Raw genomic sequence first — 124,143 nt, 5'->3', positions numbered from 1 at the left:
TTCTTTTTTGGTCATGTCTCTGCAATGCTCATTCTCCTCTCAAAATGCGAGGATGGCAGGTGTTCTGGTGCTTCTTGGTCACTTTAGATGGATGCCAACAAGTCTCCTTTGCTCCCCCCCGCCCCGTCCCCAAGCACTCTCCTCCGCTGCCATTCTGTTTTCTCTTTCCCTGCAAAACCAGGGGGACCCCCAGGATGGCCTCCGCTACGTGCCACAGGCTTGCAGAGGGTGAGTTCTGTGACAGTGGGCTTTGGGAGAGGGCATGTTAGACCCACAGTCTCCTGCTTCAGCTTGTACAGATCATGCCATCAGCCACCACTTGCTGCCTTCCAAAGACCACTAAACAAATGGTTGTTAGACCTGTGGAGTTGGTGAGCAGACTCACACACTGCTTTGCCACACTCAGGAAAATAAGATAGCAGGTTGAGCAACCTGTCAAAATTACCACTTCGCCAAATCCCATTTCTGCATCACTATCATGAATGGTGGATAGTTTCATGCTGAAGACTGCATGGATGTTCCTGAGGAGAATAATGACTTTGTGCATTATTTCACGCTTGGTCTTCCACAAGGCTGATATTCCCCAGGCCAACCCCACCCCCCCACCCCCACCCCCACCCCAAGGACCACAAGTGGCCCTTGAAATGGCTGGATGGGAAGGGGCCAGTCCTGCTGTGGGCCAAATGAACCCCAGCAGCTTCCAAAGACCCCCCACCCACCTCATGCAACACATGATGTTCTAACAGGAAATGTTCTTCTGTTTCCTGGGGCAAAACACCACTTTCCTGTCAGAGCGCCTTGATCCGGATTAAGCCGGCCTCTGCAAGAAATGGAGGCTCCAATAGGAGCGCACTGTTTCCTCAGGAGTGTCCTGGAGCAGAATCATCGCTCTGTGTCTGAGGCGGTTGAGCTGTCTGCAACTAAGGAGGGGAGAGGTCTTGGGGTCACGGTGGAAACTCGCAGAAGGGACTGACTCTGCCAACGCTGTAATGGCCTTACTCAGTTCTATGGCGTGCCTTCCTCTGGAACACCATGCCCAGTTTGTTTGTTTATTAAATTTGCATGCCACCCATCTCCCCCAGTAGCCACATTTGAAAAGGACAACCAAATGATCATGGGGCTCAAATAGCTTTCTTATGAGAGAATGCTAGATTGTCTAGGGATTCTTGGCTTAGGAAAAGAAACTGCACATCGGCTTCTGGCCTCATTCACAGGCAGCCTTTGGATAGGAAACAACCTGATTGGAGTGCATTTCAGCAGGAAATGTGGTTAAACAGGGCTGTCTGTCTGTCTGCCCACCCCATCCCTCCCACACTGGTTGATTTACAGGTCAGCAGAAAGGTTGACTTTAGTGAGCCTTGATTTCTACCCCAACCCCAACCCCTTCCCACCACACTGGACATTCCTTCTACCTGCAGGTCAACAGCTGGAACATATTTAGAGGTTGATGATAGAGGTGGCATAAAAGCATCTGTAATAAATAAATTCCCAAACTTCTAGGGAGCCACTGCCAGTCAGTTTAGACAATACTAGGCTAGATGGGCCAGTATACACATTTTGATATTGTATAGCACCAGTCGACTTTAGCATGTATTTCAGGAAGAGAAGAGAAATACAAATTGGTACCCAAGTTACTTCTTTGCTGTCAGGTAATGGGAGAAGGAGGAATCAGGACTAGGTCAGCAAGTCCTAGCCATCAGAGTTACGATTTCCACTACTTAGCAGGGTTAGGGTTGATATAAGGAGGACCTGTGTCCTGAAGCATGATTGTAAAACTTTACATAAATAGCACTAGAATGTTTAGTTTTACTGATCATGGATTGCAATAACGTTCTACCTATTTCTCTTTAATATTGAGCTAGAATCTATGTACTTGTAACTTTAAAGCACTATTCCAGGGATGACCTCCTTGAGCATGTTGCACCTGCAGAAAATGTATTTATTTCTTTGTTCAATTTATATCTCAGCTTCCCCCTAGGAGCTCAAAGCAGCTTTCATGGGGATCTCCCTTCATCTGATCCCCACAACAGCTATCTTGGGAGGTAGGTTGGGCTGAGAGAGAGGGGCCAAAGTCACCCCATGAAACTCCATGGCTGAGGTTGGACTTGAACCTGGGTCTCTCTGCTCTAGCTCAATCCCTTCACCACTGCACCCCCTGGGGCCTTGGAGAATGTGCAGCTGTTTCTTCTCAAAACAAATGTACCTGGTTCTTTTAATCTCTCTCCACAGAACTTAGTTTCCAGCCCCCTAATCATCTTACTGCATTTCCCTGAACCCATTCTAATTGATCTGAGTTCTTGAATAAATATTGTGACTAGACTGAAAAGATTAAATCCCATTATTTGCTTCTCATGCAACATAAATCTAGCCTTTTTGCAGAGGAGTGCCCCACTGGCTGACTAGCTATTATTCCAAGATTCTTTTCCTACTTTCTATTACCGAGTCAGATCCCTCCCTGTGCCTATTTATTTTTCTCTAAGTGAAGAATGTTCTCTTTTAAATTTCCTTCTGTTCTTCTACTTCCTCCTCTGACCTATCAAGATAAGTCTGAACGTGGTGCAGGAAGTGCCTTCTGGTGCTTGAGTGCTCCTGCTCAGTTGTGTCATCTCTACCTTATGGCCTGAGATATGTGTATGAACGTGGCAGAATTCTGATTCTGACTGGCACTGGATGGAAGCACTGAATGGATGCCTCCATTTGCAGGGCTTGTTGTCCTTCACATTCTGTGTGTTATGGAAATCTTTAATCCAACTCTCTTTGTCAATATTAATAACCTCATATTGCATGTTGAGAGCTGTGGCTAAAAGTGGAGAGGTGGGTAAGAACAGCAGGCAGACGTTACAGCTCAGCCTTCTTGACCTTATAAAACTGCAAGATAAAAACATTGGTTGCCTTTACATTTTGGAGAGGCCTCTTTAAGCAACAAATCCAACGGAGGCACCTTGACATGCCTCTGTTCTTAAAAGGTATGAATGGACAAAGAAAACAACAGTGGAGAAATGGAAAGGAGTTGCCACCAGGAGAATCTGAGGTCAACTTTGACAGAAGAGGGATGACTAAACTCTCAGGCATCTTACCAAATGAACTCTATTATTTTTATGTGTTGATGCCAAGAAATCAGCCTGAACCTTTTCATAGACAAAGCATCCCAACCCCCCCCCCAACTCTTCCTCTTCTTGGAGTCCATTGATTGATATGTGCTTGGTTCAGCTAAAGCAATACTGAACGGTCTTCCAGGCTTAATTACAACTTGGACTCACCACCTTCTGAGCTGAGAATCTGTCTCAAATCCTGGGCCTGGACCACTGGCATGCCTCTTATTATGTACTTTGTGCCCACAACCGGCTCCTGTGCATCTGGCATCAGTAGATATGGTAGGCTGCCAAGGACTTGAGCTCTAGCATTTCTACGAGTAGCACTTAAGACAGAATCAGGAGACAATCTTATGTGCCCTTCATCTGAAAATAAGAGCCACTGGCGAGGCAGGAACATATTTCTGAACAGAAAGGTTACTATGGGCAGCGTGCCAAGAATACCTTTGTTAAATCCCAGACATGCCAACTTAGTAGGTTTAGAAAATCCAATCCAGGGCATGCTGTAGAGCCTATCGACTGGGGGAATCCATATGTAGCCAGTGGAACAGGCTCCTGTGGCTTCGTGGACATCCATATTTGCTGTGCTACCAAGCCTGCTGGCAGAACACTGTCTCCTTACCATCCAGTTCTGTTGCTCCTTCTCCTCCTCCTCCTCCTCACTGGGTGTGTAACGCTTTATTTTACACAATCCACTCTGGCTCTGTAACCAGTCAATGCTCTCTGTCATCTGAGAGGAGAAGAAATTACAGCTAACGTGAAGGTGGCCATTTTACCTTAATTGTGTTGAGCCAAGCATCTTCTTTTTCCCACACTGGATAGTTTTTCAAACTGAAAAAAAAAAATTGAGGGGGGAAAAAAGGCTCTGCCACTTACCAGTTTTTTATGGCCACGAGCAGGGCTGCCTGTATGTTCTGCTTCTGCAGGACCGCAGAAGGTGATACAATATCAGCAGAAAATTTCAGCTTTTTGGCTAGCTTGCATAGCCCAGAGGATCTTTCCTATATGTCCCCTTTTCTGCTGCAATGAAATGTGAGGTAAATAAGCTGCCTTTGGGGTTTTCCCAAGTATAGCGCCTTGATAGGTTCAGGTACGCAACAGTGAAGCATCCTGGGAGTATTCTGACTCTTGCAACACCTTCCTTCCAGAAATTATCCAAGGAGGCCCTGAAAGATTCTGGTGATTCTAATGACTGAATGTGTTATGCAAACTGAGATAATGGGGTTAATTTGATAAAACAATCAAGCATTTTAATTATGAATTATTGTGTGAACCTGACATCTGAATTATTGTCTGAATCAGCATGAATAGTTCCACCAGCTAATAAATATTTAGATTGGCTATAACATCCAATATTCAAAAATTAAGCAGAATAGACCTGGTTTAGTCCTTATATGAAAGATGACTGGGAAATACCAGCCTGCAGACTACACTAGGAACGTAAAAAAAAAATAAAAAAAAAATCCTGAAATAAGGAACCCTCTTCCACTGTTGCCAAGAAAACTACATTGAGGTGTTCATGAGGTCCCCAGTAGTCAAGCTCAATTTGAAGGACCATTTATCTTGGTAACGCTTCCCCTTTCCCGCCTCAAACCTAATTATGCAGGAATGACAGAATGACTCAGAATGAATGTGATTCACACTATCATATATCAGCAAGGAATCACATTCTGTGAGCATGTTTGTATTACGGAGTGGAAGGGTCCAGCCCCTTCTTCAGAGCAGGCATCCCAGACAGGTGGCTATCTAGTCCCCCTTGAGCACACCCAATGAAGGGGAGCCCACCATCCCTCTGGTTCACCGGTTCAATGGGTTCCACAGCCAAACTGCTTTTACTTTTAGGAAATTTTTCTAACACTCAGAATCTAGTTTTCATTACATTGCTGTTAGTTTTAGACTTTAACTGACTTGATTTTACTTTATGATTTATAAATTGTATTTTGCTTATTGTCTTGAGGGCTTAGCTAACATAAGGGGGAGGTAAACTTATGATGATGATGATGAAGATGGACCTTGCCCTCCTATAACTTCCAAGGCCTGAACTCCGAGATAATAGAGAAGAGCCTTATTTCTTCTGTGTGACCTCTTTACAAATATTTGAAGAGTGCTTTCGGATCTTCCCTCAGTGTTTTTGTGTCAGTGCTAAAATATTCCCATGCCTTCAACCATTATATGAATTAGCTACTTCTCCCTTGATCATCCTCAGAGCCTTTCTCTGGATATATTCTAGGTTTTTTTGGCTTTTTGTATGTATGTATTGTGATTTATCCAGTTTCTCTGAATCCTTCTGAAATAGGGTGCCTGGAAGTGGACACAATAATTGAGGTGGGATCTGACCAATGCAGATGACAATGGTTTTGGGGAGTCTGGTGCATATTTTTATTCAGGCTCTTTTAAAGAATTTTGGCATGTTTGGGGATTCTCCTAGCAATTCTGAGATTGACACAAGGATTCTTGAAGTGTCTATGAGTGGTGGAAAAAGGTGAAGACAAAAGTCTACTTGTCAATGAAGAGCATTGGTGGTGGCATAGAAGACGGAAAGCTCATTAATGAGTTGGAAAAAGAAGAAGGAAGGTCCGGTATATTTAAGAAGATAAAAGAAGGTGGCTGGGACTATCATAAATGTGCAGAGGAAGAGGAAAGAAGGTCATAGGAGGATGTATTTATTTATTTAATTTCTATAGCCGCCCATCTCAAGTGGGCGGCTATAGAAATTAAATTAAAGTGACTCTGGGCAGCGAACAATTTCAGTAATTAAAACCATTAAAACAAATTACAAATTATACATATAGGCAGCGGAGAATTATCATAAAAATTACATAAAAATCAATCGCGCAGCCAGGTAACAGGGCCCTTAACCCTTTCAGAACCCCAGGCTTGGGCACATAGCCAGGTTCTTAAAGCCTTATGAAAAGTTAGCAGGGTCAGAGCCATCCTGAGCTCCAAAGGAAGAATGTTTCAAAGGGCAGGGGCTGGTGAGGAGAAGCCATGCCTTTTGGTCCCCACCAGCCGACATTCCTTGGCTGACGGGATCCGCAGCATCCCTAATCTACTCGATCAAATTGGACAAGTAGAAACTATTGGGAGAAGACGGTCCCTTAGGTAACCTGGTCCCAAGCCCTGCAGGGCTTTAAAGGTGATAGCCAGCCCCTTGAATTGCACCCAGAAACACACCAGTAACCAATGCAGCTCCCATAGTAGTGGTGTTACCTCTGCTGCATAACCAGCACCATTTACCACCCGTGCAGCTGCATTTTTCACTAGTTGAAGCTTCTGAATGTTTTTCAAGGGCAGCCCCATGTACAGTGCATTGCAGTAATCCAGATGGGAGGTAGAAGATATAGAACTCATGACTGTTGACTGATTGTGGAGGGAAGGAGGGAGGGAGGAAGTTGAGCCATGAAGGGTTTTGACTGTGGACTTTAAACCTGTCTTTGAGTTGTATTTGCTGAATGGGTGTTTTAATTTATTGAATTGGCAGAAGTGCGGGGTGGACTGATTTGTAGGGTCGTGTATGAAGGTTAATGGTTTATTGTTTTGAACTGAAGTTGGGAAGTATTGACATGAATTGAGGTTTTATTAAAATAGTTGAAGGATTTCTTTGGCACACTGGCAAATATGTTTTTTATCTAGGATCTGGATGGGGCAAAATAAATTGAGGCAGATTAAATCCCTCAAACCTGAGTTGCAGTATGTCAGTAAATGTTCTAGAACACTGGTCCCAGTAGTCTTACTAAGTGAGGTGGAGCTTCCTCCACAGAAGTTGGTACATGACTCAGAAGTCCTTCTGGACTTACAGCTCCAGTTTAAACAGCAGCTGGAGGCAGTAAGTGGGAGGGTAGCTTTGCCCAGCTTCAGATGGTGAACGAATTGTGATCTTACCTCAGCCAGAATGCTCAGGTGATAGTAATTTTTTTTTAAATATTGGATTTAGGCTTGTTAAAGTTTTGAAGAATCTTGAAGAAGGGACAAAGAAGAAATGAAATCAAATTCTACAACATAATTTGAATGGATTAAAGATTAAAACTGCTAGAAGTAAAAGGAAGGAATATAAAGTTGGTTTATTTGATCAAGGCTAAAATAAGATATGTTGTTATTTCTGGTAAACCTTAATGGACTTTCTGCTGACACAGGACCAAAAAGATGATGCTTTATAGGTTTGTCTATAGATAAGAGATGGGATATGGGATGAAGAGATTATTGGTTGTAAACTAATTGGGGGTGAAGAGTTACTAAAATTGTTTATACTTGTTGCAATGAAGATTGGAAGTCACTTCTTAATATATTTCTTTTTTCATTCTTTACTATATTCTTACTTTTCTTTTTTTCTATTTTCTACTTTTTTCTTTTCCTTTACACCTTTCACTTTCTATTCTTCTTTCTTTCTTTTAGTTTGCATTAGATTTTACTATTGTAATTAAAATCCTTAATTACACCAGTTGGTCAGAGATAGAGCAGTCACCCGCAACTCAGGGTCTAGACAGACCAATCTGAGCACAGCCTGGACTGACTACAGGAAAGCCTACAACTCAATGCCACACACATGGATCTGTGAATGCTTGGCGCTATACAAAGTCAACAGGACACTAAGGACTTTCTTCAAGAACTCAATGGGACTGTGGAAGACAACACTGGAAGTCAACTCAAGACAACTCACACAAGTGGCCATCAAGTGCAGCATATACCAAGGTGATGCACTGTCCCTGCTACTGTTCTGCATAGGCTTGAACCCCCTCATCCAGATAATCACAAGGACTGGATACGGGTACAAGTTCAAAAGTGGAATCACCATCAGCCACCTCTTCTACATGGATGACATCAAGCTGTATGTTAAGAGTGAACGAGACATCGACTCGCTGATCCACCTGACATGGATCTACAGTGAGGACATTAGGATGTCATTTGGACTGGACAAGTGTGGCCGGATGGTAGTAAAGAGAGGGAAGGTAGTTAAGAATGATGGGGTGGAACAACCAGTGGGTCACATAGCAGACAGACAAAGCAGCTACAAGTACCTTGGTATCCCATAGTCACATAGGAACCACGATGAGGAAGCAAGGAAGACAACAACATCTACATACCAACAAAGGATAAGGCAGGTCCTGAAGAGCCAGTTCAGTGGGAAGAACAAGATCCGCACCATCAACATGTACGCCCTGCCAGTCATCAGATACCCTGGTGGTATAGTGAGCTGGCCAAAGGAGGACATGGAGGCTGCTGATGTGAAGACCCAGAAGCTCCTCACAATGTACAAAGATTTCCACCCCAAGTCCAACACCCATTGACTGTACACCAGCTGGAAAGAGGGTGGATGGAGTCTGGTGAGTGTTAAAGGCACTGTCCTGGTCGAAACCCAGAGCATTCAGGAGTACATCAGTAAGATGGCATCCAAAGATATGCTGCTGAGAGAATGCCTGAGGCAGCAGCAGACATGGGAGAAAGTTCAAGTGGAGGAAGTGCCATGGCAAGACAAGACCCTGCATGGGATGTACCATCAACAGATAGCTGAGGTGGCTGATATTGGGAAATCCTACCAGTGACTGGAAAGGGCTGGACTAAAAGACAGCACCGAAGCACTGATTCATAGCAGCATAAGAATAGGCACTAAGCACCAGACCCATAGAAGCAGGGGTCTACCACACCAGACAGGACCCAAGGTGCAGACTGTGCAGAGAGGCCTCAGAGACAGTCCAACACATAGTGGCAGGGTGTAAGATGCAGGCAGGAACAGCCTAAACTGAATGGCACAATCAAGTAGCTGGCATTGTGTACAGGAACATCTGCACAGTGTATGGGCTAGACCCTCCCAAGTCCAGATGGGAGATTCCACAGAAGGTTGTGGAGAATAACAGGGTTAAGGTCCTGTGGGACTTCCAGTTCCAGATGGACTAGCAGGTACTGGCCAATCAACCAAACATCATGGTAGTATCAAAGGCCAGAAGACAGCAGTGGTGATAGATGTAGCAGCGCCAAGTGACAGCAACATCAGGAAGAAGGTAAGAAGCTGGAGAAGTACCAGGGCCTGAAGGAGGAACTAGAGAGGATGTGGAAAGTCAAGGCCAAAGTGGTCCCAGTGGTGGTAGGAGCACTCGGGGCTGTGACTCCTAAGCTGGGAGAGGGGCTCCCACAGATCCCAGGAACAACCTCAGAGCTCTCTGTCCAGAAGAGAGCAGTGCTAGGAACAGCCAAGATCCTGCGCAGAACCCTCCAACTCCCAGGCCTCTGGTAGAGAACCTGAGATTGAGGAAGACACAGACCACCATAGGGGTGAGAGAGGATTATTTTAGATAGATAGATAGATAGATAGATAGATAGATAGATAGATAGATAGATAGATAGATAGATAGATGACAGACAGACAGACAGACAGACAGACAGATAGAAAAAACAGTCAGAGGGATTTGATGCTGGAACCAATAACCAGAGTGGTGGTAGGCTGTCCCTCAATGGATGGGCTCGGGCAGACTATTGAACCATTTAGGCGTGGATGATTTAATTTGGATTCCTGTACAAATTACAGAACCAAGGATTGGACTCAGTTATATAAATGGTCCCTTCCAACTCTGTGATGCTCCAGATGCTGTTTTGTCCTGAGAGGATCTTTTTCCATCAGGACGTGAAAATTAACAAAGGCCATAATATATGATCTGAATAAGGCTGCTGCCACAGTAACCGAGCCAAAACTAATCAGAGCAGAGGCTGATCATTTCCCATAAATCCTCTGCATGCCTTCTTGAGGTCATTTAAAAAAAAAAGGAAGTTAACATGAAAATCAGCGTGGAAGGGTACAACATAGTTTTTCAGTCTGTAAGGCAGACACGGTTATTAGCTTTACCTTACAGTAGTCACATGGCTGCAGCACGAAGCAGACAGAATAACTGCTTGTCTAAGACCATTCCATAAGTTCGTGACTAAACTCCTACATAATGCAGGGATTTTCTTGCTCAGAGCTCATATTCTTGACTACTATTCTAACACTAGATCCCAAGGACAAATTCACAGTCAGTCATGATTTATGCTATTTGCCAACAATGTGTTATAAATATATTCTCTCTTCAACATAATTAACCGCAGCCCTCTTCATAATTACAATATGGGGTAGCTATACTATTTGAAAAATCATGCCTACACCAAGAAGACTCACACATTAGGCTAAGCCATGGTTTGTTAAGAAACTATAATTGGCCAGAATCACATAACACACTAGGATGTGATTCACACTTTATAAACCACAATGATTGAGTTCACACATTGTACCAAGTTAAAACATCGAAACATATTACAGCTCAGTTTGATGTGTGAACCCAGCCATGGGTTCTTTCCTCTTCCTGAATCAGTTGGTGATGGACCACACCAGGCCTTCCTCTCCCTGAATGTATGTAAGAACCCTGGGGTTAATTCAAAAAGAAAACCACTGTTGGTCTGTGGTCTACTGAGGTAGTCCTGGGGCAGAGGGACAATGAGGTCAAAGCAAAGAGGGGAAGGGAATGTGACACATTAAGCAGAATGTAGGTGAAGAACTTTATGGCTTAGCAAAATATGTGAATCCTAACTCCTTTTGGTGCCTTTAACATGCACATTTAGTGCAATTTTATTGCTTCTACAACAATAGTTGAAATATAAATAAATAAATAATTTTTTTTAAAAAGTCCCTTCAAGTGTGGAATGAGCTGGCTTGAAAGAAATGTGTACTTGGGGAAACTATCATCTGAATCTGGGAGGGACCAACTGAGACTCTCTCTCTGCTGCTGGTCTGAGAAGTGCTCACCTGCTACAATTTCCATCACTTCCTGTTGGTTGGGAGGCTGATAAGGAAGGAGGTCAACTATCCTTCCCTCCCTGCATACCACAAGTAACACTCCCCAGAATAACTGGACATAAAAACCCAAATCAGATCCTACAGGTTCACAGGATTCAGTCTTTCTTCCTGAGCCTTTCCCTTAAGGTAGAGAGAGTTTGATCTCTGGAGCTTACAAGCCTTGGGCTGTGTTGACCACAGAATGGAGCAACCTGGCCTACCTCTAGAACGTCAATGTGAGTACAAAGAGTCCCCCAAAAGCAGATTTTTACACCAAAACTTCCAGGATGTTCTCGAAGGCTCCCCACACTGTGGGCTCCTCGCTCATCCTCCACTTGTCAGAATGGACCTTGAAGTCACAATGCCCAGGCCACACTGCTGTTTCCATGGCAATCATCAACCCTATCAGAAGGAGGTTCAGCAGTTTGCCAAGCCTTGGGAGGAAACTGGTAAAGTAACAACAATGCTGAGGATCAGCCCTGGGTGCACTTATGATCAGGTTTTAGAAGGATTAAATTAGGCCCAGCAATGCTTTCTCTTTCTTCAAAGATGAAATCCATAGCAATACTGTATATTTCTTCCTGTAAATTTGGCCTGACAGTCAATTCCTCCCCTCCCCCTCTTTTTTTTGATACAAGGACCCAAAGGCTGATCTGTGCAATGGATCCAGCGTTGACATGGCTACTTCACCAATTATGTTCCAGATGGTGGGCAGCAGATGTTTTGGGGGCCTTTTTGATATATATGTATTTTAGATAGGTAGATAGATAGATATAAATAGATAGATGCACAAGTTTTATGTATTTTATGGTTTTTTATATTATATATTGTTTTGTTTTTAAATTGTTGTATTGTTCTTTTTCGTTGTCTTTGTGTTTGTTTCAAGTGTTTGCAAGCCACCCAGAGTTATATATATGAGATAGGCAGTTATATAAAAGTGAAAAACAAACAAACAAATAAATGGGATCGCTAAAAGAGTCCTTTGACCAGTCCTATCATACTCATTGATCAGAAGTAAACAGGGGAGCTTCTCCCCTTGTTGCTCCTAGGAAGCCCTTTCATTCAGCGTCACCTTGGTCTCAGAAGGTTTCCAAACAAAACCCTGGGGTTCCTTCCCCAATTTCTAAGAATATCTTGTGTAAATTACAATGTTAGAACTTGGGTGCTGCTTTTTAATTAAAATAATTTAAAAACAACAATAAAGTCAGATGCAGTTGGGAGCTTCTCTAGTACCATAAGCATATGTTGCCTTCCTCTCTGCTAAGCTATAAACCATAACTGACAAGCCACAATGGCTGCTTCACTCACACAACATGGTGCCAAACAAAAGCAAGTTACTACTTCTAACAGTGTTCTGTGAAAATGGCTGAATTCACAGAATACACTTAGCCAGGTTAGTTAAAGACAAGCAGCTGCCTCTGTATGACATGCTACTTTATTTTTAATCTGGGTAGGCTGTTGTTGCAGCAATCCCTTGCTATTTGGTTAATTTTTTTATCAGTCTACTGGCTGAACCTGGAAAACAGGCCTATGCAAGGGAGGTGCATTGTGTGAATCCAGCGCTATGACATACACCTGAGTATAGGCCAGCCATTTAGTTCCATCATTTTAGATTTTGGTCTGTGTCGGCTGAATTCCATCTCAGCTGCTGTTTAGCTTGGTGCTCTTCAGTTTTAAGAAAATTCAGGGGAACTGGCATGAGCTTCCAAGGACAATAAGGATGATTGGGGACTGCAAGTGTTTCAGGTTCAGAGGCAAAATATGGCTTCAGAACCTGCAGGATTGATAATATAGCTCCTGTCTGCAATTCTTTAAATTGGCCGCCCCTTTTCTCAGGGCGATATACAGCCTTCCTGGAAACCGGGCCAGGAAAGAGAAGCCTCCTCCTGGCTTGCAGTTTACGTCGGCACTATGATGCGCTGGCCGTCTTGATCTCGTGACGCTGGTCTTTTCTCAGCATCCCAAGTCTTAGGACAACCCCTTCTTCCCTCTCTAGGCCCCAGCTGCCATGGAGCCACGGGGGCACAGGACTTACTCCCCACCCCCTCTTCCGATCAAAGTGCGCTTGTGGAACCTGCCAAGCGCGGGGGTCACCACCTGGTGTCCAGTCAGGAGAAGCAGGTTCTTTAAGGTTCTTCAGACCATAAGTTCAAACCAGGCAGAAAAGCCCAAACGGATTTTTACGGAGTGAAGGAGTCATAGGGAAAACAAAAATAACAAAGTATCAGTCCGTGTCTCATGGGCCCACCAGGAACCCCAGAAATAAGACTTAATCCAGGGAGCAGCTGGCCTTGGGGAGCCCCCCCAAAAAACTTTGGGTCTATGCTGAAGTTCAAACTGCTTGGTGGCTTTTGCCACCCTTTTATACTTAGGAGGCAGGAAGCGTGAACAGTAGCTCCTGGGGATGGCTTCGTAGCATTCTCTTATCAGTGACTCGGTCACGACTCAGACAGCTGATCTACCACCAGGAATATTTTTAAATAAGAGTCTCCCCTGCAGAGAGCACCTGGGGATGATCTGAGGACATCTCTGGTCCATAATTTGGGGACTCAGATAACTGACCCTCTGCCAGAGAGTTCCTAGCATGCAGCTCCCTGGATAATCTGATGATATATCTGGTCCTTTGTGGGAAACCAGATACAGTAAGTGACTTTTATGGGAAACAGTTTCTGGTGTGCAGCTGCTGCTGTCTCATCTTAGCAGATGTTAGATCAGGGAGCCGGTGCTCTCCTTTTTATCTTGTATCAAGTATGAATGCAGGTAAGAGGCTCCCAGGCGTAAGTGTGATGGATTGGGACGAGAAGGTTCAAGGACAGAAGCATCTCCTCAGCCCACAGCTTGAGCACGGAAAAGCGAAGAGGATGAGACTGGCACCACCCTAAGGGATTCGTAGTGTTTAGTTGCTGGATTGGGGAGTTTAGAGCGAGTCTGGCGAGGTTCTGTCTAGCAGATGTGAGCTAATAAAGTAACTGAGCTGTTCCAGAACTGTCTTGTGGAGTTTCTTGGGCTTAACCTGACAGTAAGTGATTTACAATCCAAGGATGCAATTCGCAAAGCTTGCTGAGCTACATGCACATTGCTGCAGCCTGCAAAACCTTGATTGTGCTGTAGGGGGAAAGGGGGATAACGCCACTCTCTCCCTGTCAGCCTTCTGCAGTGATGCCACAATCCGTGATTCTTTGGGTGATGCCTGCATACTGGCAGCGAGGTCTGGCCCAGTCAGGTCCTACTATTCATCAGCCAATTACTGCCTCAGTTACTCTAACCGTAGGCCTAACCACAGCCACCTCACCTTCCTGGGCAACCATTCAGGACATTATCCTAGCAAAATATCATCTTGGTACAGCAGCAGCTGTTTGTGAGAAAAGGCTGATTTAGGGAGGGAGGTCCACTCAGTGTTAAGAAAAGACAACTGAAGTGGTAGCAAGGTTCAAGTTGTCTTCAGAGGCAAAGTCCAGTTTAGTGGCTGAAAACTCTTCCCCCAGTTAAGCGCTCTGCTGTTTCTTTTGGGATACGTTTTCACTCTTCTGTTGCACCCTGAAGGGAAGCTTTAGTCTTTAAGCCATTGATAAAAATATTCAAGAGGCGCTCTATTTTCAAACATGTACGCTTGAGTGCATTATTGTTGAGGCTTCGTAGAATAAGGATAAAACATCTAACAAGAAAATTTGGAAAATAAAGCTAAGGAATTTTTAATACACCGACAAGCCAGTGTGCACCGGAATGATATTCTGGTTACTTGAATGATAGCCTGGTTACTTGAGGGACTGCCAGTCTCCCATAGGATCTGCCTGGCTGATTCAATCCTGAGGGTTGGTATGCTCCAGGTTCTTTCGACCCCAGAAGCATGCCTTCTATGCAGCAGTGCCTGCACTCTGGAACAAGATTCCCCACCCCGCCCCCGAGGTCCAGATGGCCCTGAAGACCTGGTTCTTCACCCAGGCCTTTGGCGAGGGAGAGCGAGACCCCTCGCTTCATCACAGTTGCCATCTTTTATCGATTTGTAATTTCTTTGATTGCTGTGAGCCGCCCAGTCAGTGGGAGTCAGGGGCATGCAAGTTTAATAAATTATTATTATTGTTATACTGTAAAGGTTTGATGCCTGCAAAATTGGAACTTAATTCCTATTATTATTATTATTATTATTATTTTAGAACGTACATGGCTGCCTATTCTATTCATAATAAACCTAGGGGGCTTACAATAATATTCCGTAAAAACAGAATAAATAAAACTAACCAAACCCCGTGACAACACCATCTATACTTCTAGCCCAGTGCCTGGCTCAGGATATTCAGAGTCACAGGAAGCAAAGATACTGGGAATGGGTGAAAACCTGGTGAATTATTGGCCTCTTGATTGAAACAGCAGCAAGAAGATCATTCCTACCAGCATACTCAGGGCCTGAAGACCTGGCTGGCCTGGGGATCAGAGGACAGTGTGGAGCCCATAAAACTGCTGTACTCTCCCAGTGATTGTACTGTATGCCTTTAACTGTTTTTAATGTTTGTATGGCTGTTTTATTTTTTGGTACTGTTGATGTTTTAATTGTAAGCTGCCCAGAGTCACAAATAAATTGAATAAAGTATATAATGACTCCAATCTAAAAAATCATAAATGTTTACATTTTTATATTCAGTTTTATAATACTAAGGCAAAGGTTACTAAGAAATTAATCTTTTTAAAAAAAATAATATAGTTCTCTTGAAGATTACACAACTGTGCTGTTTATCTAGCTACATCTCTCTCTCTCCAGGAAATAATAGATACTGTACTGTGAAATCTATGAAAACAGAGAAAGCTCCCAATACTGATGGCCATTCCACTGATTTGCAGATGACAGAGACTTTTTTGCTCCTATATTGTTGGACAATTTTAATGTTTTTTTTAAATATTTTCCAGCCTTCTTTAATAATGCTTTTACAGCTGGGCTTTTCATGGATCGTAAAGATTTTGCTGATTGTGCAAGCTATTGCACAATTTCTGTACTAAACGTAGACTAGATGGTATTAGTTTCAATTGTCCACCCTTAGAAGTGGCTTTTGATCTTCTTTACAGCAGTTATAAATACAATTATAAATTTACCTCTTTAAAGTTACAAATGTCTCTCTTCTTTCTATAATCTGTCCTATCTAATCATCAAAACGATAAATCATAAGTTCATTTTTTTTTGTTTTCCACAAAAAGTCCGTAAGGGGTTTCCAGTCAGCAACAAACGTAGGAATTGTCTTTAATAAAAGAAGTCAATTTGGCCATCTGAGCGCGTTCCATCATCTTCACCAACCATTCCTCCATTACAGGTATTGCTGAATCTTTCAGTATCATCCCTTTCAGTTTCCTTTTGCACCTGCTATAGCTTTTGTGTAGTCTCATCTGACAAACAAAATTCCTTTCTCATTCCAGTAGTGCCAAATATCTAATTCTCTTTCCAGGTCTCTGTCCATAACTTTTGTCTTACTCTCTAGCATTTCCACTTTGTCACTAATTTGTTTCACATCTTGAGACATTTGTTTTACAGAGCTTTCCATCTTCTTGACTTCTTCTTTCATCTCCTCTTTCATCTTTACAAGTCTTTCATCCATTTTTTTCAAAAGCTGTCAATTTAGTATCCAGTGATTTAGTCAATTTAGTATCAAGTGATTCAGCTAAGTTATTACCCAATTCCTCAAACATTTTCTGAAGTAAATCTGAAGTAAATTCCTCTCTCTGCAGGTTGCCCTAGCGATCCTCTCCTCCCCTCTGCTATTTTGAATGGTGGCTGCCATTGTAATATTGTAATCTAAAAGTAAGTGTCTCAACTGCAAGGGAAAGAGTAAAAGGCAAGCTTTCCTTTCTTTTTTCTCTTCCTGTGCCCTTAATACTTACATCTCAAATGGCACTCCGGAGTTAGTCAGCATCAGTCTGGCTCATATTACCTTTATCTTTTGTTTTGTAAAATCCACTAATTTGTCTGCACTTTTTAATAGTGAACAAAAAACATTCCCACAAAAGTCTGGTTCATTCGTCTATTTTAATTCCAATTTATTTAAGAGCACTTTCACCAAAAAAATAATCTTTCAAAAAAACAGTTCCCTTTATCTGTTTTAAACTTTCTTACATCCACTCCAAGTTAAGCTTTTTGGTAAAAGTTTTAAAATCTTTAAAACCCGTCCCCCCCACTTTTTTTAGTCCAGAAAGAATGTCAACTCACCAAGTGGAATTCTCTTATCCTACCACTCTGAAAACATCTCTTGAGCTGTAAATTAATTACCTCCAAAAGCGTTTAACAAAGCGAGACTCGCGTGAACCTTGTGCGCATATAAGCTGCATTATGGCTGTGAGTTTGATTGAAATCCCTCGACTCCCAACCGCTCAACTCATGAGTCGACCACAAAAACCTCCGTTCCTGCAGTCTGCTGGTGAGAAGCAGCCGTGGGCGACCTCACAATCAGCCTCTCTTTTATCCGGAAAGACGGTGCTGGCCAGAATTTGCCGTCTGGCCGCCGATCTCCATTGCAACGCAGCCCGTCTGGTCCGCCAAAGACCCTCACCCAGAAATCCTTCCCTGTATCTTTTCCCTTTTTTTTTTGCTTTCCCCCCTTTCTTGTACTTTTAGCTTTCTCTTTGATTTCTTTTTTCTTTCTTCTTTCTTCCTTTAGATTAGTTTGTTTTATTATTAGTTTTTATCTTCTTTTTAAGATTTTTTTATTCTTTTAATAAAATTATTAAAAAAAAATTCCACCCTTCACAGCCTGGCTTCATGAACCATTAGCAAGACTTGGATAATAATACAGAGGCAAACGTTCAGAAAAAATGAAGTTGGAGATAATAGTCATGGCCGATGTGGACATCAAGTTCCGTTTTTTTTTTTTAATTAACTGGACTAAAAGATGGCACGGAAATCTGTAAAGATGCGCTTTCCTCCAAGCATCCCGGAACGCCCACCCCGACAAACGCGCTCTGCCCGACGACCCACCTCAGGCGGCCACTCGGGCAATCCCGGCAGAGGGAGCGGCCGAAAGTCCCCCGCGGCGAAGGGGCAGCCGAGCCTCGCCCGCGGACCGGGGGCTCCTCCGGGGCATTTCCGCCCGCCCGCACAGCCGGAAAGGCCCCGGCCGGGCGGGCGGGCGGGCGCACGGGCTCTGCCAGCAGGGCGAACCCCGCCTCAGCACGGGGCGCCGGGCCCGAGGCGGGCCGCTTCCCGGGGCCGCCGCCGAGCGCAGGCCCCGGCCTGGCCCTCCGGGGGCCGTCGGAAGCCCGGCTCCCCGCTCGCTCCGGCCTCGGCCGCGCAGGCGGCGCGCAGGGGCCGAGACGCCCCTCCGCTTCGCTGCCTCTGAAACCCGCCGCCGCCTCGGGCGCGGCCGAGGAGGCGGGAAGGCGCGCCGGTTCCACCGCGCGCCCGAGAGGCTCTCCTCGCTCGGTTCACGGGCCGAAGGCGCCCGCGGCTCCGAGTCCGGCCCACAGGCGGCCCGCCCGCCGGCCCGCCGGCCTCGCCCCCTCCCTCCGGCGGGGGCTCACCGAAGCCCCGCCCCCGCCACGGCCCCGGGGGCGGGACGCCGCGTCTTCCGGCCCGCCCACCGGCTTCCGCCGCGGGATCGTCGCCGCCGCCGCCCGCGGTTTGTCCTTCGGAGGCCGCCGTCGCGCGGGGCGGGGTTCGCCAGAAGGGCCGGGAAGATGGCGGCGTTGGTGCGCGCCCTCCCTCGCGCCGCGCTTTCCACCCCCGGGACGCGTAAGTCGCGGCGCCGGCGGCGGCGAGGGTCCGGGCGCCCCTCCTGGGCTGGGCACGGGGAGCGGCGGGGCTTCGCCGCAGGCTGGTGACGCTGGCTGGGAAGGTCACCGGGAGGGCGCGGGGGGGCGCCCCTTCGCGGCGCCCCGCTGCAGCCCCGGCGGCCGTCCCGGACTGCTTCGCTGCAGCCCGCCGCGCGGAAGGCGGCTCTCCGTGGCGTCCCCGAGCCGCGCGTAGCCTCCGCGGGCGGGAGGCCCCTCGGCGCCGCGCCGCGTCGCCTCCATCCCCGGGCCGTCGCGGAGGGCCCCGCCGCGCGGGGGGCGGGGCGGCGGGAGCGCTGTCCCGGGGCCGCGGGGTGGGTGGCCCGGGAGCCCCGGCAGGGCCTGGGGCGCCGAGTCGCCCGGGGCGGCCGCGGGCAGCAGCAGGAGCTGCTCGGCGGTCTGAAGGTCGGGGAGGACGGAGGAGGGAGGGCGGGTCGGCGGCGGAGGTTCGCCGCTTGCTCGGCGGGCACAGGGAAGGCGGAGCTGGGATGCGGCGAGGCCGCCTGGAGTAGCTTTTCCGCTGCATTCAGAGTAAAAGGGGGCGGATAAGAAATGGTTCGCTCCTTTGGCGCGGAATGCAGGCGCTGATGGGCGACAAAGGGCACACAGCGGCTCTTGACTTTTTTCCTTAGGAAGGCAACGTTTCCATCAGTATTTTTTTATAAACAGCACAAGGTGGCGAACATACCTAACACTCCTTCCTCCTCCTGTTTTCCTCACAACAACAACCCTGTGAGGTGGGTTGGGCTGAGAGAGGGACTGGCCCAAAGTCACCCAGCTGACTTTTGTGCCTCAGGTGGGACTAGAACTCCCAGTCCCCTGGTTTCTAGGCCAGCGCCTTGACCGCTGCACCAAATACGATTATCCAGTAATAATTCATTTGAGAATCTGAAGGTGGACAAAACTAATGCAACTGTCAACACGACTAGGAATTCCCAGGCAAAATGTTATCACTGGTAAGCTTTGAAGGTCCCAGACGCCTTCACGAGCAGTCTCTCAAGACAGCCGTGATCTCCCAGTCCAGGCAAAAGTGGTCAGATTGAAAAACAAGGACCAGAGAGAGGGCTGTGTGCTTTCAAGTTGGATGGTTCTTCATTTTAGATAGACATTTCATGGTTGTTTCAGGAATCTTAAAATAACACAGTACATGTAAGAGTACTGTGTGCTGGACCAAAGGTAATTAACAGCTGATAGAAGTTTGTATTAGTGTCCATGTATCTCCCACATGGTTGGTGTATTACATCTATATGCCCTCTTCTATCTAAGGGGCTCCAGATGGTAAATATGGGGGAAAATGTTTGGTTATACTCAGAAGCATCCTCCGTGGAATGTTAGGCTGGGAGAAAGTCATGAGTTTTATGGCCTAATGAGAATGTGAACTTGGGTTTCCCTTCTCTGAGCCTAGTGCTTAAGCAGCACTGAGTAATGAATTACTTAACCCTGAATCTTACCAAGCAACCTTGAGCAAGCATGCTTCTCCTTCTGTTTCCCAACCTAAATTATATAATGAAATTAATAGGAAGAATGCTCCGCCCTATCCCTGCCACCGAACTCATGTAATTCTTGGAGATGAGTGTGCGTTCATGTGTATGTTCAATGTCCTTGCATTTTAGGGTACGGCATTTCTCCATGGGTGTTGCCTGTTCTTCAACAAGATCGCTCAATTCATTACTCGGTGCTGCCTCACGGACGCAGTGGACGTTCTTCGGTCAGTGGTATTGCTGCCACAGTCTTTGGGGCCACAGGATTTCTGGGCCGATACGTTGTCAATCACCTGGGTAATATATGACAAAGATAGATTTTCTTTATTAAATAATTTTGTCATCTATTAATGTATTATTTATCAGACTTAGATACCCAATAATCAATATGCCATTCAGTTGTGAAGGTAAATGTTACAAATTTATCTTGTAGCAATATCTTAAAGAGATCATTGGGATATACTTGTGAAAATTAATTTTCTGTTCAGGATTTACTCAGAATCACCAGTGTTATCCATAGTCTCTTTTTATTGTAACAATGGTATATATGTGTCAAAGATATCTTCCTTGTCCATGAAAAGAAAGCAAGAGAATTTAAAGAAACTTAATACGTATATTAAAATTTTTTCTAAAATTCTTTGCTAATTCATGACAGTCACATTTGAAAATAGCTTCCTTATTCTTTTTTAAACGTCCTGAATACTAAATTATATTAGCTTGATATTTTTGATACTTATACACATATATGGTAATTTTATGAAAAATCTTTCTGATTGCTCATTTAAAAGAAATTAAATATTATGTTCAAATAAGTTCCTTTTTTTAAACAAAACTAATCAATGCCCACATTTTAATTCCTTGTGTGTCTGCGTGTGTGTGTATGTACACACACGTACATACATACATACAAGATTTTGGATTCCCCTGGAACCCAGGATGGGGCAATTATTCATTCTTAAAAGCAGCGTGTTTTCTCAAAGCAAACCCTCTGATTTGTGTTTTACATCTTCTGTAATAATCTCTCTGTACTAATTTATATCATGGAAGGTTTGGGTCAACTTCTTAAATGTGTCACATGGCTTATATTGGCACATGAAGAGTAAGGACTACGAGATCGGGGGTTGGGCTCTGTAAGCCAGGTGATGCCTTCCTCTTCTCTGCCTCAAAGGCAGGACCTACGCATCTGCTCTGATCCATGAAACAATAGGGGAGAAAAGTGGAGCATTTCTTTCCCAGCATAGGGAAAATATAAATGCCCAAACAATTATACTGATGCAAATGGGATGAAATTTACAATAAATTTCATCATCAGGAAATAATGGTGCCATATTTTATATAAATTAGTGCATTTTCAAGTTGCGCTCATTCATTGTCTTTTTTTTTAAGTCCCAGGATGTTTTCACAAAAACAAAATGAAAGCAAAACGTAATCATGTATAGATGAATGGAGCCAAATTCCATAGAAATCAGTCCCAGGGGATAGGGTAGAGGTATTAACAACAGTATTTTAAGGTGTTTTTAATCATCCTGAACTTTTGTGTTTCAAGGACAGGACGGTGGTGTATTTGTAGCAAATATGGTTCATATGAAAAGGAATATCCCTGGCAAATTTCAGACATAGGTTGAAGGGATATGGAGTGAAGGAAGGGTTAGCATGCTGCATGATACCTTGGATGTATGGGACTAATTTTTGCTTAAATTTGGTTGAACTTTTATTATGTGTATACACTGTTAATTTTGCCATTGCTGTGTATTCTCCAAATTTAAGTTCCCAATCAGATATTGTTGGAATTGTGGTTTGATGGCAGATGGTAAGGAGGAAATAGGATTTCTTCAAAAGAAGAAAGATCCACTGCCAAGCTGGTCTGTTAGCTGAGACAGTTCATAAATATTGCCATATATGACTGAGAGTGACATTGAGGGCAGAGCAAATGGTATGACTAGGATCTTTCTCCCTAAGACTTCTCCAGCCTTCATAAATGGTCCTGCTTACCCTGCTTACAAGGGTCACTCTGATTTGAGACAAACCTGTTAGTCACTGAACCAATTCCTTCTCTGCTTTCTTTTCTTTATCACCATGGAGTTTTACAGAAATTCCCCCTTTGGGGCGTGGCTACCGTGCGGCCACTATTTGCAGCTAGGCGGAAATTTGGAGCAGTTAATTAAAGTAACTAAAATAATCCATTAAGAAAACTCAGGACTGGATTTGTGTGACAAGACTCATTTCATAGCAGGGTGAGTTTTAGCCATTTGGACTGCTTCCTGTAAAAGAAAATCTGTTCCAAATTACCTAAATTCACCTTAGAATTGAGCACTTAATTGAAGTAACTGAAAATAATCTAAGAAAACTCATGAAATCATTTATAGATTTCTGTATAACCGTGTGTGTGTATCACTGACAATGAAGACTTCATAGGGATGCTGATAAGGGAAGTGAAGAGTTTTTGCTGACTCAGCACTTTGAGGGAACAGTCTTTATTTCATCCAGAACTGACAGACTGATTCTTCTTGCACTCCACGGTCCTCTTAGTAAATGTCTCTACTTCCATCATTGGAAGGAAGGAGTACAGGTAGTCCCTGGGTTACACAAGACATTTATTTACATGAATTCCAGTGAACACAAGAAATGCAAAATGTGGCAGATGCCGTGACTGCACATGTGCAAAATGGCTAGGTTTTTGCCCACCTATGCTCTCCAGAGGTCACACGTGTGCAAAAGCTGACCGCCCAGTTTGTATGCAAATATGGAGGCTGAGCTACTTGAAAGATGACTTAAGTAAGAGATCTAGGATGGGAGCATTATGGTAACTGCAGAGGACTGCCTGTATCTCTCTTTCGGTGTTTCAGTCTCCATAATTTACGCTACCCCTAGGAAGACTATAGCTTTCACTGTTTTGATCTTTGTTGTAGTCACCTTCACTTCTTTCCTGTTACTAATGAGCTCGCTAAGTATGCTGGTGGCCATCACTTCTGTCTTTTAAGTCCTTAGTTTCAGCTGAATGAATGGCGCTGTCTACGTATCTCAGGTCTATTGTTTTGACCTCCGGTTTTGATCTCCAGCTGTCTTCTTCCTGTTGCTGAATAAAGAAATGTTCATCTTCCTCCCTTCAATAAAATGTTGCGAGGGGAGAAAAAAAGCCCAAGCGATTTCTGGAGGCAATCTCTCCTGTGCCTGATCTGTTTTCCCCTCCCCCTCTCACAGAGTGGAGAGATTGGAAAGGAAGGGATTACAAGAGAGTAAGTAGGCACACAATGGGGAATACACTGGCTATTTGCATAGTGTGCTCAGGACTGCCAGCACCACCACATTCCTTTCGATGTGTATTCCCCATTGTGTGCCTGCTTACTCTCTTGTAATCCCTTCCTTTCCAATCTCTCCACTCTGCAAGGCGGGGGGGACCCAACAGGTCAAAATTAACATCCACACATCCTCGTGGATCACAAAGTATTTTTGAAACTTGTTCCAGTTTCCAAAGGAGCTTTCCATGGGGCATGGGGCTTCCGGAAGTCCAGAGGAGCCTAATGCCTGGATGATGGCCCTGTGAACGCCACTTTTACCATCTGACATGTAAAAAGTGAACATGGCTTGACGCTAATGTTTAATAGATAGCCCGTGTGTTTGCGGCTGCTGAAAGTGTGAGTGTTTCCTATATATCCTGTAATGACTCCATTCCAAGGAAATGTCTCTGATCCTTCTAGGCCGGGTTGGTTCCCAAGTCGTCATCCCGTATCGCTGTGATGAGTACGACCTCCTGTATCTTCGGCCCATGGGTGACCTGGGGCAGATTATCTTTATGGTATGCTATGAGTTTGCCTCAAATACTTATGAAGGCAAAACCTAACGAAAGTATTTTAATACAGACTCTACTTTTTCTGTGGTTCTTAATCTTACAACTTGGTTCATGCTATAAAGAGTGTAATAATAATCTCTTGTGAGAAAGAGATGTTATACAGGCCATGAACTACTGTACATCTTTGTGAAAGGTTTGTGGACATCATTTAACTTATTTTGTGTTTTTGTGGTTACCAGGAGTGGGATTCACGCAACAAAGATTCTATCCAAAGAGCTCTTGAACATAGCAATGTAGTCATCAATCTTATTGGGAGAGAATGGGAAACCAGGTAACTTTTCCCCTTTCTGAAATAAATTGAGGGCTGACTGTCATGGTGCCAGAGAGGCCTTAGTGATAGTCTTCCTAGTTTGAAATTATTCTTCTAAATGCCAGGTTGGTGAATGGAAAAACAGATTGCACAGGGAAGACACAAAGAGTAAATCTCTCTTAGCCTCCTCCTCCTACATCCACAATAGACAAACGAGGAGGAGGAGGAGGAGGAGTTGCAGTGCTCCATCTTGATTTTTTTTCTCCTGACCAGGAGAATGAATGTACCCAAAGGGGCATGTGTGTGAGAGACTGAGTAGGGATTCTGTTGGTGCACTGCCTGTTTTCCTACCAACAGCCTTTTTTTTTTCAGTTGTTTTTTCTTGTGGTACTTGAGTTCTGCCAGCTGCTTATTTTGCTATCCTGGCAAAGCTCGTGCTTCCTGAGACTTGGGAGACCGCAGGGGATCTGTTTAAGAAAGCCTTCTCCGTTGGGTTGATGGTTTTCTGATGGCCTTTCTGAGATTTCTTTTCCTTTCTGCAGGGAGTTTGGTCAAAACCTGCTTGAAAGGGGAGACGGCCCTGCTGGTTAATGTGATTCTTTCTAGAAAGCAGGTGGTGCTGAAATGAGTGGAGTGAGAGCGTCAGCAGTGTTGAGGAAAAGCCAGAGTGACGCTGCCTGCACGCGGCCTAGGCCCCATTACGGGGCCCAAGCATCTCTGCTGACAAAGAATTGCCCTTCTCAATTACTGTTGTATTTGCCCAGAGCGATGCAGTGGAGCTCTTTTAAAGTGATAAGAGATGAGACAAAAACATGGAGGATTCAGTATCTTCTTGGGACTCGTTTGCATGGTGCTTTGTAGGAATGAGGTTTTCTGCATAATGTATTTAAATTTATATGCTGCCAACAACACTGGGCAGCTTACAAATGAAAACATTAAAAACAAGAAAAAGTACGGTAATAGACAAAAATTAAGAATAAAAGATGGCTAGGATGACAAGATACTGGATAGGGATGAAAAAATGAACCTATACAATCCAAGGGGGGGCTTCACTCACCCTCACCAAAGGCAGACTCAATTGATACAATCTTGATCTCTGCTTTTCCGTATAATTAGTGAATCTGTTTCATTTGTTCAGCCCAATAGAGTGGAGAGCAATATCTACCATGTGGGGTGCTGACCTTTCCCCTTACTTGCAGATAAAAGCCGTGAAGTTGGGAATGTGAGGAAGAACATCTGGGCACTGCAGAAGCTACAACCCTGTAACCCTAGCCCTACCAACCAAGAGAGGGCTCATCATACTTACTTTGATTATTGCATAAATTCATATTTTGGCTTCAAACCATACATTAATGAGCTGGTTTCATACAACATGCTAAACTACAAAAACAAAACAAAAACCAAAACTAAATGAACTTCAGCTATGCTTAATCTGTTATACATATGCAGCCATTAGATCACTGAAACCTGTTTCAGATGTTATGGGTATCCAGCCCCAGTGTAGTTAAGGGTGATCCTCACTAAATGTTTCTGATTGAAAATTAGGAAGAAACCTGACCATCAAGTTCACTGTGGTGAGTGAAATGATGGGACTGGCAGATCTTGCAAGGGCTAAGAGGCTGGCTTCCTCAAGACCGTTCAGTCAGCTGATCCCTTGTATGAGACTTATTCGGTAGAGATTACTAAATTTCTAGATAGCCAATTTGGTGTAGTGGCTAAGGTTCTGGATTGCCAGCCAGAGACCCTGAGTTCTAGTCCTCTCTTAGGCATGAAAGCCAGCTGGGGGGCTTTGGGCCAGTCCCTCCCCCTTGCAGGGCAGTTGTTGCGGGGAAAGCGGGAGGCAGGAGCTTACGTGCACTGCCGTGGGTTGAACAAAATAAAGTGGGAGATAAATCTAATAATACTGTACATAACATAGGTAAACGTTAACTCATAAGTTGCTGTGCAAGACCATCTTGATTGTGGTGTGATAAAATAACTTTTTATGTGAATACGAGTGTCAGGTTCAGCCCAAAGAACTCCACGAGACAGTACAGATACAGTTCTGTTGCGTTTATTAGCTTCCACCTCAAAGACAGAAATCTCTCCAGACTGAATCTAAACTTCCCAAGCCAGCAAGCCACAACACCGTGAATTCCTTAGGGTGGTGCCAGTCTCATCTTCTTAACCTTCCCACGCTCCTGTTGGGGGCTATGGGAATGCTTATCTCCTCGAGCGCGGCCTTCATCAAACCATTCCATCACAACGAGTGACATTAATTTTTGGTTTTGGTCCTATTCTAGAAACTTCAAGTATGAAGATGTGTTTGTTACTATTCCTAGAGATATTGCTCAGCTCTCAAAAAAAGCTGGAGTGGAAAAATTGATTCACTTTTCTCACTTAAACTCAGACAGTAAAAGTCCTTCAAAATACCTTAGGAATAAAGTAAGTTGTTCAGAGTTTTTTGTTTTTAGATTCTGCTGCTTTGTAATTGTATTTTGAGGGTTGTGGGGAGAACCCTAACCCTCTCGCCCATGAATTTACTCAATCCACTTGGAAAGCTAGTGCCCCTCCTTACGTCTTTTACTGTGGTAATGAATTCCCTGGTTAATGAGGTGGTGTGCAAAGGAGTGTTTTCTTCTTCTTGATCGAAATCTGGTTGCCCCTGGCCCTGGGTTTCGTGAGAGGGAGAACGGTAGCGCCTGCTCCCCTTTCTCCCCTCCAGGCCTGATTCTGCGCGCCTCAGTCACTTCCCCCTCACCGGCCCTTTTTCCACCCTTTTCCCACAGGGAAGATGCTGAATCGTCCTGGTCGTTTTGGTGACCCTCTGGCCTCAGTTGTTCATGTCTTTTTTCAAGCAGGCCAGTCAGGGTTCCGCACGGTACTCCAGATGCGGATGTACCATATGTTTTTGTGAGGTTGTTACGGTGTTGGCGTGTTCGGTTCTTTTCATAATGTTCCCTGGCATGGAATTTGCCTTTGTCTCGGCTGCCGCATGCTGAGTGGATATCTTCATTCAGCCGTTTACAAAGGCCCTGAGATTTTCTTTCCCCTTTGGCTTAAATAGGAAAGTTGAAATCAGTAGTGTTTGGTGACCCTTCTGTGGCTCTTGCCCTTAAGCAGGTATTAACAGAGAAGTGGAAGCATCAACAGCATTTATTCTGGCTGCTTACAGAAGCTTACTTTGCTTCTTGGCATGTGTCTGGCTTGAATTGTAGTAATTTCAGTCCTGTGTCAGGCTGGAATTGGCCTCTCTTTTAGCTGCAGCCTATCTTTACCACACTGCGTGAGAGTTTGTTGGAAAGGGGATATAGCCCTGTCATAGATTTTAACTCACCTCCTCCTAAGATTGCTTGCATGGCTAATATTACCCACAGTGGGGTGAAGTGTAATACAGAATATAAAACTAAAGTTATGAACACAATAATTAATATTGTTTGATGACATTCCCTGAGCCTTATAATTTTAGTTACCATCAATTATCTTGGAAGTTACTTAATATTTATTTAGGATAAATTATTAAATTGTTATACTGTATTTTAATTGATATTTATCTTTTCTGTAAACTGTCCAGAGTAACCTTTAATGAGATGGGCGGTGACAAATTTGATAGATAGATAGATAGATAGAAAGAAAGAAAGAAAGAAAGAAAGAAAGAAAGAAAGAAAGAAAGAAAGAAAGAAAATAATAATAATAATAATAATAATAATAATAATAATAATAATAATATTAGAGTTCAGAGTCTGGTTTGGTTAATGGCTTTTCTGTTGGAACAATACAGGTAGTCCTTGGCTTACAACAGCAGTTGGGACCAGAATTGCTGTCGCTAAGCAACACGGTTGTAAAGTGCAACGTCAAGTGACCATGTTACTTGGCAATGGCAATTCCAGCAATCCCAGTTGCCGTCATTAAGCAAGGACCACACGGTCAATTAAGCAAGGACTTCACGTGATTCCGACTTCCTACTGGCTTCCCCACTGACTTTGCTTGTGGGAAGCTGGCAAGGGATGTTGGAAATTGCGATCACGTGACCAAGGCTCACTGCAACAGTTGGAACTCAGAGAACCCATTCATAACTTTGAACGGTCGCTGAACAAATGGTCATAACCCAAGGACTACCAGTAATTACTAAAGAAGTTGGAAGATGTTGATAGGATATTTTAGGTTCCTTCTGTTTGCTAAAAAGATTTCACAGAGGGGCGATTGGGTGGTTGCAAAACAGCAGCTGCCATAGTTTAACAACCAATTTTAATTAGTTAAATTTTATTTATGGAATTTGTACATTGCCTTAATCTGGTTGGTTTGGTAATATATGTTTGCACATCCTTACAGTAATGTCCATGCCTGGAAAAATCTATCTTCTATCATTTTAATTTTAGTCATTTTAATTTTTGATTCCTGCCAGAATTTTGCTAAGCAAAACCAGGTACCAGTTTTCACTCAAAGATTGTCCTCACTGCTAAGGTGTTCAGCTTCATACCTTGGCCAGATTATTGAGGTTGTACAAACATTGAGATGATCAAGTGTACAATTTAGGGAAGGGGTAGCAAGATGTAACAAGCTCTCTGTACTATTTGGCTGATGAAATTCTGTCTATCTTGCCCTTGTATGAGAAGTTTAATAATCTTCCAATGACTTGATTATAGGCAGAAGGAGAAAAAATTGTGAGGGAGGAATTTCCAGATGCCATCATTATGAAGCCTTCTGAAATATATGGGAGAGAAGATGGGTTTTTAAACTATTATGCAAGTAAGTATATTTATTATAATAGGTAAACTATTTTACTAAATAGACAGGTATATGGCAGAATATATCTTCATATTGTCGTGAAGGCTTACTGAAGTTGCCTTCCATTCTGTGGTTACGCTATTTGTGTGAAAAATCTGCATTAAGATTCTCATTTAAATCTGCCCAGTAATAAACCTTTTGGATTTTGGTCACAAATTGTAATGGTGTCTTGTGGTACTAGGAAATAATGCTAGTCTACTTCAGTTGGGGGGATTTTCCATTCAATTACCTATAAATATTGTACATTCATGGTTATTAGATCTGTAATACCATGGTTAGTATTTTTTATCCAGTCTTGGGTTTCCACATCTATATAATAGCTTGTCATCCTTTTGTGAATAGTGGAAATTTTCTGGATTTTGGGCAATATGAATATGTAATTAAGCCCTTTTGAGTTCTGTTAGGCTTATTTCAGATCTTAAGTGCAGAGCACGTGCAGTTGCTGTCATTTCGAACATTAACTTGGCTATCATCCACCATTCATATATTTCTGGCACTAGCATTGAAAAATTACAAAATCTCAGCATAATATAAATATTAAATTCTTCTTCAAAGTGCCTCCTTTGATTAAAAATGAAAAATGATAACTAAGCAGATGTAGAGATACACAGTGTTTAAGATGTGGAATCATGATTTCTTTAAGACTTCCAGGATTGTGGAGTCCTTGGGGTTCTCTAGCTTGGTTCAACCACACTCAGAGAACCCCAAGGACTCCACAGTTCAACCCTGAGCTACACATACTTGCTTTTGTTGGTACTTCCAGGATTGAACGATGCAGACTTTTGAGAACAAGGGAAGGTCTGCTCTGCTGTCCCCTCTGGGATCAAATAGGATCTGTCTTCCTGGAATCCTCTTCAACGTTATTCCAGCTTTTGTTGGCAAAACCAGTAGTGGCTAGTACTTGCTGAAGCTGATGGGTGTCAACCTAGGTAGAGGAATCTGTTGTTCCTCTACCTCCTGTGCATAAATTCTAGCAGCCCTTAAAATCCTAGAATTAGAAGGGACATGTTAGACTATCACACTGCTTCATCATGTTTAGCTTGTGATCTTCAGGGACACCCAGATCCCTTTCACCTGCATTATGGCCAAACCAGGCCATAAGTAAAGTGGATAAAGTTTTTTTTTGCTGGTTCATGGGATTGTTTAGCCCAATGGAGCCTCATCCCACCTTCATATGAATTTTGAAGACTTTGCTTTGTCTGTTATCAAATCTTAAGTCACAGACTTATATCTTTCAACTTACCTGTCTTGACATAGATATGCGACGGTCTGGCGGAGTGCCTATGCTTGCCTTTGGCAAGAAAACTGTGAAGCAGCCTGTCTATGTAAGTATTGATTAAATGCATTTCATGCCTATTTTGCCTCACCTCAAAAATTTTACTTAATCCTATAAATATTTTTTTCTCTTAAATATTATTTGATAGGTGGTTGATGTAGCCCATGCGATAATTAATGCTATCAAGGACCCTGATTCGAAAGGAAAAACATATGCACTGACAGGGTATGTTTTCTGTTTTTACTTCTCTCATATAAATAACTAATGTATATGTTCTCTCTTTAATGTTCTTGTGTTTCTTTTTTTTTTTAAACCCTGAAAAATATTGCACAGAGAATTTATGTTTCCTTTATGTCATAAAGAACTCTTTGGGGCTGAACTTGGAAAGTATAGCTGTAGGGTGAGTTTCCTCAAACAGTCAAAGAACATTGTGCAAGAAATTGGATTTTGTACTCTGGACAGATCTGTTCTGTGGGCTTGTCTGGATTTATTGATGTGTTAGCAAATTTCCCAGTTTCATTTGGGAAAGATCCTTCAGCGTGTGTGTTGTCCCAAGCAGATCTCACAGTCATTGTTCATTGCAAGTACCTTTTGAGATGATGTACACATTTGGAATTTGAGAGCATGGTGTGACCACTTCCACAACCCAGTCGTTGTGGGCATGGCCAATCAGAAAAGCTGACTGCTGAGAATGCTCTCAGCTTAGTTTTCTGGGCAGGCTAGCATGATCCTGGGCTGCAAACCTTTGCAATTTTTGTTTTCTGAGAAAGGGTCCAGGAATAGTTCACCCCCTTCCAGAATAGAATATGGTTCGCTATGTTCCAAATGCAGACAGGTCCTGAGAGTTATGGCTGTGAGCTAGAACATGCAAATTGCTTCCTGTTCTAGAAGATACATTTTGGAAATGACAACATTCTACTACTTCTCCCTGGAATGTTCAGGAGGACAAACGAACACTGGGCGGCTTTGCCCCAAATTGCTCTCGGGCTCTTCCCAGGTCAGGAAGTCCTCAGACATCACCCTGACCCACCAGTGATAGGAAGCCATAGCCCTGAGCTTCCAACTCTGAAGGAGGGCCCAAGACTCTCTTGGGAAGAACCTTCCTTCCTTGGGGAGGAAGCCTCTATAGGACCTATAGGTTCACTTTTCTCTCTAGAACTCCTCTCACTGAATTCTAGAGTTGGATGGGATTGTTGAAGCCATATGGTTTAGGAACCATATTAAATCATCCTTCACAGAGGACGTAAGGAATTCTTACTAACTCTTAGCAGGATTTTTGGTCTGTGCAACTTGGGACCAATCCTGGAACAATGGAGAACAGGTCTTCACCTACTTCCCCAGGGCAGCCTTTTAGGGACTCGGAAAGGCTTGGGCTCCCTGTAGGGTGGTTTCCAGTTTACTGATCCTCCTCCTTGCTGTTCTTTGGAGCAATTTTGGTTAATCTAAGTCTTTTTAAAGTGGTGTACCCTGAGTTGGATGCCTAATGAATTTCTGCCTAATGAAGACTAACCTGGAACTAATACTAATAATTGTGATTTGGAAAGTCTGGCTCTATTAGATAATATTTCATTGTTGGAAAAGGTGCTTTCAGACTCCTTCTAATTTTTCGCTATCCTAGACTAACACAGCTCTCCTCCTCCAATATCGTAATCAGTTTGTGTGTGAACCCACAGTTCCAAGACTTGTTCACACTTACTATTCTAGATCAAGAAATGTCAATTTTTTTGTAACTTTGCATTTCTCTGTTATTATTTTTCCAACTGATTTTAATTATTTAAGAACAGTTGGAATATTCTTTTGGTCCAAAGACATTAGCCATCTGGTCCACTTTTGCGCACTTGATAAGGTTCCTTCCACCACATTTTCCAGGTTATTCCAAAAATGCTGAAGAGTTACGCTCCTAGGAACTCTTAGTGAGAAATATTGGTGGCCCCTTTTGACGGGGGGGGGGGGGGCGTTCCAGTCAGCACCCATACATACATTTCTGTTCTCACAGCAGGAAGTAGTGAACCACCACAGTCCTCCTCTCTGCCCTCTTGTGGGGCTCAGTTAAGTCCCTCTGCTCTTCAGAGAACCTGGGTTTCGCTCCCAGAGTGGTGCGAAAGAGCTGCGCCCACCCTGTGGCTCTCTGTCCAGGGGGCGACCTGATTTGCTCACCAGAGGATGCGCTGCATCGCTTTTGACGTCTCCAGGCTTCCTGAACTGAAGTGAGGAGACAGCACCAAATTCAAGCCAGAATGGTTCCCATGTACACAATATATTATGCAGTGTGGAAAATATAAACACAGTATGGTTTCTGAGGGGGCCTGAATACTGATAAACACCGGAAATTGGTGGAGGCATAAGAAGGGGGAAGTCAGAAACAAAATAGCTTGTTCGTCTGTTTTTGTTTTCTTTTTTGCAATATGCATAAACAATAAATAGCAGTACAGTGGAGACCATAGTATCAAGTATTCAGGTTAGGATAGAAACCTTTATTACCTAATAAATAATTTAATGTATTTTGCAGTTGTTTATCAATGCCACACCCAGTTTTGGATGGGAAATTTAAGCAACCCTATGCTTATCAACATTAACATTTTAGAAATCATAGTTAATATTGACATAAACGTCTTTTCTTTATCTTTAAAGGTTTAAGTTATCTAAATCATCAGAGTGTTAATAATCTCCAGTCAACACTTTATAAATACAACTGTACCCGAATAATATAATGTAATACTTGTGTTTTATAATAATACAGTACAACAGTATAAAAAATAGGACACGTTATGGCTACATGTTCCATAATATTTCCTAATATTAAAGATCTCCAACTCAGAGCTTATACTTAAATATTGTTTATGTTTTATTTTGCCCCAAAATGTGAAGCATAATTTGCACCAAGATTAGCCTTGAGATGCATGACTGTTTCCAATATAAACAGCTTAACAAGAATATCTGAAAATTCACTCTGGTTTCTAAATTTTTCTGTTCCCTAGATTTTTTTGCTTTCTATTTTTTTCCCTGGTTTGTTTTAATCCTAAACTGCCCAGAGTCGCAATGGGTAAGCTCGGTGAGCCATAGAAATTGAGCAAATAAATGAATAAATATGGAATAACTCTGCTGCCATCAAGTGGTTGTTTAGATTTATGCAGGTTGATCTGATGGCCCAAAAGGTCTGTGTGTGTGTGTGCGTTGTCTTCCAGTCAGTGTTGACTCCTGGCGACTGCCTAGACAAGTACCTGCAAGATTTCAGAAGTGGTTTCCCCGGCCTCCTCCTCCTTGGGGCTGTAAGAGAGAGACTGGCCCAAGGTCGCCCAGCTGGCTTCGTGCCCAAGGCTGGACTAGAACTCGCTGTCTGCCAGTTTCTAGCCTGGGGCTTTCCCCACGACACCAACCTTGCTCTCCAAAAGATCAGACAGCCGTGCATTTCATACAGCTTGTTTCCAACTTGGAAAATCAACCATATCCTTAAAAATGTGTGTGTGTATGTGTGTGTAAAATGAGGCTATGTGATATATTATAATATTGTTTGACTTGTTTGTAAAGCATTTCTTTCATAAAATCAGTCCTATTCACTCAAAGAAACAAACGAAAACAAACATCCCAAAGTGAGGAGATACAATTCTCCACTTATCTGTAAGCTCATGAATTTATCATAATCTCTCCAGGCCTGGGAAGTTTCTCCTTTCCCCATTCAGGTTATAGAGATGGATGGGCGGCTTTATCCAGATGCCATTCAAGGGTTTTTCCAACTGACAGCAGAGACTCCTTGGAAGGCTCGCTCGGTTGGAAGCACAGCTGGGGATGCCATTTATCCGCAATCACCCGCCTTCCCCCGGGGGGCCCAGCGGTAGAAGAGCTTTCTCCTCTGCCTGCGTGTCCCAGCAAGCAGGTATTAGGGACGGAGAGGGGTCTCTTCAGCTTCCTCTGCAAGTGCTGGCGTGCTGCACAGATGCACTGGTTTCTGGAGGCCTTGCAAAAGTAGGGACCTTTGAAACTTTTATACCCCCCCCAATGTATTTTTGTGCGGTTGTGCATCAAACACTTAAAAAAACCCCTAAGTATAGAAACAGTAAAGTTCAATTGTTTTCAGATGAAATAAAAAATAGTGATTTTGAAGCATGAAAAGCTAATTACAGGGGGGAGAGGCTGAGTTCAGATCTCATACCGATTTGCTTACAGTTGTAGAATCAAAGACAGGACCCAGAAACAGAATAATCAAGGCTTCGGTGCAGTGTTTATTAGGCAGTGTGTACTGGAGGGGGCCCCAGCGAGGGATAGTGAGAGACACCCCTGCAGGCAAAAGAGATGCTGTGATATTTATGCACTTCAGAAAAGGGGAAGGGAAAGGGATGCATGCATACATATTCATATGACGATGCAGGCATACGTAAGTAAGTAAACTCAAGTTACTTTCTGCCCCTCTGCTGTCTACGGTAGCCTTACTGAGAAGAAGAAACAAATCAGTTCAAGGTGCCAAATGCCAGGAAGAACACACCCTCCTTCAAGACAGATGCCTTGGCTGCTATGGGGATGTTTGCGATAAAGTATTTACAACCAAGCCTAGGTCGTGCCACCTCCAAGGGTTCTTTTATGTTTCGGTTTTATTAAGGCACTCTCATTCACTGGAAGGCTCTAAAAACTTACATTCTTCACCCAAAGATGTGTTTTCCTCACACAGTGTAGCAGTAGTAGGGCAAGACAAAATGGGTTAATACTTTTACTGGTTGGATTTTACAGAGTTTCACATTTTGTAGTACAAAGATCCAAATGTCTGATAAATTGGCTGTTGACTGAGATATTTACATAGTTTTCATTCTGGGAAAAAAGCTTTAAAATGCAGGTTCAGTCCTACCACATTCCAGCCCAGTAGTATAAAATGAGGGGGGGTAAACTCTGTGGCTCCTGGAAGTTTCCAGAAGGTAATTTTTAAGGTAGATGACATTACTAAATACATGAGAGTAACCCTATAAGTTGTATAAATAACAGGGTTTATTTTGAGTAAGTTGGATTCTGGTTTCATAAGATCAGCTTCAGCTCTTGTCCTGGCTGCTCCTTTTCTTGATTGGAGGGACCCCAGGCTAGTAGCAGCCCTCAGTCCCCAAAAAGCCGGTTTGCACAAGCCAAACTATTGCATATTTGGTTTTCTGTAGCGTTTGTGTGTACCCAGCTATTGTGTCTTACAGACTATGGTTTACTGCTTAGTGCTCTGTGTTCTGCTTATTTTAGCCACAAATCACACCTTGGTGCGACTTGTGAACCTGGCCGTAGTTAGAAACATGCCAGAAAGGTGAACAACTTCCTTGAGTCAGCTGGGAGGTCCCATCCCCAGGATGGGGCAAGGCAAGAAGGTCTGCCTCCCCTCAAACCAGTTCCCTACCAGTGGGCATCAGCAGATGGGTAATCATGGCTGGTGCTTAGTTCTACTTTAAGCTTCCTGTTAACAGGGTTGACAGAAGGTGAGCTGCTTGTTTGCTTTGGCTTTCCACCTGCTTGGCACTGCAGCTGCAGCAGCTGCTGGATGCAGAGGGATGACCACGGATGTGGGTTGCCAGGTGCTCCCTGTCTGAAGGCCCTCCTCCGTCTCTGGCGTGAGCAGCTGAAGAGAGTGAATACGGGGAGAACAGACCTGGAGGGTGGGCGCACATGCTCAGGACTGCTTGGTGGGAAAGCAGGGCCTTGCGACTGGCTCGGCTTCTTTTCTCTCCAGTTTTGGCTCTGCCTCCACCTCGGCTTAGGCCTGATTCGGTTTGCCGTTTGGACTGAGGTTGGACTCCTCGTTCTCGGTTGGCTGTTTGGGGTGTTGACTGAGCCTGACTCAGGCTGAGGGTTCCCCTCTCTGCTCTTTCTCTCAGCTTCAGCCGCCAAGGCAAATAACTCCCCAAGCCTGTTGGGACTGAGAAAAGCAATTAAAACCTGGCTATTACAACAGGCCTTTGAGGTGGAGACAAATAGAGGCAGATTTCGGTTATGTGTTGCTGGTATTGTCCTTAAACACATTAGTAGGTTGCTATTTTCTTTTGTCAATGTTTTGTTGTTCTTATTTTGCTTGCTTACAGTTTTTGAATGATTAAATACAGTGGTACCTCGGGTCACGAACGCTTCTGTTCACGACCAATTCGGGTCACAAACAGCTCCGTTCGCAAAATTTTGCTTCCGTTCGCGAATGCCGGATCGGGTGACGAACAGGATCCGCGGCCATTTTCCCTGCCGTGACACGTGGTCGTGGCTTCCCGTAGGGAGGGGGACTCTCCGTCCAAGCAATAACCGCCTCCCCACCCGCCTTCCTGTCCTGCACGCCGGAAGTCGCGTCGAGCAAGGTTAGCTCTCTCCGTGCTGTATTTTGTTTCATATTTTTGCGGTTTAAAAAAAAAAATACATATGGTTCAGAACGGATTAACCGTAATTACATTGAACCTTATGGGAAAATTTGATTCAGGACGCGACCAAAATCGGGTCGTGACCAAATTCGGAGGGGTCAGAACGGATTAACTGTATTTACATTGAACCTTGTGGGGAAATTTGATTCGGGTCGTGACCAGAGTCGCGGAACGAATTAAGTTCGTGAACCGAGGTACCACTGTACTCTGCATAGAGTCGGATCAGGAGCTGCTCCGAGTCTATAGTGGCTGGAATGGCACATAAGTGTAGTTAAATAAATGAATCCACTGATTATTATAGCTGGAATTTTGGTTTGATTTGTCCATTCATTTAGCAGGAACAAGTTTGTGTTAAACATCAGATTATAATGACTAAGAAACATTGTACAGGGATTTGCGGCACATCATCCTCCGTGTGTGGAGGGTTCATGGTTCTGTTATCAGGGAAGTTGATCATCTCAGTTTGTGTCTGGCAGTGGTCGTGGGCTACATGAAGGCTAACAACTGAGGCATAATCCAGACAGGATGGGGTGCCCTGACCTGGAGACAGAGGCGTTTTGGAATAGGAACCCATCCCATTTTGAATGGAGCAGCAGTCGTCGGAAAAGCAGGCTGGCAGGCAGGCAGGGGACGATTTCGGACTGAGCTTAGTCCCAGGAGGCGTTTGCTCAGTTCAGGTTGGAGCTGCTGCCACCTGACCTGCCACGGGCCACACTTAGAAGGAGAAAGGCATGAAGGAGCCCTTCCCTCCACTCAAGAAAGACTGTGGGTCTAAGCTGATGTAAATGAAATGTGCAGCCAGATGCGCCCACATCTGCCTCCCTTTTCCCACCTAAAAGCCCTATCCTTTGTTTTGTGAGTGCCTTTAAAAATACAAGATTAAATGGGTGCATTTATTCATAAAATTTAAATTCTACTTTAGTGGCCAGACTAGAGGAAAATCATGGATTATGTGTTGCAGGCTGGAGGGGACTTGCTACAAGGGTGAGTTGGCCCCCAAATCCAGCTGGAAAAGAAGAACATTCTTACAGGGCTGTGAAATACCCTAATCTTAACTTGGGTCTAGCAAAAGATGTTTCTGTTTGACCTTCAGTGGCAACACGTGACACTTCTGCATTGATTTGAGATCTGTCTTTTGAACAGTGCAAAATGTTTCATGTATAAGAATGATTTATCTTTTGAAAAAGACATTTGAAATTAAAATGTGTTCTTTTTAAAAAAAGGCACATTTTTGAAGCTGCTGAGGCACTTTTAAACTAATGTCTGCCTCATGTTAGGAGTATGTTCAAATTTAAAATACTTCAGTGTTCATTTCTGATTTTGATAAAGGAGAAAACACTGTAAAAAAGGTTTCATTTCTTATTTTGTCACCCAAATAATTGTAAAACAGCAGTTTTATGCTTCTATTGTAAGGTTCAGATTTCTGGGTCCAGAATAAGGTTCTTGAATGAAAGCTTGAATCTCCATGGGTGTGCCTTTTATTCCGTTTCAGTAATTAGCTACAGCAAAATAAAATAAAGCTGAGTAATGATCCTGAGCCCTCTTCTACATTTGTGTTTTACACCACCTGCTCTGACTCTCCCAGGGTCTTCCGTCCTGAGACCAGCGGTGCCTTCTTGCCTGTCCAGCAAAGAGGGCTGCGCTGAGGAAGCTCTGGCTGAGATCAAGCACAGAGTGGGGAGGGGAGGGGAGGGGAGCCAAAGGGTCCCTCCCTTAGCCTTTCCCGATGCTTGGCTGGATTTTCTCAGTCCAGCCCTCGTTCCTCCTCCCTCAGCAGAGGGCAGGACCGGGCTGACCTTGGAAGTAGCCAGGTCCTGTTAAGTCCTTGCAGCGGAAAGCCCGTGGGGAACAAGGGGCTGCGAACTACGCTGGGACATGGAAGAGCTTTCCAGAAGAAGGCGGTGGCAAATCGCTTCCACAGAGTTGCCCATAAAAATGCATGGTGGCATTTTTCTTGCCTTTACTTTTTCATCTCAGCACGGACCTCACCTTGCTTGTGAAGTGATTACATCCAGCTTTCCCTATGGCCAGGCAACCTCATTTTAGGATTTTCCATGAACTCAGTATTTCACATGGTTTCCCATCCTAAATCAAAGGTTCTCATGGTTCTTTGTTGTCATGTATACATAATGAAGGTTAAATTTCAACACTTCATTCCTCTTTGGCATGTCCATTTCCAGAAACCTGGGCCCTTAATATCTCATAATTTCAGTCATCTTTTGAATGACTCATAAGTCCATTAATAATTATCTTCACTTACCCTAAGCTGAGAGACTACCTTTATTGCCAGCCAAACGTCTAAAGCCAGCCAGCTTGGTATAGTGATTAAGGCATCAGGCTGGAAACCAGGAGACTCTGAGTTCTAGACCCACCTTAGAACCAAAGCCAGCTGTGTGACCTTGGGCCAGTCACTCTCCCAGCTCTAGGAGGCAGGCAATGGCAGGCCGCTTCCGAAACGTTGCCAAGAAAACTGCAGGACGGTCACCAGGAGTCAAGACTGACTTGAAGCCCCTCCCCCCAAAAGGAAGATAGATACAGTAGAGAGAACAGTGCAGTCACTGATTCGTCCAAAGACTCGTAGCTCAGCCTGTGCCCATGCCATCAGTGAAGGTGGCTGTGCTGACCACAGACAGGGCTGGAGCAGCAGCCGTTGGCAGCCTCCGTCCTTTTGTGGTTATGTAAACTCGACTGTTAGTTGCAATTAGCACATTAATGTGTCCGCTTCTGGTCTAACAGCTGTAGAAAGATTTGTGTAATTTAGCATGTTAAAATGTGATGGTGAAAATAATATATAGCACAAGATTGATACTTTTTTAGCTTTTACACTCTCCAATCATACATAACCTGCTTAGATTAAAAATATTGCTCAGAAGTTCTTTACTCATTGTTATACTGCATGTTTCTCATGTATGCAAATTGCTTTTGTTTTTTGCAGCCCTAACAGATACGTCTTGTATGACTTGGTCAAGTACATTTATATGGTCATGCACAGACCTTTCTACCCGTATTCATTGCCTCGTCCCATCTTCCAGTAAGTCCGATTGTTACTTGGTTGGTGGTTGGTTACCTCGTAAGCTCAACTTAAGGATGTTGAATTCCTTAGTTTTTCTTCTTCTGCGTCCTTGTGCCTGTGCGCGTCAGGCAGAAAACAGACGTACAGTCCGACTGTGGATTGACCCTGGGAATTCTGGTTTGGCTTGCAGTGGACCCAAAGGATCATGAGAATGGGGGAGGAGCTGGCAGAGGGGCCAGCGTTAAGACATCCTCTTCTCTCCCCCCCCCCCCAAATATCTCGCAACAGGTTGCAGTTGCCATGTGGCTGCTTTTAAGGTATTACAGTAGAGTAGTTGAGGGAACTACGAGAACATAGAGGGTGTCATTTGAGCCTTAACCGGTGGATGGAAATTCAAGCTTGAATTCTGTAATTATAGTGTTCATTTGTTCCATTGCCATCAGTGGGGCGGAAACAGGCTCTGTATCGATCTGAGAGAACAATAACCTTGAATTTATAAACACCCCGAGAAATCCCACGCAATGCCTAGCCACCCTTCTGTGTCAAGCAGGGTGGTTGAACCTCCAGTTAACAGGGTGGGTGGGATTCATTTGTATAAGCTTATGTTCAACAGCTCTAGGCCGTACTCCAAGGGGGGGGGGAGGAATCCATTGATGTAAGAAGTGCTGATTAATTTTAATTACCTGTAAACTGAGGAGCCCATTTGTAACAGGCATCCCTTTCTTCCACATTTGCAAGCCTCTCTTTCTTCCACAGGCATAGACGAAAGTGCACACACTCACGCTTCTCTTTTTCCAGTGGAAGATCAAAAGAGGAGAAAAAAGGATGGAGAGCAGAGGAAGAAAAGAGAAGAGGCACGAGGGTGGAAGGGAAAGAAAAGAGCAAGCGCAGGAGTGGGAGGGTGTTTGCAGTAAGCCACCCAGGCATTTGTGGCGGGCTCAGAAACTGGCTAGCCCTGCAGGGGCTTATTCTGCTGCCAGCCTCCTTGGACTCAGGGAGTAGCCCACCCAGTGCTCTGTCCCTCGGGGTTCTAGTCCGGATTACAACATCTTCGCCTTCAAGGGGGAACAGGGTGAAATCCTTTAGGCCTTCTCACCAGCCACACATAGCCAGAGGGTGTCTGCAGTGGGGCAGGGCTCACTGCCTGTAACCGTTTTTAAGAGCAGTGTTCTCACTATATTTAGTAACTTTGTTGTGTTTTTAAATTAAAGAAACTTCACTCAGGTGCCTCTTAGCCTCAGAACTGAAAGGTTTGAAGCTGAAAGTAGTGTCTGGTTGCAAGCACTTTTTCAATGTAGGATGGAAAGACTGAGCCAGGATTAAACACAGAGAACTTTCTAGGGTAGATGGCGCTTGACCTCCTGTATGCCTGCTGAGAGGGCACAGCCCTTGTCCTCCCCATCTCCCCTTTGCCTTTTGCAGTGACAGCATCTTCCTATTCATTCTCTCTCCTTCGTTCTTTCAGAAAAGGTTGAGCTAATTTTCGTTCTTCAACTTGTGCACCTTCTGTTCTGTTTTCAGCTTCGTTTGACTCTGGCTCTCCAAGGGCTGCCTTGTTTCCTTAAGATTTACAGCATTGACAAAGATTCGCAATGCAGACTTCAGCAAACACTCCTGGGCCTTTTCTGTCCTCCAAGACTCCCAGGAGGGCTTCCCTCTCCATTGTCATAAGGCCACCAAAGTGACTTGTCCTGCTTGTGAGCACTTTGGTGAAAATTATGTTATGGGTGGCACTAGTTATAATAGCTACCCCAACCATTATAACAAAAGACACAATCGCTACTGAGTTTTGTCTTCTAGCCTTCTATTGGCATTGTGTCCTGTCTTCAAACCAGCACCCTGCTAATAGGAGGCCTTGAATCAGGCCAGTAAAATCAGTTCTCCTCTCTTCACCAAGCCAGTTGAACAGCGATGTTGGGTGATCTTGAGGCCATGCATAGACGACAGTTATGTGCCAAAGCAGGAAAGAACCATCATAGCCACCTCCAAGGTGTGTCCCCAAATCCAGTCTAACAGAAGACCTCCTGGGCCGTATTCGTCATAATGCAGAGGCAAATACTTGCAGTGGAGTCAAGGAGATGAGCGCGATAGGTCTGCCAAGAAGGTATCAGAAGGAGCTTTCCTTACTGAGAGAGAATCTCTTAAATCTCTGCTCTGGGCTGAGAAGAGGCTCCCCCTGGAATAATTTAAACCCGCCCATAAACCACAACGGGGCTGGTTGCTCTTCCCTTCCAGCTGCTGCTTGCTTTGGTTGCATCTCCTGGGCTCCTCTTTGGCCTTTGGGCTTCTGGGATCTCCCTCTAGTTTGGCCTTTTGGCTCAGCTTGTTGCAGAAGTGCCCGTGGCTCGTGTTACCAGCTCAGTGGCCCAGGACACCGAATGCAAGCCTGACTCTTTTCCTTCTCCTGTTGCTGGGTTTCCTCAAGCATGTGTGCTCAGCTCCTTACATGTTTCTGGAGAGTTTTATCCTGGGAGTTTAAGGCCACATAATAACCCTTAGCGGGCAGGCTGTAGCAGGGCAGTGAGCAAGCCAGAGAGATACCTAGGGCTGGTCTGCATGATCAGCTTGGCCCAGGCTGAGTAGGAGCAATGACCATTTGAATGTGTCAGATCCAGGGTGCCGTGAGATTCTCCTGCCGCACTTCATGTCATTGCAGGCAAACAAGTTCACAGTGGAAGAGTGTGACAATGGACTTTTTAAAAGCAAATTCATTGGTGGACAATGCTATCTCTCTGTATCTGTATCTGTATATATCTGGCTGTCTCTAAGGGCTATCCATCTTGTCAAGTGACTCTGGGTGGCTAACAAAAACATATGTACAAGACAATTATGGACATGTCTTATTCTTTAAAAAACATGAGAAATCCAAGAGAGAAGAAGACTCTGTTTTCTTTTCTTTTTGGTTCCCCCAGTCGAGGAGGGGTAAAGAAAAACTGGAACCACCAATCTGGGGTCAGATAGAACATTGGGCCATTGTGGTGGCTGAAGCTGAAGAAGGGGATGAAATCCAGAAAAATATTTATTAAGCTGACTTAATTTGCAACCAGTTTATTCCCAGGAGGCAAGCCACTTAAGGGTGCGGTGCAGTGCAAAAGATGCCTAAAACAGCCAGTTGAGGACAGAGCTCACCATGAAAAACTCAGCTTGCAAACGAAGGAATTTAGAGAGTGGTTTACATGCATCTGAGGAAAACCTGCTGGCTGTCTCTCCTTCCTTCTCTTTCCCAAATGAAGGAAAGCATTCCCTAAAATTAGCTTTGATGTGTTTCCGTTGACAGTCCTGCAGGGTAGATTCTGAAACATCTGTTATAAGGAACACATCTGCTCTTGTGGATTGAGAACGATAGAAAACACCTTTCTTGTTCCATCCTCCTGGCCAGTCAGAGGAATTCTCTGTTTTTCTACTAATATCAGACAAAATAATTATTACACATAATGTTGCAAAATGTTATGACAGTGTGTGGAGTATGACAAGTCTAGGCCACTGTTATGAACTGGCTGCTTGATAGATAGCTTTTCACACTTTAATTCTTATTTTGTTTGTTTTGGAGTGGTTTTATATCGCAAAGGTGTTTCCTTTAATAAGTCATCCACTGTTTTTATATTATTGCATTGGCATTAAGCATTTTAACTGGCTGGTCTTTGGTTGTAGGAACATTTCTTTTTTGTCTGCATTGAAATGAAAGTGATACTGAACTTCAGACACATAGTTTTAGACATCTAAGTTCACTTAACAACTTTAGCTCTCATTTTCCATTATATTTTACGGACTGTATTTTATCACTTATAGTTTTGTAGTAGCATTATAATTTTACTTACAGAATTTAAGGTGGTAATATCATCATAATAAATACTTTAGCTAGACATCTGTTGGAAAACCAGCTTGGCCAAGAGAGCAAGATCACAACACTTCCTCAGTGGTCTTGCTGATGGGCCAAAGGACTAGAGAAGGGCAGATGGTCCCTTTTTCCAAAAAGAGGAAAAAAGAACACTAGGATAACTATAAATTGGTTAACTAACATGAATATGTAGCATGTTTTTTAGTGGCCTGGCAGGGCTGTAGTTGTGCTGGCTTGGGTCAGCAAATGGAGAGGGAAAAGGGGAGAAGAAGCTCAGTTCTGGCCAGCTGGTGAGCTTAACTGGCTGCTAGCTAGGGCTGTTGTGGGAGATGTAGAAACAGCATTCCCATTGGCCTAGCCTGGTACAGGTAGTCCTTGCTTAATGATCATTTGTTTAACAATGGTTTGAAGTTACATGGCCTCAGAAAGCGTGCTTTGCATCCTGCACTTGCACTTATGATGGTTGCAAACAATTGCACCCCCCCCCAGTCACGTGATCGTGATTTGCAACCTTTTTTACAACGCTCATAAAATGAATCTCAGTGGTTGTTAGGTTAATCACGTCGTTAAGTGAAATCCAGCAGAAGACATCCATGGGGAAGCTGGATTCGCTTAATGACCACATGATTTACTTTACAGCCACAGTGATTCACTTTGCCAGTGTCATAAAAATGGTCATAAAATTGGGTCTGGTCACGCTTAACTGCCACCCTGCTTAACACTTTTCTGGTCCCTGTTGTGCTCGTTAAGCAAGGACTACCTGTATATAGGTGCTGGGGACTAGAGCCCTGGGGAGACATCCACCTCAGTTGCTGGGGAACATGCTGCTGTTCTAACCCAAAATTAGAGACAGAAAGAGGAGACTGTACAAAATGGAGTGGCTGGAGAGAAAAGTTGAGTTACTTGAGTGTGCAGAGCAATTGTTAGTTCCTGGTTGTGGGGGGAGAGGAAGAGTCCATGAGGGGCTTCCCTGGAGAAAGGAAAATAAAGTCCCAGAGAGACAACATCTTCACCCAAGACAGAAGGAGGGATTTGGCTGTCTTTGGTGAGGCCCTGGTCTCTGGGGAAGGAGTGGGCAGAAGACCCAGACAGGTTCTGCCCCCAACGGAGACGCAGACAGTGATCTGCTGAGCGGATCCAAGGAAAGGAGATGAGCAGAGCTGAGCACTAGCCGTAAATCCAGCAGATTCCTTTTCACTCTCTTTTGATAAGGCTAGAAACGGGAGGGAAACAGAGTGAAGGGAGAGGAAGTGAAGCAGTTAGCACGGAAGGTAGAGGGGAATAGTCTCTTAGGAGGAAACCTAACATGGTGAAAGCCAGGATCTTGTTGTAAATACCTATTGTACAGTAACTTCACTGTACATAGTAACAGAGCATAAAAGTCTCCACTGGCTTGGTTTCTCTGTGTCAGTTGCCGTCCTTGCAAACCAAAGTACACTTCCAGTTCTAGAAGAACCCCGGCACACTGTGACAGGATACCAGGCAGAAAGCTGGAACAGATCATTAAGGAGATAGTTCGTGAAGATTTAGAAAAAGAATGCATTGTTTCTCAGGAAGAAGAGGTTGCTCATCTGTGACAAGCGCAAAGCGGTCTTCTGGGCATCTGCAAAATCCACCTTCCAGCTCCACCCCAGGAGCTGTTTTCACTCCTGCTTTGCTTTTCCTCTCAGCCTTTCCTGCCAAAGCTGTTACAGGCTGAGCATAAAGGGCATGTCCTTAGGGTAAAGGTGAACGCATTTTAAAAAATTAAAAACTTCAGTTACAATCAGACAATGTGCTGTTTCCCTCAATAAAATTTCTAGGTTGCGATGATTAAGAAGTATGTTCTGTTCAGTCATCAGAGAAATCTGATACTGATAATGATATATTGAAAACATTAATTAGAAACCAAAGCAATTCTGGTTTAGATATTGCGTGTATTCACGTGAACAACTGAATTTATTTCAGTGTTGCTCTTAATTGCAGTTTCATTGCAAGATTTTTTGAGATAAATCCATTTGAGCCGCCGATTACAAGAGACAAAATTGATCGGGTAAGTGCAGAATTGCAATCATTTATACTTTTCATTTTCATTTTTGTTGTTTATAATATGCCTACCTTCATTAGCAAAAAAGACAACACAATAACCAATGTTACAAAATATGTTGTACCAAAATACAGAACATGAATGCATTTGCATTTTTTTTAAAGGCCAGAAAGAAATTTTGATTTTAACACTGAACACAATATTATTATGGCTTGTTCCTTAGTGTGATAGGGGCAATTCCTAGTTTTGCACTGGAATAAATCACTTCCATTTTGAAATACTGTAGGTGACATTTCTAAGGAAGGGAACAAGGGACAGGAAAATATGAAAGTCTTAAGATAAAGGAACTTGCCCTAAATGTTTTGCCTACTTAGTGCCCAGTTCAATTCCCTAGTCTTACCACACACAGCCCTTGACTAATTTCACAGCACACATGGGTGGCTGTGTACCTGATTAATTCTGCATGCATTAGGTCTAGTGTGAGCATTGGAAGGTAAAGCGTTGCATTTTTATCCAATTTATAATTATTTACTAGATAATAATTTCTTTCTTCCCATCATACTCTTTCAAATGTAAGAAAACACATTACTCCCCCCCAAAGAACAAAAATGATCAATTTTCTAATTAATATGGAATCTTTTCAATAGCAGAAGGGAGTTTGTGATTTGTGAAAAATCAGCCCCCTCTTTAAGAGCATGAGTGGGAGACAGCTCACGCCAGTGGCCTTTTCCCCTAATCTGCCTTGGCTGAAACGATTGCCCTATTTAATTATGGCAGAGTTAAAATGCATAAATGTACGTGGAATATAATTTTTATTTCTCTCTTATATGCTTAAAGCTCCACACCACTGATAAAAAGTTTCCCGATCTTCCTGGGTTGGAGGACTTGGGTATTTCCCCAACTCCTCTGGAACTGAAGGCAATTGAAGTTCTGCGTCGCCATCGCCAGTCCTTCTGGGTGAATACGGAACTCGAGGAGGCAAAACCAGCCAGTCCGGTCACCGATATGTAACGATGGATTTCTAAGACTTTCAGACTGAAGTTACTTTGGCCTCATTTGTCTGAAGAATTCTGTACAAAGCACGTTAAATTCTTAGATAAATCACATCCATCTCATTTTCCTATCATCTTTGCTTTATTTATGATCATGAGATGCCATCATGATGGTTACCTTCTTGCGGTTATTTAGCACTTGCAGTCTGAAGGGGAGGAGCTCTTGGCCTAAGGAGTGCGGCCCAGGGAGGAAGATGTGTTACAGCTGAGGTAGTTCAGCAGCCCCCAACCCTGAGGAAAGCTGGAAGAAATTACGCAACCTTTGCTTTTTTCGCCACTACGCTGTTCTTCCAAGCCACAAAGGTTTCCCTGGGCGGGGAGCCAGGAGCATCCTCCAGCGCCGCACCATGATGCTGAAAGGCCAGAAAGAAACTGATCCAGTGGGCCTGCCTGGCCGGGATAACCGCTCTTAGCCCAGTTTAAGTTCCAGCCCTTAATCTCCCTCTGGATATTGTTTAAAAGGAGTCTGATGGCATCTCTTCAGACTAACACATTTTGTTATCTGGCATAAGCTTTCATGAGCTGCAGCTCACGTTATCAGATGATAAACTCGTTAAATTGTTTAATCAGTTTAAACTGGGATGAGGTCCAGGGAAGGGAGGGGAAGACAGTGGCTACACAGGGACAGGTTACAAGGACCATTTCAATTAACAATTGTAATCTGTTAAAAATCCAGGAGGCTTGTTGAGACCTTCAGAGGTAGTCTGAAACCTTTGGATGTTCAGCAATCTCTCACGCTCTGGTGCTGACAAAGTTTCCTTTTTCCAAGATGGCTAATTTGGGATCTGTAGCGGAGTGTCCTGGAAGGTTGAAATGCTCTGATAGTGCTTTGCCCTTGTTTGCCCTACTGCAAGGCACAGGTCAGCAACCATTTTTTTTTACCTCGGGGACCATCTGTTGGGCACCCTTCTGGTATCCTTCACCAGGCCTCTGCTCTCAAGTAGAGCAAAATGATACAAAGGTTTGATCGCTGACCTACAGCCAGACATTCTGAAAAGTAAATCTCAAGGGCCTCAGAAAATACTACTAAACAAAGCTGCAGCAGTTGATGAAATACTAGCAGAATTGTTAAAACCTTAAAGATGATGCTGTTAAAGTGCTGCTTGTTTATAAGCAGGCACAGAAGACAGCCGCGGTCATGGAACGGGAAAGCTCAGCTCATTTTCTGATATCAAAAACCTGGTTGCCAGCTTCTGACTCTTGGTGATCCTTTATGCCTGAATCTTTGGATTATCCCACTTTACCACGGCCTCGCTTTTGTCCTGCCTTCGCTTGGCTTTGGAACTTCCTGGTGTGGCCTCTGTTTGCTCTTGGGACTGGTTTCCTGGTGCCTCTCTCTCCTGACTTGTTGATTCCTGCTTGACTTGTCCTCTTTGTTTGCTGGCCTCAAACATTCAGAACAGGATTTGCTATTCACTTAAAAAGTTTTATGAGGCAGCAACGTAGACTGGGTGGGTGGGGGGATTATAACTGCCAAAGCCTGTTAGACAGACCCAGAACATTACAAAATAACCTGTGAATGTTGACCACTGCAAACCATTTAAGCTTCAGGATTTCCAAATGGAATGCCATAAAACTGCAGGAACTTTATCACACAAGGAAATTGATTTGCCTGCTCTGACAGGTTCTTAAAGAATCCCATCCGGATGGCACTCACCAAGAGTTTTTTAATCTTTACTGCAGTTAGGAATATCTCTCTTAGGTTGTAAAGCAATTAAATTGTGAAGTGATTAAGAAGGTAAGGCTCTTGCCAGTCCAATGTCCATAAAGGCTGCACAGCAATTTAGGGCATGTAAATCACAGCGCTCAACCCACAACCACAAGAAACTAAATTCCTGCAGTTTTCTCATGAGGAGCAGCTCTTCCAGAGCACAAACAGTTAATCCCCTGATTTCCCCTTCCAGAGAAGTTTCTGCCAGCCAGAACCATCTGGCTGAAAATTCCACCGCTGTGCTGTACCTGCTTGCAGAGCCACTCGCAGAGACAACTAACTGACCATAACCTCTCACCTGGAAGTTTTTAACCCCGGAAGGAGAATTCCTACTCAGAAAAATGACTTGCAGCAGAAAGATCTGAGTTTGGAGTCCTTGGTGCTCTCTGAGCTTGGTTGCTTGATTGCAGACATTTCATTACCCGACTAGGTAACATCATCAGTGCTGATGAGTGTGGGGTTTGCTACCGTTTTATATTCAGTAGCTTGCCCTACCCATGGACTCTGTGGGGTCCACAGGACTTGCCACAGAGACCCAAGAAAACATAAGGCAGACAATCATACCACAGACCAGAAGAACAGAATCAGAACCAACTCAAAACAGAGGACAGAGCAGTCCTCAAAAACCTAAAGAAGGACCAAACCATCATCATCCTCCCAGCAGACGAAGGCCGAACCACGGTTATCATGGAAAGATCACAATACGTACAAAATGCCAAAGAATTACTGGAGGACAGATAAACCTACATCCCAGGAAACACCAACCCAATTCAGAAACTAGACAACCTGATCAAGAGAACCCTCAACGACCCAACCAACAAAGGTCAAATCACAAAAGAACAGTGGCGAATGAAAAGCAGTGGACCCATCTGCCCACACTTCTATGGATGCCCCAAAATGCACAAGCCCAACATACCTCTTCGTCCAATTGTATTGTCACCAGGGGCCCCTACGTACAACACAGCGAAAGAACTTACAAAAAAGCTTGGACATCTCACAGAGGGGAGCAAATATTCTATCAACGCCCCACAACAGTGCCTCCAGAAAATGAAAGACTTAACTACCAAGGAGAAAACCACACCCACACCAACACTGACAGGGCAAGCTACCGAATATAAACAAGGAGCAAAGTCCATACTCACTAGCGCTGATGGTGTTACCTAGTCGGGTAATGAAATGTCTGCAAGCAAACAACCAAGTTCAGAGAGCACCAAGGACTCCACAATTCAACCCTGAACTTCATATATTCTCTTTTATTGGATCTGAGTTTGCTCAGACCACAAAGTGAAGGGGAAGCACTTTGTTCCAATTTTCATTTACTTCCTTCCATGTTATTTGTTCTCAAACTTTTCTCTTAATTTATGGACTCTTGTATAATTTATGAACTACTGTGCATACATTAGTTTTTATCATTGTGCCGCTTCCATCTGATAAACAGCCTTTCATTTGTTTACTATTAGAGAAAATTACGTATCAGACTCTTTAAATGTATCACTTAAAACTCTCCTGTCTGTAATCTTCAACTGGGCAAAATGGTGTGTCATAGGGCAACCATTTTTGAATCAAGGTACCTCAAATGGGCTAACTTACAGGATGCGTCCAAAATCCGGGACCAATGACTCCTGTGGGATGGAAATTTGGGAAATTTGTGGCCACTTCAGCGCTGCTGTGCTGCTGTTGTCAGCCCAGGTTACGTGATCGTCATGGGTGTATCCCTGACCTCTTTCCCACCTCCCTCTGTCCCCTGTGCCCAATCAGCTGATGGCAAAGCCCAACGGGCTAGTGGTGATTGGCTGCTTTGGAAATGCAGAAATTTGAAATCTCTTAACGGCAGTGGGCGTTGTGGGAAGGATGAGGGAGCAACTTAGATGCCTGCTAGTGAAGTAGGGCTAGGTGGAGGGCGCTGGTGGTCAACTGGTGAGCCCTTTTCCTCCCTTGAGGGAGGAGGCCCTTGGGGATATGCTGGAATGGGGAGCGGGGATGCAGTTTTCCTCACGGTCTGTTGCTTCCTTTCTTCCACCCCACCAGCAAAGTGGCAGGCAGTTCCACAGGTCAACTGAGGAGGGAGGAGGAGGAGGAGGCTCCACTGGTGCTCTCCTGAGGCTTGTGACGGGAAGGCAAATGGTGCAGGCCTGGATGGAGGGATAGATGGATGGATGGATGGATGGATGGATGGAAGGAAGGAAGGAAGGAAGGAAGGAAGGAAGGAAGGAAGGAAGGAAGGAAGGAAGGAAGGAAGGAAGATTTCTGACGCTCCCTGCCAGCTTCCCACAAGCAAAGTCAGTGGAGAAGCCTGCTGCAAGTCACTCCCACTCCCAGTGCTTTTTTGCCCTTGGTCATTCTGGTAAGGAAATATCTCTGAAACGATGACCCAACAGGTCACAGGTTGTCTAGTTAATACTATTTGAGATTCTGTCTGCTATTTTCTCCTAAAACTCGGCATTTCCCAATAGAACCGTCAGTAGTCGCAATATCCATCACCATACTGGGCCAGATTCCCAGATGGGCAGTGGCTATGGATGGCTGCTTTTCCAAAAAGGTCAGATGAATGCGTCAACCTTATTTCTGTTACAGCTCTGCCTCTGAAGATCCCTTGGTGGTTTTCTGTCAGCAGGGAGAGTAGAATGAGGGAAAGCCACTGCTTTTGTGCCCTGCTTTCAGGCTAGTTATTTTGGAACAGTTCTAAAAACACTTACTGGCTCCCCAAAATCATTTTTTCATAACTGGTGGCTTAATGATGTCCATAGACAAGAATGGCCAGTAGGAACCTACCTTGCACTAATATATTTTAATGTCTGTCCTTGGCCTGTTTCAGGCTGAGAACATGCATGCCAGCTTGTTCTATGAGCCCAGCCACACAGGAGGCTTGGGTGAGGGTTTCACACCTTTGCTTTTCAAGGAGCCAAGCCCAGCGCCTCTCTTTATTTTTATTCATTTAAAAGTTTTATATGGCTGTCCATCTTAGAACACAATTCTGGGTGGCTCACAACAACAATAAAACCCAGAACTATAAAAAAACCATAAAATGTGAAACCATAAAACCAAGACAGAACCCTGTGCCTCAGTCATCCTCTTAGGGTGCCCCACACCAATTCCAAATATACTCCGCTCCAACGCCTGGGTAAAAAGCCAGGCCTTGGCGGCCTTCTGCAAGGCTAAAAGGCTGGGGGCCTGCTGGATAACCGGGTGGGAGGGTGTTCCATAGGGCAGGGACAGCCACGCTTCTGAGATCCCGCTAGATGGCAAGGTTTTAGGGAAGGTGCCAGGAGCACGCCCACCCTTACCCAATCTGGTAGGATGGACAGAGTCTCAGGGAAAGGCAGCCCTGGGCCATGTAGGACCTTAAAGGGGATAAACAACACCTTGAATTGTGCCTGGAAGGAAACTGGGATCCAGTGCAGCTTGCTCAACAGAGGTGAAACGTGGGCAAACCTAGAATCACCCAATACTGTGTGCACTGCTGTGTTCTAGACCAGTCGTAGCTTCCACGTGGCCTTCAAGGGCAGCCCCATGTAAAGTGCATTGCAGTAATCCAAACAGGAAGTGACTAAGGTCAGAGTGACCATGAGCAAGGCCTCCTGATCCTGGAAAGAGCGCAATTGCGCATCTGTGTAAAGCTCCCCCCCCCCCAGCCATGGCTGCCACCTGCTCGTCAAGCAGAAGCTGTGAGTCTAGGAGGACCCCAGAATTGCACACCAGCTCAGTCGAGGGAAGTGCAACCCCCGATTGATGCCTCACCTGCCTGCCTGTATTGCATCTGATCTGACATATTACTGAAAGGAGCTGCCCTGATGGTGCACGTGCCATAGATAATAAGCAAAGCTACTAGTTAATTCTTCCAACTTTGCTGTCCTCTCTCCCTCCACTGGCAGGAAAACCATCCTGATTGGATTGTCACCTCCCAATTGGATTACTGCAGTGCACTCTATGTGGGGCTGCCCTTGGAGAGTATTTGGAAGCTTCAGCTGGTGCAAAATGTGGCAGCGCAGGCAGTTATGGGTGCCATCACTCAGCACATGTGACACCTCTGCTCCATGAGCTGCATTGGTTCTGGTAAGCTTCCAGATGGAAATTCATGGTGCTGGTGGTGACCCTTAAAGCCCTTTATGGCTTGGGGCCAGGCTACTCAGGGACCGTCACTCTCCAGCGGTGCCTACCTGTCCAGCAGGAGAGGCATGCTTCAGGCCCCACCTGTAAGAGAGCGCCACCTAGTGGGACCCAGGAGGAGGGCCTTTTCTGCCATGGCACCCATCGTTTGGAATCTCCGGCCTTAGGCAGGGCATTAAAGACCCGGCTTTGCTGTCAAGCCGGGGTCCCTGGTCATGTTTGGTTATGCTGACTATGAGCTGTTTGATTATTCTCAGCTACTGTTTTATGCTGTGTTATGTTGTTTATGTTTTTAATCATTGGTTGTGTCTTTGTTCTGTTTTGTTTTAATTGTTAGCTGCCCAGGGTCAGGTGTATGAGATGGGCAGCCATATACATTTATGAAATAAGTAAGTAAAAAAGTCAATCGTGGCACTGCAGGTGGAATGAGGAACGTGTGGTGCTGGGTCCTGCCCCTTATCTCTCGGTTTCCTCTCCTTCTAAAACCCACTTCATCACAGCATTGCAAGCTGAATTAAAGGAGCTAGCCCCGAGGAGCCACAACCCTAACCCTTAGGATTCCCCTTCCTTTTCTTTCCTGATAACCAGCGCCGCCCTGCAGGCTCCTCTGTGCTTGGCGGGGGAGCAAGAGATGTGGGGCCAGTCCCCGCCATTCCACTGTTTCCCTCTTTGGGCCTAGCAGGAAACCAGCGAGGGCTTACTGAGCTAAAGCGTGTTCAGCCCTGCTGGCTGAACGACCTAGAGTAAAAATTGGACTTCCAGAGTAGGCAGAGAAATAGAGAAAAAAATGCTGCCAGAACAGGATGATAAGCAATTGGGTGCAAGTGAGGAAAGGCCCATGGAAAGGACTGACCGTGCGTTGTGCCCGTGCAATGGCGGCGTAGGAAGCAGAGGGATCGCCTCGTATTCTCACTGTTGCAGTCACGGCAAGGCGCTTATCCTCCACGCAGGCAGAAATACAGGACTAGTGGCCAGGTGGCACGGGGTGTGCGATTGACATGCACCGTTGCCTGACAGACTAACCCTGTGCCAGCTCCTGTCTAATGTCTAAAAGCGTATTTATTTTGCTCCAGAGGATTAGCATTTGACAGGTACCTTTGTACGCTCTGTCATCATCTTTGCATCCATCGAGGGATACGTTCCAACACTGGTGACCTCATTCATCTTCTGGTGCCTTATAAAATCTGAATTTATCCTGCTCTGTGGGCTCAAACTCCCGAAAGGCAGAAGAGCAGGAGACAGCAGAGCAGGGACAGTGACAAGGAAGTTCTCTGCCCTCTGAGAGGAAGTATGTATTTTTAGGCAGCTCCAGCATAAGCGTTCACCTCATTTGTATTCCATTTATTTTATTTTTATTTGTCTGGCACTTGCTGTTTAGACAGCTTACCTCATTGTTAATTGCTGCCAAGCAAGTAATGGGCTGAAATAAACAGCAGCCGACTTTGCCAGAGGAAAACCACTTTACAGCAGACATCTTGCTTTGATTAGACCCATTTTTAAGGGCAAAAGTCTGGAAAGTATAGCAGTTACATTTTGAACCAACGATGGATACTTGGTTTTAGAGGTTAAGCATGAAATCAAAGCTGCAAGGATTGTGGTCCTCATGTGATCGCAAAGGATATTCACGAGGAAGGTTGCAGAGAAGCTAGGAAAATGTAGGTGTTATGGAGAGTGAAACATTAGCAAATCTCTTTGACAAAAGATGTCACCTGGATCAAAAGATGGAGGAAAAAGAGTTTGGGTTCTGTGCAGAAGAATCTGAACAGAACTTGCAGGGCATTAAATACTAAAGAAGGATGAGAGGACACCTGTTAGATAACTTACCCTCTGAACAAAACACAGTGGGAGGGACATTTAAAATGTCTGATGCCTACAAAACAACCAGATTGTACTTTTTATAGGCATTGTTAGTATGAACAGGAACTCTTGGAATCATAAAAGCAGCACTGCAACTGTTAAGCCAACTGCTTCAACCCAAACCCTCTCAATTAGTGATAGTCAGTCTCTGTTCTGCCACACACAGAATTTAAGGTTGACAAACAAATGACAAAGATGTTAACAAAAAACATGAAGATACAAGACCAAATAGAATTGATGAATAAAACAGGTTTCAAGACTGAGAAAAGGTAAAATACTGTATCTTCTTGGATGCCTCCCAGTTGGCTTCTAATTCTGAGCAAATGAGAGTGATTTCATCTGCAAAATGCCTGGGTAATTCGTCATAATTTCTCCTATATATTTTGCACCACCCTTCCCCGGTAGGGTCCAGGACACTTTAAAAAGTGCCCTAGAGAGCAACATGCAGATGCAATAAAAATGCAGATGTGTATGGATCTATTGTCACCTTTACAGCCATGATGTAGCCCCATGACCATGTGGTCATAGTGAATTTTTGTCTTCCAGCAACATTGTTCTGGGTGTCTCTTCCCTTGTTTCATATCTTCTTCCAAAGCTCCTCAGATCAGCAAGCTGGAACAGGCTGCTCAGGAGCAAGCGTTTTGTCTATTCCAGAGGTATTCTGAGCTCCTGACAGAGCTAATGGCTAGATTGTTGTGAAACCCCCAAATGCCTTTGAAAGCCCATTGGGTCCAGCAGGCACAGATGGGGCAGACCATCTTAAAGAGTCTATCCTCTCAGCAGTCTGGCGGGATTGGTTAATATTCTCATGAGAAAGTGGTCTGCCCACACCAATGGTTGATGGAAATCTCTATCACCACAGGTCATGTCTCGTGTATTGAAGAAAAGACCATCATCCTCCACCTAGGCTTCAGTGACTCACACCAGGTCTACCCTCATGGATGAGGATGGATTTACAGCAGACAGACATGGCATGTAGGAGCATCAGCTTCAGCCCTAGCTTCCCAACAGTCCAACTACCTTGAAATCTTGCATGACTTACTGACTTACAGTAAGCAACACGCTTCCTGAAGATTGAAACTAAGTATGACTAGACAGAATTCTTCACATCATGGAAATCAACTTGGTATGCCCCATATAACTTCGTTAGCAACTCCCACCATATATATTTACAGGACAGGAAAATCTAAACATGTGAAATGTGCCTTGCATTTCAACTCTTTCTCAACCAATCAAAATAATGCACACTGGTAACTTTAAACGTATGCTATGCCTCCTCAGCTCTGTCTTTCAGATTATATGGATATTTAAAATTACTGTAGAAATTCATTAGTTAGATAATGATCACAAAATTTCATGTTATTAGTTCAAAAGGCATCAGTTTATAAGTAGTAGATTTTGGACTTACAATTAGAGACTAAATTATTACTGTTCTCTGAAATATTTTCTGCTGTCATTCGTCTTAATCCCCTGAATATTACTAGAATACTGATTTCTGGCAATTCCACATTGCACCTGACCCTGATAAATTAGTATTGATTGTCACATCAATATGAATTTCTCATGTTGTAGGTTCTTTTTAGGGATGATGACAATCAGATGGGACATATTTGGCTTAGAAAAAAGTGTTTTATGGTACATATATGTACAGAATAAACCTGATGCTAATTTGTGTTTATCATTAACTCTGTTTTTAGAAGTTACATGATTACATTTTTATCATTAACTCTATTTCTAGAAGTTTGTTGTTCTCTATCCTATTATACCTTAATTTCCGTAGTTATGATTAACCTTGAATCTCTATGTGTACATAACACCATCTCACTCTCTCCAAAAACTGGGTGTGTTACTGAATCTCTCATGTTCTTACTCCTCCTGTATAATTTATCTCTTCTTAAAACTGCCATTACTCTTCCTACTTGCTTGACTGCTTTGCTCTTAACTCTTATTCCTGTTCCCCTCCCTCCCCAGAGTTATTTGCTGCATGTGGCATCTTCTTCCAAGCACCTCTGGGTCCTGAGGTCAGTTGCTTTTAAATCCTCCTGGGCTTTCCTTGGAGTTTCTCATGGTTCTCCTCGAGACAGTTGTGGCTGGTCTTCTCCCTCGCAATCTCTCTCTTAGTCTGCATACATCTTCCAAAGTTACTGGAAGTCTCCTCTGCTTTGGAGATTCTTCTTAGCTTCATCTTGGCATTTCTTCCTTCCCAAGTCTCTGGGTAGTCATTACGATTCTCCACTGGCTCTGACAAAGGGCAGGAAAATAAAATACTGCCCTCTTTTGTCTCCAAGTTTCTTCTCACCCAGACTACCCCCCCCCGGCCCCCTTGGGGTGAAGTTTGCTGAGGTGCCCACCATTGCTTTTCAACCTCCAACACAGACACACCTTTCCTTTGCAATGTCTTGTTCCCCCTGAGTCTCCCTCTTGCACATGCCCGCCACACTCCTCCCCCTCCTGGTTTCAGTGAGAGCTTTGCCAGGTCTCTCTTTGCCTTGGATACCTTCTTGTCTCACATCTTCTGCTTTCCCTTCTGGTCATTTCCTGGGCGTTCAGGTGTTAAACTTATTTGGGCTTCATACTACTTGTCTTCTTCTTTCTTCTCTCTGTTCTACTCCTTTTTCCTTTTCTTCCTCTAGACCATCAGCAAGCCATTCCACATCCTTCTCTTTTCTCCAACAAATAACTACACCACTACACATTCTCAGTTCTTTTAATACTTATCAGCCACACTTCTTATCTTCCAGAAAGGTAATTACGTAGATGCAGCTGGACATGCTCTTTATGAGAGGGATGCCTCCAGCAGGCTGATGACCTTGGTCAGAGACAGGCTGAAGCTGTCCTTTCAGATCACAAATCCCTCCTGAAAACGTGGCTTAGGAAGTAGTCATCTCAGCTTTGGGACAGAGAGGAAGAGGCAAGTTTACAAGAGGATAGCAGGGAAGGGAAAAGAGAGAGAGGAACAGAATGGGAAGTTTCAGTCCTGGAGAAGCAGCCCATATTCAGCAGGGAGAATGTGGGTGGCAGCAGCAGGGCAGAACTTCCTCCTGAGTGTCAGAGGGGAAGATGCTGCTTAGCCAGGGGCCGTTCCCAAGGACATTCTTCCCGTCCAGCTTCACTGGCACAAGTTCCAGAAAGGGCTTGGTGATCTCAGGTCTGGGCTGGGGAAGAAAGATTTTAGAGGGAACGCCTCCTCGGAGGCTGAACTGTGGATTGCACTGGGCAACTGGGGTCAGTCTTAGGATTCAGAGGAGTCAGTGTTGCGAACGCATCTGCTTCTAACATTCACTTTTGAATTACAAAAATCTAAGGGCAGACATAAAGCACGTAACGTGCATTCCTGCTGCAGCATTTGCCTGTGTAAAATTCATCAGGCCTGGGCATTCATCAGGCCTGTGAAGCGGTTGCATTGTGTGTAAGATTTTGATTGTACTCTCCCATGTGTTATGTTTATAGTTTTTAATGGTTCTGGTGGTAATTGTTTTGGTAATTGTTTTTTGTTTCTGTATTTTAATTGTGTGAGCCACCCAGAGTCATGTATATGAGATGGGTTGTTACATAAATTCAATAGATAAATAAATGCAGGTCCTTAGTTGGCTGGAAAGTTTTGTTGCATTTGCTTTTGTGTGACACTGTTATTCTTAACCCCACAAATGTAAGGAAAAGAGCTGAGCTCCGCCCCCTGCTTCTAGGGACTATAAACAGCCACCACTTGCTTCTTAGTTATTCAGAAAAGTCTTCTTCCATAGGAGAAACTGGGCTGTCTCTACAGTGTAGTAGTGGAATCCCTCCCCTACTCATCATCTGGACAAGATAACTTGGTGGGAGCTACAAGGTCTGCGATGGTGTTAGGACGGAAGTTGCCAGGTGTCTTTCCTACATTGCTTATTCTGCTCTTTGTTGTGAACATTTTGTTTGTGATGCACGTGAAACGTGAAATGCAAAACCTAAGGAGGGTACGCAGTGGACATTTAGAGCAACGTTCTTTGGATTCTGCAGGAGAAAATGTCCTTGTTGAACATCTAGAAAAAATAGAGATGATGTTCCACAATATATGTAAGTAAGAAAAGTTGCCACTTCTAGTGGGGCATTAGAGTAATAGGATCTTGTTTTCTGGGTGCTTAACAGTGTCCAACATGAGAGTATTGTAACAATGTGCAGAGGGTTCAGAACTTCATTGTTCTGCATACCATGCGTTCTGCTGCTTCAAAACTTCAAAACTCTGTCATTTTCCTCTGACTGATCTTTTCTGGCCTTTTCAGGAAAAGTAATTTGAAACAAAGCAGACCAGAGAGAAACAATTTTGCCTAATATATGAAATAGATTAAATAGTAAACCTCTCTCTCCCCCCCCCCCAGTTACTATTCATAAGGAATAATCTGCACATATTGTGGAGTTAAAACAATTGTTTAACAAGTGTTATATTTCATCACTGCAATTTTTGAAATTTCAGTAATGAATGTGAAATCTAGTTTCTAAATCCAACAATTTATAATTGTTGGCATCTCTTTGTAATTCTACAACTAAATATTGCAACATGCCGTCTACTGCCACCTATCAAATATAAAAGTAGTCAACTACTAAATTCTCTTGAACGCTGGGCACAAAGCCATGCCATTTACGAAATACTCCTAGGGTGCAAAGGATGAATGTTTCTTAAACAGATCTTTGCTCCAAAGAGCTTATGAAGTGGAGGAAGGGAAGGCAAAGGGAAGAGTAAAGGATTCTCAGAACAGCAACTTATAACCCAAGCCTGCGGGCACCTTGCACACCCAGTACCTACCAGGTCCCATGCCTCTCCTGATTTTACTGAATTATTTTAAGATGCTTTTATAAGCATGGGAAGCTAAGATGCTACAAGGATGCTTCTGCAACTGAGGCCTGGAGGCATTCTCAGACAATAAAAATGCCCATAGAATATCACTAATGCATTGCCTAGAAGTGGCCCTGGCATCTTCTCAGGATTCCAGGTTGCCTGTCGGCCCTAAAAAGCTGCGGACACTTGCATTATGGTAAGGTGTTGGGGTAATCACTTTATAAAGAAGGCAAAAAATAAAAGCGTTTATAAAATGAAATATGCGGCTAAAAGTGCACCATTCTGAGTGTTGGCTTAACCAGTGTGCTTTTTAATTATCCTGATTTTTTATTTTAAACAACCATGTTTTTTAAAAATTACTTTCAGCATTACAAAAGAGATCTAACAAGAGAGCAGCAGAACCCTGAATATGTCCACTCAAAATAAGCCCCATCTCATTTCTAAGATCTTGTGATGATTTTGTGTTCTTGCCCCAAATTCTACAGGGTTTTTGGGCATTCTTGCAAGAGAAATGTTACTTAAAAACAAATCGGTGTGTTCTGTAAGCACCATTTAAAACTGCACAAAGCCATAGTTTGATTCATCGTAGTTTACTGAGTAAACAGCAGTTGGCATGCTTAAGTCATGGTTTACAAATTCAGCGCCAGATTCACATTCCCTGCTAAGCCAAAAGTAGTGTTTTACTATTTTACTTTTAGACCATTCTTCCTCAGGGAGGCACTGGAAGCAAGTTATACGGGGGAGGGGGACCCCTTGAATAAAACCACTGCGTTGAAACTGGCAAGGCTCAAAAGCAGTAAGTGCAACGGTTGAAAGGAAGGTAGTCCAAAAGCAACATAAACCCAAGGCATGTCCTCCGCCCTCTGTTTTCTGGAAGGAGACTCCTCTGGCCCAGCCAAACGCCCCTCGGGTGCTGAGCGCCCTCTGACTCCTCCTCGGTGCAATGACGCCCCCTGGCGCCCACGAGTCCTCCCTCCACGGGCGCTCGGCAATGGGGAGGGGGGGCGGAGGAAGGGCCTAAGGGATCCCTTAAGGCCTTATTGGGCAAAGGCAATTTGGACCTTCCTCAGCAGTTTGGACTTGGTTCTTATAGCTTTTAAGAATCATTGGCAATGCTTTCCTTCCCATTTAAAAAATGTTGCTCTCGCATTTGAAAATTTTAAATTACTTCTTTAGTCTTATTATTGGGCTATGTAGGTAAATCTTATTCCTCTTTCAGAGTTAGGGTTAGGGTTTAAATAATGGTCTAGACCGCTCTGAGATGTTTTGTTTTGCATCTGTAATTGGTTTACTGCCCACCTACATAAATTATTGTTTATAGTTGTTACTGTTGTTAAATAAATTGTTACAACTTGGTACTGTAAATCATTAATTATAATTTCTAATTTATTTAACTTTTAAATTCAAATATTCAAAATAAGATAGCAAACAAATTTCATTCAAGCAAAATGTATTCATCGTTCTCATAAATGTACAGGTATTTGATATATGAAATTATATTAAAATAATGTACAGTATTTCTTACTTTTCATTTTGACTTCTAATGGGACATTTTTGCTTGATGACCTTTAGCCAGAGCTTGAATCTCAACCCTTCAAGCTGAAGGGGTCAGGTGAAGATCTTTATGCGACATCCAAGTGATTTTTTTTCCTTGTGGTCGCAGTAAAACCTGATTCAACCCGACACAAAGCTGGGAACGCCAGAAATATTAATGGGATTTTGCTCCACAATTATGAATAGGTGAAGAGCCTGTTGTTCAGCCAGAGCTGAAAATACCCACCTTGATCAAAATTGCCGTGGCATTCATCGTCATGACCCATTTCCAGTATTTCCTCCTCCCTGTAGTCTTGACCTCTCACTCCGTCATGGCTGACTCCATGCCCTCCAGTCCTGCCTCCCCTGTTGGCACGCTAGAGTTAGGGTTATGTAGTACCTTCCCGCTGCCACAACCCGTCTTCCTGGAGAAAGGAAATACCTCAGTGAGGCTCCCCTCCTTAGCACTGGCTTGTGAGGGTGCAGAAGCTCTTGCTGCTGGAGGTAAAGGTAAAAATCTGGTCCTAGTAGCTTTGAGGCAGCCCTGCTTCCCTTTGAGGAGTTGCAAGAAAAGCACCAGTCTTATGATTTAAAAATCAGTTTTGTAAAAATAAGAAAAAGGAAAAAGGAAAATACTTCAAACTCCATCTTTAACTTCTATAGTCTCACAAAGAAAACCACTGCCTGCATGATTCTGATCTTTGTAGATACAAGTAGTCCTTGATTAATGACAGTAATTGGAATTGGAATTTCTGTCACTAAGAGATATGGTCGTAAAGTGCGACATCACATGACCGCATCGTTTAGTGATGGCAATCCTGGCAGTCCCTGTTGTTGTTGTTAAGCGAGGACCTCTTTGTAACTTCCTGCCGACTTCCAATAACCAAAGTCAGTGGGGAAGCCACAAGAAGTTGCAAGTCCCAGGTGGCTTGCAAGCATTTTCAGCTGCCAGCCTTTCACGAGAAGACTAAAGTGATACTTTATAGAGATAAGTATTGTAGAAGAATCTTGTCAGACTGACTCCCTTCCTCTTACATGCCAGGGAATCAGGAAGAGCTAATCTAAGGCACTTCCTAATACTTTCCCTTTTCCCTGGGCTCGAAACATGCTTTTATAACTGTTTCTGAATAGTTTCTCCAAGACCATCTCCATGGCTCCCTACACCAGCAATCAAAGTAGCGTCATCATCATAGTGCAGGTTTTTGATGTTTCTTTCTCAAATTTTAAAACCACACTCATCTTCTTCCCATCCAGATTCCCTCAATATATATGCAGAAGTATGGCTTAAAACAAAGTCACCCGAATGAACATCCCGGGCTAGAACTTTTCCTTTAGGTTGGAGAGACAGGATTCCCACTGCTTGTTCTTTCTGGCTTCTGTAGGTCCAACCTTCAATCAAAGTCATGGAGCAACACTTTCATTCCTTTCGACTCTTAGAGACTTCTGGGCCATAATTCAGCACCTTACCTTGCCTCCAGCCCCAGGGTCACTTATTTCTGCTCTTAGTGCAGGCCCTGGGCTGGTCCCACATGGTTAACCTGGCAGTACCAGCCACCTGCTTTACCCTATCTCTGCTTCTCCTGGAAACCAACTGACCAAAACCACGTGGCAGTGTCCGGTCTCCATCTTGCCTCCATTTTCCATTAATCTTCCCTTCACTCTCCCAGGTGCTCCTCTGTAGAGGGGCACAGAGATGACCTTGGACAGCCATTAGTAAAGCATGAGATTAACTGTTACTAAAGATGCTCCTGGTCTTTATGTTATGAGGCATGCTGGAGAGATACTCCTTCCTCCCTGCTTCCCTTTTTGAGTACTGATTTTGTGTATTGGGTCTCTGGCAGAATGGGGCGAGGGGGCATCAGCCTGTGGTGATATGGGTGGGGCTTGCCCCTTCCCTACACACACACTTACTGGGAATGGATTCATCATCCCCCGCATCACCCCATGAATGCATTAAATCACTGAAGTGAATCATCATGTCAACCCTCAGGGCGTGTAAGCTGTCTCCAAGTCAAGGTCAGCCATTTTAAGCTCACAGGCATTATATTGGACTGCAGCTCTCGGCAGATTTGCTGGAATAGTTTTCTAAGAGATTCTTCTATAATGGCACTTCTCTAGTTTTGCCATTACTTCAAGAAAATGTTACTGATCTAGAAGTTATTTTTAATCTTTTCAGTGTTAGAAGCTTCTTGTCCTATCCATGAGTCAACATATTTATTTAAAATAACTTCCTTTGCAGAGTTTAGATTCTTCTTTATCCCTATTTCCCCCCCCCTTTTTTCAAGGGAGGTTTGCTGTCTGGTGAGTTGCTTAAATTTTACGTTTGTCCTGGTAATCTCCCTAAGCGATAGCAACACTGGGAGCCTTTCTCTTTCTGAAACTCGAGCATAGATCTTCAAGACAGCTATAGGGCAGTTAATTGCCGTGCCATCATCCACCAACCCTAACCCTAACCCTGATGCTGGGAAAGATGGAAGGCCAAAGGAGAAGAGGACGGCAGAGGATGAGATGGTTAGATAGCATCACTGAAGCAACGAGCATGAAACGGAGCCAACTCAGGGAGGCAGTGAAGGACAGGAAGGCCTGGCACGATGGTTCATGGGATCACGAAGAGTTGGACACGACTTAACGACTGAACAACAACAAAGCGATTTTGTATTGTGTTCTTCTCAAAGTTTAGATGAAATGTCCGGGATAAAACTAATCAGTTTCCAGAATAAGAGCTCTAAGATTTTTTTCCACCGTTCTTTTGTGCCAGCCTTTTGAGTTCAGGAATTTCCAAAAAGAAAATGTCTTCACTTCTTAGTGTGGAGGCTAAACATACAGAAATTGCCTTACCTTGGTGTGTGGGGCCACACATAACCTTTTGAGGAGACAGAGGCGAAGCAGGCAGCCCTTGTATTGGAGAGATCAACTGTGTGGTCACTCCGTTGCACGTGTTGTAAGGTTCACTCTAGCTGTCATTTGTTTCCCATCTCGAAATAGCAGAAACTGTATCACCCATGGTCAGCCGTTACAGCTGTTCCTGTAAGAAAAGGATTAGTGGAAACAAAAAACTGCAAATTTTCAGGGTTTTTGTTCTAAACTTCCCTAACTACAGTACTTTAATATGCTTTGATGTTCTTTACCTTGTTTTGAGGACAGGAAAATAAAAGGGATGTGCTTTCCTTCTTCAGACATACTTGGCATATTGGCAGAGCTGCTGGCGATGCTACCTGCACAAACAGATTCCCGTCTTCTCTCTTTCGTTGACGTAACAGCAGCCCCGAGGTTGGCATAAGAAGCCGCCTTTCTCCAGCAGCCCATCGACACCTTTTATTTCCTACCACTTTGCCCAGGAACAGCAGGGTTTGGGGTGTCTGAGTGCCAGGAATAACTATCATTGCCACTTGCATGCCTGCATATGCGCGTGCACACGCACACAGACGCGCGCACACACACACACACAGAGTCTGGTGATCAGTATTTTGTTCCTTCCTACTCACCTGGATGACAATTGTTTGATTCTGTCAAGGAAAAGGTTGCAGAAGAAGGCCTAAACATTTGGAAACTAAAAACGCATGTTGTGCTAAATTGGTTCCTTCGAAAAGAGTTTACTGAATCAAGTTTCATATTGTTTATGCGGGAGATTAAGGCGTGGGGAGGGCATGGTAGGGTGCATTCTAAGTTGTACTTCACGAGGTTTGGGGCCTTTATCCCTATGCCTATTTCTCTTTTGTGTTTTTCAGCAAATTACATAAAATTATCAGGCCGGGTTGAACAGAAGAAGGCTGCCGACAAGCTGAAGTCGCCTGAGAAGCCAAGCTCGGAAATGCCCGACCCCCAGCGGGGCAAGGGGGACTGGGGGAAGCCCAAGGCCGCCCCCAGGATGCAGTTCCCAGATTCCCCTCTCTTTCGGCGATGGGGCAAAGACCTAACGGAGGACCAGCAAATCGCAGCACAGGAGCTCTTTACTAAGTATGGGTACAACGTTTACCTCAGCGACCGCTTGCCTCTGGACCGGCCTTTAAAGGACACCAGGCCCCCCAGGTGAGGTGGCCCTCCTTGGCTTACCAAATGGAGGGCAGTGGGCCGAGGCTGGCCACGGAGGGAGGAAAAGCTGGCACGGTGGGCAGATTAGAGGGTTGGAGGGAGAGCTGAATCCAGCAGACTGTGCACACTTTGAAAAGGGGCACGAATTGATGCGTCTCTTCTTAGTGCTGGTTTCCTGCCAGAACTTGAATCTTCTTATGGACCGTTCAGAAGTTCTCTCACCACTTTAATTCTTCAACACCGCTTAGTTTCTGTGCACTGAGTATTCTTAACAGTACAAACAAGTGCAATGATAGCGACGGCTTCCTTTCCACATAGTGGTAAGTCTTGTTCAGTCCAAGGCACTTTTTGAATATATGAACAGATAGTCCGGAAGCTGGCCTTAGGTCTGAGATTTGACCAGGCAACCGCGTCGGCTATTCAGAAAATAGTCTGGCTGAGTGAGAAGCCTCCTGATTTGAATCTGCGCCCAAATCCAAAGTGACTTAGGAAGCCCAGAGATTGGCTACGGGGGTGGGGGTGGGGGGGAGCCACAGATGCCAATATAACGTTATTATGGAATGGGGTGAACCTGCAGTGGATGAACTCTGTCCAAATACACAGAGATGGGGGAGCTGTTTTTCAGCCATGGCCTTTTATACTGCATTTCAAAAAACAGAAAGTACCTATAACTAACTCAGTCACTCACTCACTTCTTCTTCTTTTTAAAAAAGCAGAATTAAGACTTGACAGGCTCGTTGACTCCTTTGAGGGGCTTAACCCTGTCACTTTTCAAAGTAAGGCATTTGTGCATGGGGAGATTACAGTTTACAGTGTATTTAATTTTTTTTTTTTTTAAGTCCGTTGATTCCTGCTACTGTGCGTACTTTTATGAAAATAGAATAGATTGTAGAACTTTCCCTTGATAATAATCCATCAAACTATAGACCAATCACTGCCCCACCTCGTGGAAATGACCCTTCTGGTGGCAATGAATTGTGCAGCAACTAATGAAAAGGAAAAGCAGTCCATGAGCTTGGTCACACGATTCTCAACTTGAGCAAGAGGTGCCGGCTGGTTGAAGATCAAGCAATGGGAAGATACTGCAGGAGAAGGGGGAGGAAATGGCATGTTTTTTACTAGGTCCTCCTACAATGGGCTTCTTCCTTTCTTCCTTTACTTTCTTAGTTCACTTTGCGACTGCTTTGGTGACCTTATTTCCTCTGTGGTGTTCTTTAGTATCTAATGAATTTATGAACTTTGCTAAATAATCCCAGATATGGTGCAGAAAACTAAGTGCATGAACAAAATCTTCTTCGGGTGATATGGTTGATGTAATCGAATGAGATTTATATTTTCCTATTACTGTAGTTTATTTCTTCATTAATCATCCTTGATAAGCATAGAATCAATAACCTTCAAAATCATGAGGTCACAAAAATAGGTTCAATATACTATTGTAATTAAAAGCTTTAGCCCAGCCGTCCAAGAGGGCTCCCTCTGGACACCTGGAGATTAATTCCCAGGATTCCCTGCAATGGCCATCCCCTTGGCTGAGCCAGGAATTCAGTTCTGGCAGCTGAATTCGAAGGACCTGGAGAATTCTTGGGCTGGGGAGGACTGATCCAGACCACGTGGTTCATGCTTCAGCCTCACTGAAATAAGTGGGACAATTTATTTATCACTAACTTAATATCCATGTATTTATGAGGACTGATATTCTGTCTATTATTCAAAGGTCTCTAATGAATAACTGTATAATTATTTTATTATGATTCCTTAGATATCCAAGTTAAATTAGGCATATATCACTAGAAGGAGGCAAAGTCATAAACGTTACATTAGGAAATAACTTAGTATTGCATCATAGAAGGGATTTGTGATCATATCATCTTCTTCTGGACTTCCCTGAAATTCCCAGGTAGTTCCCCCCTCCAATATTAACTAGTCCAATCCTGTTTAGCTTGTCAGATCAGCCCAGATTGGTTTGGTGCTGCCACCACCAAGGGGGGCAGAAACACATGAATGTGTGGAAACAGAATTACAACAAACTTCAAAGTAGAAGAAAAAGTATATTTATCAACCCTACCAGACGCCTGAACTCATCCTGCCAGCCATTCAACATAACAAATGAGAAGGGAATCAAAGGGATCCATACCAGTGATGCTGTAGTGTGAGCTTCACTGTTTTGGCTGTCTGCTGGATCGCTTCTGCCTTCCTTCTCTGCCTTCTTCACACAGACACCATGAAGAAACTGCTTCTGCCATAACACTGGACTTTATTCTCTTGCTCCCGTGTCTCTCTTATGGTTCTTCAGTTGTATTGTGAAATAATATTCTAATGAATATTCATTTTTCTTGGTTTTCTCCAGATGTCTAAAGAAAGAATATTCACATGATCTCCCAATGCTTAGTGTCATTCTTATATTCTTTAATGAGGCTACTTCCATCATCTTACGTGCAATCACCAGCATAATTAACCGAACACCTTCTCACCTCCTGAAAGAAATTATCCTAATCGATGATTTCAGTTCAAATGGTAAGTAACATGGTCTAAAACCTTTCCATGGGCAAAGTACTCTTCCATGGAACTGGGGATTTCTATGGAAAACTGGATTGCATAGAGACATTCTTCATAGACGTCCAACATTGCTTTCTGTTGGAAGTGCACTACTATACTGTTAGGGAATTGTAACACAACCAACACATCCTCTTTCCACTGAGATCTTTCTACACATCCCTTAAATTATGTTCTCAGGACATGTTCTTTCCAACAGGTGGGCAACTATTCTTGATTGCTGCATACATAGATTAGGAGAACAGGATTCTGTAAAATTGTCCAAATTTGAAATGTTTTCAGTTTGAAAGGGTCATTTCAGGTGTTCTAAGCTCAGGACAAAGTACCTTGTATCCCAGAGTTTTGTTGTAAGCTTGGTCAAAAAGAGATCTTGCATTTTGTGTTGTTTTGAATATGGAGTCCTTGGTGCTCTCTGAGCTTGGTTGTTTGCTTGCAGACATTTCATTATCCAACTAAGTAAACGTCATCAGTGTGACTAAGCTTGGGGTTTGCTCCCTGTTTTTATACAGTAGCTTGCCCTGCTAGTTACAGTAGGAAGGAGGAAGAAATGGTGGATTGACGACGGCTGTGCAAAAAGTGGAGCCGATGACCATGGTGAAGAATGAAGAGCCTGTGACTAGACCGAACCTTCCCAGACAAAGAGAGGATGGGAGATTGCCCACAAGTGCTTCAGACAGTTGCTCCTCACAATGAGACTGCAAGACAGTGGTCTCTGACAGGTTTTGAGCATTGGGAGATGAGGAAATAGCCATTGTGCTCAAACTGCAGTCAGTGACTTTAAAAGGACACTAAGTTTGCATACTTCCTTTTCTAATCATATTCAGAAATTGCTTATTAACTATTTTTCAGCTATTAGAAACCTTTAGATCAACAAGTCTGAAAACTCTGGGTGAGTCTGCCTTCAATCCTTAATGAAAGAAAATTTAAACTACAAGCTTAAGCACTTTAAAGAAATGAAATAAACAGCAAAAAGCTAATTAAGACTTTGATTTTAGAAAGTTATAAATGGATTAAGGGTCCAGATAAATTCAAAATAAGATTTTGGAATTAATTATAAAGAATCATTCCTGTGGGAAAGTCAACTTGTTCTAATTTTTTTTTCTAAGACATAAAACAAATAAACAATTTTAAAAATTGGACACTAGAACACACTAAAGATTTTAAGTAAAAGAGAAGAATACACAAACCTGATTAACAGCTACAGAGTGATGCAAAATATTATAACATTGGAAATACTGAAGGCTACTTTTAAAAAATGGAATCAGAAGTTAATATCAACAGTGTCAATAGCAATGTTTGCTTCTATAGATAGACTGTGCCCAAAAGATGTTTTGGAAGAAATGGCAGAAGAACAACAAGTTTTATCTAACCAGACAGAGACAGAGTTGACACTGAAAGGCTGCAAGAAGGACATGGAAAAAGATGTTTCCTTGGACATACAAAAGCAATTGGTTTGTGCTTTAAAAATCAAAAGGGAATTACAAATAATGAACCAAGAGAGTGACCTGGATCATTCTTTTATATTGGGTTTACAAAAGAGGTTTGTTAAAGCTTGGATGAATCTTGTGAGAAGGGGTAAAAAAGAAATGAAAAGAAATCATGTTTGACAACATTACTTGAATGGACTAAAGATTAAGATTGTTAGAAGTAAAAGGAAGGAATATGAAGTTGGTTTATTTGATCAAGGTGTCCTGCTTTTGGTTTTAATTACTCATTCACACACAGTTGCTGTGGTAGTTCACAGTTTGCTCAAGGTTAGGAGATAACAAAAGAAGGCAAACCAGACCAGAGTCTCGGATAGTCACTCACCTGAATTATTTGCCATTAACAGGAGAAAGCAGAAGAATAGTCCAGGTTCAGTCCAAGGTTCTGAGAGCCAGGTCAGGGTTGTCAGCCAGTCCAGGGGTCAGAATTACACAAGCAGAATTCACACAAACATCACACAACAGCCAGAGATCAGACTGTTGTTTCCAGCAAAAGAACATGGGTCAGAGTTGCCTCTTAAATAAGGCTGCAAGCAGCTGTTGCTAATCAAGAGATGTACTCCCTTGCTTGGCAAGGAGCCTCATAGAACTTCTCTGCTCTGCTCTGCATTCTATGTCCCGGGTGCAGGGGCTGGAAGGCCTGATGTCATCATCACCTGACTTAGCCAGCTGTTCAGATGGTGCCTGTATTTGATCAGCTTCAGAGGGTTCTTGGCTTTGGGTCTCCTGAGGGTGACATTCCACAGGTTCTGCTGGAGCCTCTTCCTCAACATCTGAGTCGTCTGAGACCTGGACACAAGGTTAAAATAGCTATGTTGTTATTTCTGGCAATCCTTAATGGGACTTGCTAATCACCCCCAGCAGCCCCTCGTTAACAATTCAATAGAAGAAAAAACCCTGCCTAATCCCCAGGAAGATACACACAGATACTGACACCAAAACAAGCAGCCACTCAGTAACTCAACCCCCCCCCCCCACACACACCCAATCCCCCCCCCTCAGATCTCTATAAATACCCACAGAAGGGTCACATCCCCCTGGGCACAGAGAGAACTGCTCCTGTCTGTGCTCCTGCACTCTGAAGATGCCGGTCACAGGTGCTGGTGAAACGTTAGGAAACAAAACTTCAAGAACATGGCCACACAGCCCGGAAGACCCACACCAGCCAATCCTTAATGGGCTTTTGCTGAGACCAGGACTGAAATGATGATGCTTTATGGATTTTATAGATAAGAGATGGGACATGGAATGAAGAGATCATTGGTTGTAAATTAAGAAGAGGTGATAATTTACTAAAATTGTTTATACTAGTGATGAAGGTGGGAAGTCACTTCTTTATATATTTCTTTTCTTTTCCTTTATTATAGTCTTTCTTTTCTATTTTTCTTTCTAGGTTTTCCTTTTTTTCCTTTTCTGCACCTTTGACTCTTTCTACTCTTTTTTCTTTTAGTTTGTATTAGTTTTTACTATTGCAATTATAATCTTTAATAAAATTATTTAAAAAATAAAAATAAACTGAGATTATTAAGATTCAATTACTATAGAATATTTATTTATTATGGGGCCATTATTGCAAACTGTCACTATAGATCCTCCAATTTTTATGTTTTTAACAATTTGTAAAGTGTCTAGAGTTGCTGGGAGTCAGGTGACATAAATTTATTATTATTGTTGGTTGCAGTCAGCCAGTTGTTTAGACTAGATGTGGCATTTTTATCCACCTGTCGAGTCTCTCCCAAGGACCTGGGATAGGCAGATGCTGTTTGATGGAGTTAAAGGTATCGGTGCAGGATATAAGCAGTTCCAAGTAAAGCTGCCTTTTGCAATGGACTGATGGTGATCTTGTCGATGCCGATGGTCTTCAAGTGGTGCTCCAGATGTTTTGGGATTGCACCCAAGGCACCTATTACTACTGGTACTATCTTTGTTTTCTTTTGCCACAGTCATTCTATTTCTATTTGCAAGTCTTTGTATTTTTTGATATTCTCTAGTTCTTTCTCTTCTATTCTGCTGCCTCCAGGTATTGCAATGTCCACTATCCAGACTTTTTTGTCTTGCTTACCAACAGCTGTTAAGTCTGGGGTGTTGTGTGGCAGGTGCTTGTCTGTTTGAATTCTAAAGTCCCAGAGCACTTTAGCTTCTTCATTTTCTGTCTGTTTTGTGGTCCCACCAGTTCTTGCTTGCAGGCAAATGGTATTTCTTGCAGATATTCCAGTGCACCATTGTTGCTACTTTTTCATGCTGTTGTTTGTAGTCAATCTGTGTGATCTTCTTGGTCCACTGTTTCTCCAGCTTCTTTGCAGAGGTGGCATTTGCTGTCTGTTGCTGTTTCTCAATTCTGGCTTTATATGCATTTGTTCTTAAGGTTTGGTCTTGTGCAGCCAGAATTGGGCTCTCTCTCTCTTTCTTCAACTTTCCTACTCTTAGCCATTGCCAGGTCTTGTTGTTATCTGTTTGCCTGCTAGTTTGTGTGTGTGTGTGTGTGTGTGTGTACCGGCCATGTAATACTTTGCTTTGCCATGTCTCTTTTCTATTCTTCATTTGGTCTTTCTTGTAGGCCAATTTGGTCTCTTTAGTATTCAGTAACCCTTCATGGTATACTAGCTTCAGTGCATCTTCTTCACTGTCCTTCAGATATTCTTCCAATGCCCTTTCTTCTTCTTCAACTGTCTGGTGTACTTGCAACATTCCATGGCCACCTATGCTCCTTGGTAAGTAGAGTCTGTCAACGTCACTGCGTGGATGAAGGGCATGATTCATTGTCATTATTTTTCTGGTCTTCCTATCCTATTTGTCCAGTCCAAACTCCATTGCAGTATCTTAGCTGTCTATTCGAACAGTGTTGAGCAGTGATTCTATTTCAGATGGCGTTTTTCCATACAACTTCAGATTGTCCATGTAAAGAGGTGGGATAGCCTGGCAGATGTTTTTGATGTTTGAAAGCCATGGTCTGACTTGTTCAATATTGTTGACAGAGGAATCAATGCAATGACAAACAGTAGTGGTGATAGTGAGTCTCCTTGAAAGATTCCTCTCTTGAGCTAAACCTCTTCCAGTCTATCATCATTGACCAGCAACTGTGTCTTCCATTGTGCCATTGATCTTTGCACAAAGCTTCTGATGTTTCTACTAACTCCTGTTACTTCTAGGCACTTGATTATCCAATCATGTGGCAGGGAGTTGAATGCCTTCTTGTAATCAATCCAAGCTACATTCAAGTTGGTCTTCCTTCTCTTGCAGTTTTCCAAAATCATCTTGTGAATTAGGAGCTGATCTTTTGTTCTTCTGCTGTTTGGGCAGTTTCCTTTCTGCTCAGATGGAAAAAGCTTGTTTTCAACTAGATGCTGTTGGACTGCATCAGCTACCACACCAGTTAGCAATTTGAAAGTTGTGGTAAGCAGATAATTGGCCTGTAGTTGCCTGGTGCTGTCCCTTTTGTTGGATCTTTCATTATCAGGTAAGTTTTCCAGATATTAACCAATCTTCAATTTCACCTCCTTGCAATATGTGGTTAAACTGCTTGGCAATGAGTGAGTGCAGACCAGTCAGATGTTTCAACCCAAAACCATGCAGTTCATCTTCACCTGGTGCTGACCAATTCTTGAACTTCCTTGTCCTTTTCTCCATCATTTCTGCTGTTATTACAAGTTCTTTCATTTCAGCTTCTTTTTTATTCTTATCCACCTCCTTTATCCAAGCTGCATTCTTGTTGTATTTCTTTGGGTTGTCCCATAGCTGTGCCCAGAACTGCACTGTTTCTTCTTTGTCAGGTGTTGACTGGTTCATTGCAGTCTCTCCATTGATGGATTGGTAGAAACATTTCTGATTTGACTGAAATTGGAGATTCTGCCTATAGTGTATAGTTCGAGCTTCATATCTGCTGATCTTTTTGGCTATGACTGTTATTTGCTGCTTTATTATTTCCAGTGCTTCTTTGATCTTCCTTGTTTCTAGGTGATATTTCTTGATCAGGTATTCTTTGGTCATCTTCTTCTTCAGCTTCTTTTCTTTCATCTGTTCTAGCTTGCTTGCATCGGGTCTTAGCATGCTGATCTTATTTTTCAACCTGATTTTCCATTTTGGTGGTGCACTGTTTGGCTTTTTTTTTCTTGTTGGTTGATTTTGCATCCAAGCTATTCAGTTATAACTGCAGCTGTGCTGTACATCAGTTGGTTTGTTTCTTGCAGTGAGCTGGTGCTTGTATCTGTTATTACAGTATTGGCATCATTTAATACTTGTACTAGCTGTTTCTTTGTAACAAGCTTCACTGCAGGCAACCTTATTCTGTTCGCATTGTGCTGTTCTAGATGCTCGGTTATTCTTTGTTTCAATTCCTCTTGTTTTTTAGTTAGTGGGCTTTGTTCTTTCTGAAGGGAAGGCAGAGGAGAGAGTGCCTGGTTTGGGAATGAAGTCAATTCAGTAGTTATGCTGGCTTCCTCTACTGCCGTCTCCCCCTGGTTTGCCTCTACAGTCTGAGCTACTTCTGGCAAGGCTTCGATTTCTTTGGGTAGACCTTTGCAGTTGTTCCAATTCTACTTCTGTGACTACTTTATTTCATATTATAAATTGACATTGAACTGCTACCCTCTGTTCTGTTATTTCTGATTCTGGATGTTTTTCTTTCCAGAACTGATGCATTCTTTTCAGATATCCTCTTTTTGTTGGACTTGATTTGTAATAGCAGAGAATTATTTCTTTGTTTTCAGTCTTTGTATATTTGGGATGGGTAAACAACTTTTCTTCCAGTAGTCCTGCAGCTGCTGGCCCTGGTTGCTCAGCCAACAGTCCTGAGTCCCGTAGCCCACTTGTCACCAGATGTGGGTGTCACCTAGTGCGGTCCTTGTTGACCTGGGTGGTGACTGATCCAGTATGGGCTTTTATAAATTACGTTTTCACCGAATTGTTTATGGGAGAGGCAATCTTTCTCTGGCTCCTCTGATGAGAGCTGTCCAGTATGGTTGAACCTCTGGCATAGCTGTCATCCTCCATGGAGCACGCAAGCCCCACAACCACGTCAAGGTAGTGCCTCACTGGGGGCTGCTATTATTATTATTATTATTATTATTATTATTATTATTATTATTATTATTATTTTAGCAACCAATTATCTCTCAACACTGCTAAATAAAAAAGAGAGAATGAAAATTTTAACTGTGTATCCAAACTGGGATTTCCTCCTGTATTCTGGCATAAACATGTCAAATTAATATTTTTAAAATCTGTTACATTTTTTTTCAGAGGAACTGAAAGGTCCTTTGGAAGACTATATCGACAATGTCAACGTCAAACACCCTGGACTGCTGAAAATTGTAAGACATCGAGAAAGAAAAGGCCTCACAGAAGCTCGGATTTCTGGCTGGAAAGCAGCCCGTGCAGATGTGGTGGCTATTTTGGACGCACATATTGAAGTCAACTCTGAATGGTAAGCCCAGAACACCATCCACAGCCGGAGAGGAACTGAGCACCAGGCCCGTTTTCATTCACTGTCATGACAGGTTAGATTGGTCATAGCTTGGCTTATAACACATGTCTTTCCCCTGGAGCGCATCTAACACATACTTGCCTTTTCTTTATACTCATGGGTTTAGTCACGCTAAGATAAGGAAGGTGACTGTCACAATCCATACGGAGCCTACTTTTCTTGCGCGCTTAGAATATTACCTTTCCCCAAAGTGTACATCTTGAAATGGAGTTGTCAGTATGCTTCAACTCATCCTGAAGTTGGTAGTTCAAGATCTGAAGAGGGCATGAGTCTGTCTCGGTTTGCATATTGTGAGTGGAGGGAAAATCAATTGAATTTTAAGTGCTTCAGGATTCAATGTAGAAGAAAAAATTATTCACTGGCTTTCATACAAAAACATCAGGACTCTTACAGCTACTTCATATTTTGGCAGAATGGGAAGAACGTAGCAAGGATATTAATCTTACAAAATTTCAGCTGGGAACCTTCAAGAGTTTCACTGCAATAGATTTTTGATATAATTCCTCTGGAGCTCTGTGAAGAGATAGCTCAGCAGTTCATAACACTGATGGGATGAGATGAGTTGCTCAACCAGTCCCCAGATACAAGCATCTCCTTGAAGCTTTGCAAAACCTAGCTGTTGTCAGTCAGACTCTCCCTGCCATGGCAAGCCTGCTATGCTAGGTCCCAAACTTCAGAGATGCGTTGCTGTCCAGTCAGCTGAGCCCAGGGCCATCATGGCCCTACAAGCCCTAGATTAGCTTTTTAATTCAAGGGAATTCTCTTTGCTACAGCTCCCCAAGCATTGGCTTCTGGTCCCTCTTTGCTGCCTTGGGTCTTATTTTCTGGTGACCTGCCCTTGACTCTGCCCAATGCCGATTGCTTTGACTTGTTGCTACTCTAGGAATGACACCTTCCAATTCCCCTAACCTGTGCAACCCAGTGTGTGTAAGTAGTGTGTTGACAAAAAAGCCTGCAACCAACCTCTTACTGGTGTGGGGTGCAATTTACAGAATGGTTGTAGGTTTGTGTGCTAGGTCCTCCTGTATGAGAAAGGGCCACAAGCTCTTCCTTTTTCTTCTTCTTACTTAATATATGGTGATGATCCCTAAATCCCATGCACGTCAAGCACAGCAGTGGTGACTTCAAGGGGATGAACTAATCTAATGCAAGAAGGAATGCCTTCCTCTTACAATGAATGATGGAGCAGAATGCCATCTGTATACCTGGCTTCCTATCTCAAATTCCATAAGGGATTGAAATCTACATTCTTTTTTTTTAAAGGCAGTGAATCTAAGCCTTCTAAACGACTCAGCTAATTAGCAGGTGGCATGACCAAAATCCAGAATTTGGACCAAAGAGAAAGTGACCTCCTGTGGAATATAACTTCTGACTCTTTTGGTGGCTTCTGATTCATTTGGACTGAAAGGCCCAGATCCGAACACTGGGGCGGGCCTGACCCTCCGTCCTGCATTGTTCGGAACCCACTTGGGAGGACTGGAATGAGTGGAAAGTAGAAGGCCGCTGACTCAGCCCTGAATCCTATGAACAGAGACTGACTTTGCTTAGCCTCAGAAGAAACGAGGGAGGGGGTGACATTTTTATATTTTTCCTCTTGGGTTTTTTTTTTTTTGGTATTGATTTGTCCTATACTGTTACTTTTCATTTTGTTTAAGTCTGAACATATGAAGATGGGGAATTGTGTGTTGTTTAAAATTGTCTTCCACTTGCAGGCAAGCAAACAAATGCATACATGTATCTTTCTTAGGTACCCAAAGGCAGGTTTCAGCCGAATTCTAGGAAAAAATTCCTCAGTGGCAAGAGCTGCTCAATAAGGGAACCAGCTGCCTGTGAGATGCTGCCACTCATATTCCTGCATGGGGCTGAGGGTTTGGCTCCTGGCAGGCAAGGCTGCCTCCCAGTCTGGGATCATTACTCAGGCCAGACTACTTACACCCCACCTTTCTCCCCCAGGGCAGAACCCTCCTATACAGTATTTTATCCATGAATGCAAACAGTTATAACAATTGTTATAACTATAACAATTATGTATAAAAAATATTTTGCATAGGTCCCAAACAAGAGTATCACCTTCCCCAGTTCTGTGTCTCACAGAGTGGATGCTGGCAGGGACTTCATGTGGGAAAACAGCCAAACGACCCTTAGTATGAGGCCTTTTTCCAGTTCCCCAAAGTAAAATCTCCTGGCCATGTTTGGTCACACGTAGATCTTCACTTTTCAGCATTCCTGCCCCCCATTCATTCTTACTGACCCAGTTCAGAAGTCCTTTTTTCTCCCATTGTGAGAACCGCCCTGCTCAATTCCCAATAAAGTTGACTTCCTTGAGACTCAGATAAGTTCAAAGAAAAGTTCATTTATTGAGGAGAAGTGTACAGTCTCAAAAGCATTGCTGAAACTAAAAAGCCCAAGCATGCCAAACCTTTTCTTTCCCCTTCCGTTCACTCCCCACTTCCATCCCATAGACATTCTTGTTCTCTTGCTGGTCTCTCCTGGACTCACGCTGGTATGACCTTGGCATTCCTGGGACCAGATAACATAGCATCTGCGTCTAAAGGTTTTTCCTCCAGTCCCCCCCCCCCGCCCTTTCTTTGTAATGGCAGAACTGAAGCAAGCAAGCTAACAGATTAATTACTTGCAAGGTTTCTGACACCCGTAGACACAGAGCCCTTTCACAGATAATGTGTGACACTGGCCTAGCGAAAGGAGGAAGGGAGCAGTCACGTGAGCAGGAGCATGTGCTCTACAGCCATGCGCACAGAAAGACATGCACTGTTCGGAGCGGGCATAGCAGAAATAGAAGGGCGCATTGCCCTCAAGAAGGGTGACCTTATGTTCTACAGAGAAATATATGCACATGTAATTGACAGCCACGCTTTTTAAAAAAATGCCCTATTTGGAAGAGAGAGTATTTTGTATACCGTATTTCATGTAGAACAGTACAGAATAGTACCCTTGACTGTTCTTGCTTGACCACACGGCCCCGTCCGTGGCCTTTCCTTGGCAGCAGTAGGGAAGCTCTTTCCTCTTGTCTTCTTCTGGTAGTCATGGAGACGTGGCCTTCTGCTCAGGGATGGAATCGAGATCCAAGCATGCCAGGCAGAGGACTGCCTGGCCTCTGCTTCAACACCTCCAGCGAAGGGATGCCCGCTGTCTCCTGAAGAAATTGGTTCTACTGTCAAACTGCTTTTGCCGCTAAGCAAGTTTTTTAAGCCAAACAACAAAAACTTTCAATCAGAAGCTGCCGTTCCAACTGTGAATCCATCCAAATATGAAGTGGGTCTAACCCTGCTTAGTTTTCTGAGATTAGGCAAGACCATAGAGTTCATACGTTGGGTTTGCTTAATTCAGGAGCCTTTTTCTTGTTTGTGGAGGATCCCACTGTTGCCTTTAGTGTGACGGATATGAGAGACCGGAAGTCACACTGTTTTTTTACTGTTTTTTGACAGTCTAGAAACCTTCTGGGCAGGAGATAGGACTTGGCTTAAATGGGCCCACCATCTTCTGATCCCTGCTACTTGGCATTGCTATTGATCAGTGTACTGCAAGATGAACTCTGTCATGTTATATTGGATGAGAAGATTGCTTGCTGAAAGATTCTGTTAGAGAAAAAAAAGATTGAAAGAACCAGAGGTACAGCTATTGGTGAAGGCATTTTTTTTTTCTCATGAGGAATTAAGACTAATTAAAGTAGCACAGTGCCCAAAGGTGATTTATATACACTTTTTGGACAGACAAATGTAACTGAATCACCATCACAAAAGGAATGCGTCAAGCAGAAAACAAAAGGAACTTGACAGGGTTAGGATCAGCTTCTTCTTTCAGCAGGGAGGTACACTAGAAGCCTCATTGCAGGCAGGAAATTTCAGGCAAAAGGAAAAGAGAAAAAGAGCTCATTATTAAATGTATATGCCACCCGTTCCATGAACCCTTTTCTGCTTTAATGAAGGGCTGAACCAATTCTGTCTCGAATCAAGGAGGATCACACCGTTATCATATCTCCGGTGTTTGATAATATCCATTTTGATGATTTCCAACTAACTCAGTACGCAGAGGCTGCCGACGGATTTGACTGGGCTCTTTGGTGTCTCTACGAGTCAATACCAGAAGATTGGTACGCGCTGAAAGACCAAACAGCACCAATCCGGTAAGCGAGGAGAGAATTGCTTCGTGCTGCGCTGAAGCTTGTGCAGGTCAACTTTCCTTGAAAGAAAATAACTGGAAGCTTTTATTGCAGTTATTACTACTCTTACTACAAATGGTGCTGCAGGCTGGCAAGATGAAAATATTAGCTGGGCAATGCTGGAAGACTGTAAATCGTTTGTCAGGAAACAGCCCAGGCATGTCTTCAGTGAAGCAACTTGAGCCCTGGAGGTGATTTGACTTGCTTTACTGATGGAAAGAGGCTACCCGATTCAATTCAGCCAAGGCATTCACGTGGCCTCAAGCTTGGCCGGTGCTGTAGACAAAGCTCTTCTCAGACCAGGGTCGATGTTTGTGTCACACACGGCCGGCAAGCACTTAAAATCATGAATTCTTATTTTGTACTAATTGAAGAGTAATTTATGGCTTTGAAAGAACGAGAAAGCACAATCTTATTCCTATGTGTTACAGTATATTTTCATCATACTTCATACCTCTAAGCACACCAGTGTGTGTGTGTGTGTGTGTGTGAGAGAGAGAGAAAGAGAGAGAGCAAGATAGTGAAAATTCACTATAAGATCCAAAATTAGTAAAGTATCGGTATCCACTCCAAATTACATTATATATATGATAAATATTCATGAGTAAAAGCTGATGACTCTCTTTTCTTTCTTTATATTAGGAGTCCTTCTATAATGGGAATACTTGCTGCAGACAGAGAATTTTTGGGGAAGATCGGTGTTCTGGATGGTGGAATGCACATTTATGGAGGAGAAAATGTGGAATTGGGGATCAGGGTGAGACCTTTTATTCCCTTCCCTTTCTTTGGAACGGGCAGCCTTTGATCCAAAGACTTCATCTGGGCCATGGAAATTCCTGTTCCAGTCCAGAAGAAGTTTAGTCTGGCTGAACCCACCCCTAACCTAAGGATCACCCCTGCATTGCCATCTAGCCTTTCCCTTCTTGACCCCAATCCTCTACCGCAAGACAAAGAGAAAAGCTCTTCTTTTTGTCCATCTTGTATATGCCTGAATTCCGTTGACTGAAATAATGCCCAATCCTCTAGTGAATCAAGATGACACATGTTGGTTACCTTTCTAAGGCCAGAGTCAGACCTGCTCTTAAACTCTCTGGTTCAGATTCACACACCACCTTTTCCTACAGCAGCTCAGCTGAGTAAACTTACTGACCATATTTCCATTCTGTGGACTCTGAAAAAGATCCCTCTAGAGGCATATTCAGCCAGGCCAGGTAAGAGTCTGAACAAAGAAACTCGAGTGGCATGGCACTAACATGCACAGGTCAGCATAGGTGCACAACTGATTGCATGCCAGCGATAAAAGTGAAAGCCCCAACTGAGGGCCACAGTGGCAGGGGTGTGGATTCAATCCCTGGCACTTCTGAAAGCAGGATTTGACTTCCTACGAATTCTTTGGAGGGGTTGCCAGGTAGCTCTGCTGTGATCAGCCAGCTCAGGAAGGCTTCCTCTGGACTACACCAAGCCTGGCATTAGGGCGCTGCATACCTACAAAGCCTAGAGCAGCATTCAGAAGAACCAGCGATTGGAAAACACTGCAAGGAGGACCACGATGACTGTGCTCTTAGTTTCTCTGCAGTACAAAAGGATTGTGCCATCTTTTCTGTTGCCCAAGTGGAGAGAGAAAGGAAAGGGAGTCAATGTTTGCTGATCAACGCCATACTAGTAGCAAATGTTAATCTTTCAGAGAAAGGCATTCCAATGAGAAACCACCAGATCAATTACTTTCTGCCTGCAGCGATTGGAATTAGATTAGAATTTTGTAAGAGTTTGCTACTAGATAATAAAGCAAAAGCCAAACAAACAAAAACCCTTAAAATTCAAATCAGTGTCCAAACAGAGCATTGCAAGGGCTGTGTGTTAGAATTTTAGCACAGATCCCCCTACAGATCCCCCTATAATTAACTGATCAGCCATCCTTCAGAAATACATGCTTTTAAGATCTGCTCAGCTAAAGTGTACTTATAGGTGCACAGATGATCTATGGAGATTCAATTTTAAAGTATGATGAAAATAAATGCAAATATAATAAATGGACATATATGTGTTTAATTAGATTCTTGAGAAGAATTTAGTCAAAAGCTTTATGTAGTTATTATTAATAACCAACTGGATCTTTGCTCGATAGTTTAGCCTGAGATAAGCACCATTTTTAAATACCACTTTTGTTGGTTTGCTTGTCTGAATGTGAGTGGTCTGTATAAGTGTGTTGGAAAGATTTAAGAGGAGGGAGGTCAACATGAATGGGTTGTCAGTTTGCTCACTCTGTTGGACAGTATTACAATACTTGGTTTTTAATGTATTTTTGTTGTTTTGCTTTGTTATCACTACAGTACAGTGCAGTTCGGTTATGTTTATTATATCGTTCCTGACATTATTATTGGTTATTCTGGTTCTGGCTATTGTGGCAAGTTAAACTGCTGCTGCTGCTGCTGCTGACAGTGTGCAGGAGACAGTCTCCGTGCAAATGGGGGAGGTACGTTGACTGGTTGCGTTGGTAGATGACCTCTGCTGGAACTTGGATGGGGGGCTGCGCCCTTTCTGGTCCTACCTGCTCTTTGAGTGGCCTTCAGTACCATGGGCCGTGGTATCCTCCTGGACTGTCAGCCTTGCGAGGTAATCCAGACAAGAAGCACGCCCAGAAGTAGTGCCTCTGCCTTCATTGTAAGGCTGCATTAACAGAATCTTGCAAGTCTGAAAGTACATTTCTCCTCCCTCATCTTTACAGTCCAAAAAACTAGGGAGGGTCCCTTCTGAGATGTTTGCCATGCCCTCGTTCCTTCTGTGGGCTCAGCTGCCTCTTGTCTGACCACTGCCCAGTCTGCAGCTCTTCCTCCTGTCTCCCAAGGCCATTCCCACAGACCACTACATGGACTGTCTGCAAGAGTTGGGGTGGGAGGCCGTGGTTTACAGTGGTTCCACTCCTGCCTTAGCAAGCAATGCCAGTCTTTGGTGCCTGGGGAAGAGAGGTCATCTCAGTGACCCCTTGTAAGTGGGGGGGGCATCAGAGATTAGTTCTCTCCTTCCTATTGTTTAACACTCATATGAAGCTGCTGGGAGAGGTCCTTTGTTGGTTTCAAACTATCACCAATACATTGATGACACCTAACTTTATATCAGTTCCCTGAGCCTTAAAGGTGACGCTGTAGTAGTCTTGTTCCAACGTCTGAAGGCTGTAGGGGGAAGGGGTGGAACAAATCAGGCAGGAATTAAGCTCAAGCAAAATGGACTTTATGTTTGGTCATCAAGATGCGCAGCCAGTTCCACTCTTGCCTCTCAGTGGGGTAGTGCTGCCCCGGAGAGAGCAGGCCCAGGACCTGGGATCCTCTTGGACCCAAAACTGCTGCTGGATATGCAGATAGAGGCTATGGCTGGCTGTGGCCTGGAGAGCTTTTTCCAAGCTTTGGCTGGTGTGCCAGTTGTGGCCCTGTGTGGATCACAAGGTTCTTGCAGTGGTAACTCATGGCCTCATCAGTCCCTACGAGAGTACTACAATGCACTCTATATGGGGCTGTCTGGAGATTGCAATTGGTACAAAATTCTTCAGCCCAGTTGTTGGTGGGTGTTGCTCACTAAGAGCACATGACACCTGTGCTTCAGACTCTACACTGATTGCCATTAGGTTTCTGGATAAAATTCAGAGTTTCAAAATCTTAACCTACAAAGCCCTATGTGGTTCGGCCCTAGATATGTGCAAGCCTACCTCTACTTACTGAATTTGCCCATTTGGCATGTTTTTCCTGGGAGAAGCTCCTGTTATGTCCCACTTTTGCGAGGTAAGGAATGAAGGCCAGGAGATACGGTTTCTCGGCCCCTGCTCTGGCCTTATGGAATAGTCTCCGTTTGGAATGAAGGAATCCTTTTTAACATTGTGGAACTTGCTTAAGAGAGGCTCTTGGGGATTAGCTGTCACCAGGTCTTCATTTCAGTTTAACTGCTGTGTTTCCTTTTTGTCTTATATTTTAGTCGGATCCTTCTTCTCCTTCTCGTTCTTCCTCACTGTTGTTGATTTTGGTTTTAAGGCTTACCAGGAACCTTTTAACTGATTGTATATTTTTATTGGATTGCTGTAACTGCCATTGCTTTGGAGGTACACAAACAGAATGAATAAATGAATAAGTAAACAGATAAAAAATATTGCAGACATGGGCCAAAGCCTTCAACAAACAATGCGATCCCTATCTTGATGGTGACAATAGAGCTGAATGCAAAGTAAAAGAACCCCAGAGTAAAAGTTCTTTTTTGAATTGAGGTAGGATAGAAATATGCTTAATAAATAAATAAATAAATGGAGAGCAGATCGTTCATGGAGCCAGGACTCCATGGCTCTGTGCAAGAAGGAGGAGCATAAGACAAAGACGAGGGCAAGCGGCCTTGATGGAAGGCAGCAGGGGAAGGTTGCAAAGGAGGCAGTGCGGTTTTGAACTTGACTGGCTGGGGTTGAGGCGGGCTGTGAATCTGGGTGGCTTTTTCTCAAGCTAAGTGTGGGGGTGTTTGTTTGGGTCAAGGGAGAGAGGTTTACAGGTGCAGGTCTTGTAAGTCTGCCTGGTGCATAGAGCTCCTTTCCTCAGGTGCCAGCTCGCTCCCAGCCAAGACTCTTGAGAGGGAAGAGCCATAGGTCTTGCAGTTGCTCTTATGGAAAAAGTGAAGACTGTATTCCTATTTTATAACTACAGGCTTGGCAGTGTGGAGGGAGAGTTGAAGTCTTGCCATGTTCAAGGATTGCACACCTGGAGCGAGCACACAAGCCCTATTTACTGGATTTGTCCCTTGCTATGAAGAGAAATGCGTTACGTGTAGCAGAAGTGTGGATGGACGAGTATAAATCCATGGTCTACTACGCCTGGAATATACCTCTTGAGGTTACTGGCAAATTTTATCTAAGTAACAAGTATTGTGGCTGAGCCTGAAATTAAGAGGCAGAGACAGAAAAAGGGTTAAAATAGGGCCACAGCTTTGTTGATTGAACTAACAAAAGTTCAACAGAAAATTCTCCTTTCCCTCTTAGTTGTCTGCCCGATAGATAATTCCAAGGTCAGGAGCTGAGGGTTAACCAAGGATTGTTTATCCTCACCCTCCAATCAAAATTTTGAGGGAACCCCACCCCCCATCCTAAGTCACATCTTGTGGAAACCCAGGACCCAAAGGAAGATTCTTCTCACACAGAGCTCCACATCGTAGCTGACAGGCCCAGGGAATTCCTGCTCACTCTAGGGCATATCTAAGTAGTTACTGTACAGGGAGTCCTTAACTTATGACCACAACTGGGACTGGAATTTCCATCAATAAGTGATGCAGTCATAAAGCGAGATGTCACATGACCACATCACTTAGCAACTGCAATCCTGACACTCCCATTGCTGTTGTTAACTGAGAATTGCCCTGGTCATCTCTCGGTTAGACTATTGCAATGCGCTCTACATGGGGCTACCCTTGAAGAGTATCCGGAAGCTACAGCTGGTTCAAAATGTGGCTGCGTGGATGATATTAGGTGCTCCAAGGTTGACACATGTAACATCTTTGCTGCGGGAGCTGCATTGGGTGCCGGTTTGCTTCTGGGTCCAATTCAAGGTGTGGGTTATTACCTTTAAAGCCCTACATGGCGTGGTCCAGGTTACCTGAGGGACTGTCTCACCCCCATCATATCAACCCACCCCACCCAGTCAGGCAGAGAGGGCAGTTGCGGACCCTGTCAGTGAGAGAAGGTTGGCTGGTGGGGTGCAGGAGGAGAGCCTTCTCTGCTGTGGCCCCTGCCCTTTGGAATATTCTCCCCCCAGAGGTGCGGCAGGCCCCTACCCTCCCAGCTTTCTGGAAAGGATTAAAGACCTGCCTCTGCCAGCTTGTATGGGGCGATAGAAGCTCTAGTTGTCCCTGGAGGTGGTTAATGCCCTGATGACGCTCCCCGAGTTATTCGCCAATTCTCCATCATTCTTGGAATTTATTTATTATTAAGGTTGTTTTTATATAGTATTTTAATTGATTTTATGTCTGCTGTAAACTGCCCAGAGTCATTTCAATGAGATGGGTGGTGACAATCGGTTATGTAAATAAATATTAAATAAATAAATAAATTGCAGGTCGTTTAGCAAGTACCGACCCCTATCCAAGCCCTTCTGGGCTTGGTCCCTCCCTCCCCAAGCCTCAGTAAGATAAGGGACTACCTCCAACTCTCCCACCCTTGTATCTGCCCCCCATCTCTGCCCTTTTGGCCGCCCTGCACCCTGCTTTGCGGGGCGGCAAGCAGCCGCAGAACCACGCAGCTCTGGAGCTGCTTGCCATACCCCAGGAAGCTGCAGCTGCCCCAACCCAGTCCCAGCCGCAGTCGCCCTCGCCACCTGCACTCCAAGACCCCTTCCGCCCTGTGCTCTGCCGGCCCAGCTGACCTTGGCCGTCTTCTTGCTCCTGCTGCTGGCGAGGTGTGCCCGGCCTGGCTGCTGGGCTGGGCTGGGGCTGGGCTTCGTGCTGCGGGGGGGGGGGGGGAGCCAAAAGCAGCCCCAGAGCCATGGCACGCCAAAAAGCCGCTTTGCAAAAAGCTCCTGGGCGGGGTGGGGCTTCGCATTGCAAAGAAAAAAAAAAAGCCAAAAGCAGCCCCTGAGCTGCAGTGCACCAAAATGCCCCTTTGCTTCCCGTGGGGGTGCTGCAACAGCTGTAACTTTGAGCATGGGTCATAAGTCCCTTCATTCAGAGCTGTCGTAACTTTGAACGGTCGCTGAACAAGTGGTCGAAAGTCAAGGACTACCTGTACTCATCCAAATATGGAGAACAGCAGAAGAAGCTTAACAAAGATCTTGGCAGTGTGGAAAGGCCTGGTATGAGGGAAAGTTGCAGGAATAATATGTACTGATTTCAGTCAAATGATCCCCTATGATATTCTGGTTGAGTATGACTAGATGGCATGCAAATAACTTGAAGAAAAATGGGTCTTCAAATTAACTTTTCAAATGGTTCAAATTTTATAATAGGTTACCTTTTTCATAATAAAATGCACTAGTTATTTATAGGTTACCTTTTTCATAATAAAATGCACTAGTTATTTTGGGTAGGGACGGGCAATATGCAGTTCCCTGGATGCTGTTGAATCAATTCAACCAACGTGGCAAACAGCGAAGCTCTCCTGAGCTGGAGGCTGCGACAGCTGGAGGGCCACAAACCCTCCCCTCCCTCTGAACAACCCTCTGTTGCCACTGAAATTAAGTCACCAAGGATGTGGTCAGTGTCTGAATAGGAAAGCAGAAAGACCCCAAAGCTTTCTCCAAGGCTTCCTTTTCAAACTTCTCTAAACATAAATTTAAATGAAATATATATTTGCCATATGTATGAAACTGATACCCTACTTTTTCAGAATTCTGGGATAGATTACGGAGATGTTTCTTCTAGAAAAGAACTAAGGAAGAGGCTGAACTGCAAAAGCTTTGATTGGTACATCAAAAATGTGTATCCTAACTTGGTCCCTCAGATTACCATTGTAGGCTATGGAACAGTAAGTAAAAGCGGGTGAGATGATATATTGTCTGCTTCGGGGGCACTCAATCGACTCTTTATTACGGCCAACGACCAGCATAAGGAGGGTGGGGTACAGTCAATTAGAAAGCATAGGAAATACCTCAGAGTCTAAAATAATAACAGTTATAATTATGAAAAGCGAAAAGATATAAAACAGAAAGTACAGTATCTATCTAAAAGGAATCTAAAAGGAGGGCTGGGAGCATTCGATGGATGTAAGGGAGCCTAAAGGTTAGCCTGTGGCAGACTGTATCTGAAGGGCATTATTTTAATATATGATTTTATATTCTATATATATATTTCACATGGTGTATAAGCATGCATGTAGTGGTGCACTCTATCTTACTTAGAAAGGGTTAACTTGCTTTGTAAAGAGCACAGCGTTTCTTTCCCCCCCACCTTATCTCTTTGTTGAATGCCTGATTGTCTTCGAAGAAGCAATTAGCTTGGTACAAGCTTGGTAAAAGTTGCAAAGACAGGGGCCCTGCATTCCAGAGAGAGATAAGGAGGTAGGCATTTCTTTGGTGACAAGAGAAGAGAGTTGAGCTAACTTTCTTTCTGAGATCTACCTTTACTCCTCCCTAGACCATCCCTGTATTTCCTTGTATGGACATGAGGGGATGTACGATCTGATTACATTTGTAAATGCCTATAAAATCTCTGTTGTTTGCTTTGCAAGGGGTGGTTCTCCTCAACACCTTGCCACGGTGTTGACTGAGCCATCCAGAATGTTTCTTGGCCAATAAAACTTCTGTTAGCTAAAAAGCCTCGTCTCAAGTTCTATCTGGCTCTTGGAACTTGGGTAAACAAATGAACAAAGGCGTGTGCCTAACATATCTATCAAATTACAGAGCGCTCTAGTATGATGAACTAGACGCTCGTTAAGACTGGTTTGTGGCACAGGTCATCCTCTGATGAATTTTAATCACTGCTGCGCAGAACCTGGCAACTTTATATGTTGTAGCAGGGTCGGAATCTGAAAGCAGCAGGGTGCTTCTGGGGCAAACAGCACATAACTTCATTTGAGCCCCCCCCTTTTTTTTTTTGCCTTAAAGGCTCTGCCAAGCTGGCTAGCTTGCTTGCTTTATTTATATATTTAGATTTATTTCAGTTAATATGGCCACCAAAGCATCTCTGAGTGGCAAACAAATGTAAAAAACTACAATGTAAGTACTAATAACAAAACGAATCAAATGTAATCAAAACCAAATAGCTCCAAACAATAAACACCCGCAGACTCCATGCAAATGTGTTTGTGTGTTCTGTGTGCACACTTGAATGATTACTTAAATCTGCAATTTGTTTATTTGTTTCTGGAGTTCTTGGTGCTCTCTGAGCTTGGTTGATTGCTTGCAGGTATTTCATTACCCAACCAGGTAAATAAGTGTGTGTGTGTGTGTGTGTATTTTGTATACTTGTATTGCATGCACAGAAAGAAACCTCTAACAAAAACAAGTCCCAAAGCCAAAAAGGCAGCCCAAGTCGCCGTCGGTGCTGGAATGCTCTACGTGTCACAATATTAAAACGGCCTTGCAAGAGACTAAAACCTTGGAGCTCCGCCCTCTCGAGAGGGGGCAGGCTGTTGTATGGGGGGCCCTTCATGGAGAAAGACCTCCGCTAGGCTCTCGTCATCCCTTCTCCTCTCTCAGGTAGAGCCTGGCTGGGAGAGATGATCCTGCAGCCATGTCCTGAGGGCCCTTTAGGCTAATGAGCTCAACGCTTTGAGCTGGCCCAGAGACTGCAGCGTTGATGTCAATGGTTGAGACTTTCTCCCCTCTATAAGCAAGCGAATCGCAGCTACTGAGTTGCCTCCAAAGACTGCTCCATGTAGAGTGTGTGGCAGTAGTCTAACAGAATCCTGTCCCTGCTAGCATGTACACACTCAGGCAAGAAAGGTCAGGTTAATTTTTCATGGATAAGGGCAAGACAGAAGGAAGCAGCGCCCTCTTTTTCTAGGCCTTGGCATCAAATGAAACAGTAACAGAGATGAATTCCTGTTCCTTTCTACGGTGGTATTGTATTTGTTATCCATATTTTATTTATACCATTTATTTACTGTAAACTTCTTTGAGCTTTTTTTAAGGAAAGCAGTATACAAATGTTTAAAATCGAGTGATCACTTTTCTAGTTTATATACAAAAGGAATACAGGTAGTCCTCACTTAGCTACCACAAGTGGGACCAGCAACTCTGACACTAAGTGATGTGGTTATTAAGCAAGACATCATGTGACTGTGACAGGCTTATGGGCTTACGGCCTCACTTCTGCCACAGTCGTTAAGCAAATCACCCATGGTCATTAAGTGAGACATCGCATGATCACGACTTGCGATTTCACTGCCAGCTGCTCCATTTACTGTTTGTCAGAAGCCAGCTGTGAAGCTTGCAAATGGCGATCATGTGATCCCAGGGATGCTGCGACAGTCATAAGTGCGAGTCGCAGTCATAAAGTTACTTTTTCAGTGCCGTCGTAACTTTAAATGGTCACTAAACAGGGCAGTCATTACATGAGGACTACCTGTAAAGCAACCGTAGCTGATAGAAGCAGCCATGCCAAGGAAAGCCTCGTATTCTGAATGCAGAAACTTAGAAAGGTTGTGTTCCTTAAGTGGGAAAACGACCTGACTTGCCCCCAATGAAGACCTATTCCCTCTGCTCCCAGCATTTCCCCTTCATTGAGCCAACCCTCAGGCTGCCAGGTTCTGGGAATTTTGTTCAGGAACACTATTCACATGTTGGAATTTCCAAAAAATACCTTATACCTCCCTATATTTTTGGGAGATACATCCATTTTTGTCATATATGTCAATTTATTTTAAAAAATGCCCACAAAATCAGGTAAGAGGCATATTACCTAGAACACATCAGAGAAAAGTGGAGGTGGGGGACAGGAAAGGTTTCTTTGTACAATGCCTATTCATCTCATATTTGCTGGGCTTGATATCCCCAGAAGCGTCAACTTTGTCTAAGAATGTAATCTGGCTACCACGCATTTTTAAAAAGGGCTGTGCAATTTACTTATTTTTTTTTTAAAATCTAAAGTTAGAAGCGCTTAACGCAGACATACACAGAGGATAGGACTTTAACCGATATCCGATATGCTTCATAAAGTATTACTATTTTTGGAAAGCTCCAATTCTGAGAAATAGAATAAAAATATTTTTATTGATTTCTAGTGATATTCAGTGGGAAATAAAAAGATTGAAGTTCAAGCTTTGAAGCTGAAGCAGTGATTCTGAGTTTCGTGGAGGAAAAGTAGACTATTTTACAAACCTTTAAATTGGAGTCTCAAATCTAATATTACACTTTAAGCTATCTATTGAATGAAATTGAATTGAATTAAACTGAATGGGGGAAAAAAACCCCTAAAACATCAGTGTGAACTTTCCTTATGAATAAATGCTATATTAAACACTCAAAATGTCCTAACATTCTTTGAAAAGCACATTTTGGGATTTCACTGGGAGGTCTATGAAATGCACATATGATGAACTGTGGAATTGTGTTTCTGGAGCACAAGAAAACTATTTGTGACCTGCAGTATTTCATGAAGGGTTTGTTCTTTTGTTGAAAGTAAGCAAGCAAGGGAGAGGTTTAAAGGTTTTATCATGTCCTGCTTCATCACACTGATCCTTACTTGCATGCTCAATGGACTTGGAACTGTAAATCCAACTCTTCACTCTTTCATATCTTGCAGATGAAAAACACATTAAGTGAGAACCACTGCATAGATCAAGGACCAGTTCCTGGGAACACTCCCATCATGTACAATTGCCATGGATATAGTCCGCAGGTAAGTCACCAATACATTCTCTCTGGTCTGAGTCTGCTAAACAGTGGAGAAAATAACAATTTCATCTTTGGTTGACACTTCAACCAAAGACACTTCTTTCTTTCTTACATGACCGAAGACTCTTGGGGCAGATTTCAGGGCCCGATTCGTTACTCCTAGGTACGTTGCTTTGAAGACCTCATGAAAGGGATCTCTGTACAATGTCACTGTGCTTTGGAACAGAAGGTGAACGCTTTCCTGTTGTTTCAGGAGTCCTCTGGGGAACGGTTGGCGGAGGGTTACTTGCTAATGACCAGAATGTCCTGCATCACTGCAGCATCTTCTCCCTTCCAGTTCCCTTGTTCAGAGGCAATGAATATTGCAAATGAAGCAAATGATCGAGCGATTCCTCTAAAACATAGCCTGTGTTGAATTACAAATATTTAGGATATTACATAGGTAGAAATTTGTTTTAAAGAACAATCCATAAGATTGCTTACATCAATTAAATTAGTGTAATTATTTTATATATAAGTGCAATTAATAATCATAGTTAATTGTAATTAATTAGTACAATTAATTGCACTTTAGTGCAATTGAAGTTAAATAACAACACAGCCTCATGAAGACAGCAGTAAAAGTATATATGACCAGAGTCCGGCAGCCATCGCTTCCTCTGAAATAAGTTGCATGGCTGTTGTGGCCAAGAAGGTGGATCTTAGAAGGGAAGGCCACTGACAAGGCATTGCAGTGTGAAGGTGGCCAGGGTTTTCTTGCCTAGGAGCTTGCAAAGCAACCGGAGTAGCTCTGGGGAACACGGCTGCCACCTAGGACTCAGGTCCACTCCAGGATAGCTTCCAGTTTGGGGCAGGGGACTATGCAAATACCCTTGTACAGTAGGTGTGTCCACCAGTGTATCCTGACACTCAAAGCATGCTTTCCTCCTGGGCTGGAGGGAAAAGCCAGGTCTTAGTTGCTCTCCTGAAACCCAGGAGGGAAGAAGCAGGGCAGATGTCTAGGGAGGGAGGGAACTCCAAATGCCCATTGCCTGGCTCCTGTCAGATGGCACTCTCGGGGAAACAGGAACTGGAGAGAGTTGAACCTGTGGCGACTGAGAAGAAGGCCAGATGAATACGAACAAAGGCAGTTCCTAGATAACCTAATTGCCATCTAGGGCACAGGCGGGCAGTCCTTTTTAGCTGGGGGAACTGCATCTCCTATGAGGCACAGGAAGCCCTTGGGTGTTGCAATAATGCCTTCAGATGGGATTACCTCCCCCACCCTGCCAATATTTGGCCTTCTTTCAGGTGATTTTTGGGGTTCAGGGAGCTTTTAAAGGTGAAAATGGGAAACATCCCTCAGGTATTGCACTCCCATTCCTACCCTGGTTTTGCAATCCATATCTGAAATCACACCCCTGAAAATTAGCCATTTTGGTGGCTTGATGCCAGTGTGCTTTGTGGGCCATAAATGGAGTGGGTGGAGGTTTCATGGTCCTGAACTTGTATATGGCTAAGCCCAGGCCCTGGTTTGATAACCAGGTGCTCTTCAGAATTTGATGAAAAGGAAAAATAGAACTCCTATTATTGATATTTGCTGTAGCACAATACAGATGAAAACTATACCCAATTATTTTCAGCACATGTTCTATCATAGCACTGGAGAGCTCTTTGTGGGAGGTTTACGATCTCGGCGCAACACAGTTGATAGATGCTTGACAGACTCTGGAAAAGGACAGCTGCCAGTTATAGAGCAATGTGATGAAGCCACGAGAAAAGAACAGAATATGCACTGGGATTTCATACAGGTAAGCTTTTAATTTAATACTCTATGAATACAAGGCACCTCAGAATAAAGAAGTAAGCCCTTGATTTGTCATGTGTGTCTCCAGTTCTTGCATGGCTTAAGAAGACCTTATGTTCTTAGGGCATTCACAGCAGACATGTTAAAATGGCCCATTCTGTTTTGCAGTCTGTATGAGCAGAAAAGTCTTCTGATCCACTGGGTTTTTGAAAAAGAGATCCATGTCATGCAGGGAGGGTAATGAGGAGCTGAGGGGTCAGTGTCTGAGAGGCCAGGTGTAGGGAAGCCAGAAGCCTTAGGATATGATGGATGGGAGAGATTTGGCCATCCTGAAGTTGGGGTTCAAGGGGAAGAGGCTGAGGACAACCCGGTCAGTAATGAAAAAGTGCAGTGGGCAGGGAGGGAGGAGTGGTTCTCTGGGGAGGGGCTGGTGGGAGATCTTAAGCAACTGCAGATGGCTGAGAACAGGAGAGGAAGCACAGGCGGGTGTGTTGGGGTGGGGAGAGCAGGTTTTTCAGATCTCCCTCTCTCACAAACAATATGGGCTTTGAGTATGCTCTGCCAGAGAAAGTAGGAAGCTTGTGGATTTTGCCCAGTAGTTGCTTGTGCCTAATGGAATCCATTTCAATACAGCCTCAAATCTGCTCTCATAGAAATATACAGCCGATTCCTCAGTCAGAGGCCCTGGAAGTGCCTGGATCAGTGATGCTTATGTTGCCCCTGCAACTTCTAAATAATGAATCTGTTGCTGTGGTGGAAGTTCCAAAACATCAGCAAATAAATCAATATATACATAATATTACGGGAGACAAAAATCTGCTCTTCAGGGCATCTTGTATGCTGCATATACTCCCTAGCCGGTGGGATGCAAGCAGCACTGGCTTGCAAGGTGGGGTCTAGATCCCTCACTTGCACAGAAGAGCATGAGCATCCTTGGGGTGAAGCTGAGCCTTCATTGCACTTGTGGTGTACTGGCCAAAATGTGTCCAAACAAACTGGTACTGATTTCCTTACTGTGGGCAGGGAAGCTGGATGGGGCCCATGGGGTACTAATTCTGGTGAGCCACACTAGACCTTATCTATCTTCCTGACAGTAAGAGCACACAGCAGTCTGCCTGGAGCAGAGGAGGACCCCCTCCTGGAGGTTTTCAAACAAGGGCTGGAGGGTCACCTGTCAGAGATGGTGGAGTGTTGACCAGAGTGGACAGGAGGATTAGGTGACCCGCCAAGGTTCCTTCCAACTCATCCTTTCTATAAGAATGGGCACCCCTCTCTCACCCATACTGAGGGCAGTAGCAAAAATGCTTCTCTATCACTAAGCTTTTGATTGTTAACTGCACTCATTATATTGTACTGGTAATTGTAATTGCATTTATGTTATACTTTATAGTTTAATTGTTTACATAGCTCTACATAGTTACAAGCTATCTGAAGTGTTCACACAAAGTAAAGACGGTATACATTCAATAATAAATAAAATGTATTGTTACAGGCACTGAATTCAATGATGTTCCTATAATTTTATTAATATTACTGTTGTTTTTATTCTAGGGATCATCTATAATCAACAGGAAAACCAAAAGGTGTCTTGAAATTGTGAAATATCATGGATCTCCCTATTATACTCTAGTTATGCAAAACTGCACAGGTCAAAAATGGTTTATTCAACATATTGTGAAGCAATGGGGACAGCAGGAAAAGGGGGGTGGGTAAATCAACTCAAAAGGAGGCTGCAGCGTGGCAGAAACTAATGGGAATCGTCTGGCATTTCTCAGTCGGGAATACATTAGAAGATTGTTACCTTACTTTTGATTCTGGTGTGTGATTAGCTTTTCAACTGTGTGTGTTGTATATATTGCAGCCTTAAGAATGCACCTGCTGCCACAGAGTCTGGGGGATCAGGAGCATTTTAACAGGGGTGGGAAGACGTACTAAAGAGGGAATGATATATATTCACTCATGAGGTGCAGTAATGGCCACCAGCCTTGGTGGCTTTAGATGGAAGCCCCTCCCATGGTGGAGCTGTGTGGAGCCCTTTCTTTTTCATTCTTCTGCTGATCATCGGAGGAGGACGGTCCTCCCCCCTCACTCAGAAGGTCCTGGAGGTCCATCTTCCCCAAAATGGCACAAGCTGGAGGAATACTTTCAGTGGTCATGGCTGAATGAACTTTTGTGGTTGTGAATGAACTGAGAAATCTGGAGGAGAGACGCCTTTTGTTCTGCATTCATGCAGCAGAATCAACCCAGAACACAAGGCTGCTGGATCCAGGCCTCCTGCTCCTGCTGCCTGGGTGCTGAGTGCAGGTCCTGCTCTGCCACCATCACCTGTTCTTGAGTAGGGAAGGGCCCTTTCCCCTGGGCTCCCAGGACAGGGCTTTTGAAGGAAGGCTCCACTTTGCCCTTTTAACTGGGGCTACCAGTTCTAAGCTGTTCCAGAGTGGAGTGCCAGGAGTAATGAGGAATAAAGGATTTTAAGAAATGCAACAAAAAAGGCAGGGGAATAGGATAATTGCACTGAGCCATACTAGTGCTGGTCATGAGTAACCTGAGAACAGAAGAGCAAAAGAAGGTAGGTGGATAGAAAAATAGGTGCAAAGATAAAGCCACATAACAGAGCAAAGCAGTACGAAAAGAAACTTGGGGGCTGTGCGGAATCAGAGGGGGAGGAAGCGTCTGCGACTCAGTTCTGCCAAGACTGAGTGGTTGTGGGTGTTTGGGTCGCCTGGGACTGGGGATATTCCATCACTGACCTTGGATAGGGTGGCACTTCCACATTCAAGGGTGCTGAACAACTTGGGGTCTTCCTGGACTCTCAGTTCCTGCTCAATGAGCACATGGCAGCTGTGGCCAGGAACGCTTTTGCCCAGCTTCATCTGGTGCACCAGTTGCGCCCTTTCCTAGATCGGTGGGGGGGAGGAGGGCTTCAGACAGTCACTCAAGCCCTGGTCACCTCATGGATTGACTACTGCAATGCACTGTACATGGGGCTGCCCACGAAGACTGACCCGGAAGCTTCAGCTGGTCCAGAATGCAGCGGCGCGAGCACTGATGGGCATGCCTCAGTAAGCCCACATAACTCCTCCGCTTCATGAACTGCACTGGATGCCAGTTTGCTTCACACACCTTGGCCAGATATACACATAAATGGTGCTTTGATGATGCTCTCCTCACCCTTTAGCCCTACATATCCATATATGGTGCTTTGATGATGCGCTCCACACACCTTGGCCCTAATTACACATATATGGTGCTTTGATGATGCTCTCCCCACCCTTTGGCCCTACATATCCATATATAGTGCTTTGATGATGCGCTCCACACACCTTGGCCCTTTATGCCCATATATGGGCTTTGATGATGATATCCACACACCTTGGCCCTTTATACCCATATATAGTGCTTTGATGATGCTCTCCCCACCCTTTGGCCCTACATATCCATATATGGTGCTTTGATGATGCTCTCCACACACCTTGGCCCGTTTTTCCCATATATTGTGCTTTGATGATGCTCTCCACACCCACTGGCTTATATATCCATGTATGGTGGTTTGATGATGCTCTCCACCCACCTTGGCCCTATATACACATATATTGTGCGGGATGATGCTCTTCCCACCCTTTGGCCCTATATACCTATATATGGTGCTTTGTTGATGCTCTCCCCACCAATTGGCCCTATATACCCATATATGGTGCTTTGATGATGCTCTCCCCACCCTTTGGCCCTGTATACCAATATATAGTGCTTTGATGATGCTCTCCACACCCACTGGCTTATATATCCATATATGGTGGTTTGATGATGCTCTCCACCCACCTTGGCCCTATATACACATATATTGTGTGTGATGATGCTCTTCCCACCCTTCGGCCCTATTTGCCTATATATGGTGCTTTGTTGATGCTCTCCGCAACCATTGGCCCTATATACCCATATATGGTGCTTTGATGATTCTCTCCACACCCATTGGCCGTATATTCCCATACATGGTGCTTTGATGATGCTCTCTACACACCGTGGCCCTATATACCCATATATGGTGGTTTGATGATGCTCACCTCACCCTTTGGCCTCTATATATCCATATATGGTGCTTTGAGGATGCTCTCCTCACCTTTTGGCCCTAGATATCCATATATGGTGCTTTGATGACTCTCCACACCGCTTGGCCTTATATTCCTATACAGGGTGCTTTGATGATGCTCTCCACACACCATGGCCCTTTATTCCCATATATGGTGCTTTGATGATGCTCTCCCCACCCTTTGGCCCTATATATCCATATATGGTGCTTTGATGATGCTCTCCACACACCTAGGCTTTTTATACCCATATATAGTGCTTTGATGATGCTCTCCCCACCCTTTGGCCCTATATACCCATATATGGTGCTTTGATGACGATCTCCGCACACCTAAGCTTTTTAGAGCCATATATATTGCTTTGATGATGGTCTCCCCACCCTTTGGCCCTTTATACCCATATATGGTGCTTTGATGATGCTCTCCACACACCTTGGCCTTTTATACCCATATATGGTGCTTTGATGATGATCTCTCCCCCTTTAGGCTCTATATACCCATATATGGTGCTTTGATGATGATCTCCACACACCTTGGCCCTTTATACCCATATATGGTGCTTTGATGATGATGTCCCCACCCTTTGGCCCTATATACCCATATATGGTGCTTTGATGATGCTCTCCACACACCTTGGCCCTTTATACCCATATATGGTGCTTTGATGATGCTCTCCCCACCCTTTGGCCCTATATACCAATATATGGTGCTTTGATGATGCTCTCCACACACCTTGGCCCTTTATACCCATATATGGTGCTTTGATGATGCTCTCCCCACCCTTTGGCCCTATATACCCATATATGGTGCTTTGATGATGCTCTCCCCACCCTTTGGCCCTTTATACCCATATATGGTGCTTTGATGATGCTCTCCCCACCCTTTGGCCCTATATACCCATATATGGTGCTTTGATGATGCTCTCTACACACCTTGGCCCTACATACCCATACATGGTGCTTTGATGATGCTCTCCCCACCCTTTGGCCCTATATACCCATATATGGTGCTTTGATGATGCTCTCCACACACCTTGGCCCTATATACCCATATATGGTGCTTTGATGATGCTCTCCACACACCTTGGCCCTATATACCCATATATGGTGCTTTGATGATGCTCTCCACACACCTTGGCCCTTTATACACATATATAGTGCTTTAATGATGCTCTCCCCACCCTTTGGCCCAATATACCAATATGTGGTGCTTTGATGATGCTCTCCACATCCCTTGGCCCTACATACCCATATATGGTGCTTTGATGATGCTCTCCACACCCTTTGGCCCTATATACCCATATATGGTGCTTTGATGATGCTCTCCCCACACCTTGGCCCTACATACCCATATATGGTGCTTGGATGAAGCTCTCCACACACCTTGGCCGTATATACCCATATATGGTGCTTTGATGATGCTCTCCACACACCTTGGCCCTTTATACCCATATATGGTGCTTTCATGATGCTCTCCCCACCCTTTGGCCCTACATACCCATATATGGGGCTCTGATGATGCTCTCCACACCTTGGCCCTATATACCCATATATGGTGCTTTGATGATGCTCTCCCCACCCTTTGGCCCTACATACCCATATATGGTGCTTTGATGATGCTCTCCACACACCTTGGCCCTATATACCCATATATGGTGCTTTGATGATGCTCTCCACACACCTTGGCCCTACATACCCATATATGGTGCTTTGATGATGCTCTCCACACACCTTGGCCCTATATACCCATATATGGTGCTTTGATGATGCTCTCCCCACCCTTTGGCCCTACATACCCATATATGGTTCTTTGATGATGCTCTCCCCACAAACTTTGTCCCTATATACGGATATATGGTGCTTTGATTATGCTCTCCCACCCTTTGGCCCTATATACCCATATATGGTGCTTTGATGATGCTCTCCCCACACCTTGGCCCTACATACCCATATATGGTGCTTTGATGATGCTCTCCCCACCCTTTGGCCCTACATACCCATATATGGTGCTTTGATGATGCTCTCCCCAACCTTTGGCCCTACATACCCATATATGGTGCTTGGATGAAGCTCTCCACACACCTTTGCCGTATATACCCATATATGGTGCTTTGATGAAGCTCTCCACACACCTTGGTCCTACATACCCATATATGGTGCTTTGATGATGCTCTCCCCACCCTTTGGCCCTATATACCCATATATGGTGCTTTGATGATGCTCTCCCCACCCTTTGGCCCTATATACCCATATATGGTGCTTTGATGATGCTCTCCACACACCTTGGCCCTATATACCCATATATGGTGCTTTGATGATGCTCTCCCCACACTTTGGCCCTATATACCCATATATGGTGCTTTGATGATGCTCTCCCCACCCTTTGGCCCTATATACCCATATATGGTGCTTTGATGATGCTCTCCACACACCTTGGCCCTATATACCCATATATGGTGCTTTGATGATGCTCTCCCCACCCTTTGGCCCTATATACCCATATATGGTGCTTTGATGATGCTCTCCACACCCTTTGGCCCTATATACCCATATATGGTGCTTTGATGATGCTCTCTACACACCTTGGCCCTACATACCCATATATGGTGGTTTGATGATGCTCACCTCACCCTTTGGCCTCTATATATCCATATATGGTGCTTTGATTATGCGCTCCACACACCTTGGCCCTATATACCCATATATGGTGCTTTGATGATGCTCTCCCCACCCTTTGGCCCTATATACCCATATATGGTGCTTTGATGATGCTCTCCACACACCTTGGCCCTACATACCCATATATGGTGCTTTGATGATGCTCTCCACACACCTTGGCCCTACATACCCATATATGGTGCTTTGATGATGCTCTCCACACACCTTGGCCCTATATACCCATATATGGTGCTTTGATGATGCTCTCCCCACCCTTTGGCCCTACATACCCATATATGGTGCTTTGATGATGCTCTCCCCACCCTTTGGCCCTATATACCCATATATGGTGCTTTGATGATGCTCTCCCCACCCTTTGGCCCTACATACCCATATATGGTGCTTTGATGATGCTCTCCACACACCTTGGCCCTACATACCCATATATGGTGCTTTGATGATGCTCTCCCCACCCTTTGGCCCTACATACCCATATATGGTGCTTTGATGATGCTCTCCACACCCTTTGGCCCTATATACCCATATATGGTGCTTTGATGATGCTCTCCACACACCTTGGCCCTATATACCCATATATGGTGCTTTGATGATGCTCTCCACACACCTTGGCCCTTTATACCCATATATGGTGCTTTGATGATGCTCTCCACACACCTTGGCCCTACATACCCATATATGGTGCTTTGATGATGCTCTCCCCACCCTTTGGCCCTACATACCCATATATGGTGCTTTGATGATGCTCTACATACACCTTGGCCCTACATACCCATATATGGTGCTTTGATGATGCTCTCCACACCCTTTGGCCCTACATACCCATATATGGTGCTTTGATGATGCTCTCCACACACCTTGGCCCTATATACCCATATATGGTGCTTTGATGATGCTCTCCACACACCTTGGCCCTACATACCCATATATGGTGCTTTGATGATGCTCTCCACACACCTTGGCCCTACATACCCATATATGGTGCTTTGATGATGCTCTCCCCACCCTTTGGCCCTACATACCCATATGTGGTGCTTTGATGATGCTCTACAAACCTTGGCCCTACATACCCATATATGGTGCTTTGATGATGCTCTACATACACCTTGGCCCTACATACCCATATATGGTGCTTTGATGATGCTCTTCATACACCTTGGCCCTACATACCCATATATGGTGCTTTGATGAAGCTCTCCACACACCTTGGTCCTACATACCCATATATGGTGCTTTGATGATGCTCTCCCCACCCTTTGGCCCTACATACCCATATATGGTGCTTTGATGATGCTCTCCCCACCCTTTGGCCCTACATACCCATATATGGTGCTTTGATGATGCTCTCCACACACCTTGGCCCTACATACCCATATATGGTGCTTTGATGATGCTCTCCCCACACCTTGGCCCTACATACCCATATATGGTGCTTTGATGATGCTCTCCCCACCCTTTGGCCCTACATACCCATATATGGTGCTTTGATGATGCTCTCCCCACCCTTTGGCCCTACATACCCATATATGGTGCTTTGATGATGCTCTCCACACACCTTGGCCCTATATACCCATATATGGTGCTTTGATGATGCTCTCCCCACACTTTGGCCCTACATACCCATATATGGTGCTTTGATGATGCTCTACATACACTTTGGCCCTATATACCCATATATGGTGCTTTGATGATGCTCTCCACACACCTTGGCCCTACATACCCATATATGGTGCTTTGATGATGCTCTCCACACCTTTGCCCTATATACCCATATTTGGTGCTTTGATGATGCTCTACACACCCTTTGGCCCTATATACCCATATATGGTGCTTTGATGATGCTCTCCACACACCTTGGCCCTACATACCCATATATGGTGCTTTGATGATGCTCTCCCCACCCTTTGGCCCTACATACCCATATATGGTGCTTTGATGATGCTCTTCACACACCTTGGCCCTACATACCCATATATGGTGCTTTGATGATGCTCTCCCCACACCTTGGCCCTACATACCCATATATGGTGCTTTGATGATGCTCTTCATACACCTTGGCCCTACATACCCATATATGGTGCTTTGATGATGCTCTCCACACACCTTGGCCCTACATACCCATATATGGTGCTTTGATGATGCTCTTCACACACCTTGGCCCTACATACCCATATATGGTGCTTTGATGATGCTCTCCCCACCCTTTGGCCCTACATACCCATATATGGTGCTTTGATGATGCTCTACATACACCTTGGCCCTACATACCCATATATGGTGCTTTGATGATGCTCTCCCCACCCTTTGGCCCTACATACCCATATATGGTGCTTTGATGATGCTCTTCACACACCTTGGCCCTACATACCCATATATGGTGCTTTGATGATGCTCTTCACACACCTTGGCCCTACATACCCATATATGGTGCTTTGATGATGCTCTACATACACCTTGGCCCTACATACCCATATATGGTGCTTTGATGATGCTCTCCCCACCCTTTGGCCCTACATACCCATATATGCTGCTTTGATGATGCTCTTCACATACCTTGGCCCTACATACCCATATATGGTGCTTTGATGATGATGTCCCCACCCTTTGGCCCTACATACCCATATATGGTGCTTTGATGATGCTCTCCACACACCTTGGCCCTACATACCCATATATGGTGCTTTGATGATGCTCTCCACACACCTTGGCCCTACATACCCATATATGGTGCTTTGATGATGCTCTCCATACACCTTGGCCCTACATACCCATATATGGTGCTTTGATGATGCTCTCCCCACCCTTTGGCCCTACATACCCATATATGGTGCTTTGATGATGCTCTCCCCACCTTTGGCCCTACATACCCATATATGGTGCTTTGATGATGCTCTCCCCACCCTTTGGCCCTACATACCCATATATGGTGCTTTGATGATGCTCTACACACACCTTGGCCCTACATACCCATATATGGTGCTTTGATGATGCTCTCCCCACCCTTTGGCCCTACATACCCATATATGGTGCTTTGATGATGCTCTCCACACACCTTGGCCCTACATACCCATATATGGTGCTTTGATGATGCTCTCCCCACCCTTTGGCCCTACATACCCATATATGGTGCTTTGATGATGCTCTCCACACACCTTGGCCCTACATACCCATATATGGTGCTTTGATGATGCTCTCCCCACCCTTTGGCCCTACATACCCATATATGGTGCTTTGATGATGCTCTCCACACACCTTGGCCCTACATACCCATATATGGTGCTTTGATGATGCTCTCCACACACCTTGGCCCTACATACCCATATATGGTGCTTTGATGATGCTCTCCCCACCCTTTGGCCCTACATACCCATATATGGTGCTTTGATGATGCTCTCCCCACCCTTTGGCCCTACATACCCATATATGGTGCTTTGATGATGCTCTCCACACACCTTGGCCCTATATACCCATATATGGTGCTTTGATGATGCTCTCCCCACCCTTTGGCCCTACATACCCATATATGGTGCTTTGATGATGCTCTCCCCACCCTTTGGCCCTACATACCCATATATGGTGCTTTGATGATGCTCTCCACACACCTTGGCCCTACATACCCATATATGGTGCTTTGATGATGCTCTCCCCACCCTTTGGCCCTACATACCCATATATGGTGCTTTGATGATGCTCTCCACACCCTTTGGCCCTATATACCCATATATGGTGCTTTGATGATGCTCTCCACACACCTTGGCCCTACATACCCATATATGGTGCTTTGATGATGCTCTCCCCACCCTTTGGCCCTATATACCCATATATGGTGCTTTGATGATGCTCTCCACACACCTTGGCCCTACATACCCATATATGGTGCTTTGATGATGCTCTCCACACCTTTTGGCCCTACATACCCATATATGGGGCGTTGATGATGCTCTCCACACCCTTTGGCCCTACATACCCATATATGGTGCTTTGATGATGCTCTCCACACCCTTTGGCCCTTTATACCCATATATGGTGCTTTGATGATGCTCTCCCCACCCTTTGGCCCTATATACCCATATATGGTGCTTTGATGATGCTCTCCACACACCTTGGCCCTACATACCCATATATGGTGCTTTGATGATGCTCTCCCCACCCTTTGGCCCTATATACCCATATATGGTGCTTTGATGATGCTCTCCACACACCTTGGCCCTATATACCCATATATGGTGCTTTGATGATGCTCTCCACACCCTTTGGCCCTATATACCCATATATGGTGCTTTGATGATGCTCTCCACACACCTTGGCCCTATATACCCATATATGGTGCTTTGATGATGCTCTCCCCACCCTTTGGCCCTACATACCCATATATGGTGCTTTGATGATGCTCTCCACACCCATTGGCCCTACATACACATATATGGTGCTTTGATGATGCTCTCCACACACCTTGGCCCTATATACCCATATATGGTGCTTTGATGATGCTCTCCACACACTTTGGCCCTACATACCCATATATGGTGCTTTGATGATGCTCTCCACACACCTTGGCCCTTTATACCCATATATGGTGCTTTGATGATGCTCTCCCCACCCTTTGGCCCTATATACCCATATATGGTGCTTTGATGATGCTCTCCCCACCCTTTGTCCCTATATACCCATATATGGTTCTTTGATGATGCACTCCACACACCTTGGCCCTATATACCCATATATGGTGCTTTGATGAGGCTCTACACACACCTTGGCCCTTTATACCCATATATGGTGCTTTGATGATGCTCTCCCCACCCTTTGGCCCTATATACCCATATATGGTGCTTTGATGATGCTCTCCACACACCTTGGCCCTACATACCCATATATGGTGCTTTGATGATGCTCTCCCCACCCTTTGGCCCTACATACCCATATATGGTGCTTTGATGATGCTCTCCCCACACCTTGGCCCTATATACCCATATATGGTGCTTTGATGATGCTCTCCCCACCCTTTGGCCCTACATACCCATATATGGTGCTTTGATGATGCTCTCCACACACCTTGGCCCTACATACCCATATATGGTGCTTTGATGATGCTCTCCACACCCTTTGGCCCTATATACCCATATATGGTGCTTTGATGATGCTCTCCCCACCCTTTGGCCCTACATACCCATATATGGTGCTTTGATGATGCTCTCCCCACCCTTTGGCCCTACATACCCATATATGGTGCTTTGATGATGCTCTCCACACACCTTGGCCCTACATACCCATATATGGTGCTTTGATGATGCTCTCCCCACCCTTTGGCCCTACATACCCATATATGGTGCTTTGATGATGCTCTCCCCACCCTTTGGCCCTACATACCCATATATGGTGCTTTGATGATGCTCTCCACACACCTTGGCCCTATATACCCATATATGGTGCTTTGATGATGCTCTCCCCACCCTTTGGCCCTATATACCCATATATGGTGCTTTGATGATGCTCTCCACACCCTTTGGCCCTACATACCCATATATGGTGCTTTGATGATGCTCTCCACACACCTTGGCCCTATATACCCATATATGGTGCTTTGATGATGCTCTCCCCACCCTTTGGCCCTATATACCCATATATGGTGCTTTGATGATGCTCTCCACACACCTTGGCCCTATATACCCATATATGGTGCTTTGATGATGCTCTCCCCACCCTTTGGCCCTACATACCCATATATGGTGCTTTGATGATGCTCTCCACACACCTTGGCCCTACATACCCATATATGGTGCTTTGATGATGCTCTCCACACACCTTGGCCCTATATACCCATATATGGTGCTTTGATGATGCTCTCCCCACCCTTTGGCCCTACATACCCATATATGGTGCTTTGATGATGCTCCTCACACACCTTGGCCCTACATACCCATATATGGTGCTTTGATGATGCTCTCCCCACCCTTTGGCCCTACATACCCATATATGGTGCTTTGATGATGCTCTCCCCACCCTTTGGCCCTACATACCCATATATGGTGCTTTGATGAAGCTCTCCACACACCTTGGCCCTACATACCCATATATGGTGCTTTGATGATGCTCTCCACACCCTTTGGCCCTACATACCCATATATGGTGCTTTGATGATGCTCTCCCCACCCTTTGGCCCTACATACCCATATATGGTGCTTTGATGATGCTCTCCCCACACCTTGGCCCTACATACCCATATATGGTGCTTTGATGATGCTCTCCCCACCCTTTGGCCCTATATACCCATATATGGTGCTTTGATGATGCTCTACATACACCTTGGCCCTACATACCCATATATGGTGCTTTGATGATGCTCTCCACACACCTTGGCCCTACATACCCATATATGGTGCTTTGATGATGCTCTCCCCACCCTTTGGCCCTACATACCCATATATGGTGCTTTGATGATGCTCTCCCCACCCTTTGGCCCTACATACCCATATATGGTGCTTTGATGATGCTCTTCACACACCTTGGCCCTACATACCCATATATGGTGCTTTGATGATGCTCTCCCCACCCTTTGGCCCTACATACCCATATATGGTGCTTTGATGATGCTCTCCCCACCCTTGGCCCTACATACCCATATATGGTGCTTTGATGATGCTCTCCACACACCTTGGCCCTACATACCCATATATGGTGCTTTGATGATGCTCTCCACACACCTTGGCCCTATATACCCATATATGGTGCTTTGATGATGCTCTCCCCACCCTTTGGCCCTACATACCCATATATGGTGCTTTGATGATGCTCTCCCCACCCTTTGGCCCTACATACCCATATATGGTGCTTTGATGATGCTCTCCCCATCCTTTGGCCCTATATACCCATATATGGTGCTTTGATGATGCTCTCCCCACACCTTGGCCCTACATACCCATATATGGTGCTTTGATGATGCTCTCCCCACCCTTTGGCCCTATATACCCATATATGGTGCTTTGATGATGCTCTCACCTTGGCCCTACATACCCATATATGGTGCTTTGATGATGCTCTCCCCACCCTTTGGCCCTATATACCCATATATGGTGCTTTGATGATGCTCTCCACACACCTTGGCCCTACATACCCATATATGGTGCTTTGATGATGCTCTCCCACCCTTTTGTCCTATATACCCATATATGGTGGTTTGATGATGGTCTCCTCTTCTTTGGCCCTATATACCCATATATGGTGCTTTGATGATGCTGTTCAGAGACTTTGGCCCTACATTCCCATAAATGGTGCTTTGAAGATGCTCTCCCCTCCCTTTGGCCCTATATACCCATATATGGTGCTTTGATGATGCTCTCCCCACCCTTTGGCCCTATATACCCATATATGGTGCTTTGATGATGCTCTCCCCACTCTTTGGCCCTGTATACCCATATATGGTGCTTTGATGATGCTCTCCCCACCCTTTGGCCCTACATACCCATATATGGTGCTTTGATGATGCTCTCCCCACCCTTTGGCCCTATATACCCATATATGGTGCTTTGATGATGCTCTCCACACACCTTGGCCCTATATACCCATATATGGTGCTTTGATGATGCTCTCCCCACCCTTTGGCCCTATATGCCCATATATGGTGCTTTGATGATGCTCTCCACACCCTTTGGCCCTATATACCCATATATGGTGCTTTGATGATGCTCTCCACACACCTTGGCCCTATATACCCATATATGGTGCTTTGATGATGCTCTCCCCACCCTTTGGCCCTATATACCCATATATGCTGCTTTGATGATCCTCTACACACACCTTGGCCCTATATACCCATATATGGTGCTTTGATGATGCTCTCCCCACCCTTTGGCCCTATATACCCATATATGGTTCTTTGATGATGCTCTTCACGCACCTTGGCCCTACATGCCCTTATATGGTGCTTTGATGATGCTCTACATACACCTTGGCCCTATATACCCATATATGGTGCTTTGATGATGCTCTCCCCACCCTTTGGCCCTACATACCCATATATGGTGCTTTGATGATGCTCTCCCCACCCTTTGGCCCTATATACCCATATATGGTGCTTTGATGATGCTCTCCCCACCCTTTGGCGCTATATACCCATATGTGGTGCTTTGATGACGCTCTCCCACCCTTTGGCCCTACATACCCATATATGGTGCTTTGATGATGCTCTCCCCTCCCTTTGGCCCTATATACCCATATATGGTGCTTTGATGATGCTCTCCCCACTCTTTGGCCCTATATACCCATATATGGTGCTTTGATGATGCTCTCCACACACCTTGGCCCTACATACCCATATATGGTGCTTTGATGATGCTCTCCCCACCCTTTGGCCCTATATACCCATATATGGTGCTTTGATGATGCTCTCCCCACACTTTGGCCCTATATACCCATATATGGTGGTTTGATGATGCTCTCCCCACACCTTGGCCCTATATACCCATATATGGTGCTTTGATGATGCTCTCCACACACCTTGGCCCTATATACCCATTTATGGTGGTTTGATGATACTCTCAACACCCTTTGGCCCTATATGCCCATATATGGTGCTTTGATGATGCTCCCTACACACCTTGGCCCTATATGCCCATATATGGTGGTTTGATGATGCTCTCCCCACCCTTTGGCCCTATATACCCATATATGGTGCTTTGATGATGCTCTCCCCACCCTTTGGCCCTACATGCCCATATATGGTGCTTTGATGATGCTCTCCCCACCCTTTGGCCCTATATACCCATATATGGTGCTTTGATGATGCTCTCCCCAACCTTTGGCCCTATATGCCCATATATGGTGCTTTGATGATGCTCTCCCCACCCTTTGGCCCTACATACCCATATATGGTGCTTTGATGATGCTCTCCACACCCTTTAGCCCTATATACCCATATATGGTGCTTTGATGATTCTCTCCCCACCCCTTGGCCCTATATACCCATATATGGTGCTTTGATGATGCTCTCCCCACCCTTTGGCCCTACATACCCATATATGGTGCTTTGATGATGCTGTCCCCACCCTTTGGCCCTATATACCCATATATGGTGCTTTGATGATGCTCTCCCCACACCTTGGCCCTACATACCCATATATGGTGCTTTGATGATGCTCTCCCCACCCTTTGGCCCTATATGCCCATATATGGTGCTTTGATGATGCTCTCCCCACCCTTTGGCCCTATATACCCATATATGGTGCTTTGATGATGCTCTCCACACACCTTGGCCCTATATACCCATATATGGTGCTTTGATGATGCTCTCCCCACCCTTTGGCCCTATATACCCATATATGGTGCTTTGATGATGCTCTCCCCACCCTTTGGCCCTATATACCCATATATGGTGCTTTGATGATGCTCTCCCCACACCTTGGCCCTATATACCCATATATGGTGCTTTGATGATGCTCTCCCCACCCTTTGGCCCTATATACACATATATGGTGCTTTGATGATGCTCTCCACACACCTTGGCCCTATATACCCATATATGGTGCTTTGATGATGCTCTCCCCACCCTTTGGCCCTATATACCCATATATGGTGCTTTGATGATGCTCTCCACACCCTTTGGCCCTATATACCCATATATGGTGCTTTGATGATGCTCTCCACACACTTTGGCCCTATATACCCATATATGGTGCTTTGATGATGCTCTCCCCACCCTTTGGCCCTACATACCCATATATGGTGCTTTTATGATGCTCTCCCCACCCCTTGGCCCTATATACCCATATATGGTGGTTTGATGATGCTCTCCCCACCCTTTGGCCCTATATGCCCATATATGGTGCTTTGATGATGCTCTCCACACACCTTGGCCCTTTATACCCATATATATGGTGCTTTGATGATGCTCTCCCCACCCTTTGGCCCTATATACCCATATATGGTGCTTTGATGATGCTCTCCACACACCTTAGCCCTATATACCCATATATGGTGCTTTGATGATGCTCTCCCCACCCTTTGGCCCTATATACCCATATATGGTGCTTTGATGATGCTCTCCCCACCCTTTGGCCCTATATACCCATATATGGTGCTTTGATGATGCTCTCCCCACACCTTGGCCCTATATACCCATATATGGTGCTTTGATGATGCTCTCCCCACCCTTGGCCCTATATACCCATATATGGTGCTTTGATGATGCTCTCCACACACCTTGGCCCTATATACCCATATATGGTGCTTTGATGATGCTCTCCCCACCCTTTGGCCCTATATACCCATATATGGTGCTTTGATGATGCTCTCCCCACCCTTTGGCCCTATATACCCATATATGGTGCTTTGATGATGCTCTCCACACACCTTGGCCCTATATACCCATATATGGTGCTTTGATGATGCTCTCCCCACACTTTGGCCCTATATATCTATATACTGTATGTTGCTTTGATGATGCTCTCCCCACCCTTTGGCCCTATATACCCATATATGGTGCTTTGATGATGCTCTCCACACACCTTGGCCCTTTATACCCATATATGGTGCTTTGATGATGCTCTCCCCACCCTTTGGCCCTATATACCCATATATGGTGCTTTGATGATGCTCTCCCCACACCTTGGCCCTATATACCCATATATGGTGCTTTGATGATGCTCTCCACACCCTTTGGCCCTATATTCCCATATATGGTGCTTTGATGATGCTCTCCACACCCTTTGGCCCTATATACCCATATATGGTGCTTTGATGATGCTCTCCCCACCCTTTGGCCCTATATACCCATATATGGTGCTTTGATGATGCTCTCCCCACCCTTTGGCCCTACATACCCATATATGGTGCTTTGATGATGCTCTCCACACACTTTGGCCCTATATACCCATATATGGTGCTTTGATGATGCTCTCCCCACCCTTTGGCCCTATATACCCATATATGGTGCTTTGATGATGCTCTCTACACCCTTTGGCCCTATATACCCATATATGGTGCTTTGATGATGCTCTCCACACACCTTGGCCCTATATACCCATATATGGTGCTTTGATGATGCTCTCCCCACCCTTTGGCCCTACATGCCCATATATGGTGCTTTGATGATGCTCTCCCCACCCTTTGGCCCTACATACCCATATATGGTGCTTTGATGATGCTCTCCACACACCTTGGCCCTATATACCCATATATGGTGCTTTGATGATGCTCTCCACACACCTTGGCCCTACATGCCCATATATGGTGCTTTGATGATGCTCTCCCCACCCTTTGGCCCTATATACCCATATATGGTGCTTTGATGATGCTCTCCACACCCTTTGGCCCTATATACCCATATATGGTGCTTTGATGATGCTCTCCCCAGCCTTGGCCCTGTACACCCGTATATGGTGCTTTGATGATGCTCTCCCCACCCATTGGCCCTCTATACCCATATATGGTGCTTTGATGATGCTGTCCCCACACTTTGGCAATTTATACCCATATATGGTGCTTTGATGATGCTCTCCCCACCCTTTGGCCCAATATACCCATATATGGTGCTTTGATGATGCTCTCCCCACACCTTGGCCCTATATACCCATATATGGTGCTTTGATGATGCTCTCCCCACCCTTTGGCCCTATATACCCATATATGGTGCTTTGATGATACTCTCCCCACCCCTTGGCCCTATATACCCATATATGGTGCTTTGATGATGCTCTCCCCACCCTTTGGCCCTATATACCCATATATGGTGCTTTGATGATGCTCTCCCCACCCTTTGGCCCTATATACCCATATATGGTGCTTTGATGATGCTCTCCACACACCTTGGCCCAATATACCCATATATGGTGCTTTGATGATGCTCTCCCCACCCTTTGACCCTGTATACCCATATATGGTGCTTTGATGATGCTCTCCAAACACCTTGGCCCTATATACCCATATATGGTGCTTTGATGATGCTCTCCCCACCCTTTGGCCCTATACCCATATATGGTGCTTTGATGATGCTCTCCCCACCCTTTGGCCCTACATACCCATATATGGTGCTTTGATGATGCTCTCCCCACCCTTTGGCCCTATATACCCATATATGGTGCTTTGATGATGCTGTCCCACACCTTGGCCCTACATACCCATATATGGTGCTTTGATGATGCTCTACATACACCTTGGCCCTACATACCCATATATGGTGCTTTGATGATGCTCTCCCCACCCTTTGGCCCAATATACCCATATATGGTGCTTTGATGATGCTCTCCCCACCCCTTGGCCCTATATACCCATATATGGTGCTTTGATGATGCTCTCCACACACCTTGGCCCTATATACCCATATATGGTGCTTTGATGATGCTCTCCCCACCCTTTGGCCCTATATACCCATATATGGTGCTTTGATGATGCTCTCCCCACCCTTTGGCCCTATATACCCATATATGGTGCTTTGATGATGCTGTCCCCACCCTTTGGCCCTATATACCCATATATGGTGCTTTGATGATGCTCTCCCCACCCTTTGGCCCTATATACCCATATATGGTGCTTTGATGATGCTCTCCCCACCCTTTGGCCCTATATACCCATATATGGTGCTTTGATGATGCTCTCCCCACCCTTTGGCCCTATATACCCATATATGGTGCTTTGATGATACTGTCCACACACCTTGGCCCTTTATACCCATATATGGTTCTTTGATGATGCTCCCCAAACACCTTGGCCCTATATACCCATATATGGTGCTTTGATGATGCTCTCCCCACCCTTTGGCCCTATATACCCATATATGGTGCTTTGATGATGCTCTCCACACACCTTGGCCCTATATACCCATATATGGTGCTTTGATGATGCTCTCCCCACCCTTTGGCCCTATATACCCATATATGGTGCTTTGATGATGCTCTCCCCACACCTTGGCCCTATATACCCATATATGGTGCTTTGATGATGCTCTCCCCACCCTTTGGCCCTATATACCCATATATGGTGCTTTGATGATGCTCTCCACACCCTTTGGCCCAATATACCCATATATGGTGCTTTGATGATGCTCCCCACCCTTTGGCCCTATATACCCATATATGGTGCTTTGATGATGCTCTCCCCACCCTTTGGCCCTATATACCCATATATGGTGCTTTGATGATGCTCTCCCCACACCTTGGCCCTATATACCCATATATGGTGCTTTGATGATGCTCTCCCCACCCTTTGGCCCTGTATACCCATATATGGTGCTTTGATGATGCTCTCCCCACCCTTTGGCCCTATATACCCATATATGGTGCTTTGATGATGCTCTCCCCACACCTTGGCCCTATATACCCATATATGGTGCTTTGATGATGCTCTCCACACCCTTTGGCCCTATATACCCATATATGGTGCTTTGATGATGCTCTCCCCACCCTTTGGCCCTATATACCCATATATGGTGCTTTGATGATGCTCTCCACACCCTTTGGCCCTATATACCCATATATGGTGCTTTGATGATGCTCTCCCCACCCTTTGGCCCTATATACCCATATATGGTGCTTTGATGATGCTCTCCCCACCCTTTGGCCCTGTATACCCATATATGGTGCTTTGATGATGCTCTCCCCACACCTTGGCCCTATATACCCATATATGGTGCTTTGATGATGCTCTCCACACACCTTGGCCCTATATACCCATATATGGTGCTTTGATGATGCTCTCCCCACCCTTTGGCCCTATATACCCATATATGGTGCTTTGATGATGCTCTCCCCACCCTTTGGCCCTATATACCCATATATGGTGCTTTGATGATGCTCTCCCCACCCTTTGGCCCTATATACCCATATATGGTGCTTTGATGATGCTCTCCACACCCTTTGGCCCTATATACCCATATATGGTGCTTTGATGATGCTCTCCACACACCTTGGCCCTATATACCCATATATGGTGCTTTGATGATGCTCTCCCCACCCTTTGGCCCTATATACCCATATATGGTGCTTTGATGATGCTCTCCACACACCTTGGCCCTATATACCCATATATGGTGCTTTGATGATGCTCTCCCCACCCTTTGGCCCTATATACCCATATATGGTGCTTTGATGATGCTCTCCCCACCCTTTGGCCCTATATACCCATATATGGTGCTTTGATGATGCTCTCCCCACCCTTTGGCCCTATATACCCATATATGGTGCTTTGATGATGCTCTCCCCACCCTTTGGCCCTGTATACCCATATATGGTGCTTTGATGATGCTCTCCCCACCCTTTGGCCCTATATACCCATATATGGTGCTTTGATGATGCTCTCCACACACCTTGGCCCTATATACCCATATATGGTGCTTTGATGATGCTCTCCCCACCCTTTGGCCCTATATACCCATATATGGTGCTTTGATGATGCTCTCCCCACCCTTTGGCCCTATATACCCATATATGGTGCTTTGATGATGCTCTCCCCACCCTTTGGCCCTATATACCCATATATGGTGCTTTGATGATGCTCTCCCCACCCTTTGGCCCTATATACCCATATATGGTGCTTTGATGATGCTCTCCCCACCCTTTGGCCCTATATACCCATATATGGTGCTTTGATGATGCTCTCCCCACCTTTGGCCCTATATACCCATATATGGTGCTTTGATGATGCTCTCCACACCCTTTGGCCCTATATACCCATATATGGTGCTTTGATGATGCTCTCCCCACCCTTTGGCCCTATATACCCATATATGGTGCTTTGATGATGCTCTCCCCACCCTTTGGCCCTATATACCCATATATGGTGCTTTGATGATGCTCTCCCCACCCTTTGGCCCTATATACCCATATATGGTGCTTTGATGATGCTCTCCCCACCCTTTGGCCCTATATACCCATATATGGTGCTTTGATGATGCTCTCCCCACCCTTTGGCCCTATATACCCATATATGGTGCTTTGATGATGCTCTCCCCACACCTTGGCCCTATATACCCATATATGGTGCTTTGATGATGCTCTCCCCACCCTTTGGCCCTATATACCCATATATGGTGCTTTGATGATGCTCTCCACACACCTTGGCCCTATATACCCATATATGGTGCTTTGATGATGCTCTCCCCAACCTTTGGCCCTATATACCCATATATGGTGCTTTGATGATGCTCTCCCACCCTTTGGCCCTATATACCCATATATGGTGCTTTGATGATGCTCTCCCCACCCTTTGGCCCTATATACCCATATATGGTGCTTTGATGATGCTCTCCCCACCCTTTGGCCCTATATACCCATATATGGTGCTTTGATGATGCTCTCCCCACACCTTGGCCCTATATACCCATATATGGTGCTTTGATGATGCTCTCCCCACACCTTGGCCCTATATACCCATATATGGTGCTTTGATGATGCTCTCCCCACCCTTTGGCCCTATATACCCATATATGGTGCTTTGATGATGCTCTCACCACCCTTTGGCCCTATATACCCATATATGGTGCTTTGATGATGCTCTCCCCACCCTTTGGCCCTATATACCCATATATGGTGCTTTGATGATGCTCTCCCCACCCTTTGGCCCTATATACCCATATATGGTGCTTTGATGATGCTCTCCCCACCCTTTGGCCCTATATACCCATATATGGTGCTTTGATGATGCTCTCCCCACCCTTTGGCCCTATATACCCATATATGGTGCTTTGATGATGCTCTCCACCCTTTGGCCCTATATACCCATATATGGTGCTTTGATGATGCTCTCCACACCCTTTGGCCCTATATACCCATATATGGTGCTTTGATGATGCTCTCCCCACCCTTTGGCCCTATATACCCATATATGGTGCTTTGATGATGCTCTCCCCACCCTTTGGCCCTATATACCCATATATGGTGCTTTGATGATGCTCTCCCCACCCTTTGGCCCTATATACCCATATATGGTGCTTTGATGATGCTCTCCCCACCCTTTGGCCCTATATACCCATATATGGTGCTTTGATGATGCTCTCCACACCCTTTGGCCCTATATACCCATATATGGTGCTTTGATGATGCTCTCCACACCCTTTGGCCCTATATACCCATATATGGTGCTTTGATGATGCTCTCCCCACCCTTTGGCCCTATATACCCATATATGGTGCTTTGATGATGCTCTCCCCACCCTTTGGCCCTATATACCCATATATGGTGCTTTGATGATGCTCTCCCCACACTTTGGCCCTATATACCCATATATGGTGCTTTGATGATGCTCTCCCACCCTTTGGCCCTATATACCCATATATGGTGCTTTGATGATGCTCTCCCCACCCTTTGGCCCTATATACCCATATATGGTGCTTTGATGATGCTCTCCACACACCTTGGCCCTATATACCCATATATGGTGCTTTGATGATGCTCTCCACCCTTTGGCCCTATATACCCATATATGGTGCTTTGATGATGCTCTCCCCACCCTTTGGCCCTATATACCCATATATGGTGCTTTGATGATGCTCTCCCCACCCTTTGGCCCTATATACCCATATATGGTGCTTTGATGATGCTCTCCCCACCCTTTGGCCCTATATACCCATATATGGTGCTTTGATGATGCTCTCCCCACACCTTGGCCCTATATACCCATATATGGTGCTTTGATGATGCTCTCCCCACCCTTTGGCCCTATATACCCATATATGGTGCTTTGATGATGCTCTCCCCACCCTTTGGCCCTATATACCCATATATGGTGCTTTGATGATGCTCTCCCCACCCTTTGGCCCTATATACCCATATATGGTGCTTTGATGATGCTCTCCCCACCCTTTGGCCCTATATACCCATATATGGTGCTTTGATGATGCTCTCCCCACCCTTTGGCCCTATATACCCATATATGGTGCTTTGATGATGCTCTCCCCACCCTTTGGCCCTATATACCCATATATGGTGCTTTGATGATGCTCTCCACACACCTTGGCCCTTTATACCCATATATGGTGCTTTGATGATGCTCTCCACACACCTTGGCCCTATATACCCATATATGGTGCTTTGATGATGCTCTCCCCACCCTTTGGCCCTATATACCCATATATGGTGCTTTGATGATGCTCTCCCCACCCTTTGGCCCTATATACCCATATATGGTGCTTTGATGATGCTCTCCCCACCCTTTGGCCCTATATACCCATATATGGTGCTTTGATGATGCTCTCCCCACCCTTTGGCCCTATATACCCATATATGGTGCTTTGATGATGCTCTCCCCACCCTTTGGCCCTATATACCCATATATGGTGCTTTGATGATGCTCTCCCCACCCTATGGCCCTATATACCCATATATGGTGCTTTGATGATGCTCTCCCCACCCTTTGGCCCTATATACCCATATATGGTGCTTTGATGATGCTCTCCCCACCCTTTGGCCCTATATACCCATATATGGTGCTTTGATGATGCTCTCCCCACACCTTGGCCCTATATACCCATATATGGTGCTTTGATGATGCTCTCCCCACCCTTTGGCCCTATATACCCATATATGGTGCTTTGATGATGCTCTCCACCCTTTGGCCCTATATACCCATATATGGTGCTTTGATGATGCTCTCCCCACACCTTGGCCCTATATACCCATATATGGTGCTTTGATGATGCTCTCCCCACCCTTTGGCCCTATATACCCATATATGGTGCTTTGATGATGCTCTCCCCACCCTTTGGCCCTATATACCCATATATGGTGCTTTGATGATGCTCTCCCCACCCTTTGGCCCTATATACCCATATATGGTGCTTTGATGATGCTCTCCACACACCTTGGCCCTATATACCCATATATGGTGCTTTGATGATGCTCTCCCCACCCTTTGGCCCTATATACCCATATATGGTGCTTTGATGATGCTCTCCACACCCTTTGGCCCTATATACCCATATATGGTGCTTTGATGATGCTCTCCCCACCCTTTGGCCCTATATACCCATATATGGTGCTTTGATGATGCTCTCCCCACCCTTTGGCCCTATATACCCATATATGGTGCTTTGATGATGCTCTCCCCACCCTTTGGCCCTATATACCCATATATGGTGCTTTGATGATGCTCTCCCCACCCTTTGGCCCTATATACCCATATATGGTGCTTTGATGATGCTCTCCCCACCCTTTGGCCCTATATACCCATATATGGTGCTTTGATGATGCTCTCCCCACCCTTTGGCCCTATATACCCATATATGGTGCTTTGATGATGCTCTCCCCACCCTTTGGCCCTATATACCCATATATGGTGCTTTGATGATGCTCTCCACACACCTTGGCCCTATATACCCATATATGGTGCTTTGATGATGCTCTCCCCACCCTTTGGCCCTATATACCCATATATGGTGCTTTGATGATGCTCTCCCCACCCTTTGGCCCTATATACCCATATATGGTGCTTTGATGATGCTCTCCACACACCTTGGCCCTATATACCCATATATGGTGCTTTGATGATGCTCTCCACACACCTTGGCCCTATATACCCATATATGGTGCTTTGATGATGCTCTCCCCACCCTTTGGCCCTATATACCCATATATGGTGCTTTGATGATGCTCTCCCCACCCTTTGGCCCTATATACCCATATATGGTGCTTTGATGATGCTCTCCCCACCCTTTGGCCCTATATACCCATATATGGTGCTTTGATGATGCTCTCCCCACCCTTTGGCCCTATATACCCATATATGGTGCTTTGATGATGCTCTCCCCACCCTTTGGCCCTATATACCCATATATGGTGCTTTGATGATGCTCTCCCCACACCTTGGCCCTATATACCCATATATGGTGCTTTGATGATGCTCTCCCCACCCTTTGGCCCTATATACCCATATATGGTGCTTTGATGATGCTCTCCCCACCCTTTGGCCCTATATACCCATATATGGTGCTTTGATGATGCTCTCCCCACCCTTTGGCCCTATATACCCATATATGGTGCTTTGATGATGCTCTCCCCACCCTTTGGCCCTATATACCCATATATGGTGCTTTGATGATGCTCTCCCCACACCTTGGCCCTATATACCCATATATGGTGCTTTGATGATGCTCTCCACACCCTTTGGCCCTATATACCCATATATGGTGCTTTGATGATGCTCTCCCCACCCTTTGGCCCTATATACCCATATATGGTGCTTTGATGATGCTCTCCCCACCCTTTGGCCCTATATACCCATATATGGTGCTTTGATGATGCTCTCCCCACCCTTTGGCCCTATATACCCATATATGGTGCTTTGATGATGCTCTCCCCACCCTTTGGCCCTATATACCCATATATGGTGCTTTGATGATGCTCTCCCCACCCTTTGGCCCTATATACCCATATATGGTGCTTTGATGATGCTCTCCCCACCCTTTGGCCCTATATACCCATATATGGTGCTTTGATGATGCTCTCCCCACCCTTTGGCCCTATATACCCATATATGGTGCTTTGATGATGCTCTCCCCACCCTTTGGCCCTATATACCCATATATGGTGCTTTGATGATGCTCGCCAAACACCTTGGCCCTATATACCCGTATATGGTGCTTTGATGATGCTCTCCCCACCCTTTGGCCCTACCTGCCCATATACGGTGCTTTGATGATGCTCTCCCCACCCTTTGGCCCTATATACCCATATATGGTGCTTTGATGATGCTCTCCCCACCCTTTGGCCCTATATACCCATATATGGTGCTTTGATGATGCTCTCCCCACCCTTTGGCCCTATATACCCATATATGGTGCTTTGATGATGCTCTCCCCACCCTTTGGCCCTATATACCCATATATGGTGCTTTGATGATGCTCTCCCCACCCTTTGGCCCTATATACCCATATATGGTGCTTTGATGATGCTCTCCCCACCCTTTGGCCCCCTATACCCATATATGGTGCGTTGATGCTGCTCTCCCCACCCTATGGCCCTATATACCCATATATGGTGCTTTGATGATGCTGTCCCCATCCTTTGGCCCTATATACCCATATATGGTGCTTTGATGATGCTCTCCCCACCCTTTGGCCCTATATACCCATATATGGTGCTTTGATGATGCTCTCCCCACCCTTTGGCCCTATATACCCATATATGGTGCTTTGATGATGCTCTCCCCACCCTTTGGCCCTATATACCCATATATGGTGCTTTGATGATGCTCTCCACACACCTTGGCCCTATATACCCATATATGGTGCTTTGATGATGCTCTCCCCACCCTTTGGCCCTATATACCCATATATGGTGCTTTGATGATGCTCTCCCCACCCTTTGGCCCTATATACCCATATATGGTGCTTTGATGATGCTCTCCCCACCCTTTGGCCCTATATACCCATATATGGTGCTTTGATGATGCTCTCCCCACCCTTTGGCCCTATATACCCATATATGGTGCTTTGATGATGCTCTCCCCACCCTTTGGCCCTATATACCCATATATGGTGCTTTGATGATGCTCTCCCCACCCTTTGGCCCTATATACCCATATATGGTGCTTTGATGATGCTCTCCCCACCCTTTGGCCCTATATACCCATATATGGTGCTTTGATGATGCTCTCCCCACCCTTTGGCCCTATATACCCATATATGGTGCTTTGATGATGCTCTCCCCACCCTTTGGCCCTATATACCCATATATGGTGCTTTGATGATGCTCTCCCCACCCTTTGGCCCTATATACCCATATATGGTGCTTTGATGATGCTCTCCCCACCCTTTGGCCCTATATACCCATATATGGTGCTTTGATGATGCTCTCCCCACCCTTTGGCCCTATATACCCATATATGGTGCTTTGATGATGCTCTCCCCACCCTTTGGCCCTATATACCCATATATGGTGCTTTGATGATGCTCTCCACACACCTTGGCCCTATATACCCATATATGGTGCTTTGATGATGCTCTCCCCACCCTTTGGCCCTATATACCCATATATGGTGCTTTGATGATGCTCTCCCCACCCTTTGGCCCTATATACCCATATATGGTGCTTTGATGATGCTCTCCCCACCCTTTGGCCCTATATACCCATATATGGTGCTTTGATGATGCTGTCCCCACACTTTGGCCCTATATACCCATATATCGTGTTTTGATGATGCTCTCCCCACCCTTTGGCCCAATAAACCCATATATGGTGCTTTGATGATGCTCTCTACACCCTTTGTCCCAATATTCCCATATATGGTGCTTTGATGATGCTCTCCAAACACCTTAGCCCTATATACCCGTATACGGTGCTTTGATGATGCTCTCCAAACACATTGGCCCTATATACCCATATATGGTGCTTTGATGATGGTCTCCCCACCGTTTGGCCTTAATGCCCTTATGTGGTGCTTTGATGATGCTGTCCCCACCCTTTGGCCCTACATGCCCATATATGGTGCTTTGATGATGCTGTCCCCACCTTTTGGCCCTTTATGCCCATATATGGTGCTTTGATGATGCTGTCCCCACGCTTTGGCCCTACATGCCCATATATGGTGCTTTGATGATGCTGTCCCCACCCTTTGGCTCTATATGCCCATATATGGTTCTTTGATGATGCTCTCCACACCCTTTGTCCCAATATACCAATATATGGTGCTTTGATGATGCTCTCCCCACCCTTTGGCCCTATATACCCATATATGGTGCTTTGATGATGCTCTCCCCACCCTTTGGCCCTATATACCCATATATGGTGCTTTGATGATGCTCTCCACACACCTTGGCCCTATATACCCATATATGGTGCTTTGATGATGCTCTCCCCACCCTTTGGCCCTATATACCCATATATGGTGCTTTGATGATGCTCTCCCCACCCTTTGGCCCTATATACCCATATATGGTGCTTTGATGATGCTCTCCCCACACCTTGGCCCTATATACCCATATATGGTGCTTTGATGATGCTCTCCCCACCCTTTGGCCCTATATACCCATATATGGTGCTTTGATGATGCTCTCCCCACCCTTTGGCCCTATATACCCATATATGGTGCTTTGATGATGCTCTCCCCACCCTTTGGCCCTATATACCCATATATGGTGCTTTGATGATGCTCTCCCCACACCTTGGCCCTATATACCCATATATGGTGCTTTGATGATGCTCTCCCCACCCTTTGGCCCTATATACCCATATATGGTGCTTTGATGATGCTCTCCCCACCCTTTGGCCCTATATACCCATATATGGTGGTTTGATGATGCTCTCCCCACCTTTGGCCCTATATACCCATATATGGTGGTTTGATGATGCTCTCCCCACCCTTTGGCCCTATATACCCATATATGGTGCTTTGATGATGCTCTCCCCACCCTTTGGCCCTATATACCCATATATGGTGCTTTGATGATGCTCTCCCCACCCTTTGGCCCTATATACCCATATATGGTGCTTTGATGATGCTCTCCCCACCCTTTGGCCCTATATACCCATATATGGTGCTTTGATGATGCTCTCCCCACCCTTTGGCCCTATATACCCATATATGGTGCTTTGATGATGCTCTCCCCACCCTTTGGCCCTATATACCCATATATGGTGCTTTGATGATGCTCTCCACACACCTTGGCCCTATATACCCATATATGGTGCTTTGATGATGCTCTCCCCACCCTTTGGCCCAATATACCCATATATGGTGCTTTGATGATGCTCTCCAAACACCTTGGCCCTATATACCCATATATGGTGCTTTGATGATGCTCTCCACACACCTTGGCCCTATATACCCATATATGGTGCTTTGATGATGCTCTCCCCACCCTTTGGCCCTATATACCCATATATGGTGCTTTGATGATGCTCTCCCCACCCTTTGGCCCTATATACCCATATATGGTGCTTTGATGATGCTCTCCCCACCCTTTGGCCCTATATACCCATATATGGTGCTTTGATGATGCTCTCCCCACACCTTGGCCCTATATACCCATATATGGTGCTTTGATGATGCTCTCCCCACCCTTTGGCCCTATATACCCATATATGGTGCTTTGATGATGCTCTCCCCACCCTTTGGCCCTATATACCCATATATGGTGCTTTGATGATGCTCTCCCCACCCTTTGGCCCTATATACCCATATATGGTGCTTTGATGATGCTCTCCCCACCCTTTGGCCCTATATACCCATATATGGTGCTTTGATGATGCTCTCCACACACCTTGGCCCTATATACCCATATATGGTGCTTTGATGATGCTCTCCCCACCCTTTGGCCCTATATACCCATATATGGTGCTTTGATGATGCTCTCCCCACCCTTTGGCCCTATATACCCATATATGGTGCTTTGATGATGCTCTCCCCACCCTTTGGCCCTATATACCCATATATGGTGCTTTGATGATGCTCTCCCCACCCTTTGGCCCTATATACCCATATATGGTGCTTTGATGATGCTGTCCCCACCCTTTGGCCCTATATACCCATATATGGTGCTTTGATGATGCTCTCCCCACCCTTTGGCCCTATATACCCATATATGGTGCTTTGATGATGCTCTCCCCACCCTTTGGCCCAATATACCCATATATGGTGCTTTGATGATGCTCTCCAAACACCTTAGCCCTATATACCCATATATGGTGCTTTGATGATGCTCTCCCCACCCTTTGGCCCTATATACCCATATATGGTGCTTTGATGATGCTCTCCCCACCCTTTGGCCCTATATACCCATATATGGTGCTTTGATGATGCTCTCCCCACCCTTTGGCCCTATATACCCATATATGGTGCTTTGATGATGCTCTCCCCACCCTTTGGCCCTATATACCCATATATGGTGCTTTGATGATGCTCTCCCCACCCTTTGGCCCTATATACCCATATATGGTGCTTTGATGATGCTCTCCCCACCCTTTGGCCCTATATACCCATATATGGTGCTTTGATGATGCTCTCCCCACCCTTTGGCCCTATATACCCATATATGGTGCTTTGATGATGCTCTCCCCACCCTTTGGCCCTATATACCCATATATGGTGCTTTGATGATGCTCTCCCCACCCTTTGGCCCTATATACCCATATATGGTGCTTTGATGATGCTCTCCCCACCCTTTGGCCCTATATACCCATATATGGTGCTTTGATGATGCTCTCCCCACCCTTTGGCCCTATATACCCATATATGGTGCTTTGATGATGCTCTCCCCACCCTTTGGCCCTATATACCCATATATGGTGCTTTGATGATGCTCTCCACCCTTTGGCCCTATATACCCATATATGGTGCTTTGATGATGCTCTCCCCACCCTTTGGCCCTATATACCCATATATGGTGCTTTGATGATGCTCTCCCCACCCTTTGGCCCTATATACCCATATATGGTGCTTTGATGATGCTCTCCCCACCCTTTGGCCCTATATACCCATATATGGTGCTTTGATGATGCTCTCCCCACCCTTTGGCCCTATATACCCATATATGGTGCTTTGATGATGCTCTCCCCACCCTTTGGCCCTATATACCCATATATGGTGCTTTGATGATGCTCTCCCCACACCTTGGCCCTATATACCCATATATGGTGCTTTGATGATGCTCTCCCCACCCTTTGGCCCTATATACCCATATATGGTGCTTTGATGATGCTCTCCCCACCCTTTGGCCCTATATACCCATATATGGTGCTTTGATGATGCTCTCCAAACACCTTGGCCCTATATACCCATATATGGTGCTTTGATGATGCTCTCCCCACCCTTTGGCCCTATATACCCATATATGGTGCTTTGATGATGCTCTCCCCACCCTTTGGCCCTATATACCCATATATGGTGCTTTGATGATGCTCTCCCCACCCTTTGGCCCTATATACCCATATATGGTGCTTTGATGATGCTCTCCCCACCCTTTGGCCCTATATACCCATATATGGTGCTTTGATGATGCTCTCCCCACACCTTGGCCCTATATACCCATATATGGTGCTTTGATGATGCTCTCCCCACCCTTTGGCCCTATATACCCATATATGGTGCTTTGATGATGCTCTCCCCACCCTTTGGCCCTATATACCCATATATGGTGCTTTGATGATGCTCTCCACACACCTTGGCCCTTTATACCCATATATGGTGCTTTGATGATGCTCTCCCCACCCTTTGGCCCTATATATCTATATACTGTATGTTGCTTTGCTGATGCTCTCCCCACCCTTTGTCCCAATATACCCATATATGGTGCTTTGATGATGCTCTCCAAACACCTTAGCCCTATATACCCGTATATGGTGCTTTGATGATGCTCTCCAAACACCTTGGCCCTATATACCCATATATGGTGCTTTGATGATGCTCTCCCCACCCTTTGGCCCTATATACCCATATATGGTGCTTTGATGATGCTGTCCCCACCCTTTGGCCCTATATACCCATATATGGTGCTTTGATGATGCTCTCCCCACCCTTTGGCCCTATATACCCATATATGGTGCTTTGATGATGCTCTCCCCACCCTTTGGCCCTATATACCCATATATGGTGCTTTGATGATGCTCTCCCACCCTTTGGCCCTATATACCCATATATGGTGCTTTGATGATGCTCTCCCCACCCTTTGTCCCAATATACCCATATATGGTGCTTTGATGATGCTCTCCAAACACCTTGGCCCTATATACCCGTATATGGTGCTTTGATGATGCTCTCCAAACACCTTGGCCCTATATACCCGTATATGGTGCTTTGATGATGCTCTCCCCACCCTTTGGCCCTATATGCCCATATATGGTGCTTTGATGATGCTCTCCCCACCCTTTGGCCCTACATGCCCATATATGGTGCTTTGATGATGCTGTCCCCACCCTTTGGCCCTATATGCCCATATATGGTGCTTTGATGATGCTGTCCCCACCCTTTGGCCCTACATGCCCATATATGGTGCTTTGATGATGCTGTCCCCACCCTTTGGCCCTATATGCCCATATATGGTGCTTTGATGATGCTCTCCACACCCTTTGTCCCAATATACCCATATA

General features: G+C 44.8%; 3 protein-coding genes across 6 annotated transcripts in view; 2 read left to right on the top strand and 1 right to left on the bottom strand.

The window, feature by feature from the left end:
* Positions 1–3,822, bottom strand: part of AKAP3 (A-kinase anchoring protein 3) — a 9,756-nt gene extending 5,934 nt beyond the window's left edge. For both annotated transcript variants that reach the window (XM_025171454.1, XM_088128448.1), the window contains exon 1: positions 3,715–3,822. In XM_025171454.1, the coding sequence (XP_025027222.1) occupies positions 3,715–3,822 (108 nt within the window). The remainder of the gene's footprint in view (positions 1–3,714) is intronic.
* A 14,616-nt stretch (positions 3,823–18,438) lies between these two features.
* Positions 18,439–46,614, top strand: NDUFA9 (NADH:ubiquinone oxidoreductase subunit A9). Of its 3 annotated transcripts, none has more exons than XM_088143459.1 (11): positions 18,440–18,598; positions 20,250–20,344; positions 23,816–23,913; positions 24,147–24,238; positions 26,500–26,641; positions 28,843–28,945; positions 30,242–30,309; positions 30,409–30,485; positions 39,558–39,653; positions 45,439–45,505; positions 46,337–46,614. In XM_088143459.1, the coding sequence occupies exons 2-11, from the start codon at positions 20,266–20,268 to the stop codon at positions 46,508–46,510; spliced, it is 996 nt and encodes a 331-aa protein (XP_087999585.1). In that variant the 5' UTR covers positions 18,440–18,598; positions 20,250–20,265; the 3' UTR covers positions 46,511–46,614. The 3 variants fall into 3 exon arrangements, with proteins under 3 accessions (XP_087999550.1, XP_087999585.1, XP_087999607.1); XM_088143481.1 differs by having other exon boundaries at positions 18,449–18,598; positions 20,250–20,414; XM_088143424.1 differs by lacking the exon at positions 39,558–39,653 and having other exon boundaries at positions 18,439–18,598; positions 20,250–20,414.
* A 214-nt stretch (positions 46,615–46,828) lies between these two features.
* GALNT8 (polypeptide N-acetylgalactosaminyltransferase 8) lies at positions 46,829–93,090 on the top strand. Its single transcript, XM_088142763.1, has 11 exons — positions 46,829–58,276; positions 64,298–64,598; positions 66,952–67,118; positions 73,880–74,063; positions 78,070–78,267; positions 78,946–79,060; positions 82,977–83,162; positions 85,643–85,780; positions 89,500–89,595; positions 91,214–91,381; positions 92,929–93,090. The coding sequence occupies exons 1-11, from the start codon at positions 58,063–58,065 to the stop codon at positions 93,088–93,090; spliced, it is 1,929 nt and encodes a 642-aa protein (XP_087998889.1). The 5' UTR covers positions 46,829–58,062.
* Positions 93,091–124,143: the final 31,053 nt, after the last annotated feature.

The sequence above is a fragment of the Python bivittatus genome, unplaced genomic scaffold (genome assembly GCF_059951505.1).
Source record: "Python bivittatus isolate LINGU-HERP-01145 unplaced genomic scaffold, Pbiv_v1 ctg000010_np1212, whole genome shotgun sequence".
Taxonomy (NCBI): Eukaryota; Metazoa; Chordata; class Lepidosauria; order Squamata; family Pythonidae; genus Python; species Python bivittatus.
This window is presented reverse-complemented; position numbering and strand designations above follow the sequence as displayed.

Excerpts from the sequence above, each read along its gene's own strand:
- GALNT8 (XM_088142763.1), top strand. The coding sequence starts at position 58,063 with ATGGTGTTAGGACGGAAGTTGCCAGGTGTCTTTCCTACATTGCTTATT. Across the intron at positions 74,064-78,069 it reads ATTGAAGTCAACTCTGAATG|GGCTGAACCAATTCTGTCTC; the intron begins GTAAGCCCAGAA and ends GCTTTAATGAAG. Across the intron at positions 83,163-85,642 it reads CCTGGAATATACCTCTTGAG|AATTCTGGGATAGATTACGG; the intron begins GTTACTGGCAAA and ends CTACTTTTTCAG.
- NDUFA9 (XM_088143481.1), top strand. The coding sequence starts at position 18,544 with ATGGCGGCGTTGGTGCGCGCCCTCCCTCGCGCCGCGCTTTCCACCCCC. Across the intron at positions 24,239-26,499 it reads GGGAGAGAATGGGAAACCAG|AAACTTCAAGTATGAAGATG; the intron begins GTAACTTTTCCC and ends GTCCTATTCTAG. Across the intron at positions 30,486-39,557 it reads AAAACATATGCACTGACAGG|CCCTAACAGATACGTCTTGT; the intron begins GTATGTTTTCTG and ends TGTTTTTTGCAG.